Source organism: Peromyscus californicus, unplaced genomic scaffold (assembly GCF_007827085.1).
Source record: "Peromyscus californicus insignis strain IS unplaced genomic scaffold, ASM782708v3 Scaffold_22__1_contigs__length_63687245, whole genome shotgun sequence".
Lineage (NCBI taxonomy): Eukaryota > Metazoa > Chordata > Mammalia > Rodentia > Cricetidae > Peromyscus > Peromyscus californicus.
In genome coordinates, this window is record NW_026294525.1 from 17013195 (window position 1) to 17157373 (window position 144179).

The following is a 144179-nucleotide window of genomic DNA, read 5'->3' on the forward strand; positions in this document are numbered from 1 at the left end:
TTTGAAAACAACTGCCAGGCATGGTCTCTTCCTTGACACCCCCCCCCCCCACACACACACACACAGGGCGGCCATGCTGGGTGACCCCACAGGAAGAGCCTAATTTGAGTCAGGACCTTTTCCTTTCAAGGTTCAGTGTGATCTGAGTGGAAATGGAGCCAGAGTGCAGAACTGAATTCCTGGGTAGCCTTGCCTTTCCGGGAGGCTCTTCTGTGAGCGTTCTCCCCTGGGTGAGCCAGTGCGAGACGGCAGCAGCCACAGTCTTGGCAGATGAAGGCTGACACAGTTGAAAGTCACCGGATTCTGAGGCTGCAAGTTCGGGATGCAAGTGTCAACGACAACGACGCCGTTAGTTCCTTCCCAGGCCTCACTCCCTAGGCAGTCCCTTCACCCTCTTGAGGTCATTCGTGTGTGTGTGTGTGTGTGTGTGTGTGTGTGTGTGTGTCTGGTCTAAAGCGCCTCACCTCTCCTTGTAGCGCAGCTGTTGCAGGGTGAAGCACCGTGTGCCCCCAAGGACCTGATTCGAAAGGCCCTGTCTCTAAACACAGCTACACCCTGAGGTACTGGCGCTAACCAGTTCCGTGCAGAAATTTGAGTGGACACCAGCTCGCTCCTAACAGAGTCTCCCAAAAGGCTTCCTTGGCTTGGTGCCCTATTCCACCCCTGCCACCCTGGGCCCTGGCTAGTGTTTCCTGCACGGGCACACTGGAGCAAAGGCCTCGGAGAACACATCAGTAAAAGAGGCGTGATTGCATCTGTGGCTTGCCGGCCACACCAAGCAACTGAAAATCCCCAAGGGGACCAGGCTAGGCGTGATTTCCTGATAGATAACGCCAGGAGGGAGGAGTCCACGCAGAGTGCCCTCCTCACCCAGTGGCCCTGCTGCCAGGCTGCTCAGCAAACACCCGACTACTGCTTTTTTTTTTTTTTTTTTTTCAGCTCATGCCTGTGCAGCTCTGCCAGGAGGAAGCCCAGGGTAGGAGCTGTGCCAGGCAACAGCTGGCACGCTATGGAGCGTCGGAGCAAGATGGAGTTTTTCCAGAAACTGGGCTACAGCCAGGACGACGTGGTCAGGGTGCTGGGCAAACTGGGCGACAGCGCGTTGGTCAACGACGTGCTACAGGAGCTGATCCAGACTGGTAGCCGCCCGAGGGTCCAGGACGATCCGGCCAACAGCACTGGGGTAGTGCTGACGCCCCGGGGATGCTGCGGAGTCCGGGACTCTGCCCAGCAGGGCCTGGGACCAGGCCTGGAAGAGGCTGGCGGAGATCCAGCCAGTTACCTGCGGCCCATAGTGATCGATGGCAGCAATGTGGCCATGAGGTAGTGTCCTTGCTTTCCTTAATGCTATTGCTGGGTTCTGGGGCCAGAGACCTTGATCTCAGGAGTCTAGGGGACGATTTTCCTCTCCGTGGTTTGGTTCAAAGAGTTTTAGGCACAATGGATGATTTTTTTAAACTATTACACAAAATAATAGGTTTCCTGATGACATAGTCATCCATGTATATCACACGCTTTGCCCATAGTCACTTTCCCATCACCCCCTTCTGTCTCTCCTCTTCTTCCACTGGTCCCCTTCCTCCTTAACAAATAGCCCACCCTCTATTTCCCGGCCTTATACATGAATACACATAACATAAATCTCAATTCCATATATATATGCCGCCTTTGACTTTCTGAGTCGGGATTTTATATTGCTTAAGAAGATGAATCTCAAGGTCCATCTGTTTTCCTGAAAATGACACAATCATCATTTTTTTTTGGTACTTACCTCATTTCTTTTTAGCGTCCATTTAGCTGGAGGTGGGTATCTAGACTGATTCTATAACCCAAATATTGTGAATAGGGTTTCAGTAAACACGGCTTGTGAAAGTGTCTCGGGGATGCCTGATTTAGATTCCCAGAAGAGGTGTAGCTGGATCAAATGGTAGTTCTAATTTGAATTTGTTGGACTCCTTTCTTTCTTTCTTTCTTTCTTTCTTTCTTTCTTTCTTTCTTTCTTTCTTTCTTTCTTTCTTTCCTTCCTTCCTCCTTCCTTCCTTCCTTCCTTCCTTCCTTCCTTCCTTCCTTCCTTCCTTCTGTCTGTCTGTCTTTGTTTTCATTCACTTATTTTAGATCAGGCTTTCAATCCCTCTTCTATGTCTTAGTAGCTGTGGGAATGAGGTAAGCTGCCTCTCTTTGCAGTTCTGTGACATAGACTCAACCCTCCCCAGAGGGGAGTTGTAATAATCTGAGCTACAAAAAAGTGCCTGCTGGAGTGTGCTCAGCAAGTCGGTGCCGTGACCAGGCTCACAGGAGCAGCAGCCTTCTTCAGAGGGAAGGGAGCCAGGGATGGGCAGGAGCCCAGGGTTAGGCGTTGACTGATATGGCTCCTCTGGAGTCTGTCCCCAGCCAGCTGTGTTATTCTGGGAAGCCGAGAGTACTCGGTTCCTCTCTGTGCAGAGCAGGCCAGTAGGTCTCTCCACAGTCTCCCTTAGGGCTTGAGAACCAGAATGCGAGAAGTACTTGGGTTGTCTTCAAAGCCCTCTGCTGGGGGCTGGTGGGGAGGCAAGGCTGCAGGTCCCATTAAGACTGAAAGGAGAGTCTGGGGCCTCTCCCCTCCCGCCTTGAGCTGCTGATAGAGCTAGGTCAGTCTTTGTAACCTGGCTTCTCTGTGTGCTTGGGGATTCCAGCCTGGCGGCGCGTGCGGTCATTGTGCCTGACTTGGCAAAGCTCCGCTGTGGCCAGTCTCCCAAGCTGCCACGCTCAGGGCTGGGTGAGGAGGGCATTGCGCAAACTTGGCCGAGTTACAGCCGGGCAGAGGGCAGAGCCATAGGAAATTGTTCACTCACAGCTATAAATACTTGTACTTCCCTTTTAAAAAGCTGAGTAGGAATTCCGAAAAGCAGTTATCAGCGGCCCCAAATGTGTCAACAGGCATCCGAAGTTCCCCCTCGGGGATTTGAGCTCACTTTGAACTTGGCATTGTAGAACAGAGGTTTGGAATGGTCCAGCCCAGTGTGGCCCAGCCTCAGGGCTGTCCCCGCGCGCCCAGCACTGTGTGTCCCAAGGCCATCTGCTTCGTTTTCCACCTGCTAGCTTTGCCCACGGAGATCGTACCGAGCGTTGATGGAACCCCTCGCCTCTCCCTGGGACTTAAGCTGTTGTGCATTCGCTCTCCGTGTCTCTCCTACGCCCTCTTTTGGCAGCAGATGGGAAACTATGACATCTTGCTCTTTGGGGTTGTTAAAAAGGACGGTCTCAGCGTGTTCCGATTGCCGTGATGAAACACCATGACCCAAAGTAACTTGGGGAGGAAAGGATTTAGTTGGCTTCCAGGTTACAGTCCATCATCATGAGAAGCCAAGGTAGAGAAACTCAGGCCAGGAACCTGGAAACAGGAACTGAAGCAGAGGCCAAGGAAGAATGCTATTTACTGGCCTGCTCCTCATGGCATCCTCAGCCTGCTTCTTTACATACCCCAGGACCACCTGCCCAGGGGTGGCACTACCCACAATGGTCTGGACCCTCCACATCAATCTCTAGTTAAGAAAAAAATGCCCCACAAGCTTGCTTCTAGGCCAGTCTTATGGAGGCATTTTTCTCAATGATGCTTCCCTCTTGCCAGGTAACTCTAACTTGTATCAAGTTGACAGTAAGCTAGCCAGGACAGAGGTCTGGAAGAATCCATTGCCCAGCGAGACGGCTCAGGTGGGAAAGGCATTTGTCACCAAGTGTGATGACCCGAGTTCCCTCCCTGGGACTCACATGGTGGAAAGAGATGGGGATTCATGTTAACTGTCCTCTGACCTTCTCACATGTGACCCCACCAATCGATAAATGTACATAGTTTAAAAAAATGAGTCCAATATGCTCCAACAGCTATAGAAAGTGCAGGGGGAAGAGGTACGTGGCGTCTGCATGATCCGGAGAAAGCTCACTGGGCAGTAATTAAGAGAAGGTTTGAATGTAAGTTGTCATTGCACAAATCAAAGCCTCCACGTCAGCCCCAAGATGGTATGCATTCCCTGAGTTGGGGTGCAAACAGTAGAATGGTTATAGGACAAACAGACTACTTCAGGATGGCGTTTTCTCTTTGGGGGTCAGAGAACACTGTTAAAATGATGCTAGGGGCTTTCTTTGGATGGGACTCTCTGTGCAGCCTGGGATTCAAACTGAAACCACATCCTCTATTTGTACATGACTATGAAGTGTCCTGGGTCAATCCGTTCAGTGCTACCACTGCCACCCCCAGACCTCCAGCTGTGGTCCTCCAGCTGTGGTCAATTTTGTCTTTCCACGCTCAATCTGTGTGAGTTACAAATGGAAACCATTACACAGACTTACTGCAAAGAAAGTATCACAGTCTAAGTGTTTCCAGATACTTTCTGTCAACAAAATACCTCAGTGTGACACACACACACACACACACACACACACACACACACACACACACCCCTTTGCCCCTTGGATCCCAGGGAAAAGCATGTATTATATAATGATTCTTTGACTGTGGATCTTAATTCATTTCCTTCAAAGGCAAGTTCTACCTCAAAGGAGGATGTGCGCATACATTCTCTGTTCCTCTACTGTCCCTTGCAGTGGGAGTTTGGACAAGACCTGTGTTCCCAGGGCCAGATAGATCCTCGGCCATGAAAGGCTTGCCACAGAGAGTGCCCCTTTATAGGAATTCAAAATAGTGTCTCATTATCTACTGAGCACAGAATTTTAATAACGCCAGAAAGATGCTTTTAGGAGATCCTTCTTCTCAGAGGCTTATACGATCCCAGATTGCTTTGGGAAGTGAGGCTGCTCTCTGGTCCTGGGTGTGTGTATGTGTGTGTGTGTGGGGGACTTAAAGCCTGGGTGGGACATGTGTCTTTTATCCCTAACATGCCAGACGTGTAGCTCCTGTTGACAGGGACATCTTCCTTGGCTGGCTATCCCTCTGCCCCCTGGAGCTTGCGGCCCGTGCCTTTGCTTAGAGGGACCAACAGTTTGACTTTAGACAGCCATGCTTGCTCCTCCTGAAAGGGAGGTCGGCCCCCAGCATCAGTCCAGGACATACCCAGACGACAAAGGAGATGCATTGCCCCGGAGGGGAAACGATCGGGGTTTGAGGAGGCTGCACAGTGGCAAGTGAGCAAGAGAGCAAGCGCAGGTGCTTCTGCGGGAGGGAGAGGGGAGAAGGGGTGGAGTCTGGGCTAGGGCGAGCTGGTAATCCTAACTGGACGTAGTAGCCAAACAGTGAATTTTGATGGTTGAACCTTGATGTTTTGTCTCTTGAATGAGTCAGTGGAAGGGAACAGACAGACCTTGGGGGCTAGCTTTAGGAAAGCAAGTTTTTTTTTTTTTTTGAAAGGGAGAGGAAAAATGGTAAAAGGGCAAAACCTGTCTGCAATGTTAGCCATGCTCAGGCCTGCTAGAGCCCCCTCACCCCCACCCACCCCCCCAATCATCGGGAAGTTACATTCCAGAAGTCCCCCACAGGCCAACACCTGTTGTCATTTGACGGCTTATAACAACATGTCTTCAGGTGCTTTTGTTTCTGGAGGGCAGACGTCCGAGTGGAGCTTTTGGGTTCAATTCCAGTTGTCCACAGAGCTGAGTTCCGTTTTGGATGCCCTAAGGGAGAGCCTCTTCTCTTGCTTTCTCCTACATGACAGGACCTGGGGCCCATTTACTTTCAAAGTCATCGATGGCTGGAGATGACATGCGGTATGGCATATTTGTGCACATACGATTGTTTCTCGGCAGAGAAGATTTTTAATAAATAACTAAAGGATCTGTGGTCCCCAAGGCATTAGGGACCACTGACATACAATGAGAAGTCAGAGATAACGCACCAAGTCATCTGCACTGTGTCCATACAGATTGTCCGAGGAAGGCCATCTGTCCCTGTCTGCTGAGGAAGGGACTTGATGGGTCCTGAGGTCAGCACTTGGTCAAGTTAGACCCAGCTTCCGGTGCTATGTGCCACTCTATGTAGAAGCTTATGTGGCTTTCTCTCCTGACGGTTGAACCCAGATGGACTGGACTGGGTCCTGGATTAAAGGCTTTTTATGAGCAAGGGGGATGTATTTGTTCAGGACACAGTGGGCCTTGAGATTTATGAAACACATTCTGATCACGACTCATCTACACGGAAGGGAACCGGATGTGTGGATCTACCCCATCACAACCTTTAAAAGCCTTCAGTTTCCTGAAGTTTCCAGAACCAGGAGTTCTATGGGTTCCTCTAAACGGGACTGGTAGCTTACTTTGTCATTCTGTAAGGAGCAAGTCAAATAAATGAGAGCCCTAAACTGTAAAGTGGATGAGCACTGTCCCAGACCCTGGGAAGCCAGGTCTATATGTATTCCACAGTCTCTCTGCAGGTCTCATGTCCACAAAGGAAAGCAGAAGGTCAGAGGCAGAGGACTCAGTGTATCTTTGCCTGAAAGTCCAAGTTCTGACCACTTGTTCAAGGCTGACCAAGACAATTGAGAGGGCAGAAAGTTCTGGGGTTGTATTACTGCTATGGAAACTATTTGCTACATGTGGTGATACATTGTGTACCCTAATAAAATTTGCCTGAAGATCAGAGAATAGAACAAGACACTAGATTAAACATAGAAGCCAGGTAGTGGTGGCATACACCTTTACTCTTAGCACTGGGAAGACAGAGATCCATCTAGATCTCTGTGAGTTCAAAGCCACCCTATGCGATTGACTCAGTCTAGAAGAGAAACAGAGCCAGGCAGTGGTGGTACACACCTTTAATCCCAATACTTGGGAGTCACACGCCTTTAATCCCAGCACTAAGAAGGAAGTGATGGCTGGGTGGAGAAAGGTATAAAAGGTGCGAGGAGACAGGAACTAAAGGCTTCTCAGGCTGAGGAGTCCTAGAGGTAAGACGTGGCAGTGGCTTATTCCTTTGTCTCGCTGATCTTCAGGCAAATTTTTTTTAGGGTACACAAGGTATCACCACAGCTACATGTGGCTGTTGAACCCTTGGAAGGTAGCTGATACCACAGAGGACCGAGGGCTAAATGTCATTTCCTGTTTCATTCGTCTGAATTAACTGTAGTGGCGACACAAGTTGACAAAGTGCGTGTCCAGCTTCTCAAGTTGACCAACTGAGGAGCCTCCATGAGTCTCAGACCTTATTCTTATTTTGAGGCCTAGTTATACAATTAAGAAGTTTGGCTAGGTAACTTCAGAAGACTTTTTTAAAAAGTCTCTGACATGCTAAGATTCAAAGCACTTATTTTATGAATTCTAGAAAGACATGAGGGCATGCTCCTCGTAAGGGGACTTCTCTTCTTTGGAGGCCCGGAAACTCAGTGACTCACCTGAGGTCACAGAGCAAGAAAACACCAGCTCTGGGCTTTGTACCCCTTCCAAAGCCACCCATCACCACCTTTCCATCCCTTCATCTCTCCATCATCCCTACTAGTTCCCATTCCTGAAGCTCTCCATCACCTCTCTCAGTTCCCATCCCTGCAGCTCTCCATCACCACCTTCCCATCCCTGCAGCTCCCCCCTCTCCCTGTGTGTGGCCTATGAAATGACTGCAGGCCGGGCAACCATGCCCCCACAGTCCTTTGCCCTGGTGTCAAAGCCCTCCCGTGTGGAGTACAGCCCTTCAGGTAACGTGCCAGCTATGGACAGGATGTACCAGCTCCCTATTCCCTTCACCAGAGGTTTTCAGGGCCAGTACCAAGACACTTCCTGCTACCACCAATGCTGAGATCCCTCATGCATCATGTGCACTTGGAATGGTGGCTCTGGTAGACTCACAGGCCAGAGAATCCTTTCCATTACAGTCCCTTCAAGGGGCACACCCTTATATGTGCGAGTGTGAGAGTGTGCGTGTGTGTGTGTGTGTGTGTATGTGTGTGTGTGTGTGTTCATATAAAGGAGGGGGAAAGAGAACACAATGTAAGTCTGTTAGCTGTGTAACTGTTCTCTAGACACCTGGCCTCAAGGTAAATGTCCAGCAATGCACTTTATTTATTTGTATAGACACAGTTTCATGTAGCCAAGGCTGGCTTTGACCTTTCTATGTAGCAGAGGATAAGGCTGACCTTCTGCTTCCCTTGCCTCCACTGCTGGAGTGCTGGGACATCACTGTGCTTGGTTTTATGTGGTGTTGCACTCAAGACTTAGTGCACCGTAGCCTAGTACTCTACGAATGAGATGTACCCCCAGCTTGCCTTTGACCCTTCTCCCTCTCTTTCCAAAACAGCCAGCACACCAGGCTGCTTTCTTTTGTTTGAAGCCTTGCCATGTAGCCTAAGCTGGCCCTGAACTTCACGCTCCTGCTTCAGCCCCTTGAATACTAGGATTATAGATGGTTTTTTTTTGTTTGTTTGTTGGTTTTTTGAGACAGGGTTTCTCTGTGTAGCTTTGCGCCTTTCCTGGAACTTACTCTGTAGACCAGGCTGGCCTCGAACTCACAGAGATCTGCCTGCCTCTGCCTCCCGAGTGGTGGGATTAAAGGCGTGCGCCACCACCGCCCGGCGGATTATAGATGTTAACCACCATGTCTGGGATCAGGTGCCACTTTACTTCTGGGCTGGGGTCTTGGGCTCCTACCCAAATCTGCACCAATTTCTGCCTCATAAGAAGTGGGCAGGCCAGGCAGTGGTGGTGCATGCTTTTAATCCCAGCACTTGAGAGGTGGAAGCAGGTGGATCTCTTTGAGTTCAACACCAGCCTGGTCTACAAAGTGAGTTCCAGGACAGCCAGGACTGTTACACAGAGAGAAACCCTGTCTCAAAAAACCAGGAAAAAAAAAGGAAGGAAGAAAAAAAACTAGAAGATGAAGGAGAAGGAGAAGGAGAAGGAGAAGATGAAGAAGAAGAAGAAGAAGAAGAAGAAGAAGAAGAAGAAGAAGAAGAAGAAGAAGAAAAGAAAGAAAGAAAGAAAGAAAGAAAGGAAGGAAGGAAGGAAGGAAGGAAGAAAGAAAGAAAGAAAGAAAGAAAGAAAGAAAGAAAGAAAGAAAGAAAGAAAGAAAGAAAGAAAGAAAAAGGAAGAAAGTGTCAATCAGGATGGCTCCTGTACACCCTCTTTTCTTTCATGACTTGGGCTGAGTTAGATCTTCCATTGGGCAGATTCAGAGCACCAGCATTTGAGCGTCCAACAAGAAACTGGGCAGAAATAGTGCAGCCCTTCCATCTCAGAGCCTGGAGACATCTTTGTTCATTCCACCCCATGACCATAACCTTGTATCCCATGGGTCAAACTGTGAGCCCCTGACTTCTACAAAGACTTCTTGGACACTAGTCAGAATGCAGTGTGTACAATTATGTTGTGTAGTTTGTGCAAATGACAGTCCTCTTAGCCAGCTGCCATGGGTACAGTTGTCATGTAGGCAGAATTTGTTTCAGACACCAACCACTTCCCTTTTCTACCCTCCCAATATTCAAAACTTCTAGGCCTCCTTTCCCTTCCCATGGCCTCATGGCAGCTGGTTCCCAGGGTCTGTCAATCTCTCCATGGACGGTCCTCCATGGGAGGACTCTCACTGCACAAGGCTTGTTCTCTGGGCCTCAAAGATTTTGGGGAAAGGAAGGAAGAGTCTGTAGTGACAGTTAGGCCTGTAGAGTTTCCACCAGATCAGAGAGCTGGGCATGTTTCTTCGCTTTAGTTTCCATAAGGGTAAACTGGGAGTGAAAGTCATTTCCTCAAGGGAGTAATGGAATGGTAAAATGAGCGATATGACCTGGCAAACAGAACTCTCTATGAGCTTTAAGCCTCTCTAACAGCCCCCATTCCCCTAAAAAGGGACCCCAAAGCCAGACGGTGTCCCTTTTCTTTTCTTCTTGTTATTTTAAGACAGGGTCTTACATAGACCAGGCCGTCCCCAAACTCACAATGTAGCCAAAGAGGACCTTGCTCTCCTGGTTTTCCCGCCTCCACTTCCTGAGTGCTGAAACTATAGGCATGCCCCACCATGCCCGACTTGTCTGATTGCCAGGGCTTGGGCCCACTGGGCAAACACTGTGCCAACTGACTTATGTCCTTAGGCCCTGTGCTTTGAATCTTTTGAGAAAAGATCTTCTGGTCTAGGCTGACCAGCAACTCATTATTAGCCTCGAGCTTGCCAGCCTGTTTAACCTCCCGAGTACTAGGACTACAGCAGCATGTCCAGTGGGTCTCTGAGCCCTCAGCACAGTCTTGTTGTAGTAGGAGTTCTTAAGTTGGTACAAAGACAGGGACAAAAGCCCAGATGGACACGTTTCTCCTGGAAAGGGACCCAGGATGACTGTCATCTCCTGACTGGAACTCTACTGGGGCTCAGTTCCCCTCCTTTTCCCTCCCACTGAATGCCCCTGAAGCATGATCCTCGTTAGTCTTAACAATAAAAACCAGGAGTCAGATATCGGGGTGAAAGCTGAAAGGTCAGAGAAGCAGAGCAGCCGTCACTAGAGACTTCCTACCGCTATGAATCCTCCGTCCAAAAGGGGGCCCAGATCCTGTCTCCACCCGCCTTATATTCCTGTCTGCACCTCCCGATTGTGCTGAGATCAAAGGCATGAGCCTCCCAAGTACTGGGACTAAATATGTGTGCCACCACTCCTTGGCCTCTCTGGTTAACTAGTGGCTAGCTCTGCCCTCTGAGCTCCAGGCAAGTTTTATTTGTCAGAACACAAACAAAATACCATACAAAAGCCCACCCCCCACCACACACCCATCCAAAGACCAGGGAGAGAAGGCTGGCTTATTTTTTTAATGGTCGACTATTTTCAGAACCGATTGTATCACTACTGCTGCCGTCACTTCCAATCATCCGACTACCACACTCCTTCCACACGTATCAAAATTCACCCTGACTAGAGAGTTCCAGGTTGCAAAAGAGGATTGCCTTTTGCATCTCTCTTGAAGTCTGCCCACCAGTTCAACAGAGACACACGCATGCTGCATGGTTTAAGAGTGATTAGACAGATACACGGGGAGTCCCAGGAGACCGAGCCATTCAATAACTTTCAGAGTAATTGTGGTAGTGACCATTTTACTTGATAACTGACTGGGGCTGGGTGGCTTTGGACGGGAGCCGTGTGTACCTGAGGGAGGGACGGTGGAGGAGGGGGTGTCTATCCTTCACAGTACTCCTGTATTTCCTCAGTTTTTAGGAATAGGATGGGCTGACCTGACATTTGCCTGTACCTTATGGTGAGGGAGGCTAGGCTGGTTCTGATTCTGACTCTGCACTTCCATCCCTGGCCTGACTCCTTTCCCAATAACCACTGGGGACATTGAGACCTTGTGTGATAGCTGGGACAGGAGGTCTTGGCTCTCATGGTACTCTGCTACAAGAGTGTCCTGGTGAATTGGGATTGAAACAAGAATTTTAGGGCAAGAGCTGGGGCTTCAGCAGCCCCAACAGCTAAGCCCTGCCACCCGTCCCAACATGCTAATTAAAGAGACCAGAGACTTAATTAATGTACACTGAGAAAAGGAACAGATAAAGGGGTCCAGGGACCCCAAGTTCAGGGAACTGAGATGAGCTTTGGGTTTAAATAAAGGAGGAATTGGAGCAAGGAGGAAGAGGTATGCGTAATTAGGCAGTCCTGGTCAAGGTGGGGTCCCCAGTTTCAGCTCCAGACTTCAAGGTCATCCCAAGAGGTCGCCACATCTTTTGGTCACTGTCACCCTTTGGTCACCAAAGGGGCCGGTCTGGTGTTTATTAGACAACTTTCTCTAGGGCGGAGGCTCTTGATTCTGGGTAATGTTCTCACTTTAGTGGTGGCCTGTGCTGCCCGGGAGGCCTCGCTGATGACTGTGGGACCAAGTGAGGCCCAATGCTTTTCAGGAAAGGCGTTTCTAAGGCTTGTGGCAGGACTGTCATTGGGCTTTGTTGGCAGCTTTGATGGCTTAAAATAGTCTCCTCCGGCAGGGACCTGTTGTCCTGTCCCTGGATCTCGGGCAACCACCATGCCTCGGGCCTGCAAGAGGTCTGGAAAACTGTTTCTAGCTCTGCTCTGGGCCACTTTCAAACCAGGCAGCCCTGCTGAGCCAAAACTGTTCTGAGGATGTGCAGCCTGCCCAGATGTGCTGGGCCAAGGCTCCAGCCTCCTGTTTGAGGCCAGTTTCAGTATCCTGGTCCTCCCAGGGCTTATCAGAAGAAGGAGGTGGGGCCAGGAGCAACCCGAAGAATGATCCCCTTACCTCTCCCCCTCCTTCTCTCAACCTGTGTGTGGGGGTGGAAGGGACTCATGTTTCGTTTCCTCCTCCCTTCCCAGGGCATCCGGCTGCTATCTCCTCCCCGCTGTTTGCTCAAGCCTCCCAGAGCAGCCTCTGAGGAGGCAGCCAAGTCAGGATCCTCATGGCTACCGAAGCTGAAGGAACTCCCAGAGATAGTTCATACCCACTCCAGGTTCTATGGATTACTTACTTCCCTGAACTCCCGTTCTTAGCCTGTAAACCTGTGTCTGTCCCAATCCCAAGTCACACAACAGAGGCAGTGCAGCAAGGGGAACTCAGTGTGGTCTTTAACGGGGTGTGAGCTGGTTATTTCTAGCCAGGCTTCTGGGAACTTGTCTCAGGGCTGGAGTTCAGAGTTCAGGGTTCGGCAGTTCAGGGTTCAGCAGTTCAGAGTCTTTCAGAGGACCCTAGTTCAGTTCCCAAGTCAGGCAGCTCACAGGCACCCGTCACCACCCCTCTAGATGGATCGATGCCTCTGGCCTCCTCCAGCACCCGCACTTGTTTGTGCACACTCCCACCTTACATGTTTTTTTTTTCCTTGGGGGCAAGGCGGGGGGAGAGAACCTGTTCTGGTCTCTGTGTCCCTTGTACTTATTCTGTGACTTGTGCTCACGTTGCTGTCCCTTCGGTCGCCAGTAGAATAGGGCTGTAGGTCTTTCCAGGCAGCTCCTCCTTTTTTCCTGTGTTGTCTCTCTTTCTGCTGGTGAGGAGGCCGAGGCTGGTATCTTCTCCATCACAGATCTACTCAGCAGGATTTTCACTAAGCCTTCACCAATAATCAGGGGCCATAGTTAGTCCCTGGGATCTTGGTGGTTATGCAGAGTGTTCTGGGTTCGTGTGTGTGTGTGTGTGTGTGTGTGTGTGTGTGTGTGGTGTGTGTGTGTGTGGTGTGTATGTGTGTGTGTGTGTGTTGTTGTTGTTGTTTATTTTGTTTTCTGTATTGACAAAGACTTGCTGTGTAAGCAGCCAGGCTAGCCTCCCAACTCCAGGCAAGTCTTCTGCCTCAGCCTTCTGAGTGCTGAGATTACAAGTGTGCATCACCGTGCCTGGCTGGGTGAATGTTCTTAAATGCTAGGAAGCGTCTGGGTGATGGAGTCTAATCCGTCAAGGGATGCTTTGCTGGGGAAGCAAGGATTTAGCAGAGAGCCGGAGGAAGAGGAAGAGGAGTGAGTTCGGTGGGAGGACAGGAAGAGGTGCTGCAAAGACCTGTTTAGGAAGGTGCGTGGAGGAGTAAACAGCTGGAGGAAAAACGGGTTGAGGAGTGGGGAGCAGAAAACGATCTGGAGGTCAGGCTCCATCACCTCCGTGGCTCAGCCTGTTAACTTTGCCTTCGGTGTCCCAGATCCAGCCACTTGTCTCTGTCTCCAGCACCAGTGACCCGATTGACCAAGTCCAAGTGAAGCTTAGGTTCACCGGTCCCCCAGAGGGTACTCAGCTGCCTCTTTCCCTGGCTTCCAGACAGCAGCACATCTGGCTGTTTCTCTTCTTGTCCCTTGGAGAGATCTTTTCTGTCTCTTTTGTAAGACATCCTCTAACCCTGGCTAAAACCAGTGGCTGCATCCCAGACTCATTCCAGGCCAAGCTCAAGGTCTCTAACTTCCTCTCTGGCAGTCGAATAATAAACCACTCTGTGGTTTCAACTCTTGCTTAAGCAGGGGTGACCTACAACCTTTACCACTGAGATCTCTCCTCTGACCTCTTGCTGTTTACTTAACATGTCCACTGAACAGTCACAAAACTTTCTCCAAGTCACTCTGGATCCAAAGCCAAACTTATGAATGGCTTTTCCCCTCCAATGAGAGCCCTTCCAGAGTTCCCCGGTCAGTGCGCGGCCCACCGTGCTTGTATGCAAGGAACCCGGAAGTACCTGATACCTTCTCCTCTGTCACTTCCACATCCAGAAACTGAGTTCAGGTACCTCCTCAATGTCCCCACATTCACTTTCTGTTCTGATTTATGCAGCAGTAGCAGCTCAGGCCTGACCACTGACTCTTGTTTGATGATTTCCATAGCTTCTTATCTCACGCCTCACGCCCAACTCACTGTCTGTTCTCTGTGGGCCAGCGAAGCATTGTGAGCCACACATGGGTGTCTGCCTTATTCTTATATCTACCTCAAAGCTAAAACCCCTCCACATCTCTCATCCCTCTAAGATGAAGGAAGATGATCCCCTACACACTTTATTCCATACCAAGGTCTTGTGTAGCCCAGGCTAGCCTCAGTGTATAGCCAAGGATGACCTTAGACTTTTGATCTTCCTGTTTCTACCTCCAAGATACAAGGACTAAAGGAATGTGCCATCATTCCCTGCTTAAGGAAGACGATTACTTTTTCCTTGAGACAGGGCTTCACTATGTATCCCTGGCTGGCCTGGAAGTCCTTATGTAGTCCAGGCTGACCCAGAACTCACAGAGATCCACTTTCCTCTGTAGCTAGAGTTTTCCTGCCTGGCCCACAGTCAGGACAAATCTCTATCACCTGCCAGTCCCACAGCCATCAGACCCAACCAAGTAAACACAGAAACTTATATTGCTTACAAACTGTATGGCCATGGCAGGCTTCTTGCTAACTGTTCTTACAGCTTAAATTAATGCATTTCTATAAATCTATACCTTGCCACGTGGTTCGTGGTTTACTGGCATCTTCACATGCTGTTTCTCATCATGGCGGCTGGCAGTGTCTCTCTGACTCAGCCTTCCATTTCCCAGCTTTATTCTCCTCCTTGTCCTGCCTACACTTCCTGCCTAGCCAATGGCCAATCAGTGTTTTATTTATTGACTAATCAGCAACACATTTGCCATACAGAACATCCCACAGCACTCCTCTGCCTCCTGAGTGCTGGGATTAAAGATGTATACTCCGGTGCCTGGCTAGGATGATGATTTTTAAGAGGCCTGAAAGATGCAGCGAGGTCTCGCATAGCCTGTTTCCTGCAACAGTGATGTCTTTTGTGGGGTTTGTGGAGACCTGGTTCCTTGCGTGGACTGGGGGGCCCTGATTGAGCCAGTACAATCATTTCTCGGAGGGCGAGCAATTCTGTGGATGTCTGATATTGTCTATTTTCATGATTCTTTTTTGTCTTTGATGTTGGCGACTACTAACTTCAGCTAAAGAGTGGACAGGTCAATTATCCTTTGGAATATGCACCCTTCGCCCTACCCAGGGGAACCTGCGTGCCTCTGCGTCCTTATTGAAAGCTGCCTGCAGCCATGGTCTAGGGAAAGAGTGGACAATGTTTAAGATCCTCTTTGCCCAGTCCCCTCTCAGTTTGAGGCTGTGACCCAGGATGCTTCCAGAGAAAGTCCCTTTTTTGTTTCTCCTCAGATTTCTTTGTCTTCCATTGTAGCCATGGAAACAAGGAAGCCTTCTCCTGCCGGGGAATTCGTCTGGCTGTGGACTGGTTCAGGGACAGAGGACACACCTACATCAAGGTTTTTGTCCCATCTTGGAGGAAAGAGCCATCAAGATCTGATACCCCCATCAGAGGTATGCCCCACCCCGTTCTGTGGTAATGTCACCCACCGTGGTGATCAGCTGCCTGTCTAGAACTGGTTTAGTGGTCTTTCTTCCTGAACTGAAAGCTCCCTGAGTTCATAGTTCAGTGTTGATTATGAACACTCAGCATTCTCAGAGCAGAAATGCCATGAAAACTTGTAGAATAAACAAATACTCTGTAACTCTTACTTGCTCATTTATAGACAAGCACATTGCTTTATCATTTATTGTGAATGATTATAAAACAATTGTGTCTTATAACATTTAACCCTCTGAAGATTGGATCTGCATTTCACAGCTAATAGTAAATAGACTTTGAGGGAGACATTCATTCTGTCAGGTAACATTGGCTATTTCCCAAATACCGCTTCAATCTCTTCATTTAAAGAAATGGAAATGGAGACCCAGAAATTAATGTTAGTGTTTTTGTTTTCTTTCAGTGTTGAGGGTCAAACCAGAGGCTTTGCACATGCTAGATAAGCATTCTACTACTGAGTTGCATTTCCAGACATATCTTATTTAATTTGTTTTTTTTTGTATAATATATGCAGTGTGTGTGTGTGTGTGTGTGTGTGTGTGTGTGTGTGTGTGTGTGTGTCCTCAGAAGCTTGAAAGAGAGTTGAATTACTGGAGCTGGAGTTACTAATGCTTGTGAGCTATCCAGTGCGGGGGCTTGGAACTAACTGGTCCTCTGCAAGTACAGCCCATGTGCTTAACCACTGAGCCATTTTTTTCTGGTCCCCAGACCCATTTTCTTTCTTTCTTTGTCTTTTTTCTTTTTGGTTTTTCAAGACAGTGTTTCTCTGTGTAGCTCCATTTTCTTTTTTTTTTTTTTTTTTTTTTTTGGTTTTTCGAGACAGGGTTTCTCTGTGTAGCTTTGCGCCTTTCCTGGAACTCGCTTTGGAGACCAGGCTGGCCTCGAACTCACAGAGATCCGCCTGGCTCTGCCTCCCGAGTGCTGGGATTAAAGGCGTGCGCCACCACCGCCCGGCCATTTTCTTTTTTTAATTGAAATTTTTTTCATGAAATAAATTTTGATCATGTTTCCCCCTCTCCCAGATCCTTTCAGATCCTCCCACATCCTCCCTGCCTCCCTACTTACCCAACTTTCTATTCTTTCTCTCTTTAAAAAAAATCTAAACCAGCCAGCAGTGATGGCGCACCCTTTAATCCCAGCACTCAGAAGACAGAGGCAGGTGGATCTCTGTAAATTCAAGGCCAGCCTGGTCTACAAGTTCCAGGCCAGCCAGGGAAAACAAAAACCAAAGATAGAAAATAAAATGAACAAAAACCAAGAAACAATCCACATATATAAAAATGAAAATCAAAACCAAAAAGGAAAATAACAATAAGACAAAAAAGAGAGCCCCCAAAAGCAAAATTAAACAAAAAAAATCCACAAAAATACCATTGAGGATATCTTGTCATTAGTCAACCAGTCCTGGACGTGGGGCTTGCCCTGAGTGAGGCATCATTGATATACACAGTGGGCCGCCATTGGAGAAAACTGATTTTCCCTTTACCAGCAGCTATCATTTGCAGACAACTTCTTGGTTAGGAGTGGGATCCTGTGTCCACTTCCCCCTCTCAGTCCTGGGACAGCATGTGGAGTGAACCTGTGCAGGTCTTCTATGTGCTGCCACAGTCTCTGAGAGTTCATGTGTTCATCAGTCCTATTGTGTCCGGAGGACACGGGTTTTCCTCCTAGAATCTTTCAGCTTCTTCTGCCGCGATCCCTGAGCCTCGAGGGGAGTAGTTTGTTTTTGTTTTTGTTTTTGTTTTTTTCAAGACAGTGTTTCTCTGTGTAGCTTTGTGCCTTTCCTGGAACTCACTTGGTAGCCCAGACTGGCCTCCAACTCACAGAGATCCGTCTGGCTCTGCCTCCCAAGTGCTGGGATTAAAGGCGTGCACCACCACCGCCAGGCGAGGTGAGTAGTTTGACAAAGATGTCCCACTTAGGACTGAGTGCTCGGAAGTCTCTAACTTCCTGCACTTTGTCCCGTTCAAGGTCTCTATGTTAATTTCCGTCTACTGAAAGAAGATTCCCTTGTACAGGTTGAGCTGATCTATGAGTATAGCAGTATATCATTAGAAGTTATTTTTCTGCTATGTCCCTTTGGCAGAATAATAGTAATAGGTTTTTCCCCAGGCCCATGACCTATCTAGTTGAAGGTTTTTGGCCACTTTAGCAGTGTCTCACAGAGTGGTCCTTTATTAATTATTAATTATTAATCCAACAAGAAAGTGGTTGGTTACTCCCGTAACAATTGTACCACTGTTGTGTCCATGCATTTTACAAGCAGGTCACTTTTACAGGTTGCAAGGCTTGTAGCTGGGTGATATTAAGAGTACCTGCTAGGTCTGGGTGGTGGTGTCACATACCTTTAACCCCAGCACTCAGGAGGCAGAGGCACGCAGATCTCGGTGAGTTCGAGGTCAGCCTTGTCTACAGAGTGAGTTTTAGGACAGGCTCCAAAGCTACACTGAGAAACCCTGTCTCAAAAAACAAAACAAAACAACAACAACAACGAAAAGAATACTTTCTAGTATCATGAATGGTAGTCAGTAGAGGAGAAGCTTCTAGTTGGGCACCAGCTTGACTTCTCATGTTTGATGGCGTAAATAAGAAGCGTCTTCAGTGATAGGGCATTATCATCAAATTATGGAGAGTAATCAATAGCCTTGGTGATAGCCTCTGATGTTTAGGGGTTCCCATGGAGCCCTTTGGCCAGTGACTCAATGAAACAAAAACAAAATAAAAATTCCTGGTACTGGGGGTTTTACTTGGTGGCATAAGATGTCTAGTTGGGGCATTGCCTCTTCTTCTACTGTTTGGTGACTCCATTTAGATTCCTTTCATGTATGTATCTATTTTAGGAAGCTTCTCAGTAGTAGGTTTTCCAAATGGCTTTTAGTTTTACCCTTCTCTCCCATCCTGCTCCATGTTTAATTCTCCTGGTTTCCTTTTTGTCTCTCCATAACAATATATTCTACTTCCTCTTCCTTGGTAGATTCTTTTCTCCTTGCTCGATACCTAACCTTGGTGGTTATTCAGATTCTAGCACACATACTGAAAGTTTAAAAACTAACATTCGCATGTAAGAGAAAACATACCATGTTTGTCTTTCTGGGTTTGGGTTGCCTCACTCAGGATGATTTTTTTCAAGCTCCACCCATTTACCTGCAGATTTCATAATTTCATTTTTCTTAACAGATGAATAATATCTTATGGTGTAAATGTACCATGTTTTCTTTATCCATTCATCAATTCAGTGGTTCTCGACCTGTGGGTTGCTACCTCTTTGGGGGAGGGGTCAGGCGACCCTTTCTCAGGGGTCACATATCAGATATCCTACATATCAGATATTTACAATTAATAACAGTAGCAAAGTTGCAGTTATGAAGTAGCAACAAAATAATGTTATGGTTAGAGGTCACCGCAATGTGAGGAACTATATTAAAGGGTCACAGCATGAGGAAGGTTGAGAAGCACTGCATCAGTTGATGGAGATCTAGGCTGTCTACAATTCCTGGCTATTATAAATAGAGCGGTAATGAACATGGCTAAACAGATGCCTCCATAGTAGTATGGAGAATCCTTTGGGTATATGCCCAAGATTGGTATACCTGGATCTTGAGGTAGATCTATTCCTATTATCCTGAAGAGCTGCCATATTGGTTTTCATACTGGCTGTACAAGTTTTCACTTCCACCGGCAATGGATGAGTAACATCCTGACCAGCATGAGTCGTCATTTGTTTTGCTGATCTTGACCATTCCGGACAGTGTAAAATGAAATCTGAAAGTGGTTTTGATTTGTATTTCCTGGATGACTAAAGATGTTTGGACGTTTCTTCAAGTGTTTCTCAGCCATTTGAATTTCATCTTTTGAGAACCCTCTGTTTAGTTCTGTACCCCATTTTTAAATTGGGTTGTTTTCTTGATGTTCAATTTTGTTAGTTCTTAATATATTTTAGATACTAGCCCTCTGCTGAATGTGTATTTAGTAAAGATCTTTTCTATTCTGTACGCTGCCACGTTGTCCTAATGATGGCGTCCTTTACTGTGCTGAAGTGCCTCAGTTTCATGAGGTCCCATATATTAATTGTTGGTCTTAGTGCCTGTGCTAATGGTGGTCTCTTCAGAAAGTTTTTTCCTATGCCAATGAATTCAAGGTTATTCCCCACTTTTTCTTCCCTAAGATTCTGAGTATCTGGCCTTATGTTGAGGTCCTTGATCCATTTGGAGTTGAGTTGTATGCAGGGTAGTAAGTATAGCTCTATTTGGATTCTTCTACATGCAGCCATCCAGTTTGACTAGCACCATACGTTAAAGATGTTGCCTTATATACAGTGTGTATTTCTGGCTTCTTTGTCAAAATTCAGGTGTCCATCCATATGTGGACTTACCTGGGTCTTCAAATCAATTCCATTGATCAATGTGTCTCTTTTTATGACAACACCATGGTTTTTGTTTCATTTTGTTTTTGTTTATAATCACTATAGCTCTGTAGTACAATTTGAGATTGGGGATGGTGATGTCTCTAGAAGTTTTTATTATTCACGATTTTAGCTACCCTGGGATTTTTGTGTTTCCAAAATTATGCTTTTAATTTCTTTGAAGAATTGTCTTGAGATTTTGATGAGGATTGTATTTAATCTGCAGATTGCTTTTGGCAGGATGACCATTTTTACAGTATTAATCCTACTGATTCATAAACATAAGATCTTTCTGTTTTTTGGTGTTTTCTTTAATTTCTTTCTTAAATGTCTTAAAGTTTTTAGTATACATTTTTTTTACTGTTTGGTTAGTTACCCCCAGATTTTTGAGGCTATGATAAAAGGTATTGTTTCTCCGATTTCTTTATCTGTGTCATTTGTATACAGGAAGACTAATGATTTTTGTGTGCTGATTTTGTAACCTGCTACTTTGCTGAAGGTGTTTATCAGCTGTAGAAGCTTCTTGGTGGAATTTTTAGGGTCTTTTTTTGTACAAAATAAAGATACTTTAATTTCTTCCTTTCCTATGTGTATCCTCTTGATCTTCCTTCTGGTGTCTTATTGCTCTAGCTAAGACTTCAAGTTCTATATTAAATAGGTATGGAGAAAGTGGACATCCTTGTCTTAGTCCTGATTTTCATGGAAATGCTTTGAGTTTCTCTCATAAAAACAATTAGGCAATAATCATTCTGTTTCTATTTTGCAGAATAGTTTGAGGAATATTAGTGTTAATTATTCTTTGAAGGCCTGGTAAAATTCTGTGCTGTATCCATCTGGCCCTGGGCTTTTTTAAGTTGGGAGACTTTAAAATACTGTTTCTATTTCACTAGGTTTATGGTGTGTTTAAATTGCTTATTGGATCTTGATTTTACTTTGATAGGCAATGTATATCAAGAAATCCATCCATTTCTTTTAGGTTTTCTAGTAGAGTACAGATTTTTAAAGTACATCCTTATGATTCTCTGAATTTCCTTTGTGTCTGTTGTAATGTCTCCATTTTCATCTCTACTTTCATTAATCTGGATCTTCTCTCTGTGTCTCTTAGTTAGTTTGGCTAAGAGTTTGTCAATATTGTTGATTTTCTCAAGGAACCAACTCTCCATTTCATTGATTCTTTGTATTGTTTTGTTGTTTTTGTTTGTTTGATTGTTTTTGTTTTCATTGATTTCAGTCCCGAGTTTATTTCTTGCCATTTCTTCTTTTTGTGTATTTTTTCCCTGGTTGTTCTAGAGCTTTCCAGTGTGCCACTAAGTTACTAATGTGAGGTATCTCCAGGTTTTTTGGTTGGTTGGCTTTTTTTGTTTTGTTTTGTTTTTCTGTGTAGTTTTGGAGCCTGTCCTGGATCTTGGTCTATAGCCCAGGCTGGCCTCGAACTTATAGAGATCTGCCTGGCTCTGCCTCCTGAGTGCTGGGACTAAAAGCGTGTGCCACCACTGCCCAGTTTTTTTTTTTGTTTTTTTTTTTTTTATGTAGGAACTTAGTCTATGAACTTGCCTCTTAGAACTTTCCTTGTGTCCCATAGGTTCGGGTGTGTTGTGCTTTCATCCAGTTTCTGTCTTGACCCAATTTTCACAGTAGTGAGTTGTTCAGTTTCCATGAGTTTGTATACTTTCTGCTGTTTCTGTTGCTGATATCCAGCTTTAATCTGTGGGGGTCAGATAGGCTGTAGGGTGTTACTTCCGTTACCTTGTATCCGATGACACTTGCTTTGTGTCCAAGTATCTGGTTGGTTTTGGAGGAAGTTCTATGAGTGCTGGTTAGAAAGTACATTCTTCAGTGTTTGGGTGAAATGTCCTGTAGATATCTGCTAGGTTTGTTTATTTATGATGTTGTTAAACTGTTTAGTCTTTGTCAGGATGACCTGCTGGTTGTCAAGTGTGGGGTACTGAGGTCACCCACGACCACTGTGTGAGGGTCAATATGTGATTGTAGCTGCAGTAGTGTTTCTTTATAAACTTGGGAGCCCATGGGTTTGATGCTTCAATGTTTAGAAGTGCAATTTCCTCCTGGTAGATTTTTTTCCTTTGATGAGTATGTAGCACCCTTTCCTAACTCTTCTGGTAAGTTTTGGTTTGAAGTCTGTTTTGTCAGATATTAAAATGGCTACAACTGCTTGCTTCTCGGGTCCATTTGCTTAGAATACTTTTCCCCTTCCTTTCCCCCTGAGGTAATGTCTGTCCTTGATGTTGAGATTGTTTCTTGGATGCAGCAGAAATATAGATCTTGTTTTTTCTAATCCAATCCATTTTTATTGGTGAATTGAAACCATTAATGTTATCAATGAGCAGTGCTTACTAATTCCTTTTATTTTGTTGTTTTTGCTGTGTGTTTCCTATAATGAACATTTTTGGGATTATTTATTCCTTGTGTCTTCCTGGATAACCTTGTCTTTGACTGTTTTTGTTTTCCTAGTGCCTTCTATAGATCTAGATTGGTATATAGAAATTGCTTAAAACTGTATGTAATATTTTTCTTGAAATATTTTTCTCTCTTAGTCAATTGTGATTGGTGATTTTGCTGGGTTTAGTAGTCTGGGATGCCATCTGTGGTCTCTCAGAGTTTGTAGGACATCTGTCCAGGTCCTTCTGGCTTCCAGAGTCTCCACTGATGAAAACTGTTCCCACCTCTGCTCAGCCTCGCAGGCATTTGCTGGGCTGTGGCTCCCTCAACACTTTAGAATCAGTATGGTTTCTTCTGATTTCTGTTTTCCTAAAAATCTGTCAACCTTGAGTTTGGCTGCCATCAAGCCACTTCTAATGTAAATGTACCCTTTGGTATTGCTTTACCATTGTCTCTCTAGGATTCATGTCCTTGAGCCCCAGGACCCACAGGATAGAAGGAAAGAACCAATTCAAAAGTTGTCCTCTGACCTCTATGTGTTCATTCATTTCTTTATGACTTGCTATGTAGCTCTAGCTGTCCAGGAACTCACTTTATAGCCTAAAGCTGTGGAGATTCTCCTGCTTCAGTCTCCCAAGTGCCATGTGTGCCAACATACTTGGCTAGGGATTTTAAAATAAACCACAAAGGGGCAGTCCTGTGCAGAAAAAATGAATGGAATCAGGCACTTTGAGAACTTCAGCTCAGAAGCAGACGGCAGTGCCACAGACAGACGAGAGAGAGAGAGAGAGAGAGAGAGAGAGAGAGAGAGAGAGAGAGAAGAGTCTAGAGGGCAGCGGCAGACTCTACCTTCTTGAATGTCTGACCTGCCTGCTTCTGCTTCCATTGCTGAGTGTGGGGGTGACCAACAGGCACAGGCCACCCTGGCCCATTTTATGCGGTGATGGGGTTGAACCCCAGGTTTCATGCATAAGAGGGAGGCACTCGGACAACCCAGTCACATCCCTAGCACTATACCTTACATTTTATTGCTGAAGGGGTTCATCTCCAAATTAATGGAGCAAGGACGAGAACCCACAGAAAGACGGGCTATTTAAAAAATAAGCCTGTTACAGAAGAAAACTGTAAATGGGCAGTAAAAGTAGGCAAAGATGCGCAAATCCATCAGTAACCAGAAATAAATGCAAAATAAAACACTGTAAGGGACCATGCTATGCCTGGCGGGCCAAAAACTATTTTAGAGATCGATCTACCCCAGGGGGTTCCCTGGATGTCCATGCCAGAGACTCACTTGGTGACAGTAGCAAACATGTGGGCATGGCCAAACCATGTCGCCATATGGTAACCAAACAAAGAAACCGGTATGTGAATATGGGTAGGGACTGTTCACTGGGTAAAGTCCGAGGCAGAGCCACACTGAAAATGATCCATGCATGTGTACCTGTGAAAATAAAAGCAAGGGGGGGGGCGGTCAACACTGTTTTATAACAGGTTATCTTAAAGGGAAGTGAGGCTTTTGGACTGGGATGGGCAGCAGGGACTTTCCAGGCATGGCACACCTCATTCTCGAAGTTCACAGCGCTTTTTATTGCAGCTACCTTAGGTGTACTATGCACTTTCGCGGTTTTGTGTTGTTTGAGGCAGGGGCTCCTTGCACTCCTGTTCCTTCTGCTTCTACCTCCCAAGGCTGAGATCGTAGGCATTAAAGAGTAAAGCAGCCTTGGTGGCACAGGTGATAATCCCCACACTCCGGAGGCAGAAGGGGGGAAATTGTGAAGTTGAGGCCAGTTTACACTTTACAGTAAGAAACTGTCTGATCAGTAATAAATAGTCCCTTCGAACCTGCCCAGGTCTTACTGGCAGCTGGTTTGGAGGCAGATGGGTTAGGAGGGGTTCCTGGGTTGGGAGGCGGGCCCTTCTCTGGAGCCCTGACTCAAGCCTCTGCCTGTGGCCTCAGAGCAGCACGTGCTGGAGGAGCTGGAGCGGCAGGCTGTGTTGGTGTACACCCCATCCCGCAAGGTCAACGGCAAGCGAGTGGTCTGCTATGATGACCGCTACATTGTGAAGGTGGCCTTTGAGAAGGATGGCATCATTGTCTCCAACGACAACTACCGGGACCTGCAGAATGAGAACCCAGAGTGGAAATGGTTCATCGAGCAACGACTGCTCATGTTCTCCTTTGTAAATGACAGGTAAGGGATGGAAGCCTGCTCTCCCGATCCAGGCCCCCTCAGGCCAGGGGTCTATCTCTGTCCCTCATGTCTCCTCTCTTCTGTGACTGGTTTCCCTAAAAGCGGTTCTGCCCAGGACCTTTGGTTCTCACGGCCAATGGAACTCACTTCCTGCAAAGCTACGAACTTCGTTTTCTGTCCAAGGGGAAGCCATAAGATAGTTATCATTCAGGGCGGGGCTGGAGAGATGGCTCAGTGGTTAAGAGCACTTAATGCGCTTGCAGAGAACCCAGGTTTGGTTCCCAGCACTGACCTGGTGGCTCACGGCCATCCATAACTGCAGTTCTAGGGGATCTGATGCCCTTTTCTGGATTCCATAGGTACCAGGCATACATATGGTACACACACACACACACACACACACACACACACACACACACACACCCCGAGGCAAAACACTCATATACATTTTTATCTTAAAAATAAATCTAAAAATTAAAATAAAAAAAAGTTATCATGGAGGGGGAGATTTCAACTTTGCTGTATTTCTTCCTTTCAAGTTTTTGTCATTTTAAAAATGCTGGCTGTGGCTGGGAAGATGGCTCAGTGGTTAAGAACACTTGCTGCTCTTCCAGAGGATCAGAGTGCGGTGTTTAGCACCCATGTCAGCCATCTCACAATTATCTATAACTCCAGCTGCCAGGAACCTGATACCTCTGGCTTCCAGATGCACCTGCACTCACATGTTCAGACCCACAGGCAGACATGCATACCGACATGTAATTAAAAATAATACAAATAAATCTTTTAAGAATACTGATTGAGACACTTTTCCATATCTCAGGCTGGCCTCAAACTCACGTAGTGAAGGATCACCTTGAACTTCTGGTCCCCCTGCCTCCATCTTCCGAGTGTTACAATTCCAGATGTGGACCACCACGCCCAGTTGATACCATGCTGAGGCTTTGGGTATCCTAGACAAACGTTCTACCAGCTGGGCTACAGCCCCAGCCCTTTGGTTTCTGTTCTAGGCAACAATCCATCAACTCCTGCTCTGGAGCCTCTGACTGGCCTTCTGGCACGTGGTTTGAGACAAGGTCTTCGACTCTATAATGACACAGGCTGCCGTTGAGTCCCCATGTTCCCGGCATGCTTGGCGCATAGCAGACACACACTAACTAGTGATACAGGAATGGATGAGAGCGTGAGAGAATAAAAACATGACTATGGCCAGGCAGAGAGGAGAGGGGAGGAGAGGAGAGGAGAGGAGAGGAGAGGAGAGGAGAGGAGAGGAGAGGAAGGCACTTCAGGTGATGCTCAGTCGGCTTGCCCATAAGAGAACACTGCCTGACCCCAAAGTCAGGGAGGTAGTATCGTGCAATGGCAAGAGCTAAGGCTTTGGACCTCACGCAGTGGTTTCCTTCGAGGCCCTGCCCTGCTGAAGTGGTGTGAAGATTAGAGGAAACTGTATCCTATAAGGAGTAGCAGTTATTCCTGGGGATAGGGCTAGATATGCCCCCCCCCCACTGCCACCTGTTCCTGAACCCAAGAAGAGATGCCCTTCTGAGCCCCAGGACAGAGGCTTCAGCAGCTGCCCTGCCCTAACCCCCCACTGTCATTTCCAGATGCATGCGCTAGTGGCTTTCTCTGTCCAGCTTTGGTCTAGATGAATCTGGCAAGTCCGTAAACTAGACTTCAGAAACCCTCACTGAGGGCTCACAGGTCATGGCTGCCTCTGGCCTGGTGACAACCAGGGGCCTTGGCCAAGTCCTTCTGATGCCTGGCCCTCTGCTAAGGGGGTGGAGGGTCAGAAGGCAGGGCCTGACTGCCTATGAGGGCTCCAGCCTCAGTGCCCTGGGCATGTCCCCAGGGCCCTCTTGGCACAGCTCTTGCTCCCGAGAGAGAGGGAGGTAAAGCCTCTGAGAACTTTTAATAACTGCAGTGGGCGGTGCCTCAGATTCTTGGTCAGGCCCCAACTCGGAGGAGAAGCCATCTGTGTGGCTGGAGCTGAGCCCTGGAGTCCACACTGGGTCAGGGATCACTCAGCTCTCTGCAGGGTGGGACTCGCTCAACTTGTGGATGACAGTGACAGGCAAAGATGACCCTTTTCCCCACTTAGCCCTCCCCTAGAACTTTGTATGGATTGGAAGGGGCTCCTGGGACCAAAAGGATTTATTGGAAATCTTAGTAAACAGCAGGGGTTTTTGTTTGTTTTTATTTTTATTTTTTTCAGAAGCACTTTGTTTTTGTGGTACTGAACTCAAGGCTTTGTGCATATACTTGTGCATATATCAAAGGCACATTGGTGACCCTGTTTGTCAATTTTATCTTTGAGTTAGGGTCTCACTAACTTACTTGGGCTGGCTTGAACTTGCGACCCTCCTGCTTCAGTTAGTGGGATTACAGGTGTAAGTGACATTTGGGACACGTATCCCCTTCTTTGTTGAGGTTCTGTGCCGGGGAAGAGGAGCAGGCAGGAGGCAGGCTGGCATCAGAGGACCACGTGTGCAGCAGAGTTGGGGGCAACCCCAGAAACTGAGGCCAAGCCCAGAGGTTCCTCCACACCCAGAGTTTGCAAAGGGTGGGGCGGAATCTGCCAGAGGTGCTGTATGCAGGGGTCTGTATCTTCATCGATATACCTGCCTGTGTTTTAGACTGTCAATACTGATCCTTCATTTTGCATATGCTAGAGCTGAGAGCCATGGTGTAAGGCGAGTGGGTGGAAGGGGGCCTGTCTTGGTTTCTTGGTCTGTTGCTTTGATAAAATACCCTGATAAGGGAGTATTTTGGTTCATGGTTCCGGGTGACAGCCCATCATAGTGAACAAGTCACAGTGGCAGGAACCTGAGGCAGCTGGCCACACTGCTTCTGGGGTCAAGAAGCAGAGGGTGATGTATGTGTAGGCTCAGTGCACCTTGTCCCCTTTTTATACGGTCTAGGGTCCCAGCTTAGGGAATGGTGCTGCCCATAAGGGGTACGTCTTCCCACCTCATTTAACCCGACAGAGATGCCCGCTCACAAGCGTGCCCAAGGGCCTGTCTCCCAGGTTATTCTCCACAAGTTGACAGCTGAGATGAATCATCACAAGACCTAAGCCTCCAAGTCATTTACACAGTTCCCAAGCCTCCTGGGAGCTGTCTGTTAATGCCGTGGACTTTCTTAGGCTTTCGTGGGGGGTGATGGGAAAGGGGTGCGGTGCTCCAGCAAATATGTTTTTCTTTTCCTGCATAAAAGGCACCTAAGAAGTTGTTAATAAGTATATTCCTGGGGGGCGGGGGAGTCCAATTCTGCCTAACAGAGACAGTGCAAAGCTTCAGACTGCCTTTGTGTAACAAGCTGTGAGGTGGTTCTGAACCTACTGGCCAGCACCACACAGGGAGAGGCTGGTGTGAAGGGAGGTTGTGCTATGTATGGTACATGGTTCATGCCATCTGGTATTCTCGGGGGGGGGGGCTCAGGCCTCCTCTCCTGAGCCTCTGAATAAGGTACCAGTGGTAAGTCCCATTCATTCTTTTTTTTAATTATTTATTTTTTAAAGATTTATTTATTTATTTATTTATTTATCTATCTATCTATCTATCTATCTATCTATCTATTTATTTATTTATTTATTATGTATACAGCATGTATGCCTGCAGGCCAGAAGAGGGCACCAGATCTCATTATAGATGGTCGTGAGCCACCATGTGGTTGCTGGGAATTGAACTCAGGACCTCTGAAAGAGCAGTCAGTGCTCTTAACCTCTGAGCATTCTCTCCAGCCCCCAGTCCCATTCATTCTTGAAGTAGCCCCTCTATGGTTATTTTTCAGGTTCATGCCTCCTGATGACCCCCTGGGCCGCCGTGGACCAACCTTGAGCAATTTCCTAAGCAAGAAGCCAAGGCCCCCAGAGCCGTCTTGGCGGCACTGTCCCTACGGTGGGTAGCACGCAGGCGTTGTGTGTCCTGTCTTGGAACTGGTACAGACGGCAGAGGGGCATGGTGGCCAGCGTTAGCCTGCCAGTCAGCAACCTGGGTCCCTGCCCAAGGAAGCTCTGCCCTCAACCAGCTACCTGACCCTGGAGAGAAGCCTAGCATCTCTGGACTGCAGCTTGCTCACAAGGTCGCTCTAGGGATTGACACCCATGAGGGCCACATTCAGGGGCAGTGGATGGGGCTCAAGGCGGGGGGCAGACCATGCATCCCCTCAGCTCTTGTTCTCAGTCCGTTCACTGCATCCATCCCTGGCACATGATGTTTTTATGCTGCCCCTGATATCTCCCCCCTCCACCCCCACCTTTACAAACTTGGTCCATGCTATCCATTCAGAGTTAACAGTTTCATTCTAGCTGTCTAACTAGCTCTTTCATTACCCTGCCTTGTCAAGTCATTTTAACGCTCCTGGCTTTTGTGCTTAAAGAAGTTCGTTAAGATATGGGTGACATTCAAAAATCCTTTCTTGTTAAAATTAACGGAACTCTTCTTCCAGGCTGGCCCAGGTTGTCGAGGTTCACTCTGTGAAGTGCTTGGGTTTTATATGGCCAATTATTCGGTCGTTTGTTCTAACCCCAGTTAGAACAGGTACAGGGAGAAGGCAAAGGTTAGTGCAGGGACCGATGTGGCCATTAATGAAAACTGAGGCAGCGCTAGAGGCAGGATCTTGTACCATCAGCACCCCTACTGCGGGCTCCATCCTCAAGGTTAGCCCTTTCCGCAGGGTCCCTGGGTCTGAGGAAGCTAAGAGTGACTAGACCGAGTTTGGCCTCAGACTCTGCTCAAAGCTAGTTTCTTGATGGATGCTTACTCTGCTGGCCTTGGGGATTACGGAGCTCTGTGCACTCTCTCCCACCCATCCCAGAACACTTGCCACCTGGGTCACCTTCCAGATCTGAGGTCTTTGACTGGGCAAAAGGCAGCAGAGTAGCAGCCTGGGGAAGGGCATGGGGCCAGCCAGGCATTGCAGCCTCTGCCCACTCCAGGTCTCATCCCGTGCCCTCTCCACTCTGCCCTCTTTCTAGGCAAGAAATGCACCTACGGGGTCAAGTGCAGATTCTACCACCCGGAGAGGCCACACCACGCGCTGCTGCCCGTGGCCGACGAACTCCGCGCCAAGACGCGGGCCTGCCCGGGCGGTGGCGCCGAGGAGCAGCGGCCACCGAGTGTCCGGAGCAGCCCCGCACCACCCCGGCCGCTTCCCCGGGAGCCCGGCGCGCACAGTCTCCCACCGGCGCCACAGCCGGCGACCCTGGGCGCCCTGAACCTGAGTTTCTCGCGGCTGACCTTCAGCGAAACCCCGGCCAGCTGCGTCTCGTCCCAGACGCGGGAGCCCGACTGGATGCCCACAGGTGGCCCCTCGTCCTGGGCCGTGCCAACCCCTCGCGCGGGCAGCGCTGCCGCCCCGAGGTCGCCGGGGCTGCGAGGCCTCCGGACTCTGAACAGCCCGCTCTCCTTGGGCGATCTTGGGTCCCCAACCTGCCCGCAGGCCCAGCCGCCAGACGGACACCCTTCCAGGGACATGCACAGTGACTTGCCTCCCCAGCGCAGATCCCTGGAAGATCCGTGGAACCTTCTGTCCAGCTCCTACCGTTATCTGAGTCACCCAGCCTGGGCCGAGTCTGCTTGGGGCGAGGACGGCTTTAGAGGACCTTCGGGGTCAGCACAGCCAGCAGCCAATGGTGGGGGAGCACGCACTGCCTTCCGCAGTGTCTTCCCAACTGATCAAGGGGACAGTGGGATGGCCTCGGATCCTGCGCTCTCCGACCTGGCTCTGCTCACGCTCCAGCAGAGATCCCAAAGGACTGGTGCGCAATTGGGGGACCCTTAAGAAGCAGGTTCACAGCACTGCAAGGAATTGCAGAGGCTTGACTTGCACCTTGGACAGGTGGGATGCAAGACGATTGCCACCCTGGATGTGAGTCACCATTATTGGTCCCCTGTCTGCAGGAGACTTCCTTCTCATCCAGGATGGTGGATACCCATGGCGATCTTGGTGATGCTCCCAGGGCCTGCTGAATGGGCAGGATGCTTTCTGATGTGTTCAGAACACGTCTGTGTTTGGTTCTAAGTACCAGCCACAAAACGTTTCAGCTGGCCATCACCACAAACCAAAGAGAACACCCAAGTAATCAAGATGAGTTTGATACAAACTCTTGCTCTGTAAGCGTGTGTGTGTGTGTGTGTGTGTGTGTGTGTGTGTGTGTGTGTGTGTATGTGTGTGTGTGTTTAAGACTCTAGGAAGCCATGAGAATGTGGGTCATGGTTGAAAGTCTGAAAAAGACTGGTAGACAATCTTGACTTTCGTGGCACCAAATAATCTTTAAAAATCTGTTCAGGTGACATGGGAAGGAAGGAGTCGATGCCTAAGGTTTTCATGTCACCCTTGCTAACCTCACTCATAGGGGAACACAGCCTTCTGTAAATTTTTAGTGTGGGGCTGTGAGGTGCTGTGGGTGCCCCCAGGGGCACTTGAACCTAAGGGTCTTCTGACCAGTTCTTCACTCCTTTTGTGCATACATACCATACCACTCAAATATCATAACACACACACACACACACACACACACACACACACACACACACACACACACAGAGAGAGAGAGAGAGAGAGAGAGAGAGAGAGAGAGAGAGAGAGAGAGAGAGAGTCTTGCTCAAGGATCAGCCTATTTTGTTTGTTTGGTTTGTTTTGTTTTTTCAAGGCAGGGTTTCTGTGTAGCCTCTGACTGTCCTGGAACTCACTCTGTAGACCAGGCTGGCCTCGAACTCACAGAGATCCACCTGCCTCTGCCTCCTGAGTGCTAGGATTATAGGCATGGGCCACCACATCTGGCTTGCTTTTATTTTTTTAATCAGCCTTCCATTGTGGTGAATCTACAAAACAAATTTCCAAATCATACATTACAGAAATAAAACTCCAATCTATCTACCACCCCTTCAACAACAACAAAATAACCTCCAGGTGGGTAGGCATAGAGTTGGATTCTGGTGGAGGTTATTGTAACTTTTACTTAGCTGGGTCTTTTAGACAACTTTGGGTCTGGGTTTGGGGGAGAACAGACTCATTCATTTGCAAGGGACAAGAAATGAAATCGTGATGCTGGAGCATGGACCCAGCATTCTTAGGGATCCTGGCGTCTCTAGGCAGCACCCACATGTTCAGGTTACAGTGGTATCCTGCCAGGTTGTAACTCATTTGTTCCTGAGGGACTTGGTATTTCAGCTGGCTGGAAAGATTGTGAAGAGCCTGCCAATGGCCTTTGTTTGCCAAAGCCTCCACGTTCCCTGCAGTGTGTTAGGTGCACTGGGGAAACGCCACTTTATTAAGAGGCTGTGTTTGTTGTTGGCACAGCAAAGGTTTGCCTTGGGGAGAATGCTGTTGCGGTATTCATGGTAAACTTGACTCCTTGGCACCAGGGCAGCCACATGGCTTCCTGTGAGTCTTCCCTCTTTTAAAACCACGTTCTTAGCATGGCTTCTTGTAGATCTGTTCCTCATCCCCCTTTTCAAAGCAGACACTGCTCTTAGAGTGTTACTTTTTTTTTTTTTTTCCTTCAGGAGTGTGTTTCCTTTCCACGAGACAGGCTCATCCCTGTTAGAGCCACTGTTGGATTCCCGGACCCTGTTCCCTGCTCCTAATCAATGCATTGCAAATGTACGGTTGGAAATGTTTGAACGGCTTCCTCTGACGACAAGTTTGAGTTTTAGTAAGCTGTAAAGCTATTTGATTTGGTTCACTCTGGTTAAGACAGGTACAGGGGGAGAAAAGAAGGGGAAAACCCCAACACATCTCAAGTGTAACCACCTTTGGAAATTTTCCGAAGTCTTAGTATGTCTTTGCGACACAAATACATAGATGAGAAGCATGAACGGACCATCCCCGATTGCATAGCTGTTACCATGCTAAAAAAATAAATAACTTTTGCCAGACTTGGACTCTATTGTCAAACTGTATATCCATTTCTCTCATCAGCTTTTCTCTTCTCCACTGCTTTTTTTTTTTTTTCCAAGTTGAACAGGATGGGTAAGAGGTCTTGGATAATGTCCAGTTTGGGCAGTTGCCCTCCAGTGTTCTCTCTCTCTTGGGGTCAGATGTGAGGGGCCAGAGCCTACCTTTTCCCTGGAAGACATGCAAGCACATGTCTTCACCAACTGATGAGCAGGCCATTCCCAGGACCACAGGCTGCTCACCAGTTTGCTAGACCCCAATCCCCATTCCAGATCCTCAGCAGAGTCTCCAAGCTTAGCTCTTCCTGTTAAGCCTGGAAGCGGAGGGAGTTCTCAATGTCTCCCAATGGAGAGGCCCAGGCTGCATCTTCCCCAGAGGCTCCATCTGGAAGGAGGTTTGAGGCCAAATCACAGAATTTAAGCCTTGAGCAGTAGACACAAGCTTGTTTTGGTATGGTTCTAAATAAAGTGAATCCCAGCTTTGGTTTGATGTGAAGTCAGATGGAGTGCAGTGAACCAGATGTTGGTTGACATGGGTAGTTTGGATGAGGTCACAAAGGCTGGTGGCCTCTGGGAGAAAAGTCCCCTATGGGGGTAAAAGGGAAGGCGATCTTGAGGAGAAGGGGCATTAAGGAACAAGGAATATACAAGAAGAGGGCAGAGGATTTAGGGAGTTGGAGAGATTCACTGCTATCACAAATTACAAATGTACATGGAGCCAGCATCGGGTGTATAATTCATGGGGTTTTGTGCACAATAAAAACATAGGGTCTCTTGTTCTACAGGACTGTGAATTTCAAGATGGTGACAGCATAGTGTTAAACCGAGCACATAGTTCTTCTGAGTACAGGGTCCTGTGTAGCAGCACAGGGCACCCTCTGTGAGACTCTAGAAAGAAGTCAAGCATGAGGAGATCATTCTTGAACCCAGAGTGAGCTCACAGCAAAACACTGAAAGAGATCTGTGCCCAACACATGCACACACACACACACACACACACACACACACACACACACACACACACACCCTTCATAGCAAAAACAAACAAACAAACTCCAGGCCTCTGCTTGAGGATCAGGGGTGGTCCCGGGTGGTCCCAGGTGGTCCCAGCCCACTTGATGCAAGATATCATTGGGCAGAAGAAACACACAGGGAATCGTCCACTTCCAAATGGGCAAGAGATACCCACACCTGGCAATAACACTGTATTAGGCAAGGTTCTTTGGCAGCCAGTTTGGTTTACAAAACCAAATGGCAGGAGGCCAGAGGAGGCAGCATTCACAGCTGCAAGCTCCGCCAGGTGTCTCTTGTCCGCTTCCTTTTCATTCTGCTTCTTTGATTTTTTTTTAATTGTTTCTTTCTAAGCTTTTCTCTACACAATGAGAGTCATTCTGCAGGCAGGTTTCAGCACATGTCCTTTCAGCTAAAGATTCAAGAGGCAGCCTTGACAAAATCCTGGGCAAGAGTTCTGATTGACTTGATGTGAGTCTTGTACCTATCCCCAGACCAATCACTGTGGGAGAAGATGGTAATGGCTCCAGCCCAGACCTTATGCCCACCTCTGGCCAGCACATGGGTATAAATTGTGATTGTTAGTTTCTTTATGAATCTACAGGGTGGTTAGTCACTGGAAGGAGGTGAGAAGATTCCTCAAAGATGGAGGATCATAGTCTAGACCGATGAAACACATGTCTATAACTATGTTCAAAGCTGGGGATTGGACCAAGGCTTAGGATGCCCCCAGCTATCTCTTGTCCTACTGGGTGACCCTCATATCTACTCATCCACAGACAATACGGGTAGGGGGAAGGAGGGAGGTCTGCTACAGAGATTGGAGTGTTACCCTGGTCATCAAGCCAATTTTGGGATCAGAGCCAGACAAGTGTTTTGGTAGACCACCATTAAAAACCCCTATGGTTGTGGAAAAGGCTCTTCGGAGTCAAAGACTGACCTCGTTCCCACCAGCTTACATTCTGAGCTGATTTTTCAGAACTCACAGAATTCTCACTGTCCAGCAGCTAAGTGTGATGGAGATGGAGGGAGCAGCTGGAAACGAGGGGCCATGGACCTGCCCCCACTGGGTAATGAATTTGTTATGGGTTCCTAGAGACACCTCTCTGTCCTCATGGAGGGATGGTACCCATGCTGATTCTCAGAAGCAGAAAAGGTGCTGAGAAAACAAACCAAAAGGCCATGGTCAAGTGCTCAGAAACCAGCTGAACGCCATGCTGCAGTCTGGCTGATAGACTGCCATTGTCTGGTGCTGCTTGACAGACAGACTGACAGACACTGAGTCACCACCCCAGTGACCTACTAATTGATGGCTTCTGAAACTGAGGAACACTGACAGAGACAGATTGATACGGAGCCTAGCAGGCACCAACGCCTTGACTAAACTAACCTCAATTCACTGACAGTGAATACCTCATCGGCTGGTTGACAATGGGTGCCTGACTGACATTGATGGTGACTGACTGACCAAGAAAGACAGACGGATAGATACCTGTTCTGATTCACTGACTGGCTTATATCAGACAATGACTAACATTGATTGGCTGACATTGATTCATTGATCTGTGGACACTGATTATGACTTTCTGACACTGAGTGACTGACATTGATTATGAATGCCTGGCTGACACTGAGTGACTGACATTGATTATGAATGCCTGACTGACACTGAGTGACTGACATTGATTATGACTTTCTGACACTGAGTGACTGACATTGATTATGAATACCTGGCTGACCCTGAGTGACTGACATTGATTATGAATGACTGACACTGAGTGACTGACATTGATTATGAATGTCTGGCTGACACTGACCATGACTTCCTGGTTGACATTGAATTACTGATGCCAACCACGACCAACTGTCTGATGCTGCCTGACTGGTTAGATAGTCAGCACTCATGGCTTTGAGAATGACTGCTCAAATAGGGTCACCTATTCATGATAATTCTGATTTTATCTGCAGTCAAATTGACTCTTGAATATGGTATCTGAGAGAGGCAGTCAGAGCGCGTTTTCTCCACAACGCTTAGGCAGTTGAGGAAGGGGACGAGACTGTTCTTGCACAGAGGTTTCACCCTTGCTGCCTGCTTTCCCTCTCTCTGCCCCATCCCCATCTCTCATTTCCTCCAGGTCTTGCCTCGCTCAAAACCACCTGCTTGTGAGCCCTCTGGGCTCCATGCTCGGCTTGGCCATGGCTCCCACCTGCTTGTGAGTCCTCTGGGCTCCATGCTCGGCTTGGCCATGGCTCCTTTGCTCTCCCTTCTTCCATCTCTCACCCCCTCCCTTCACATTTCGTGATTCTTCAGAAACCCTCTCCACGGTTCCCTGGCTGACCAGCACTGGCATCTCCTCAGACTCCTCCAAAACTAATCTTTTCTGGATAGCTTTCCATTTCTACATGTCCGCACGGCTTCAGGGCACCCCTGGGATGGCTTTGCTTTGAAAGGCTGGTTTTCTTTATTGGATTCATCTTTGTAGCTAGGCCAGACTTCCCTGAGTAGTCCATGCATACTCAAAGGGGTGGGTTCTGCCTAACCCTGGTCTCCCAAACAGCCTGATCAGTCAGGAGAAGGGACGCAATGTTCCAGAAAGAACAGAGTTCCAAAGTTCCCTGAAACGTTGGTTCTAACAAGTCACACCACTGTACTTCACTTCCTGGGCTGGGACAGGAAGGCCCCTTCTACTGAGCTAGTGGAAGACACACTCAGAGAGTGCCATTCATGACAAGCCACCTGTGACCACAGAGAAATGGCGATTACCTGAAAACCCTGAAGGATGGAAGGCATAATGAAAACACAGTTCATTCACCGAATGTGATGTGGTGAAGCATTAAGATAATATTGTTTAAAGGCACTAACGATGGCTAGTGTTACCCACATATTGTGAAGTTAGGAAAGTAGATTCCTTAAAAAAGAAATGTATTACATGTATGTGATGTGTTTCAGGAAGATGGCATTTCCTTTTCCTAGTGTCCTTTGAGTTGATTCAATTCCAGGGAAGTTTTTTTTGGGGGGGGGTGGTGGTGGCATGGGGGAGGGAGTTGTCAAAATAATTCTTCACGACCTCTTTGTTGCAAAGGCAGTGATTTTTGGTGTTGTAGAACTCTGATATTGGCCAAGCTCTGCCTGGAGCTTGGCTGAGGTTTTTCTTTGCTTGTTTACCAGAGTGACTTAGAAGCTTCAATGCCAGGAGATTCCATGTTTCTCTCACTAGAGACCTGATTCCTTGGACTCGCCATCAATTCACAGCCAGGGTGGGGCTCCTGTGATCCATCTAAGAGTCCCCCAAAGAGACCCCCAGGGCTGCTGTTCTCTGTGCCCTGTGGCCTACATTCTGGCTTCTTCCCTCCTTTTAGGCCCCCCGCCCCTCTACTGCTGAGTGGTTGCGGGTGAGCAGAATGCATGGTTATTTCTTATACTAGTTGTTATTTCTACTGATGGATTAACTTCATTAGAACGCCTGAGCACAGTCAAGGCCTATGGTGCCCCGGAAAGCTGGGCTGGTTTGGGGGGGGGCGAAGGGGTTCATGGGGCAGTGTGGGGGGAGGGGGGAGCTCTGAATAACCCCAGGACTCCTTCTTTGGGCCTCTAAGGGACTGTGTGACCAAGTACTTTCATGTCATGTTGGAGTGGAAGGAAATTCTGAGATCTCAAGGAGACTCCCACCCAGGGAGGCCAAAGTACTTGCTCAAGGCACAGAGGGAGTTTGTGATCCCAGAACCTTTCCGTTCCTTGGGGCTCTCTAAAGAAACAATCCACCTATTTTTATCTATTTATCCAGGACATGTATCATTTCCAATCTTAGCTGTGTGCCTGATGAGGTTTTTCCTGGCACAGGGGGAAGTCTTTCCTTCACAAAGCCTCTTTCCAGGTAAAGGCAAAGCTAACTGCAACACAGAATGGCCAGTCTACCCCTCACCTGCTGGTCAGTGTCACCCCATTCGCCATCACTGTCACCTTTGGGAGGCTTACTGTGAGGAGGAAGTGGAAACACAGAGAAGCAGCTTGCTAAATGCCAACTGTATTGATTTTATAATTGATATCAATTTATAATTGATTTATAAACATTTTCTTCCTTTAAAAACAATCAAGTGAGCCAGGCTTAGTGGCATATACTTTTAATTCCAGCACTTGGGAAGCAGAGGCAAGAGGATCTCTGTGAATTTGAGGCCAGCCTGGTCGACATAGTGAGACCCTTCTGTTTAGAAACAAACAAAACCCCAAACCCAATTAAGTGTAAAGGATAGTACCTGCACATAACCTCACCCAAAGATGTGAAGGTCTGGTTGGGAATTCTCTCTGCAGAGCTGGCAGTTTAGAAGCTTTAATAATGGTCACAGGCACACAAGGCAGGTGTTGTTAACTGTTTTTATTATTTACAGTGGCTGCCCCTTCAGCAATGGCTGTCCTAATCAGAGACTGCAACACCTGCTGTTACCAGCAGCGATTGGGCTGGAAAGGCCACAGCCTGAGGGGATTCTGTGCCATTAGGCACCAACTCTTTCAAAGCTACTAAGGGAAACTTTATCTAGATCTCTATCCCTCCAAAGAACTCACGATTCAAAGGTTGAGGTGGAATTCTGCTCACTCAGAGAGGCTGAATAGCAAGTAACTCACCTTCTCTCTTTGCTGGTGTCTTCCAGAAAACCCAACCATCCTTCTGCTCAGCCCCCACTTAAGAACTCTCGATACACATGGTCCCTCCCTACCACTTCCTGTCAGCTAGTTGCTCACTCAGCCTCTTGCTTGTAGGTTAATTTTATTTAATCAAACAAGTGTAACACATCTTTTCATTGTTAACAAAAGCAGTAGGAAAAAAATGCAACACACTTTTAAAATAATATTCCACACCATAGCCATTCAGTCACCAGAGAGTATGCTAGAAATGATTGCTTATTGTCCAAAGTGCTCAGCCCTAGCAAACTTCAGGCCTCGAGCTGTCTACATAGCCTGCCAGCAATTCTTGGCTCCTTTTCTTTGCTGGGGGCTCAGGAGGCAGGGTGGAGGGCTGCAGCACTTAGATGGATTCTCCCAGATTTCCCTCCCTCAGTAAAACAGAAATCCCTTCCAAGCCCATTTTTGCTTTTCTCATGGCATCATATCTTAGGGCGGTGGTTCTCAACCTCCCTGACGCTGTAAACTTTAACGAAGTTCCTCATGTTGTGGTGACCCCTCCAACCATAAAATTATTTTCACTGCCACTTCCTAACTGTAGTGTTGCTACTGTTAGGAATCATAATGTAAATATTTTTGGAGATAGAGGTTTGCCAAGGGGGTTGTGACCCATAGGTTGGGAACCACTGCCTTAGGGCACCTAGTACTTTATAAAACCAGATTCAGTCATGACTGCACTGTGTCCATGTAGAAGCAGATGTGATGTGGAGCTGTGAATGGAGGTTTGTGCTTTTCACAATTTATTTGCTTAAATACTGAGACCAAGTAGAGGGTTGCCATCCTCTTCCATCCCCAGCCCCTCTCCTGCCTCCTCTGGAGCTTGGTGTGGGGAGGGAGAAGTCAGAAAAGTCCCAGAGACAGGAGTATCCGATTCAATGTACATCACCTGCTCTAGTTTGCTGTTGATTAAAAAAAAAATTTAACACCCTAAAATCTAATCAAAATGGATCGTAGGCCTAAAAGTGAAACCTAACACTACTACAAAAGCTCCAGAAAGGCATAGAATGTGACCTCAGGCTAAAGATTTTAGAATACGACACCAACAGTATAATCTAGTAAACAAAAATGGACCCGGCCTGTTCTCTGAAAGACAGTATGAAGAGAATAAAGACAAGCTGCAGATGGGAAAACATTTGCAAAGCCTGTATCCATAAGAGGACACATGTGCAGAATACACAGAGCTTGTAGCCACAAGAGGACACATTTAGGTGGAAGTTTTTGTCCTGCCAGCAACTCCAGATACCCAGTAGCTGTTTCCCAAATTACCACACAGAGGCTTATATTAATTATAAATGCTTGGCTGGTAGCTCAGGCTTATTACTAACTAGCTTTTACACTTAAATTAACTCATAATTCTTATCTATGTTTAACCACGTGGCTTGGTACATTCTCGTCTTACTTCCTCTGCATCTGGCTGGCGACTCTTTGACTCCACCCTCCTTTTTCCCATCATCCTCAGTTTGACTTTCCTGCCGAACTCCTGCTCAGCTACTGGCCTGCCAGCTTTTTATTAACCAATGAGAGTAATACATATTCATAGTATAGAAAAGGATTGTTCCACAGCAGACACACATGCAGAATACACAGAGGACCCCTGAAAACCAATCACTAATAAAAAACTAATGAAAATATGGACAGCTTTATCTTAAAAGATACTGGAGGAGGGAGGTGGCTCAGGGGTTAAGTGCTTGCTGCTCTTGCAGGGGACCTGGGTTCAGTTCCCAGCACTCATATCAGGTGGTCCACAACTGCCTATAACTCAAGCTCTAGGGTGCCCAATGCCCTCTGGCATGTAACCACACATAGGCACACACATACACACATAAATTAAAACAAAAAAAAAGACTTTTAAAAAAGATACGAGGTTGGCAGAATGGCTACCTCAGGGAAAAAGTGCTTTTCATGCAAATCTGGTGTGAGCCTAGTACCTGGAACCCACAGAAAGGAGGAAGGAGATAATTGACTCCACAAAGTTGTCCTCTAACCTCCACAAGTATACTTGGGTATACAATTCTCTTCCATAATAATAAATAAAATAAAAGTGAAAAGCTGTGGGTGATCAGTATGCATTTGAAAAAGTGCTCAATAGTCTTACTTTCTGATAGGATGCAAATGAGCTGTTACTACGTAATGTATCAGCGAACTTAAAATTCAAAAGATAGCTCATGTGAAAAGACTGTCTTCCTCAGTCTCTACTGTTATTTCTAGGGTGTAGGGGTCAACTCTCACGGCTGAGTCTAGCTGTCTCCAGGCCCTGCTGAAACACCTCACACTGGCAGCCCAAGGCAAGAGAGAGATCTAAGCGGGACACCCTAGTCCCCATAATCTCCATTTAGGCCAAGTCTTCCTCCATGTCTGTGCTCAGAGATGTCTGGGAGGGTGATGGTTTGGGGTGAGAACACCTCTGTGGACCCTGGAGCCAGTTCTGTCTCTCTAGAAGATCACTGAAGCTGGGACCAAGTGAACCTGAGGACTGTGTTATGTGTGACACCACAGCGCCCCCTCCTCCCCAGGGATCAGACAGAAGCCGGACTTTTCCAGCATCCATACAGAAACAAGAGCCAACGTCTGGCTTTTATTCAGAGTTGGACCTATTCAAATCCCCCCTCCTCCATACGAGAGTGTGTGCAGGCATGCCACAGTGCACATGTGGAAGTCAGGCAGCCTGGCAGGGGTCAGTTTTGTTCTTTCATGGTATGGGTTCCAGGGAACGAACTCGCACCATCAGGCTCGGCGTCCAGCACCTTCACCTTCTCAACCATCTCGCCAGCCCTAGTTAATTTTAAAATATTTGATTAATTTTTATGTGTGTGGGTGTTTTGCTTGTGTGCAAAGTTTTGAGCTGACATATGGGTGCTGGGCCTGGTACCCAGTTCCTGTGCAAGCATGCTCTTTATCGTTGCTAAGCCATATCTCCAGAACACTCCTATTTAATTTTTTAGAAGAGAATTTACTGAATATCCTGATTAATTTCTATTGTCAACTTGACCCAACCTAGTGTCATCTGGGAAGGGCTGTAGACAGATTTTTCTTTGGGCTGCCAGCTCACACACACACAAAATGATATGGAGACTTGTTAATTATGAAAGCTTGGCTTATAGCTTAGTCTTGTCCCACTAGCTCTTATAACTTAAATTGACCCATTTCTATACACCTATGTGTTGCCATGTGGCTTGTGGCTTTTACTTCTCCTTCTGCATGTCTTGCTCCTTCTGCATCTGGCTGGCGACTCCTTTCTTTTTCCCAGAGCTCTCTCTGTCCAGAAGTCCCAGCTATACCTCCTGCCTAGCTATTGGCCATTTAGCTTTTTATTAAACCAATCACAGGGACACATCATCACACCGTGTAAAGGAATATTCCACAACAAGGGGCATCTGCACTGATGAACTGCCTCCATCAGACTGGCCTGTGGGCATGTCTATGGGCCATTGTCTGAATTACTAACTGATGTTGAAGGTCCCAGCCTACTGAGGGCAGCACCATCCTTAGGCAGGTGGTCCTGGGTGGCATAAGGAAGCCAGCTGACCATAAACCAGTGAGCAAGCCAGTAAGCAGCCTTCCTCTGTGGTTTCTGCTTCAGATCCATAAGCAGTTAATATTTCCTTTGTACAATGTTCTCGTTTCCTTTCTGTTTCTCTGATTAAACACGACCAAAAGCAACCTAGGGAAAGAAAGCATTTATTCCTGTTTAATTTCCAGGCCACGGTCTGTTTCTGAGGGGAGTTCGTAAGAGGCTGTGGAAGGAGAAAGGTTACATTGTCACATGCTGTGTTAACTTAGGACACATTTGTCCTGAGCATAGGACTAAAAGTGCTACTTCTAGGTAGGCACGGGTGCTCCTCCAGGGCAGTTCAAGACACCTGATGCCCTGTTGGAGAGTTGGTCATGTGAACACCAGCCCTGTCTCTTGTTCATTCCCAGAGGGTCCTACCCATCTCGCTCGAAAATGGAAAAAGGGAAGGATGAGCGTCACCCCATGCAGACTCTTCCTTCAATTCCAGAATTAGTTTCCCCCCTCAGTTCTCACATCAAACGTGGGGTCCAGGATTGTTTTAGAAGGGCCTCAGACCCCGCCTTAATATTGGCAGGGTGCTGGGAGGAACCTCTGCAGAGTACCGACCTCAGCGATCTAACCTTTAGAAGGAAAGAGAAAACCATAGTCTAGAAGCTTCTCTAAAACAATGTTGTTCTTACGGAGTGAGGCAAGTCTGCTATGGCTGAGTAAGAAACCCAGCATCCTGCAGTTCAGGTCCTCCGGCCACCAATCTGACATTTAGCGTTTGGTGGGGTGGTCCCCAGCCCCTTTCCAAACTCCATGCGCGTCCCTCCTGAGACCACTAGGTGTCACTGTTGCAGCGTGACTCATCGACCTGGGGTGCGACACTTGGGATCTGATCCACTGCTTTAGACTTCCTGCATCTTGGGTCCAGCAGCTCCTGGGGCCAGCGACCACGGGGCGGTTGATGATTGCACACTACAGGTAAAGCTGCATCTGTCATCTGGCAGGTACAGCAACAGTGTGGACATCACGGACCACTAGAAAGGCAAATTGAAGAGGTTTTCATTTTATATCTTAAAAGTCAAACTACACTATTTCAAACATACAGAAAATGCCAGAGAATATCCTTAAGTGCTTGAATGGAAATCTTAATATCTTCCAGGCTTGATTCAGTTATTTCATTTGATAATAATTTATAATTTTCTGTAAACAGATATGGGTACATATTTTAATGAAATGATTCTTGGATACCTTGTGGTTTTTATTACTATGGTTGCTCGTATCCTTATTAAAAATGTGTCCATTGTCCTTCACACCTTCCCACTATTGTTCATGCACTGATTTTTTGTTTGAATGAATCTTGGATGCCAGGCTCAGTTGATCACTGTTGAGACTCACCCTGGCTGTCAACGCGACCTGCTTGGGGAAAAGGAACGCAGTTGTGAAGAATTGCCTCTGTGGGGCATTTGCTCAGTTACTGATTGATGAAGAAGGGGTGGCCCACCGTGGGCGGTGCCACCCCTGGGCAGGTTGGTCCTGGGCTGTGCAGGAAAGCAGGGAGTGAGGCAGTAAACAGCATCCTTCCAGGGTCTCGGCTTCAGCTCCGGACCTGGCTGCTCTTGATGGATTAGAAGGATGAAATAAACTCATTCCTTACCCAAGTTGCTTTTGGGTCATGGTGTTTATCACGGCAACAGAAAGCAAACTAAAACAATCATACTTCTTTCATCCTTTAGGGTGAATTTTATTTCTTACATTCGTACACACACACACACACACACACACACACACACACACACACACACACTTTTTTTTTTTTTTTGGTTTTGGTTTTTCGAGATAGAGTTTCTCTGTGTAGCTTTGTGCCTTTCCTGGAACTCACTGTAGCCCAGGCTGGCCTCGAACTCACAGAGATCCGCCTGCCTCTGTCTCCTGAGTGCTGGGATTTAAGGCGTGTGCCACCACCGCCTGGCCACTTTTTTTTTTGAGACAGGGTCTCTCTGTCATTATGGCTAGCCTGGACCTTACTACAGAGACCAGATTGCTTTGAACTTGCAGAGACCCTTACCTCTGCCTCCCGAGTGCTTGGATTCCAGGCATGTGCCACCACACACGGCCTCACAATTTATGCTGGTTAAGCTCCTCTGTTGGCACAGATGACAGAAGTTTCTGTAGTGATGGAATGTCCCACCCTGTTCCCTGGGGGACACCATGGCTACATGTGGTTAGTGTGACTGAAGGGCTGAACTTCAATTGTGATTTAATTTTAATTAATTATACACATCAGCAGCCACATGCAACTAACTCAAGGCTGCCGTGACTGACAGCGAACATCCCTGCAGAGCCCAGCTGTGTGCTGCACGCCCAGCTGCGTGCCGCGATGCTGGGGATTTTCTCCTAAGTTCTCCCGGGCTCTCTGCTGGTGGTTACTGAGCTCCCTTCTCTCTCTTAGGTTTGGTATTTATGTCTTGGGAAATACAATAAAGAAGTCAAGACTGCATATTCCCCAGGGAAATACAGAGTCACCGGTGTTGACACAGCCTTGACCTTGTGAGGATGGCTTGGCCCTCTGTCACGTGTTGGGTGATGGAGCATCGACCATTCCTCATCTGCTTCCTGTTCCTTTCCTAAGAGAAATCACACCCTCACTGTCTGTGTACCTGGAGCCACACACAGCACCCAGTTACACTCTGAATGAAAAGCTCCCAACATTTGTTTGTCTTTAGAAAAAAAAAAAAGCATACATTTGAATATCAAAGAAATACCATGGCCAGCAAGATTGTTTCATGCATGAAGGTGTGTGCTACCAAGCGGGATGAGTTCGATCCTCGAGACTCAAATGGTGGACGGTAAGAACCAACTCCCGGATTCTGTCCTCTGACTTCCACACACATACTGTGTCCTGGGCGATGAGGACGAGGCTGGACAGACAGGGCCCTGGGCTCCAGGTTTGTCTCACTCATGCTGACCCTAGCAAGGCCCGCTCCCAGCTGTTGTATATATTGAAGGCTAAGATCTGTCTGGAAAGAGTTCTGTTGCTAAGAAGATATTGAAAACCATTGCTGCGCGGCAAAACTGGCTGGCACCTCCTGTCTGGCTTAGTGCGAATTTCTAACCAAAGACACAATTTACAAATGGGCAGAGTCTTCTTGGTCTGCTCCGACTGGCTGAAGTCCAAGTCTGTCTGACAGGTGGACCTGGAGTTGTTCTCTGGTGGTCCAGGAAGTTAATTTACAGAGCTTAAGAAATCCTGCGGCACCTTTGGTGGTGGTGCACGCCTTTAATCCCAGCACTTCGGAGGCAGAGGCAGGCAGATCTCTGTGAGTTCAAGGACAGCCTAGTCTACAGAGCAAGTTCCAGGACAGCCAGGGCTACACAGAGAAACCCTGGAGACCTGCACAGGTTCAAGCCAGACAGGGTCCCAGTGCTGATAGTGGACATTAGTTCCCATCCCTAATTAAGAAGCTATCTCCAATTGACATCTGATTGCAAAAGAAAAATTAATTTTCTCCAGTGGAGTCTTACTGGGTATACAAACCACACTTAAGGGTCAACCTCATGTCTAGAGGTAGATGGCCAACCCAAAACAAACTCAGTGGTATTTTTTGTAGATTTTTTTGTCTCACATTGCTTTATTTAGCTGTTAAAAAATCTTATTGGTCTTCTGTTAGTATGTTATGGCTTCCGACTTTGTGTTTTTATAGGTATTGTTTTTGGGTGTGTGTCTGTGTGTTTCTTGTGTTTTTTTTTTTTAAATCTGTTGTTATTATTATTTTTTAAATTTGCCTGTTTTGTTTTTTTAAAGAGACAGAGAAAGAAGGTATGAAGTTGGATGGATGTGGAGGTGGGGAGGACCTGGGAGAAGGAGAACCCATGATCATGATATAAGCAACGCTGTGGCCATCTTGAGTCCTAATCTCCATGCCTGCTCCCAAGGATGCTGGCTGAGCTTTCTCCCTATGGTTTCTCAGCATATTGTAAAGATAGGCAAAACCATGCGTGGAGCATGGAGCTCTCTGTCAGGACTGTGGTGCTGGCCCTGCCTGAAGTGAGCTCCGAGTCTTTGGTGTCAGCTTCCGATAAACCAGGAATTCCAGCTGACGTGGTTCCTTGTGTCCTGATCGTTCTTGGTGCTGACCCTTCTGCCCTCACTTGCAGGGATGGGCTGGTATTGATGCTGCTAAAGACACACTTCTGCCAGTAAGTCCCCAGCACCCACACGGTAGCTTAGAACTGTCTGTAACTCCAGTTCCCCGGGGGTGAGGGGTGTGTGTGGGGTTCGATGGCTTCTTTTGGCCTCTGTGGGCGCCAGGACATTACTAGTGCATAAATATGCAGCCAAAACACCCATATATCACCACCACCACCACCACCTCCATCACTACCACCTCCACCACCACCACCAACTACAACAACAACATCACCACCAATACCAACAACAAGAGTGCTTGTTGCTCTTTCAGAGGACCCGAGTTTGGTTCCCAGCACCCATGGATTTATATGTAGGACATGAAGGTGGAAACGAGGGAGGGCTGTGAGGGTCGGGAGAGACCCAAGGAAAGGGGAGTGGGAGACAGAGGAGGTGATAAGGATGAGTGTCTTGAAAGCAGAAGAAGAATGTGGACACTGATCATGTCCCTCCCCAGAATGTACAAGGGAGCCCACAGCCCTCTCCCCAGGGATCTCTTCCTAGACTCAGCTGATGCTGTCTTTTGGAATGGATCAGCATGGAAACACTCTGCTCTAATGGTTTCTTTTGGACCACGGCAATATCGATCCTGTAAGGCCATCTTCCTGGAGGCTAGACTGAGAAGAGCTTGCTCAAGCTCTTTTTCTTTCCGTTTTTCCGGCCGAGCGATGTTTTCAAACATAAAATGTTCCCTTGTAATTATGCTGTCTGTATTTGAAATCCGCCCCCCCTCCCGCCCCCCCCACTTGACTTCAGTTCCGTTTAGTCAGCAGTTTCGGGGCCCCGGCCACAGATCAAGCCACTGACTGAAGACAGCGTCGGATATGCGTATGTGAAGCGAGGACTTAGAGTCTGGAGGAAAAACCCAGGCACCATTCCCTCCCCATCCCTGAATTTGATGTGGAAGGGGATTGTGTTTTTGAGGTGCCTTCTTCTCCCCCTCCCCTGTTCGAGGGCACCCAGACAGCATGGACGAGAGAGAAACAAGCAGTGACGTCGGCGGTAGGAATCCACTCTACTGAAACGGAAGGAAGGTGGATAGGATCTGGCGAGCAGACCACAGCTTAAGACGCAGCCGATGCAGGATCTGGGGCAAAGCTTCCAGCCCTCAGGGTACTGAGACACCCCCAACTTTGGATCTGCTTATGCCTCTTCCCAGCCTACCTCAACTACAGTAGCAGCAGCAGGAGCTGCTGCAGGGGCATGCAGCCAAATAAAATCAGTATCAAGGTGACTAAGACCGCATATTTGAGTATTTAGCTATGAGCACAAAAGATAGAAGCCAGAAAAGTGTGAAAGAGATTTCCGGGTTTTTTGTTTTTGTTATTGTTAGGACACACACTTAGAATTTTGTTTGTTCTCTGAATTTGAAAATATGCTACTAAAGAGAGAACCAACATAAAAATATTATGCTTATTTTCCGAGACAGAAACTCATGTAAGCTAGAGTGGCCTCAAGCTCCTTAACTAGCCAAGGCTGACTTTGAACTCTTGATCTTCCAGCCTCTCTATCTCCAGTGCTGGGATTACAGGCATGCACCACCATGGCTGTATATATAATGCCATTTTCAAATCTGGCAATCCAGAGAGGAGGCATCTCATGAGATAGGCGGTGTAACCTCAACCCTGGGCCAAGAGGGGTAAGCCGGGAAGTGACTTCGTGTTTAGTGTCACAGCCCTGGGCCCGCAGATGCTGTAACTCTGAATGAATCTGCAATGGAGGTTCTCAGTGGGAGCTTGACTTAGAATGGGCCCAACCGTCCAGTCATGGCTGGGGACCTGCTGGGCAGGGCCGGTGCTACTATTCAGGGAGTGTAGCCAGCGGCATTTTAGCTGTAGAAGATTTGCCAGATTTTTGTGGTTTTTTTTTTTTTTTTTTTTTTTTTAAGATTTATTTATTTATTATGTATACAGTGTTCTGTCTGCATGGATCCCTGCAGGCCATAAGAGGGCACCAGATCTCATTACAGATGGTTGTGAGCCACCATGTGGTTACTGGGAATTGAACTCAGGACCTTTGGAAGAGCAAGCAGTGTTCTTAACCGCTGAGCCATCTCTCCAGTCCCAGATTTTTGTGTTTGAATGGAAGTCCCTTGGAAGCAGAACAACCAAAGGCGAGGAATGACTTTGTGAAGAGAACGTTCATACCCCCAAATCCAAGCCTGTCCCACAGCATCGCTGATGTCGGTATCCCTTAGGAGAACACTCAAGGCTAGCTATGTAGGACTATGAGGCTCCGTCCCCCATTCGAAAGAGAGAGCACGTAGGGGTGGAAGCTTAAGATACCAGGAGGGCAGGGACCTGGGTATCTGCCGCAGTATCCATGTGGACAGTTTCAGAACCACGATACAACTCGTGCAGACCTGCAGTGAAGCAGAGGAGGCACTGGTTTATACACTATTATATGTTATTAACACAAGTAAAGTAAGATGTGTTAGCAACAGGAAAGATCATGGCTGTTCTCAGACAGGAGGTTGGCTGTGCTTTCGAGTTGCCTATGGGATGGAGCCTTATTTTCCATTTGCTGATTCCCATGGGGTCTCTGCTTGGTGACTTGTATGAGTATGAGTCGCCTCCTCCATGTACCTTTCTCAAGTGTGTTCTGTGCAGTTAACACTTTTTTTTTTTTTTTTTTTTTTTTTTGCCAAAGCTTCTTTTTTTAAAAATAACTTTTATGGTTTTAAATCTCTACACATTATAGACTAAATGTTTGTGTTCTCATTAAGTAAGTCAGGCTTTGAAATCTAATCACCAGGGTTCTTTGGGGACCTCTGCAAGGTGATTAGGTCACAAGGGCCCAGGGAATGGGACCATGCCCTTGTAAAGAGGCATGGCCGTGGAAACACATAATCCCAGCACTTGGCAGGCTAAGGATGAAAGTGAATTTGAGGCCAACCTGGGCTATGGAGGAAGACCTATATCAACAAAGCAAAGCAAAACAACATAAACGAGGCCCCAGAGGCTGACTTCTCTTCCTCGCTGTGAGGACAAGGCACAAAGAGTCTATGATTCTGGGATGGTACTTCCCCAACTCGGAATCCACTGCTCTATTGATCCTGGGTTTGTCAAGCGTCTAAAACAGTGAGAAATTATTGAACTTGTTAAGACTGATGGGATGGACACAATACAATACAATACAATACAATACAATACAATACAATACAATACAATACAGTACCAATGCCAACTGTATGGTTTATATGCAACAGTATGTACCTATCATGAGGTTTACATTTTTTAAGTTGCACTTTGTGTGTATGTGTGTTTGGCGGTGGTGCACTTGTCACGGTGTGTGTATGGAGGTCAGAGGACAACTTTCAGGAGTCAGTTCTCTTCTACTTTGGGTGCTGGAGACCGAGAGCAGGTTGTCAGGAGTGGTGGTAACTACCTTTCCTCACTGAGCCCATGAGTGTTAATAATGATACCTGTTTGTGAAACCTCACTCCAGTGAGCATGTAGCCCATTTCTATGACCCTTAGAGTCTGTATGTTTCCCTTTGCCGTGGGTCCTGGTCTACTACCCTCTGCCTGCTGTTACTGTAATTGCTTCTGCCTTTCCTGTGGATGGTACTAGACAGGATGGAGTCTTCTGCACCCGACCCCCTCCATCACTGTGATGCCCTGGACACCCAGCCAGGTTCTATTCGCATCCGCCCTTCCCAATGCTGAACTATATCCCACTGTACAGATGTTCCAGAGTCCTCCTGCCTGCCTCCTGATGGACATTTGGTTCATTTCTAGTTTTTAGCTGTGAGTAAAGCTGCTATTAATGTTTGTGTAAGTCTGTGTCTGAGCTGACCTCTTCCTCTCTTGGGCAGTGCGTTCTCATTTCCACTGAAGGTGGTGTACAGCAGTTGTTGAAAGCAGGACTAGAAGTCACTTGATTTTGAATTCTTACCCAGGTGTTATATATAATATAATATTATATATGTTATAGCTGTGTGACTGTGGGCCTGTTATACAACCTTAGCCTTTCTTTGCTTCAACTCTGTTTATTGTCTACTCTTTGAGTTCTGAGGATTCCGTGAGCTACCATTTGTGAGGCATGTACTTCAGTACCTGAGGTGGTTTGAAAGAAAATGGCCCTCATAGACTCATAGGGAGCAGCACTATTAGGAGGTGTGACCTTGTTGGAGTAGGTGTGGCTTTGTTGGAAGAAATATGTCACTAGGGGGCAGGCTTTGAGGTCTCAAATGTTCAAGCCAGGCCTAGTATGACATTCTCTTCCTGCTGCCTGCTGATCTGGATGTAGACCTCTCAGCTCCTTCTCCAGCGCCATGTCTGCCTGCATGCCGTTGGGCTTCCTGCCATGTCTCCTCCATGATGATAGCGGACTAACCCTCTGAACCTGTAAACCATCCCCACTTAGATGTTTTCCTTTGTAAGAGTTGCTGTGGTCATGGTGTCTCTTCACAGCAATAGTAATCCCAACTAAGACAGCAGGTGACACAATTCCAGTCAGTGCCGAGCTTATCTGCTGCTGAGATCTTATCAGGCTGATGTGATTGCCTTTGGGGGAGAGAGAGGATTGTGGGATGTGTGGGGTCACTTCTGCTTGGCATTTTCACTATCAAGCAAATGAGACCGTAGCCACTTAGTAAGTGGCCCGCCTCTTGACATGATGTCACCTATGAAGTTCACCTTCAGAACTTCAAAATTGCGTTACCAAAAAAAAAAAAAAAAAAAAACCACCTAATGCTTTGAGTAACTTTACGATTTCGTGTTGGGTCACATTCATAGTTATCCTGGGGTTCATGCAGCCTGCAGGCCCAGACTGGACCCACATGCCAAGTGAGCAGCCCCAAAGCGAACTGAGACGCAGAGCTATTGGGCATCAATCTCAAGACTGTTACTCACTGCCGGTGACACAGGCAGCACCCTCTCTGCTCAGTTCCCGAGGGTGACACTGATACAGAGAGGAAATCCACGCTCCAATATGTTGACAAGAACCCCTGCAGGGTGCGACAGTCACATCGGGAAGAACCAAGTTTCATTGAAAATGTTAGGCACATGATTAAATAGCCTAGAGAGAAATGCACTGGTAAGAAAAAAAAGAAACAGGAAAAGAAAATCACTGGACAGGGTAACTGGAAGTCAGCTGGCATCAGAGCACCCCAGTGACAGCCAGCAGGACACTATTTGATGACCCCTTGGTGGGACTGTTCCAGTGCATTCTAGCACGGATTCAGAAGCACATGTGTGCAAGTCCAGAAAGCAGTAGCCTGCTTCCCCAGTGAACCAGGACACCCCAAATCCCTCCCTGAATAATACTTTATAAGACATGACCGAGGCAGCTGGGCCTTCTTCAGAAATGGAGAGTGGATTGTATTAGAGAAGACAGTTACTTTGTCTAGAGAAGAAAGAGGGAATATGCTACCACTAAATTATATTCTTGGAGGATGAAAAGGGATTTTTTTTTCTTGGACTCTCAGTATCTTGCCTGTTAGAACCCGAGAGAGCAGCCAGTGAGCCATTACATAATAGAACATCCCATTCACCGAATGGTGGACGCTAGGAACCAAAGCTTTGCCCACGCCTGATTCTAGGAGTTGTGGTTTCTGTGCCAGAGAAACGCAGTTGGGTTTTCAGAATCCGAACAGGAAGGCAGCACACTGACCTGCAAGTGTCTTAATGACTAGGGATGGAGAGAGGAGAGAGGCTGTGGCTGACAGGGATACGGGAGGGAAGCCTTAAGAGGGGCTGTGTAACCACACAGTGTAACTGAGTAACCATTCGGGGTCTTTCAGGACCATTTACAAAATGCACCTGCTCTTCGCTGGGGTGAAATGGCAGGTATGCCTCTCTTCAGCTCAGCACAGCCTGGCCGGCTGGACTAGCAAGTGTCTAACGCATACGTGCTGCTCTGTTCCGAGACAACTCTGGCAGCTTTGCACAAGACCATGGGAAAGACTTATTAAAACCACAAAGGTAGTAATTAAGACTTCAAGCCAGCTCCTATAATAGGACGCAGGTCTGTTTCATGTCACTTATTACACGGAGTCTTGGTTACATGGACTCAATTTACAAATCCATGCGAGGTTGCGACGCCCACCTGAAACCTGTCTTTCTGCTCTCCCTGGGACACAGGAAGACAGGATTATCACACACGTGGCATTCAATTTTTCCCTTTCCTCTTTTCTTCACCAATTTTCTTTGGAAAAATATCCTCTCATGTCCCTCTCTGTTCCAGTTCTCTCCCCCTCCTCATTAAGACCCTTATCATATCCAAAATTTAAGAAGCCACTCAAACACATATACACAAAATGGGCAACGTTTCAGCTTTGAAATAAAAATTAGATGTAACAAAAATCAGGGACCTGGATTTCAAATGCCAATTTTTGAGTGTTTTAGAGTATCCACCAGTTCCATCCTCCACACATTAGGTAACGCCATTGTTACATTTAGGGATCTCAGCAGTATTTCACTTTATTTCAGCATTCCATCAGTGGTCTAGCCTGGGAACCTATCATTTATAAGATTGCTACTATGGGAAAAACACATGAAATTCCAAAGGCTGTACTCAGTGGTGAGGCTGAATAGATGTTATAAACATTACTTGGCCTTCAGATGAAGAATCATCACCATCAATAATTACCAATCTCTCTGTCCCCTACCCGATCCCATGACGCCAGGGAACAAATCGAGGGTCTTGTGTGTGGTGGGCAAGTGCTCTTATCACTGAGCTACATTTCCAGCTGATCCCTTCTTACCTTGCAAGGGGGAGGGGCGAGTACCCTGTCAGAAGTACATGTAAATGGAGAGCAGAGCAATAAGGAACCCCAAGTTGGCAGAAAGCATTGAAGGGCTATGAGGGAAGGTGCAGTGTACAAGGGCCTCGCCACCCTTTAAAAAATTAATGTATTTTATGTGGTATGTGCGCGTGCACACACGCACAGGGCATGCATGGCTGTGTGCATGTGGATGTCAGGGGAAAACTTGGGGAGTCGGCCTCTCCTTCAACCATGTGGGTCCCAGGGACTGAGCTTAAGGCATCAGCGTTGGCAGCAGGTGCCTTTACCCACGGAGCCATCTTGCTAGCCCAAGACCTTCTTAATCTTGGCCTTTATCCTTGATAGGTTAAACTGAATTAGAGACAGGGCAAACAGGGTGGACAACAGTATACTAAAGGGCATGTGCAAGTTCTCTCAGGGAAGCGATCAGGCCAATTCGGATGTCAGAGGTGTCTATGGAATTGATCCCACAGAGAGAGCAAGGGGAGCACAGTAGATACCCGAGGGCAGGAAGGGCTACTGGACAGGAGCCCGCAGACCAGGCAGGCATTCTCTCCAACTATACTGTAACACACTACAACGCTGGAGTGGAGTAAGAACCAGGAAGTGAAGCTGGGCTTCCAGGTGGGAGTTTTTTCTAAAAAAGTCCATGGAAAAGATACTAGTGCTTATTTACAGAGCCATGGGGACCGGTGTGCTTTTGGAGCAGAGATCAGTAAGTGGTGATGGAGATGACTGGGTAGCAAGGGGATTGAGAGGAGGAAGAGATCTCCAGAGGGAGGCACTGGAGTGCTCAGAGGGTTTATTTTAGGTCACACAAAAATGCACATGGGCAGTCACCAGAGTCAGTCTTTTGAACACAGCATTTGTTGTCCTGGAGAAATAATTTGTTACATGCAGCCAGCCTTAGACATTAAAAAAACAAACACAAAAACAAAAACAAAAAACCCCACTATGTAAAGCAGGTGGAGGTGATAGTTGATGGTAAGGGTTTCTTTGCAAGTATGAGGCCCCAAATCAGCCTCCCATAACCCCCACCCACAGCTATGGGTGGTGGCCTATGTTTGCACTCACAGTGCTAGAGAGGCAGAGGTGGGCGGATCTTTGGGTCTCCATGTGCACGCCCACCTGCACACATGTGTACTCCTCCACATACATGCCTTTGTAAAGCAACCCACCTTTGACACTGAGGGGACTTCAGTCTCCATGACTGAAACACCAAAGTCTGCTCCATGGAGATGTCCTCAGACCAACTGAGAAAAGAGCATCTCTCCTGCTAATTATGCTGTGGAGATGAAGGCCTTAATATAGCTCCTAATAAGAAAAAGGTTTGGATCAGTTATACACCCGTGGTGCGAAGCTTTTAATCCTCTACCCTACCCCTCTGAACCAGGCTCACGTAAGGAAGAAAACCTAACGTATAAATACACAGCTAGAAATGTTTTTTACCCTCTCTCTTTTATGTGCATTGGTGTTTTGCCTGCATGTGAAGGTGTCAGATCCCTTGAAACTGGAGGTACAGACAGTTGTGAGCTGCCATGTGGGTGCTGGGAATTGAACCTGGGTCCTCTGGAAGAGCAGCCAGTGCTCTTAACCACTGCGCCACTTCTCCAGCCCTCAAATGCTGTTTTCTTGATGAGACTTTAGCTGCTCAACTGTGTTTTCAGGTGGAAGCAGTAATAAAAAGGCAGCAGTATCGCTGCGTCTTCAAGTAAAATGGATGTAAGATTGTAGGTTCAAACAAAACAAAAAGCTGGCATCAGGGCTCCCGCTGAACTCACCTAGCGCGTAGCTGGTTGTAACATAAACCTGATAAATGACCTCCAAACTCAGAAACCATGCTAGAACCGACTCCAGCAAGGGGTCCTCTGCTTACACATATGCTGTGGCGTGCGTTCACACACATGATGGTAGTTTGAATGAGCTGTGTCCCCTACAGTCTTGGGGACTTGCAGACTTGGTCCCCAGGAGGTGGCACTGTTTGGGGGAGGTTTAGGTGGTGTGGCCGTGCTGGAGGAAGTATGTCACGGGGTGAGAGGTGGCTTTTGAGTCTTGTGCCCACTCCAGTTGGCTGTTTCCTGCATGTGCCACAATGTCTGCTGTTTGCTGCTATGCTGGACTCATCCCTCTGGAATGTAAGCCAAAAGAAACTCCATGCTTAAGTGGCTTTTGGTCATGGTGTTTTATCACAGCAACAGGATAGTAAACACACACACACACACACACGATAAAGTAGAAACTGGAGCCCAAAGTGCGTTCACTTGTAGAGGAATATATTTTGCTATATAGTTATGCTAACTGTGAGCAGGCATTAATTCTGGAAATGGTCTCTGGTACAAACATTTATTTTCCAGGCTAATTCAGCTATGGACTGAGCATTCTTTACCTCTGAAACTTCTATCACTCACTAAAATTTCCCATTAGCGTTAAATTGGGGAAGAGGAAACTCACAAAACGTCAGTTAAGTTTAATGTTTATCAAGGCTTTATCAATTTAGAGTTAGGAGCTAAAACAGTTCTGGACTATGCTAATACAATTTTATGTATGATTTCAATTTTTCAATACAAAATTATTTTTATAGAATAGATTGGCTGTTTGGTGATTAAAAAAGAAAGAGGCTGGAGAGCTGGCTCATCAGTTAAGAGCATGTCCTGTTCTTGCAGAGGGCCATGTCAGGAGCTCACTGGGGGACCTACTACCTCTGGCCTCTGTGGACACTGCTCACACACACAAACCCACATCCAGACACACATTACATGTAATTAAAAAAAAGGAAGTAAATGGGATATGGTGACATAAAAACCTGTCTGTCATCACTGTACCTGGGAGGACAGCCCTGGCTACTATGCAGTTAAGACCAAACACCTAAAAAGTAAAAATGGTGATTAAGAAAAACAAATCTGACTTTGTTCATGAAAACTTGCAACCTGGGTCTGTGTATATACTAAACATAGTGACAGTGACTGGTGTTTTATGTTTGCACATTTATTTGTGTGCACGCATGGCAAACCCATGTATAGCAGGTAAGAGAACACCTGGGAGGTGGATGTTTCTTCCCACCATGAGTTCTGGGCACTGACCTGGCTAAGGTTCCAGAAAGTGTCCCCATGTTCAGTTTATATGACCTGCCCACTCCCATCCCTGAATAGTGTGGTGGTAATCTAAGGATGGTGGCGTACCCTTCTCTGAGGCTTTAGTAATTTCTAAAGGTAGTTTCCAGACCACCATCTTGTGTTCAGGCCTCCTGTTCTTTGGCAAAGAAGTTTTTCTCTCACTAGGTCTCAAAAACTCACAGTGTATCATGCCTTCGTGCACAGACCATGTTAGAGACACCACCAAACATGGTGTCTTTTACTTTTCAAGCTCAGAAAAACTCTTTAGTCTTAATGTTTTGACAAGTGTGACTCTGAGAGTTTTCTTCAAGCACCACTGTACACTCGGCACCAATGCATCATGGGACTTAGCAAACATGAACTGACTGGGCCAGAGAATCCAAGAAGTCACATTTCTTTTGAACGATAGGGTAGAATTTTTAAAAATTAAAAAGAAACGAATAGTTAAAATACACCATGAGAAGAAGCTGCTCTCCACTTTATTCCTCGGCTGAAATCTGGTTGCTTTTATCAGTTAAAAAGCCTGGCAGCCAGAAACAAGGCATGCCTACAATCACTGGACTTGGGAGGCTGAGGCAGGAGAACTGCAAATTTGATGCTCGCCTGGATTACATAGTGAGATCCTGTCTACAAAAACGAAGTAGCCAGCCAACCAATTAAGACACTCGAAAGAAACCAACAAAAAAATCCACAAACTGAGGGGAAGCTGGGAGCTTCTGAGAAGACTCAAGATGAGGTGCTGCACTTTCCCGACTCCAGTTAACCAGGGAACACTGTGCGGGGCACAGACTGTCCCACAAACTTCAAAAACAAGTCACAAAATCCACATTAGAATATAAGTTTTTTAATTTTTATAAATAACTTATCTGTTACAAAGATAGTTTACCCAGCTAAATCACAAAACCATCAACTCAAGATATCCAAATTACGTTTTATTAATAAAACAAGTAAAAACTGATTTACCAATCTTCACATAGAACTGCAGAGGAAGCTGAAAAACAAGGCCTACTTTGAAAACAAAATGCATCAAATGATCGAGGTTTGGGGCCTGCTGTCTAGTGACCTAGGATTGCCATATTTCTTTCCATATTCACGAGGCAAAGCCTGGAGCCAAGGCTCTGACCCCTAAAACGCTCATCTGCAATAATCCTGTTTAGTGAAAACAGCCACTTGGGAACCTTGACAGCGGGACAATCTACATGACTCCCCATCTTTTGCTGTATTTCAGCACTTCCCTAGCCCCATTCTAAGCACTGATAATTTCATCATTCTTTTTAAACGCAGTTATTTCTTGATTTCATTTAGTTATATACATTCCTGATCGTATGAATAGTTATTTTCCTTACAAAAATATATCATCAAGATAAGAGATGTCTGAGGTTGTTTCAGTGTTCAAGTCTGCTTGTTTTCTTTCTTTTTTCCAGCTTGTCTTCAGTTGTCTAAAGATGACTATGTTTTATAAATACACATGAATGTCACCAAGTCAGGTTAGAAATGGACTGTCCCAACAGTACAGCAGCTACACTTCTTTCCAAGAAGAAAAAAAGCTGCTGGTACTGCAGATGTGGCTGCTTCTCAAACTACTTTCCCAGCGAGAACCTCCCGTGAAGTTCTGGGGGACACCACCCACACATGGGGCAAGGTGTCAGTGGGTTTAAATACTTTTTGCTTTAAGCTGCTGCAGAAGACAACGACATGTTTGGTCACCCACTGCTGAAGTCGGTGCACAGTGTGACCTACCGACATGCCTGCAGTGTTTCCTGCAACTCCCATGCAGCACCTGCATATCTTCTCAGAGCACTGGCACCCAAGGGGACGAAGGACAGGAGCAGGAGAGGGAAGTTATCTGTGCATAGTTTCATTTCATTAATGCTTTTTTATCTTATGGCATTGCTTTTCTCAGTAAGGCTTAAAAAGGAACATGATTGTGCCTACTAAAAGGGAAAAAGAACATTAGTTAACAAAAGTCTATTACACTATACATATAGAAATATAAGAAAATAATGAAGAGCTCACTTAAAGCAGACGCGAGAGATCTGTACAGTAGGGAAGGCTTTGGGGCGCTCACTGCGGATTTGTACAGACAATGCACACTGCTTTCCTTTTCATCACCAGACCCTAGATGCTGGCTTCACAGAGACGTCTTCTGAGAAGACAAAGACAAGGCCAAGAGTACCACAGATTGTGAAGTTTGCCCGCATCCACTGGCACTATGCGGCAGCAGAATTTTTACATAGTCAAACCTTGTTCCTTCTCTTCGTGTATGTAGTGTTTCACCAAAAGCTTTAAAAACACAGAAAGCTATCACCCTAGTCCTTCCTCCTGTCAAGATCAGTAGTGACAGGAGGGAGAAGGACTGGGGACGCCGAGGCCCTGACGGGGTGAGAATGGTCCATCGTGGACAGTGACACATGGTCAGGCAGCAGGCAGCCCAGTCTCTCGGGTCACCTCTCACGTGACGAACCTCTACTGCCCATGACGTTAGACTGAGGTATTATTAGCTCTGTGGACTGCCACTGAACACAGCAGGCCACCGTCTCGTCACACCTTCGACTGGACTAAACCCTGTGTAGCAGTGAAGCGTTTCCCCGACGACGACGACAGACGACTGTCTTGAATTTCAGATGCGGCTGTAGAGGAGACACGCGGCCTTTGGCTCAGAAATGCCGAGGCATCTCACACTGTTCACAGCGGATTAAGGCCGGGTGATTCAGAAAAGTACAGGCAGTGCAGTTCCACTGAGCGCCCTCCTCATCCTCTGTGTCTTGAGTCTTTGGTGCTTTGATGGTGGGCCTTTGATCTGCAGGGAAGCCAGAGGAAGAGAAGAGTTAGAGAAGCAGGGAAAGCCCACGGAGTCCACCAAATCCCTGGTGACTGACTGAGGTCGCAGGCCAGTGGTGAACTGACTGCCATGTGCTTTCTTTCCCTGCGCTTCCCTCTGGGAAGTCACTGGATGAACACAAACACCTCCACAGCCTCACGGAAAACACAGCCTCACAGTCCTAATGTCTACCAGGAGAAAGGACACTCCTTACAATGTCTGAGTGTCACGTTAGCCCATGAAAAAGGTTCCTTTGAGAGTAATCATGAGCTCCATTTCCCATTCAAGTAGTGTTGATATTTGTTTTTTACTAGGAAGGGAAGTTTCCATGAAATGTATTTTTTTTTTAATCTACTGAGAAAGTAAGTCTTTAGTAACTGTTTTATTTGAGACTGTGTCTGCCCATGTAGCCCAGGCTAGCCTTAAGTTCTAGCAATCCTCCTGCCATCTTAATCTCCTGGGTGCTGGGGTTTTAAGTATGTGCTATAAACCTTGTTTTTAAACAACTAATTCCTTCCTTCCTTCCTTTTTTTCTTCTTTGAAACAAGGGTTTCTCTGTGCAGCTTTGGGGCCTGTCCTAGAACTCACTTTGTAGACCAGGCTGGCCTTGAACTCACAGAGATCTGCCTGCCTCTGCCTCCTGAGTGCTAGAATTAAAGATGTGTACCACCATCGCCCGGCCTCAACAACTACTTTCTAAATGTGTGTTTACACTTATGTCAATAACAAATGCTGAAAAAGTAAGCCCGTGTCAAAAAAATCCTCACATTTTCCTGTTTTATTTTTTTAAAATTAGACATGGTATGGAAGAACACTGAATCTGGATTCAAACAGCAGGGAGCCTTTTACACTGTGTTCAGAGATCCTTTGCTGTGCAGCTTTTTAGCTGTCACAACCGAAAGTCACCATCCTCAACACAATGACAGGACATTTTTATCTAGCCAGTTTCCTATTATATTTAAATTGTAATCTAGCCGATTGCTTTAACACTTATGGATTTTGTGTATGTACATGTGAGTGTGCACACATCATAGCACGCGTGTAGAGGGAGTTGGTTCGTTCCTTCTACCACGTGGATCCTCAGGACTGAACACAGGTCATCGAGGTTGGCTAGCACCAAGTGTCCTTACCATCACCACCCTGCCAGCTCCAGCTGAGCTAGTACGTGCGTGTGAAGTACGGTCGGGGTCAATCCCATGACTGGTATATGGAGCTTTCAGCCTCGCCAGTCTCATTTACTGAAACACCGTTGTATGTTTCTGGTCCCTTATCGAAGACACGCTGGTTTCTGCTCTGTTCCACGGGTCTGGTGTCAGGCTGTGTCTATGTCTGCACTGACTGTTTGGATTACTGGAGCTCTGTCCTCTACTTTGAAAGAAGAGTATGTTATCTCCAGCTCTGTCCTCACTCCAGATCGCTCTGGCTACTTTGAATCTTTCCTGTCTGAATTTTAGGATATTTTTCTTATTTTTATATAGAATGACATAGAATTTTGATAGTGACTACACAGAATCTGTGGATTGGGGCTGAAGATGGCTCAGCAGTTAAAGAACATTGGCTGTTCTTCCAACAACCCTGGTTCAATTCCCAGCACCAGCATGACAGCTCCTAACTATCTACCTTTAGTTCCAGGTGATCCGACACTCCCAGATACATGCAGGCAAAACACCAGTGCACATAAAAAATGTATCTGGAGATCATCTTGGGTATCTTAGATATCTGAACAGTACAATTTTTCCAATCCATGAACATGAATTTTTCTGTTAATTCCTTCTTTGGTATTTATAATTCTGGTATAAAATTCTTCTGCCTCTTTGGTGAAGTTTATTCCTAAGTATTTTATCTTTTTGATTATCACTGTGAATGAAATTGTTTTCTTGGTATCTATGAGTTTCTTTTGCATAATTGTACAAAGAAACATAAGGCTGATTTTATATACTACAATATTAGTGAATTCAAAGAAACATAAGGCTGATTTTATATACTACAATATTAGTGAATTCACTAAGTAGTTTTAATAGTGAATGCTTGAAACCATGGCTAATACTGACCTTGATATATGCTATGTCTTTTCTTAAAATACAAACACCTATAAAACAACATATAAACTAGGCACATTATAAACTAGGCACATTAAAAGAGTAATATCTCATAGTAAAACAGATTATAACACTATACTAATAAATTCTATCTAAAATTTATAAATTATTTCTGGAATATTCCACATAGCGTTTTCAGAATGTGATTAACTGGCTAACCAATTAATAAAGAGAAACTGCAGCTGGACATAACCACATGATCATATCTTCTGCAATTAGGGGCAATTCTGTTTCCTTTTTTCTGATTTGGATGCCTTTTTGTTGTTGAAAGAAGGAGAGATGGTGGGCGTTCCTGTCTTGTACCACGTTAGACGAAGGCTTTCAAGTTTCCCCACTATGATATGATCTGTGTGGTTTGGACAAGTGGCCCTTCATATGCTGAGTTAGGTTCCCCTTTGCTTACTGACTCTCTCTACTAACTTGTGTGTGTGTGTGTGTGTGTGTGTGTGTGTGTGTGTGTGTGTGTGTGTGTACATGCATGCCAGAGCACATGTATACATGTACAGAGTTCAGAGGACAACTTGAGGAGTACTCAAGTTCTCTCTACTGTATGGGCTCCAGAGAATGAATCCAGTCCCTGAGATCTCACAGGAAGAACTCTTCCCTGCTGCAGGATCTTGCACTTTATCCTTTAATCTTTGTGGACCGATTTCCATCAAATGCTCTTATGTGCCTATTGACACGGCATGCTTTCTTCTGTTTCTACGTGTATACCACGTACTCTAATCTGTCTATGTCGAGCAATTCTTGTATATCAGGGGTAATTCCCATTTGGCCATGCGATGGACTTCCCAGAGTGTTGCTAACAGTGCAGTAAGAACCCCCACATCTGTGTTTGTTGGTATCTGGGCCTAGAGCTTCCCTTTACTTGCAAAGTCTCTGCCCAGTCTTGGTCTCATCAAACATCTGCAAGTGTTCCTTTTCAATTTTGGGGGGTTTATAATTTTAGTTTTTCAAATGTTTTAATTGATTTCCTATTGTTTTTAAACTCTCTGATTTATGTTTAACCTTCCTCATTACTTTTCTTCTATTAACTTTGGGCCTACTTTCTTATGCTAGGTCCCTGAGGTATATAATTAGGCCGAGTTATTGTTTTTTAATGCAGGCGTTATCTATAAACTGAACATCTGTATTGCTTTTGTTGCCTCTCACAGGTTTTGGTGTGTTTGGTTTCTGTTTTCCTCCAGATACTTCTGTGTCAAAAGCAGGGTTCTGGGATCAAACCTCAGGCCTTGGACTTGCTAGGTAGACCCCTGTCAGTGAGCTACGTATCTCTAGCTCATTCTCTCCTCAAAGACCCAGTGAAGAGTGGAGAATGTGTTGCTTACTTTCCGTGCATTTTCTGGTTTCATTGGACTGGTTCAAAGATGGCTGAAATGACTCTGATCTTAAATTTGTTAAAACACGTTTTAAGATAGCTCTGTAAATGCCTGTCTTCCTATTGAATATATCCTTTTATCATATACAAAAAAATCACATTCTTTGTCCTTAGAGACAACTTTAGACTTAAAAAAATACCTTGTCTGATTAATATAGCCACTCATGACTTCTATTAATTACCACTTAAATAAAACACTTTTGTATCTCTTGGTTTTTTAGTCTTTAGGTCTACACTGAGTTTCCTGTAGAGGGAGCGCATGGGTGAATCCCGCTTTAGGATTCACCCGTTAGCTCTCCCAGTTGGTGGAGAGGTCATGTATTTCCATGGAAGGCACTCATTCACTGCTAAGTGCAGACTTGGCACGGCCTCTGTAACTTCTTCGTCCTCTTGCCTTTCCATCTGTCTGTCTCCGTGTTGTTTGACGATTCTTGTGTTTACTGTTTTCTAAAGCATCTGGATACTTGCTAATAGTATGTTTCCCCTACTTTCTGGTTGCATGGATATCTTTCAGTGACATCTTTCTATTTTAAGTTAGTTGACAACTTAATCTCAATCCCATGCAAAAGCTACACTTTCACCAACTGTACCTTGCCCAATTATGTGTTCTTGTAGTCAAAATTTGCTCCCTTAATGTCTATTTATTCTTTTTTATTTAACTTCTCTTAGGGCTAAAAGCAAATTATGCACCATGAATGATTAACAGTGTTATAGTGATCTAAATGTATGTGCCTACATCTTTTACTGTGGTCAGTCAGATTTATGCATATGATCTTCATTTATATACGTATTCTCATGCCTGGCTCAAATACAGACTTATTTCAACATGTCTCAGCCTGGTGCACACATATTCTGTGACTGTCAATGCTGTAAAATGTTACTAGATGATACGTTCTGAAATTCACCTGGAATTCAGGATATATTACTCAAAATTATACAAAACAATGTTCTCAAAAAACTGAATTTCTCTAAGGTGACTTCCTCAGCATTGTTTAAAAATGTAAGGAGAATAACCTTTGTACTTTCTGTTTTGGGAGTACACAGTGGCCACTAGGGTTTCAAACACGACTCTTAAAGAGTTAAGTACATCACATCTTTGCACCCCCACCGACCCCAGAATGTAAATGAAAATAAACAAACACCTTCCTAATGAATCCACTCCGGAATGCCAAAGTTGGAAGCACTTCTAAAGTGGAAGGTTGAAAAAAAAAAAAAATTAAAATTTTCTAAGATTTTGCTTTTCAAAATGTAACAGTTTTCACACTTAATGGATACACTAACCTTTGGGTTTTGGTGGCACAGGACCTACAAATCCAATATTGTCATAAAAGTTATGAATAGCGCTGGGGTTAAAATGTGGTCCTGAAATATATAAAAAGTAAATATATCAATATTTATAGCTCAAAAATACTTAATTTTATTTTTAAAGCAAGCATTTCTTTTTAAAAATAAACAGAAATGCTTTAAATTGTACCCTCTTAATTTCAAATTATATGTAAGATTTCAAAAACATATCTCAAAATATAGGTATAAGATAGTATTCATAAACAGGCAAGTGGTAAACTGGGAAGAAATGAAATTAATGCTTGTAAGAAAGAATTAGAAGCAGACCTCTGGTTCTATGTGACAAGTTAAAATGGTAGCTTATTGTCATTTAAAATCAATTTAAGCAAAATCCATCATCTTTCAGTATAATGGATGTTAAGACTACACACAGAAGTATAATTTAAGACTTCTTTGTTAAGTTTCCTTTGCCTCTTTTTAAATTTTATATATTTCTGTTACTTCCCCAACTTCAGAATTAGATTTCAGTGATAAAATTTTATTTAGGTTTTCTATGGAACTGAATTAAATATAAGTACTTTTTATTGCAATAAGAAATTATTGCTGGTTACTAATTGCTCAAAAAAGTATAAAACCCTATCATGGTCCTAAAAATATATAACTCTCCTTTTATGTCCTTTTCTATTTAATCAATTAAGACAGTGCCAGTGAAATGAGGACATGCAATTCTTGAAAGGTAAAAGGAAAAAGTTACAGGGATACATCCCCATTAATAAATCCTGTTAGGACTCTATATGTCCGGAAGCCAAACCTCTGACCACGCAGCTAGACCTACAATCACTGTCTTCCCTTACCACAGGGCTACAGCAGATCTAAAGGCTACTGAGTGTGTCTGGTTTCTTGAACCAACTACATACTTACTGGGGAGGAGGGGGCATTAAAAAGCCAATTGTTCTTTAGCACTACTTGGCTCCAAAGCTGAGTACTTTGAGACAGTGACTGGTAAGTCTATTCTCAGTCAGGGAAAAGAGTTGGCAGATCAATTCAATAAATTTCGGCTGAGTATGCACTGAACTTTACCTCGGGCTTGAAAAAGATCAATTTCTTTGGTTAAGCAGTCAATGTCAATCTGGAGTTGTCTATTACAACTTCTCAACTGCTGCATTTCTTCGAGCTGAAAGATAATCCCATGTAAAAAAGGTTTGTATTGAATTCTCATGTCATTAGTTAAGAAAGAACGGAGTTTGGCAGGGGAAGGGAAGGACAGAAAAACAAGTATGAATTAAGAGCGTTTGCAGAGAACTAGAGCAAGCCTTTACACTGTGGCAGCCAGCCTACTCTCCTGTGCAAGCGCAGAGGTCACAGCAGTTGTGTAAGACTTACTGAAGGTATTTGGGATATGGAATTTGATCTCTTCAGGCGCCTTCGAGTTAGATTGTTTTCCATCTCATTGACCTCAGATTTGAGTTTATCCAGCTTTTTCTTCTGCATCTCGAGCTCTCTTTGAAGCCGTTCCATCCTGGCCTTCTGGTGCACCAGCAGAGCTGCAACAGGACACAAGTGTGAAACCCACCCGCTCCAGAGGCTACCCTAAGCAGACATGATAATGGAGACCGCCAAACATTTCTGTGACAGCTTGCCAAGAATCCCAGAGCTACATTACAACAGAATGTTGTTAAGCACTCAAAATTTCAAAATTCTTACTCTGGAAACTGTCTCAAGTATTTAAGCAAATATTCTACACTTAAAATTTTATGGTTTGGATTAAACCTATGTTCTGGCTGAAGACTGTCTGTAGTCTAATACCTTTTAAACAGTTCTAGCATAGGACACTAACCTACTTGCCGCTCTGTAGTTCACATTTGACTTTTGGAAAGGACAAGTCTCTCTCCACTTGCATGATACACTGGTCTGTGCACGAGATATTCTAACATGACAATTTTACAGATATTTTATAAGGGAATATGGAATGGAGAAAATACATTTTGATGTAAGTAACAAGTGAGAAAACCACATGAATATTAGCAAATTGTTCAAGCTGCAAATTAAAACTGCCATTTAGATAAACAAACACTTTTTCTCATTCTCAGACTACATTTTGTGAAACTATTTTAGTAGGGTTTCTAAAAGAAGCAATAAATCTTGCAGCATGAATGCTGAGCTACCCAGAAAAGCTTATCAAGCTGTCAAATATTGGTGTATGTCACTGGGAGCAAGCCCTGGGAAATGGGAACTTTGTCTTTTAGGACACTTGATTAGAAAGACACCTTGGGATGATACTACTCAGAGAAAATAAGCTGATGTGAGAAAGTACCTTAAGCCTGCAGTATTTTTAGTGCTTCCTATGTTTAGAAATGTTTGGATACACAGATACTTACCATGGTATTCCAACTGCCTAAGTGTCCATGCTACACAGGCTTACAACTTACAGTCAGCAGGTAAACCAGGGTCTAGGCATGAAGTAGCATTACTGTTCAGGTCTGGAAACTCCATGCCGATTGCATGGTGAGTGGAGTGGCTACACGGAACCGTTTTCAGACTGAATCACTTGGTAAATGTTGTATAGCTAGCTGGACATTTAAAAATGAATTCCACGGGAAGACAGAGAGTATGGAGAAAGGTCAAGATCTGAAGGATAATGGTTAAAAATGTCCCCAAATTGAAGAAAATAAAAATATAATTCTAGAAGATAATGGAACAATTTGTTCACCTAACTAAATTATCAAAGAGTGCAGACGAAGAAACACACTTTCAAAGTCTGGGAGACTTTATCAATGACAGGCAGCTGCTGAAGTAATTAAGAAAATTAAGATGGACTATGATGACAAACAAAAAGCTGAGCCTAAAACTACAAGACAACTGTGTGAGTGTGGGAGGATGGCAGAGACTGTTGAAAGCAAAGTGAGACTAACATACCAGAAAAGAAAAAGAATTAGGAAGTACAGAATCTGAAGTATACCATGGTCTTGGAAAGAATGCCCCAGAACATCTTCTCCTGTGCTTCTCTGTAAGGGCTTAAATTTACATGAAGACCCATTCTTATATGCCAACACGCTACCTGTTTAGGAAATTACTAATGGCAGGAATGAAGGTACATTTCTAAACAAAATACCCAGTTTCTAAGTGAAAATAATGAAGAGAAAAATAAAGAACATGGTTAAACCCAGCAGGCAAGGAAGAACACAAAAGACACAGAAAACAAAAAAATTGACAAGGATAATTTAAACTGTTACTAGTGACCACAGTAAGTGCAATCTTAAATAAATGTATTTGTTGAGATAGAGATAAGCGGAAAAAAAAAGATTCTTAAAAATATCTATTTTAGCCAGGCGGTGGTGGTGTTCACCTTTAATCCCAGCACTTGGGAGGCAGAGCCAGGCAGATCTCTGTGAGTTCAAGGCCAGCCTGGTCTACAGTGTAAGATCCAGGACAGGCACCAAAACTACCCTGTCTCGAAATACCAACCCCCTCCCCCAAAACCTACAAAGCTATTTTATTTACTATGTATGACTCCTTTGCCTGCATGTATGTGTAATCCTCATGCCTGCAGAGGTCAGGAGAGGGAGGAGGATCCCGTGGAACTGGAGTTATAGATGGTTGTGAGCCTCTTCATGTAGGTGCTAGTAACTGAATCCAAGCCCACTATAAGAGCACTGCTGAGCAATCTCTCCAGTTGCAAAGTAGATTTAAATAATTCACATTTATGCTCTTTATAACAAAACATTCCACTCATCCATTCTTTTAATGAGCTGAGAGGCTACTACATTGTAGGCAACTTCCTCACCCTGTGGAGTTTATAGTAACAGGGAGATCAGTGCAAGAGAAGACAGCAATATCAGGACTCTTTAGGGAGCCTTAAACAGATGGAAATGGGGAATTAAAAATGTAGCAAGTGCCTCTTAAGTCTTCTTTTTGCCAAAATTAAATTAATGGATAAAAGTAATGTAAGCACGCACCCCTTCTGTTGTGAAGACAACCACAAACTGGAGTGGTTAATTACTAGCACTGCTTCTGGAGTCTAGGCACCTCAGAGAGAACGCTGCCTTGGTTCAACTTCTGCCAGGTTCTGATGGACACAGATGTTTCTTAATTTTATTAGAAACTGTAAAAAGAAACTTCAAGTTCTAGATGGTGTTAGTTTTAATATTTTTTAGGCACTTTAAATAAAGCCTAGTTCTTCCAGAAACATAAAACTCAAAACTATTAAAAGAGAATCCACTTTAAGACAATCCATTGTAAAACGTACTAGGTATTGATGGATGTAAAGATTTTAGAATTATTGGGAAAAAAGGTATTTTTTTTTTTTGGCCACTAAATGTAGTAGGTACTTATTTCTCAAGTCTTAAATTTATATGATTTAATGTGCCTAAATTAGGTATATGCCTAAGTCAGCTTTTAAAACAAATCTAAATTCTTCTAGACTTCAACAGGGTTGGCAGCGCAGGGTGTATCTGTTTTATATATTGCTGTATTACTACTAGACATTTATTTGGTGACTGAATCACAAAAGATTCAAGACAGCAGCTTTTAAAGCATCCTGTTTTCATCTGTTTTGCCATTTTTAAGGCTAGTTGAAATCAGATCTTGCAGCAGGGCCTGTAATTCAAAGAACAGACACAAGAAAACTGAGGCTAATGTGGATCTCTGTACCTCAGACATCCACCTCATTCACACTCAGTACTGAAGAGACCTGTGCTGGGCACTACCTTGTTGGCATTCTTTGTACATAACTAAGACTGCATGCAACTTACAGCATTAGGTACAGACACTGTCTAACGCTTACTTCAGACACTAGGATGCTCACAGCTTAGACAGATCTCTCCTTTAAAAGGAGACAGCAGTCTTCAAGTTTGTGACGGAATGTCATGAGGCCAGTTCAATGTGGTTTCAAAGAGTATCAGCATAACTAAAGAGAAACAGCACAAGATTTCTGCTGTCTGCCTTTCCAAATCATGGAGCTGGAAAAGGTTTTCTAATTATGATACAAACCCCAGAAACCAGAAGGGGAAAAGACCGGCAAATCTGAATACACAAAAGTAAAGCACTCAAAACATTAAGTGAGCACAGTCACTGCACGTCAGCAAAGTAGACTCAGCACCCTTCAAAAACAGGCATGCTCACAAGTAAGAAATACGAGTGTCTTCAAGACACTCACTCATCTTCACTCATAAACTCCAAAGGATACATCTGTATGTCTCAGAACAAAGACATGTTTTCTTTCCAATCACTTATTCACTTGATAGAAGGGCAGAAAAGTTCTTGTGAACACTGTCAAAGTGCTCTCTGTTCACAAATGGTGTACACAGATTAGTACAAGAGGCCTAGGAGCCTCCACATAGAAAGCGGTCACATTTACTGTAGCAGGACAGGGTGGGAGGCAGGATTGCAGTGTACTCTGACCTGGGTGTGGCTAGAGACCTGCTTTACCCAAAGAACTCTGCCTGCAGAAGCCAGGGGCATGGCTGATCTGCCAGCATTTCTCTTGTCATGGAGTAGAGACGGAACTTGTTCCTATCTGGTTCTGGGGTGGGGATGATACAGAACAGAGCCTACCAGCTAATCTGTAATGACACAGAGTATGAGGCAGGGAGACCATGAATTCCAACTTATTTAGGGATCACAGAAAGGCCCTGTCTCAAAAAAAAGTTAATATTTGCATATAAGCACATCCTATATGTACTTTAAATAGGCTCTGGATTATTTGTTATAATACCTAATGCCATGTAAACATTAAATATATAGCTGTAATGCTGGCTTGTTTAGTGAATAAGAAAGTCTGTATTTCTGCAATACAGATGTAATCCTGACAGGTTCAATTATCAATATGTGGTTAGATGTGATTATCTAACCGATGTGTTTACAGATATCCATATGCATATAATATATACTAAAAATGTGCTTATATGTATGTATAGTCATATATGAGTGACTATAATGAGAAAGATTAAAAGGTTAATAAAATTATATTAAATAGTTAAATGGTTAGAGATGGAGACATATTTACTTTATCTTTTCTTTTTTTTGGTCAGGCCTTTTTAATGATTTGCATATAACTTCTATAATGCTCTAAGACTCCATTGCTAAGCAGAGCTCTCCAAAGATGGGCTGTGCCCTCAGGAGGCAGCTATAGAATGGACTTGCAATTGCTGGAGCTCCTGTATCATGGTGCTGGATGGGCAAGTGCACTGGATAACCCTGGGTCTAGAATTCGGCATGACTTAAGAGTCTCTTTTAACTCTAAGATTGTTGCCAAATTAAAAAGTGGTTCCCGTAAAAGAGAGGGAAGAGCCAACAGGTAAGAGACTCATTTGAAAAAAAAAAAAAAACAAAAAACCCCAACAGAAAAAGTGAACCAGAAAGCAGCTTGGTGTCAATTTGTAATTACTGAGGTAATTTAATAACATGATTATAATAAACAATTTAAAACTAAGTTCTATAGGAGACATTTCTAAATAGCAGCTCACAAAATTAAATCAAGTACCAATTTAAAAATTGTAACTAATTTAAATTATATTTCCTTTTGAAACAAAATCACTTAATTTGTACCACAACCAGAATTTTATTAAATCTCAAATAGGAGTGCTATGATTTGTACTGGTGAAGGATGTACTGATGAAAAATGACAAGGAAGGAGAACTTCTTTTCATAATTTTTCTAACTTGAATATCTACTTTAGGTTCACAGTTCAATGCTACTGCTTAACAAATCAAAACTTCTATTACTATTAATAGGACAATAGACTCACAGGTATAAGCCGAGACAGGACACTAAGTATTATTAAAATAACATTTTACACATGTATGTTTGTAAACAACGAAAGCAGTCTGCCATCTAACCCGCTCTTTGGAGAGCTTTCTGGAGGAGGAGGATGGAGCAATCACTTTGGCAGCTCTACTACTTTGCTGAGCCTGGCTTTTCTGACACATGTAATTTCTTCCACCATGAAAACTGGTCTGAATGAGGAAGTATTTGATTCCCTTCATCTATCAGAGTGGCCAGCCCGACTAAAGGCATGCCACTCTGGGGAGGGGACGAGGTGGTGTCCCTGCTGCTCAGAAGCGATGGTCTCAACAGGAGGGAAGAAGAGCAGAGCCTGTAACTCAGTGGGTTCCAGGAACTCAAAACAGTAGGAAGAGCAGCTACAGAGGCCCACGGGATGGATGCCTTTCTTCTATGTAGAGGAGCCTACGAAGGCCAGTGGGGCTGCACACAGCAAGCAAGGTAGTGACTGAAGGGAGAAAGCAGGGCAGCAAGACGGCTCAGTGGGTAAAGCACTTGACACCAACAACTTGATAACCTGAGACTGATCCCCCAAACCGTGTGAAGGTAGGAGAAAAACCAACTCCGAGTGTGTCCTTGACCTCCACAAAAATGCTGTAGCAATACATTCCTACCCACATACGCATGTTCACAAGCATGCATGTGTGAACATAAACACACACAAACATGTACTCATACTCTAAATAAATGTAAAAAAAACTTCAATAAAAGCCAAAAAGTAGACGAGGAGGGCTGGCAGGCATGTACAGCTTGAGAGTTTTTACTGTGAAGAGACTTCCTCAGGAGCTATTACCTGCACAGGGACAGGATCTGATGCGGTTTTGATCAGCATCCCTCTGGCTGCTGAGCTGCACGGAGACCACAAGGAGGCAAGGGTGAGAGCAAGTGCGCTCGCTACTGCACTCACCTCAGAGGTGGTGGCGTTCATGAGAACAGGGACTAGGTGGATAGAGGGACAGGATTCTGGATATACTTGAAAGGATAACTGATAGGATTTTCTGTCAAATAAGATGTCGCTGTGGAATAAAGGAGTCAAGGATATTTTAGAAAAATAAGTTGCCAGTAACTGCCTATGGGGAGAATAAACTGGTGGGAAGGCCAGAAGTTGTTTTAGGATTCAGTAAGTCTGAGAACTCCATGGAATAGTCCAATACAGGGACCATTGTGCAGATAAAGTGCCTTGAACTCAGGAAAGAAGTCTGTTTAGGGTACCAATTTGGGGTCATGAGTGTATATATAATGTTATTTAAAATCAAGAGGCCAGAGCTGGGCATGGTCATAGAGGCCCTTAATTCCAGTACTTGGGAAACTGAGGCAGGAGGATTTTGTCTTGGGCAGAGCTGGACTACAGAGGACTATCTTGTCCAAACAAACAAACAAAATCAAGAGACCAAACGAGACCACTCAAAGAACACACAGCGATAGAAAAGAGGTGAAGAATTGCGCTGGGTGACTGACCTCACTAGGGCTAAAGCGGAAGAACAAAGAGGTGAGAGTCCGAGAGACGGGGAGAACCAGCACGGAAGACAGTGAGGACACCTGAAGGGAAATGCACAAGGTCCCAGAGAGAAGAGGGAGGCTCATCTCCAGAGAAGGAAGGTAAGGTTCAAAGATGTCTACTGAGTTTACACACTCACAACAATGCCACCAAAGACATAGGGAGTAAGAAGTTCTGGGTGACCGCACTGGGAAAAACCTGATTGGAGGAGATTCTAGAGAGAATGGCAAGAAAAACAAACATGGAGATAGTGCATTTCAGGAACAGTTTGTTTTCTTAAGTTAAATACAAATAACTTTAATATTTATAATGTCCAGTTAAGTAAGAATGCATGTCTACTTTGTTTTAAAAAATTCTATTATCGTATTTTATCTTCATAAAAGTGTTGTCCTACATTTAAGAATCAGCCAATCCTAGCCTGCCATTCTCCGGGAGGGAGAACAAGACTGCCTGAAGGAGAACCTAGTGTTGGCGGGAGTTAGTAATCTACAGAAATGCAGACACTGCTCCAAGCAAGGAAACAGCTCCATTAGTCACAGGTAGTGGGGTAGCATTAGTCTTCACATAACTTCTAGTACACCACCATCATCCACAGCGCTCGACAATACATGTGTGCATCAGCTCACTACATCAAGACGCTAACTGTGAGTTCAAGCCGGGCCCTGGGCATTTGATGTTCTGACATCTCTATAGAATTGGAAAAAACGCCACAGCCTAGCATAGATGAAGAGTCACTTAGTATGTATCAGTTTAAACAATATGAGACCAAAGAGTCAGACCCCTCTAAGAAACTTAGTCATAAAGCCAGTGTATCAGCAAAGGATGAGGGGCTAGAGAGATGGTTCAGTGGTTCAGAGCACTTCGTGTTCTTGCAGTGGACCTGGGTTCAGTTCCCAGCACTCATGTGGTAGCTTACAAGCATCCTTAACTCCAGGTACAGGGGATCTGATGACCTCTATAGGCACCAGGCAAGTACTTGCTACACAGACATACAGGCAGGCAAAACACTATTCATACATATAAAACAAAATACACTTTAAAAAATACTTTAAAACAAGCCTAAGTAGATATTCTGAAGAGCTAATAATATTACTATAATATTCCAGATTATATGATCATAAAATTGAAATTAAAATTTATATGAATACTTTCAAATATTAAAATAATATTATTTGAGACATTGAAAGATGGAAGTTGGGCCAGGGATACAGGCCCAGTGGAAGAGCACTTAGTTTAACCAGGCTAGTACTGCAAAACAGAAGAGAAGAGTAGGCACACTGACGCCCACCTCTGTTGTGACACCACATGTCCAATAAATGCAGCATTTACTGGAAAACTGCAAAGGAGGGGAATGATCCCTCCTTTAACATTAGCATTACCTTGCGTGTAGGCAGCATCATCAGATCCCATACTCAATTTCCGTGCTTCGCTGATTCTATCCACATGTGCTAAAGTAGGGTCCGTGAGGTGCTGAATATTCTCGGTTTCTACATAATGGTCGGGATGATTTAGAAGATTTGTGAGTTCGAAGGTAGGGGACACCACCCCTGGGGAAACTGCAGGGGGTTTATTGGGAGAAACCGTAATTTTGAAAGTATATTTTGTGTTGGGTTGAGTGACCACCACTCGAGGAGATGTTGCAGAGTTACTTCCTAATACTCGGCTTTTGGGAGGGTGGTGATGGATGAAGGCAGGGCCCATGCTCACTTGCCCAGACATGTTCCTGGAGGCCGCAGATGGCCCAGAGTTTGTGGATATGAAGAGTGTAGGTTGATTGCGCATGCCCTGCTCATCTCCTGTGGCGGCATTGGCTGAAATATAGACCTTAGGTTGACTACGGGAGATCATTTCCTCAGTACTTGGAGGACTGGCAGCTATGTAAACAGTGGGCTGATTTCTATTTAAGGTCTGGCTGTTGACCAACGAGGAAGTGCTGGCAGTTCGAGGTCCAGAAGAACGTAATTTTGAAGAACTGTTTCTTTGTGGGGGTTCAAGTTTGATTTCGATCTGGTTTTTTCGAGGTCCTGTTGAAATATTCTGAATGTTATATTGGCTATGGGCAGAAGACTGTGAGCTACCAGATGAATGAATTGTTGGCGGTTGCGGAGTAGTTGGCGAACTGATAGGCATGTAGACATGAGAGGTCTGATGGCCCTGCTGATTTGGCTGCTGGGTTGAGGTATGTGGCAAAGGACTGGACGTAGGATAAGTAGTCCAAGGAGCAGGCTGCGAAGGCTGATAGGCTTGCTGAGAGTTAATGGGATTCAACTGAGATACCCAGCCAGAATGCTGTTGTGTCTGCCGAGCTGTACCACTAGGAGTTGTAATATAAGGCCTAATATAGATAGAATTTCCCTGTGGACTGTTAAGTACAGGCGGAGGTACACCATGTATGTGCAAAGACGTAGGAGTACTACGACCAGTCTGTATGTTTGGGGCTAAAGTTACCATAATAGGATTAAACCTGGGAGTTTGTTGAGAGAGGTTTGACGTTCCTTTGCTGCCTAGGTGAAATCCAAGATGTGGTGTTGAATTTGAAGCACCAGATGTACTGGGCATTCCAAAAACATTAAAGCCTTGAGGAACTTGAGCTGGTGCTGTCTGGGGCTCCTGCTGGAACAGTTCGTTACTGGACTGCCCACCTTGAAGCTGTCCATCACTAACACTGTGTGTTAAAGTCCTACTTCCATTCACTCGACTTCCTTCTCTTCCATGGTGGTAAACATTCTGTGACTGCAAGTCCAAGTTGAGAGAAGTCATGTGATTTCGCAGACCAGAAATTCCAGACTCATCTGAAAAATTCAGGTCTCCTTCACCATAAAGATACCTTGTACTCTCCTGAGAGAGAACAGCGCAGCAGGCATCCAGGTTGTTATTATTCTACAGAGCAAAATGAGAACAGGTCAATCTTAGTCACGAGAAGTGAACACAAACTATCATCACCACAGAAATACTCCACAACTAACATGTGAATGTGTAACACAATTATAAGAGACTTACATCTTTTGATCTGAGAACTATTTTATATATATATATGTTTGAATTATTAATTCTCACTACTAGTATAAATGGAAAAACTGAGGAGTAGCAGATAAATATAAACCCATTCCAGAGGAACAAAACAGAAAAAAGAAAAACCCAAAACAAAATGTTTTTAAATAAAGTAGCACATCAGTCATAAATTATCCACAAATACTTACTTAACATCAACTATATATATGAAGCAGTCTTTGAGCCTGTGGAAGACTAAGGACAAATAGAAGCAAGTTCTTCCCCTCATAGAGCCTGTCAATCAATCAGGTGGACAGTTTTGGAAAATGGCAGCAGTCAGTTCTCCAGGGCCTACGACCTTTCTAGCCAAGGACAGCTAGCTAGGTTTATAACACCCCAGCTAAATTCTAAATATTTATACTTAAAGCCACAAAGAGGTGCAGCTCTCACCTCTCATCAAAGCAGTTTCTTTTTGCAACAGACAGAGCCCATTACAGAAATCTACAAGTGGTGAAAATGCAGAGAACCACCTACTGAGGGGTGCCCAGCACCAATGGGTACTTCTACAACACAACCCCTCCTTACACCATGGAAGAGGGGATGCTAAGACTGTAAGAGCCAGGGGGCAGGATTTCTGCTGTGACACGGTGTCTTCTTGACATGACAGGGAAGCTACACCAGAAAATCATAACAACACGGCTGCCTACCTAAGACATGCACAATGAGAATACCAGTCAACATGCCAATGTGAACGGGGATACTGCACAAGGCCACTCCTAGATGAGGAGCTATAGGCAACTGATGGTTGTTGAGAGAGGGAGAATCAGTCTTCTTCACAGACGAGCACCCCTAGTTCCAAATGGTCAGCCCTAAACACATGTACATTAGAGCAAAACTCAATTAGCTCAGTGATCCTGTTTCAAAAAATGGCAAGGAAAGCTCCAGAGAAACAATACTCGAGGTTCCCCTCAGGGCTCCTCCTAGACACATGAGAACTTGTATACATTAATGTGTACACACACACACACACACACACACACACACACACACACACGACTGGACTAATGAAGTAGGTATACTTGATTCACAGGGCATATACAATTTAGAGGAGGAGAAAGCTGACAAACAGCCCTCCTCAAACTAAAACTAAACCATCAGAGATCTCCAGAGTTCTTGGTGAAGAGAAGGGCTAACTGTGAGAGTTAGCTGAGCCACGTTCCAAACAAAGTGAATGAAGCAAGTTTAACTGAAGTGAAGATTCACATTTGGAAACTTCATGAAACACATGGTTATAAAGAAGACTGGGATTAAGTAATGGAGGATTAAAAAACAAAAATAAGACACTACAGTTTGTTCTTTATTAAGCAAGTGAGAAAGCCACTGAACACAGACAAACAGAGAAGTAAAGACAAAAGAATATTTTGGGGCCAGGCAGTGGTAGTACACGCCTTTAACCTTGGCACTAGGGAGGCTGAGACAGGCAGATCTCTGTGAGTTCAAGGCCAGCCTGGTCTACAGAGTGAGTACCAGGCCAGGCTCCAAAGCTACAGAGAAACTCTGTCTCGAAAAACCAAAACCAAAAAAAAAAAAAAGAGTATTTTGGGAAGACAATTCTGTTCATACTTAAGAAGCAAGGAGATGAATATTCTTTTGGCAAAACAGTGAGTGAGAAGACAGGAAACAATAAACATCTGATAATAGAAATGAGTAACAAGAGACCAACCAACACAGCTTAGACACCAGAGGCGGTGGAGGAATCAGAGAACTGGAAGATTGGAAGACAGAGAAAAATCAACGGTGTTAAAATGTCTCCAAGCAGGCTGATGAAAATCCCCCCAGATTCATTAAGAAATGATAGTTCTTGTGGCGTTTAGTCTTACTGCAATTTGATGTGCTGTGTTTTGTAGATACCCATGGGAGACCTGCCCTTTCCTGAACAGAAATAGAAGAGGAAGAGGTAATTATGGCTGGGATATAAATAAGAAAGAAAGAAAGAGAGAGAGAGAAAGAAAGAAAGAACAAAAGAAAGAAAGAAAGAAAGAAAGGAAGGAAGGAAGGAAGGAAGGAAGGGAGAGAGAGAAAGAGAGAGAGGAAGAGAGAGAAAGAAAGAGAAAGAAAGAAAGCGAGAGAAAAAGAAAGAAAGAAAAGAAAAAGAAAGAAAGGATAGTCTATATCATTTGAACAAGGACTGGACAAACAAGAAGTGAAAAATGTTTTGTTTTTTTTTTTTGCCCAGCACTTTGCCTCTGGAATGCTTGGCTTGTTTTCTCAATACATCAAGATTACACTGAAGTATACTATACATTAGAGGTCTTCTTTATGTTGTTTTATAAAAGACTTTATATTTCAATCCCAGTTAATAGGTTTTAAAATATCACTGAGTGCTGGGCAGTGGTGGCTCATGCCTTTAATCCCAGTACTCAGGAGGCAGAGGCAGGTGGAGGCCAGATGGACTACACAGAGAAACCTTGTCTCAAAAACACCAAAACAAAAACCAAAAACAGGTGTGTGTGTGTGTGTGTGTGTGTGTGTATCACTGAGCTATGAATAAGTGTTCTAGATAGTTCTTTCAACATCAAGTCATGAAATTTGTTAACCTACATTATTTTCCTACTAGTTTTTCAATGACTCTCTGAACACCCTTAGTATAGCTTTATTTTCCTACACAATTCTACCTTCTACTTTATTTGAAAAGTTAGACTTGGGTTCTAAGGGATGGCTTACACTCCCCCCACCCCCACCCCATCTCTGCTCTTTTCCCACCTTCTTAAAACTTTGACACAAACCTAGACATATCTGGGGGAGGGAATCTCAACTGAGGAACTGAATCCATCAGACTGGCCTATAGGCAAGTCTATGGGGCATTTCTTGATTGATGACTGATGTTGGTACCAGCCCTGGGAAGGTGGTCGGTCACAGGTGCTTAAGAAAGCAAACTGAACAAGCCAGTTAGCACGCTCCTCCATGGCTTCTGCTTCATTCCTGCCTAGAGTTCCTCCCTTGAGTTAGTTCCCTCAGTGATGGGCTGTGACCTGGAAGTGTGAGATGAAATTAAACCCTTTCCTCCGCAGGTCACTTTGGTCTTGGTCTTCATCCCAGCCACAGACCTAACTAAGACTTGTTACTTTTTTACCTTCCTTTTCCTGTTACACGCTATACTGATAAATATGAACGACTGATTCATTTGCCAAATATTTATAATGGGGAACTTTTACTGTTTGTCTTTTAAGAAGTGTGAGTCTTATATCCTACTAGTTAATTTACCTGGATTATACTTTTCTGTGGAGATTTTTATTCTCACTTAACAGTGAAGAAGTAAAAAATAAGGGTCAAAGACGTTATTGTTGGTAATCATCAAAACATGGACTCAAGTCTGTTCTCAGAATCTAAAACTCATGCATGCTTAACCACTGTAACAGGAACCAGGTAAGTCTGGAGACTTCCATGTACCCAAGGATAATTACAGTGTAGAATATGAGGTAAAACATCAGGATATTGAATAAACTGGGATTCCAGACCACAGATTATCTAGTCAAGACACCCAAAATTTATCTTGAAGAATGTGAGGGGAAAAATTTTAAGGCAAATATATAGCAATCTATATTTACACTTATCTTAGCTAAAAGGCCAAGAAACAGCAATATCTTCATCTAGAAAGTAAGATAGATTGGTGGGACCCAAACTAGGTTAAACTAGAGGCATATAGACCAATTAAAAATACAGATAAAAGATAAGGGTATGGACAAAATATATGTAGTCACTATGAAATATAGGCTTGCTAAAAAATGTCATATATTATCAAATTTTAAAAGTAACTTGTCAGATTCGTAAGTATGTGTGAAGGATCCCCAGAATTCTTTTGATAGAAAAGATTTCCAGGTTAAATAAATGGCCAGCTACAACTATTACTAAATATTTAGTAATATTTAAAATTATGGACTTCTAGAATTTTTGTATACAAACAACAATGTAGAAATTGGAGAGATTAATTGGAAAACATATAAAATAAACTTAGAAATATAAAACACCTTTTCCTTTACAATTGGGAACTTATGCACTGTCATACAAATTCCTCAAGTCAGAGATAAGGAACCGATATGCAAACAGGGTTTTGACAAATGCCTGAAGTACCAAATCAATAGAAGAACAAGCTTTCTGACTCCTTAACGACTTTTTCCTCATTTTTACACAAAGATCTGGGATTTTAAAAACCTGACAAAAAGACAAGGAAAAAGGACTAAGACCATAGCTAGCACACATCAATATTTCTACGTTCAGATCTTAGTTTGCTCTCCTATCTATACAACAGACAATGCCTGTATTCCAGGCAAGAGCTGAGGCCCCATTCTGCCCCAGGCCACATTACTAGGAGACACCAAAGATCATTTCTTTTCATTGCAGCACAGTAACGAAGACAAAGAGTTTTCCTCCAATATCTAAAAAACATCAGATTAATAATTAAAAACACATAATTAATAGATTATAAGTAGTATTTTTTATCAATAAATCTAGAAATCAATGAACACTAACCTGTAACATGCACCTGGATACAACAACTTCAGGTACTTCAGGGAATTTTTGTCGCAGGTCATGTAAAACCTGAAAATCAATTTGGTGGCTTCCTTGGGCCATTCGTGTGTCGCCTGCTCAGGACTATCTTAATAGGCAATTCTAGGCCTGAGTGGAATTAGTACTCATCTCTTCTGGCCAAGCATTTTCTGTGAAAGAAAAACATTTTTTAATGAGAACTGATTTTAGAATGAATACTGCTGTGGATTTATAATTACAGTATGAAAGGGTATGTGCCTTAGCACCTAACAATATAACCATGAAAGTGTTATTGAGGCTTAATGATTTCCATATAGCTATACATACTACCATCTCTAACAGCAAATTTTGAAATGATCTACCTTCTCCATATTAAGGAAAAGCCGGAACCACAGGAAAGCCTTAGGCACCCTAAGAACCTGAAAACATTGCTCTCTATAAAAGACTATGTATGGTTTATCTAAACTGTGTTTTGCTTTATACCTAGTTCTTAAATGCACAGTCAACCCCACTATGCAAAATAAGTCTTTTCTTCTACTTCAGGTTTCCACTGTGTCACTCACACATGTGTTTTTCTCTCCTTCCATGTTTATCTACCACTAAGTTTGATTGTCTTTATTTGCAAAAATAAAGTATTTTGTACCTGACAATTCTGTCTCACCTGTATGGCTTTTGTCTGAGCCACCTTAATCCACCTTAGCCATGACTGCAAAAGTCTCCTGATGGTCTCCTCTCCACCTCCACTCTGTTTCAGTACCCATGCCTTTCACACCCACAATCTTTCCCTGTAAGCAATCTTTGTGAAAAATACACGAAAGTATCTACCCTCGACCCCTGTGGCTCAAAATGGCACACCACAGGGACTCTTGTTAACTACCCTCTACGTTCATTTCCTACCACATTCCTTGTTTCCTCAGTTGCTAATGGGCTTCTGGTATCTTCTCAAGAAGCTAACCATCCTTTTTCTGTAAGGCTTTTGGACTTACTGCTCTTGCCTCTAACATTTTGTCCCTCAAATACTTGAAGGCTCTCTCTACTTCCTCAAAGCCACTCATCAAATGCCACTCACTTGAAAGACACTGTCCCTGACCATTCTTCCTGTGTCAAAAAAAATAATCACATACACATACTACATTTTCCCTCTGTAACATTTATAAGTGATATCCAGAGGACTAAGAACTCTAACGTTAACTATTGTATTCCCAAGATTAGATCATTCTAGGTTCACAAAACATACAACACTCATTGGATGAAAGTTTTATTATGCAGTTTCTTTCACATTATAGTTTCTAAAACATTTCAAATGATTTAGACTTGGAAAAAAATAACTTACACACAACATTAGAGATGGGCAAATAAACATGTAAATGAGAAACACCTTCATTAATTAGAAAGATGAAGAACGAAAACAAACTCTAATTTATTCCATTACTAAAGCATGCCCAGCCATGAACTACTGACCTGCTTTTCTAGATAATGAGAACACAGGTGAGAAACATTATTCAAATGCACAACTACACTCCCCGATAGGACAGAGCGGTTCATAGAAAAAGAGGACCGGAAGTCAGCAGCCTAATCTTGTGTACACTCTGGACATTAGTTAGATCTCTGAACTACACACATGAGATACACTCCGAGCAGCCAGGCTAAGGTTAAAAAAACCCATCTGAGATTCCAGGGTTTATAGTTTGGGTTCAGCCAAGTTACCTGTCCCTTAGAAGAAACCAAGCACGCTTATCTACTGGGGGAACACAAAAGAATCCAGACTTTCTACATGTCATTCCTGTCCTTAATCACATCCCAAACGATTAAAATCAAACAGGAAAAACCAATCCATACTCAAGAAAAAAGGCAACCAACGGAGAACAAGCCCAAAATGACTTGGCTACTGAAATTAGCAACACAGATTTAAAAGTAGCTATTTAACTATGCCTGTGAATGTAAGGGCAAATATACTTGGACTTCTCAGGAAATGAACAGAATTATACTGATGTACTTCTATGTGTGAAATTTGCATATAATAATTTTCTATTGAAGAGCTCAAACATCCGAAACAAACAATTCACTAGACACACTGGTCTACTGTAGGAAGTCAGTGAATGTGAGGATAAAACAACCTGGAGACAGTGAGAGTGATGAGTGGGATGGGGGCTTCCAGGCCCTCAGGGTCCAGCGGGTGGTAACCAAAGCTTTAATGTACTGATAATGAGTGACCAGAAAACAGGACACATTAGTGGGTGGCTAAAAACAAACCTGATGCGATTTTGTCTAGAAATTTCCCAAGTTAGTAAAAGATACAAATTTACAGATTTAAGGAAAACCATACAGAGGTCCAATATGTCTAACTGCTATAAATCATGGAAAGAGATCTTAAACACACCCAAGAAATGGCACCTATAGCCAAAGAACAGCATATTTATAGACAAGGCTCACTCTCTAGCCCAAGGCTGTCTTGAAATTGGGGCAATCCTCCTGCCTCAGCCTTCTGAGTTCTGATATTAAAGGAGTGGGCTACCATGTCCACCTGAGTGCTGACTTATTAGAAACATTGGAGTAGATAGATGATACAACGTGCTTTGTTTTAGTTTTTGAGACCCAGGCTGGTGTTGAACTTACTATGGAGCCCTAGGCTGCTCTGAAACTCAAAATCTTCCTGCCTTAAATAAGTAAATAAATAAATACCAGGCAACTAATTTTAATGCCCTTGTAGAGGATAAAACTATAAAAAAAACCCCAAACAAATGTCATTCACTTAGTTTCAGTATGAAAAACCAAGATACCTTAACAAACTTATTCTGGAAGATTATTTCTATTCCCTATGGTAGGATGCTAAACTTCCCAGTTCATAGAACTCCGCTACAGTGCTTTTGACATCATAGCAGTTACCACAGAGGTTTCTGTACGTTTCTTTAACTAGTCTCATTTTGACAGCTGATAAAGTGTATCAAAGGTGAACCGTATTAACATCAGTTTCATGGATTCACAGTGGTGACACTATCATATTTACTGCTGTATAATAAGTACTTTAAAGTGTATGGCGGGATGTGGAGACGGCTGTTTGTTAAGAATGTGTACTGCTAACTCAGAGGACCCAAGTCCAGTTCCTAGTACTCAAGCTGGGACGGCTCATAACAACCTGTCACTTTAGCTCAAGAGGATGTGACCCCTTTTTGGGCACGCGCACACGCACACACACACACACACACACACACACACACACACACACACACACACACTTTGCGGTAAATCTCTAAAGAAATCAGTTTGGTTGTACCATCTATTTTGAAGTGCTAAATCTGTCCTAACATCATTGACATATTAGACAATTATTTGAACATTAAGTGTGTTCTGCTACAATTTCATTTGGGAGATACAGTAGGTAACTAAAACAAAGCCCTCATCTGGCTGAGCAAAGCTGCACACAAGAACACAGAAGGTCCCCGAGAGCACAGCTCCAACGTTTACCAGCCCTGGCCTTTGTGTGCTGTGAACTACAGCAGCCACAGCCTGTCAGTGTCCTTTGCTTCCAGAACTCTTGGTTCACTATCTCATAAAGCTCATTTCCAAAGGCAAACTTCAGGTCTTGTTCGAGGTAAAGGTCAATATTTATTATAAGATTTACACACATTCCTTGACTTTTTAACATGAATAAAACTGTACTATCCTTTAAAAAGAGTCTTAGCTTTTAAAAATGTTTATGACTACAGTTTTTGAGAGCTATATCTCTAATCTCCTTTTTCCCTACCAGTTCTGTGCTGGTTTAGGAAGGGATACTTTTATAATTCAGAGTGATTTTTAGGAGCATGAACATCAAATGGGAACAGAACTAGATACCTGTCAAAACTCCTCTGACTTTACCAGCTACTGAAACAGTAACCTCTCCAGGGTGTCCAAAGGGAAGGCAGAAAGCTGCTCTCTCCCTATGGGCAGTTTCATGTAGCTTCTGTGGACTGGCTGACATTAGCAGACTTCAGTGAGTTATTCTGAAATAATGTCTGTAACCGTAAGAAAGACTGATGTGCAGTTGGAATAGTTAGATGAGGTTACCATCCTTTAAAGGTAAAGGATGTTATAAAATCTTCATCTCAAAGACTTCCAACGTAAGATAGAATCTTATTATTTACGCACACCCCTTATTCAAATACTTTTTACACTGTTGCAATAGTATAGGCCAGGTAGGTAACAATTGATATTTGATTTATTTTTAAAGAATTTAAAATGTCATTAATCAGTCTAAAAAAGTCAACATTCTTCCTTTTCTTATCCAGACAGGTCTCACTATGTCACGCTGGCTGGCTTAGAACTCTCTATATACACCAGGGTGGCCTCCAACTCACTTTACCTGCCTCTGCCTCATGAGTGCTAGGATTAAAGGGGTGAGCCACCATGCCCGGGCCATCAACATTATTTTTCTAACAACTTATTGGAATTTTATTTCTTGAAGTATGAGGTTATAATTTTAACAACAATCTCAAAATATGTTAATATTTTTCTATGATAGAAATAAAAGAATTACAGCTATTCAACTAAAAATCTGAAATTAAAATATTATTACCATTTAAGATAAAAATAAGAATTGCCAGGCATGGTAGTGCACGCCTTTAATCCTAGCCCTTGGGAGATAGAGGCAGGCAGATCTCTGTGCGTTGGAGGCCAGCCTGGTCTATGTAGTGAGTTCTAGGATAATCAGGGCTATGTAAAGAGAACTTGTCTTACAACAAAACAAAACCCCAACAAACAAAAATATATTAAAAAAAAGATTATAAACCATCTTCAGCATTAACTTTGTCATAGAATTTGTATGGAATCACATTGTAAAATCAATTAACTGCTAAGACAACAAAGGTAACAAACCAGTCATTCAAATGCTAATTATTTTAAGCTATCTATTATGGCCTAATCTAGTATATTTAATAACTTGAAGAGAGCAATTAAGTTATTACCAAAAACTGGACAACTTTACAAGCCCAGAATAATTAACTTCCCCCCCCCCCAAAACAATACATATTAACAGTCAGTGTAGAATGATTTATACCCTCTCTTTCAAAAAGAAACTGCCGGGCGGTGGTGGCGCACGTCTTTAATCCCAGCACTCGGGAGGCAGAGGCAGGCGGATCTCTGTGAGTTCGAGGCCAGCCTGGTCTACAGAGCGAGATCCAGGAAAAGGCGCAAAGCTACACAGAGAAACCCTGTCTCAAAAAAAAAAACCAAAAAAAAAAAAAAAAAGAAACCTTCCTATAATCCTATCACTTGAAGCAAGAGACAGGCAGATCTGAGTTCGAGGTCAGCCTGATTTACAGAGCAAGTTCAGAGAAACCTGATCTTGAAAAACAAGGGTGAGGGTGTGTGGGAAAAGGGGGGAAAAAAAAAAAGAAGGAAACCTTCCCAATTTCTTCATTTAATGCACTGCCTCCAGGATATAAATGCTGGCCATTTCTTATGCCTCACTAGTTAAGTTACAAGTTCTTCTTAAAGGAATGTGCAAGTCAGCCACACTTGGCAATTATGTTTTGTGGTTTTGTGGTAGATGCTGCCATTTTCTATGGATTAAGAAAAGTGCAATAAATCTGAGACAAACATATTATATAATTGACTACCTTGTGTGTATTTTCCACTTCATATCTTATTATTTCCAATACTTTAGCATTTTAGTATGGAAACAAAGTTCCTTTCCAGTGTTCCCTTTCACTGTAATCTTTAAGATAATCTATCCTGGTCATAACCACCATCTTTAAAAGAAAAGAGCGACTAAGCATGTTAACAAATTCTTATTTATAGCTAAAAAGAGGAAAAAAGAAAACCAGAATATTAGAAAAACTCATGTTTTGGTCTTATAGCCATAAACAAATTAACTTGATACATGAAAATTATGATAATAAAGTTAAATGCTAATTTGTTACCATGTGATGGTCAGAGGTTGACTTTTAGGAGTTGGGTTGCTCCGTACACTATGTGGATCTCTGACAAGTGCCTGCCTTTAACTACAGAGCAATCTCAGTTCCCCTCCCCTTCACTCCAAATGACTACCTTCAAGGAGAAATATATTCTTGCGTAGCCACATTAAGGAAAATCATGAGTCTTTCTCTTAGTGGAATAAGACATCCAAATTACTATATATAAGAAGCTGATGGAAAATATCAAGACACAGAATCCACATATATTATAAAGCCCTCAATATAAAAAGTCAAAATATATACCCTTTAAAGAGATTTAAAAAAAATAAAAGCATAGGGAAGGTTTTGAAGGCATTTTAAAAAAGATGTAGTTTCAATTTTGTGATCTTTCTTTCTTGCTTGCTTTCATTTTGGGAGATGAAGAGTTTCTCCATGTAGCCCAGGCTGGCATCAAACTCATGACCCTCCTGTCTCAGTCTCTGAGGGCTGTGATTACAGCATGTGCCGCCATACCCAGCTTCCTAGCTTTGTTTCTTTTTCTCCTCCTCCTCCTCCTCCTCCTCCTCCTCCTCCTCCTCCTCCTCCTCCTCCTCTTCCTCCTCCTCCTCCTCCTCCTCCTCTTTTTTTTTTTTTAAGAATATATATTCTCCACTCTTGGGCACACACCCAAAGGACGATTCTACCACAAGGACACTTGCTCAACCATGTTCACTGCTGCTCTAGGCACAACAGCCAGAAATTGGAAACAACCTAGATGTCCCTCAACATAAAAACAGATAAAGAAAACATTTACACAATGGAGTGTTACCCAGTTGTTAAAAACGATACCATGGAATTGGTAGGTAAATGGAACGAACTAGAAAAAGAATCATACTGAGTGAGGTAACCCAGACCCTGAGAGATAAATATGGTATATATTTGCTTTTATGTGGATATTAGCCATTGAGTAAATGATAATCAAGTTACAATCTATAGACCCAGAGAGGTTAGGTATAGAGGAAGGGATAGGGGTGGAGCAGGAGGGGGTGGGCGACAGCGACATGGATCTCCCTGGAAGGGGAAACAAATAGATTTCATGAGTGAACTAGGAGCGGGGTGGGGGGGTAGGGGGTGGGAGGGTGGGGGAGGACGGGACTGGAATGGGAGGATCGGGGAGGGAGGGTGAGGGAATTTGGAAAGAGACACCTAGAACTGAGGGGCATCTGAGGAGTGGTATGGAAACTTCCTGAAATATATGAAGGCAATCTTAATAAAGTCTCCAAATAACAGGGAGACTCAGTCCCAACTGGCCATCTCGTGTATCTGAATGAAGCTTCAGGAGCTGTTTACTGGGGAACTCTAAGTACTCCTTACCTTTCTTTTAAGCAGTTAAACTCACAGGTAGATGAGTCAGCTTACTTAGTTTGATAAACAGTTCCCCTTGAGTTAGCCTTTGGGTGAAAAACTATGACTTGTCTCTTCTGTAAGTTGTAAACAACTCCTTTATGGAAAGCGATCCCATGCAAAGGTGGACAAAAGATAGCACCTTCCCTAAGCTTACAGTGTAATTACTGTGGTTCAGCAGCATTTACTACGCACCAGGGTCCTACACTAAACGCTAATCGGCATGATTTTAGTCACTTCTCATAATACTCCTACAGTGAAGATTAAAGGGAACCGCAAGTAACCCTCCCTTCAGGTCCCCGACACAACTATGGATGCTGTCTTTTATTAGGCTCACTCAGCACACTCTCCAACATTAACTCAACACTCACTGGACTACCGCCCTTCCAAAGGACTGACTTACATTCATAGTTAGTTCTAAGAAGTCTTCACTGAATTCCCATCGCCTACGAAATCAAATCCAAACTCTGTGCACTTCACATTTGAAACATGTTTAGCATAGCTCTATTTCTCACTAAATCCCAACTATTCTCTAAGCACACTGGACTACTAACTTGTAGGTTTTAGAACATACACCTTAAAAAATACTCTTGCTAAAATCTAATCTTTCAATGCTCAGTAGAAAACCTTCTTCACAAAGGTGATTCCCTCTGGTACTCCCAAGCACATGGGTTTATATCTCTATTATGATATTTTACATTATATTGTTCCTCAATATCCAAGGAAGATTAGTTCAGGACCCTCCACTCTCATCCCTTCAAGACACTGGAATGAGCAGATGCTCAAGTATCTTATAAAAAAAAGGCATGTTTTTGTATATAACCTACACATACCCTACATTACTTCTAATACTCAAATACAATGTAAACCCTAGGCAAATGTATGCTAGGGAATATACTGCTTAGGGAATAATGATCTTCAAGAATCTGTATATGTTAAAAGTACATATGCAATCTGTATAGGTTTAACTACTTTCTGATCTATGGTTGATATAGCATTTGAGGAGTAGGGGTCCACTGTATCAGCCTATAAGCTCACTGAAAGCAATGGTCATTTATTTTTATATCCCTACTGTACCTGGCAGTGTCTTATACACAATGTATGCTCAACAGCATAGAAAATTTCACCATTATTAATTATATCTCTGAAAGAGCAAGACTTGGTATTCATGCACATTTCCTTCCTTAATTTCCCCTTTAGTTCACTTAATAGGGTAACGATATTCATGTAACTATGGTTGCTCCCTTTCTACTTGTAATTCAATATCACTGAGCCATGATTCTTTCAATACCATAAGTCATGTAGTATATAATGCTCCTACAGCAACTCATTATGCATTAACACTGGAGAAGGAACGAGAGGAAGGAGTCAAACACACACTGGAGCACTAGGGTCACTGGTTAAATCCTCGGTTAGGATACAAAATTCCCTTGTTCAATTTTGGGTCATCTTTGGCTAAGATGAAGTTAAAATCAAAAGATATGCATGTCTATCTACTAACTATTACTAACTAATTGTTTTATAAATACAGATGAAAATAATTAATGTCCTTAAAAGTTCCAACCCCAACTGACTTGACTTCTTAGTTGATTATTTATGAGTAGCTTTTCTAATGCACTAGGAAGCCTCAGCTTTCACCCTTATAGTTACACTCTGGGGCAAGCATTGGAATTTTTCCTATTTGGCTTCTTTCAAGCAATCAAGTAATATATATACCTCAAGTATATATTTTTGCATATATATGTAAATATTATATTGCGATACAATTAAATTTAGGTAAATATACCATGTAAATACAGTATTTGGTCTTATCTATAAATAAAACCTATCATTTCCAATGACTGGGGAATGTGCTAACTTTCATGTAAATGTATCAGAAATATAGAACAGTTAAGGACACTGGAAAGGAGAACCTGCTTCATTTATGTAATTCCCACTATTACTTGTTCCCAATATTTATTACTTGTGAACCTTAGAGAAGGATGGTTGCTGTCGAAGCTTACTTTTCAATGAAGACCAGAGTACTATTTTGCACATTTTCAGGACTTGACTACATAGCACTTCAGCGTTATTTCTCTTAAAATGCTTTTGCATTAGTTTGGCACTATTAGTAAACAAATTAAACTAGAAACACTCAGGCAAAAGTTAAGCTACAAGTCAGTGCTAGCCACATGTTACTAAATGTTAGGGCGGTTACTAAGTCACTGGGTTTCAAAGCCCGAGAACTGGAAGTTGTGAACTATGTGCTGTACAGATCACACAGCCTACGTGTGAGGCCCCAACTTTTGCATACCTGGAAATAGAAAAATTCAAACTGTAGCTGTCCTTGGCTGGCTAAGCGGCAGCTTACAAATGTTTAATTAAGTAACTGCAGTGAGCTCATCTCTACTGGAGACTTCTTTTCCAGAGCAGGTCCAGGAACTGGGTCTGGAGCCTTGAAAGCAGAAGAGAAACTACAGTAAACTAGAGGGAGGCAGAATAAGGATGGGAGCAGACAGCACTCTTGAGGTCTGAAAGCAGGAGTGCTTCTCGAAGGCTCCAGCAGAACAGCTCTCAAGCAGGAAAAGGTATCTTAAATACACCCTTATAGGCATACTCTTCACCTGCCCCACTCCTTCTGAAACTCCCAGTTCTGGGTCGTGAACAAGTAGCCTTTATGAACTCTCCAGTGGTTCTGAACAGCAGCCTGCCTGCCAGAGGCCAGTGTGACTGTAACAGAAGCAGCAAGACCTACTTGAGTGATAAAAGTGGAATTACAAACCCTCCGCTCTCAGGTCACTTTACCCTCCCTCGATACCACCTTTGAACTGCTGTCCTTATTTCCTACGTCAGACACGCTCGCTGCAGAGCCTTCCTAGGACTGTTTTAGACAGTTCAGGCAATAAACTCAATTCCAAGGTCCAGACAGGGTTTCTCTGTGTAGCCCTGGCTGTCCTGAAACTCCCCCTGTAGCCCAGGCTGGTCTCAAATGCAGCGAGATCCACCTGCCTCTGCCTCCTGGTGCTGGGATTAAAGGTGTGCACAACCACATCTGGCTCAAATTCCAATTTCCAAAAACACTTGGTAATGCTTCGAGAAGGTGGCAAAGAACAAGTCACAAGATGGGCTTCTTAACCCACTGGAAATTATTTTCCCATTACCAAAAAAGATTCACTAAAAAGAATTTCTCAGGCCCATATGAAAACAAAAACAAATTGGCAACTACAAAGTTAGAGAAATGGTAGACAGTGTATTAATTAGTTTCCCAGAGACCTCGAATGATGTCCTTGCACTTGATTCTCAGTACGCTGGCCCTTTAGGAGTTCCTCTAAGGAATCCACCCCACAGTAGTAAACTGAAATCTCTGTTCTATCAAACATGAGGACTGTAACGGGACAAAGATGGTGTGGGTAAAGGCTTAACAAGTAAACTCGCTGCCTTTCTAGTACAGACCAACACAACAACACCACAGCAGACGTCAATTCTGGGGGTGGGGGTGGGGGTGGGGGTGGAAAATGAAAGCTTTCCATGTTTTGTTGTAGAAAAAATCCTGGAAGACAGGAACCTTAGTTCAAAACTCACTTCAATATGGCCTTGAATTAAAATGTTCCCATCCAAAGTCTCCTTTTTATCAAATGGCAGACAGCTGCTCATTTCCCTGGGCTGCCATGCAACTTTGCTTGTGTACACAAGCACCTCAAGTCTTCGGCAGCGTATCAGGTTTCCAATACACTCTGCTGCATTACTAAAGAATGAAACATATTCTTTCCTGTTTGCTTCATTTCTGCTCTGAACATGTAGGTATACTTAAGCTTTCCTTTTTCACAGATGCTAAAGCAACACCTAGGTCTAATAAGCTGTAAGTGTAATTAAATGTATCACATTCTAAGAGATGTAATTGATTTATTAACGCTGGTTTCAGAATAACTACAAGACAGTTCAATTCTCAGAGTTGAAGAGAAACAAAGGATGTAAAAATTTACACTTCAGACACCAAGATAGTCTGTAGTAAACAAAGACAAAAACTTCTCTCCCAGTAAAGTAGAATATAGATACAACAACAGTATGATAAAATGTAGCTCTGGGATGCAGAACTTCAAAACCAAAACCACCACCACCAAAACCCCAGGAAAGTAATTATTCCATGATATAACTTGGTTTTTATGCAGTTAAGGCAAAGAAAAGTCTTCTACTACATATGGGCAATAATTTCTCTCTTACTGATAGAACAGTGGGTTCCACAGAAAATCATTATTTACCAAATATGGTTCTAAGATCAGATTACAACTCCTCTGCCACTTACCAAGTATAAAGCAAGTGTCACAAGCCACAAGGAATTTAAGGGGAAAAAAAACCAGTTACTCAAAATGTATTCATTACCACAACTTTCTTTCAACATAGTTGAAAAACTTAACATGGAAGTATACCACTCAAAATGGAGAGATGGGATTTTATTTGTATAGTCCTCAGAAAGCAAAAAAAGGTCTGAAGAGATTCCTGTCACTCTCACGGAGGGCTTTCACTTTAAAGACTACTAAGGAGGGAAAACACTATAGACAAATCAATATTATGTGTGTTTCTTTGTTTGTTGAAACAGGATTTGTCTAATAGCTCTGGCTGTCCTAGAACTCACTTTGTAGATCAGGCTGGCCCTGGACTCACAGAGATCCACCTGCCTTGCACCACCTCTCAGCAACATTAGGTATTTTTAATTTTATAACTAGCTGTCATATTGACATCACATTACTCATGGTAACATTTTAGTTACTTTCTTTGCTTTTTTCCATGTCTACAATATTAAATAATAGTAAATTTTTCTCCCCCTTTCAGTAATACCTGACTTTTATTTTATCATCATTATTATTTTTAGTCTAACTGTATTATGTAGTATTTCCATAACAATGTTATGTAACAGTAATGTTGGGGCTAAGGAGAATGGCAGGGAGTTTTGGGGCAGTCTCATTATATAGCCCAGGCTAGCCTGAAACTTGTTATCATACTGCCTCAGTCTCCTGTACAATTATAAGCAACATCCTAATAGGCTTTGATTTGTGACTTTTTACTAGAAATTTAACATTTTACTAAATACTAATGGGAATTCTAGCATCTTACTATTTCTAGTAACAAAATGGTGGTTTCTGGTCTGAGATGTGAAAACTTATGAATCTTTCAGGCTGGAGAGGTGACTCAGAGGTTAAGAGCACTGTTTGCTCTTCCAAAGGTCCTGAGTTCAATTCCCAGCAACCACATGATGGCTCACAACCATCTGTAATGAGATCTGGTGCCCTCTTCTGGCCTGCAGAAATACGTGCACACAGAACACTGTATACATAATAAATAAATCAATCAATCTTTATCTCTCTCTCTATTCTTGTTTTACTAAGAACTCTTAGTGAAATAAATGTTGAAGATTCCCCTATTCCACTTTTTGGCATCCCTTAAGATATCCACACCCACTGTTCACCATTAACATGAATTAATTTATAGTATTATTCTAGTGATGTAATGCTGGAGTCCATTTGATAATTTCATTAAGCATGTTTTCATCAACTTTTCTGGGACTAGTCTGCAGTTTTTTGATCTATTTTACTATCATTGGTATGCTTGGCTATGTACCTTTGTACTTTGAGGTACATACCTTCCTTATATGTTCTGAATTAGTTACCTAAGTCTGTAAGTTTTAAAAGAATTCAATTATAAATTTAAAAAAGAATTGAAAGTCTCTAAGGTCTGGTTACCCTGTAAGGGAAGGTCTCCCACCAAGACTTGCATTTGCATTTTATGTGAGACCAGACCCTATTCCTTCACTCTTCCCTTGAGGAAGTTTCCTGCCTTCGCTTTAACTTATAGACTCTTAGTCATCTTAAACACACTGCTACATGCATATACCAAAGTTGCCAGTTAAGTCTTAAAGTTATTCAGCAAGTATTAATTCACAAAGCTACGTACTAAATTGCTGACGCAGCCTGGCCCTCTACACCCTCGTCTATCTAGTAAGAAGCCAACAAGAAATCCAGAAACCACAACTGAAACCACACAAATAAGAAACAATATTCACTAGGCTTCTTTCCTGCTTGCCACTCCCACTAAAACCCATTCCTACCCCTTCTCCAGTTGGGGTCTACTACATCAGAGGTCATAGACCCTTTGGTTGTCTCAAGAAAGCTGCAGATTCCTGAAGAGTGCTTTTGAAAACAAAGTACTCATGATTATAAAGGTAGTCAATTTTATTGAAATATGGTCATATAACAAACAGTGTGACATGTCCAAACCTGGATGCATGCATAATACTGGAATTAAGAATAGTGATTATTCTCAGACTGGGACCAGCAGACCGATGAAAAGTTATGGAGAGTTTGGTCCATGAGTAAAAACAAGGTTTAAAAAGCACAAGATAAATGACTAGTAGGGAAAATGATGTGAAACAACACAGCTACTTTTTTTTTTTTTTTTAAAGACAGGGTCTCATTGTATGTAGACCAGGCTGGCCTTCAACTCACAGAGATCTGTCTGTCTCTGCCGCCAGAGTGCTGGGAACAAAGTCATCATGCCCTTATTTATGATTTCTTATTAATACCTAACACACACACACACACACACACACACGTATGTTGTAGCAGGAGCCTCCAACAATTATAAATCTAAATTCCAAAGTGGTAATATGTGTAACTACACAGAGACATCCACACCTAAAGTACAACATGAGAACTGTCCCACAGTGCTAAAGAAAGAGGCACTGCTGATGCTACTGTGGTCTCCTGCTTTCGTAAAACCCTATCAGAGGTAAATGTTAATGGTCTATTAGAACTCAACAAAAACTGAATCCTTTCTCCCTCAAATTCTACCCTCGGGTGTCTCTGGGCTCATGTGATTTAAACCTCTCTACTGAACGTCACTTGAAAAGAAAAGGCAGAGTCTCACACACGCCAGGCTGGCCAACTCTCTGGTAGCTGATCCTCTTGCTTCCCCCCCCAGTGGCAGGATTACAGGTGTGCATCACCATGCACGGTTTATGCTGTGCTGTGGTTGACCTCCAGGCCCTCAGGCATGCCAGGTAAGCACTCTACTTACTATGCTACACACTCAGGCCTAAACTGACCTACTTTCAATCCTTGAGTATATTCCTCCTACATGGTCCTGTTATAGAAGTACATTTTCATATAAGTCCATTCTGAACACTAAGCACACTCCATGCCTTTCCTCTTTATCCTTCCCTCTCACCCACAGAGGAAGAAAACAGCCCCTTTGTTCCCCTACAATGTTTCACATCTACTTTGATGTTACATAGAAATACACCATTTTATGTATTTTTTTTTATCAAATCTAGGAACTGAAAATAAGAATATATATAAGACAAATGGTACTTGTCTTTCTGAGACTGGTTTGATTCACTTACTATGAGTATTTCCAGTTACATTTTCCTGCAAACCATGGAACTTTGTTCTTTTAGGTCGAAAACATTCCATTTATGTAAATTTACCACATTTTCTTTATCCCTTCCTCTGTTTACCTTTGTGACTGCTGACTTGGAGGCCTCTGGACAAATACTGAAGTGGTATGGCTGGATCATATGGTAGATCTATTTTTAGGTTTTTTAGAAGCTTTCATACTGATTTTCATAGTTGCTAGACTATCTTACATTCCCACTAACAGTATATAAGGGTTTCCTTTTCCTCACATCCTCATCAGCATTTATTAATATTGTTTTCTTAAAATCTATCTACTCTTATTTCCCATCAGTCCCTAAATCCTTAGGAATCTACTCAGGCTTTTATGAACATGCTCAACCCCTCTTCCTTCAGTGCCCAATGTTTTTACTTAGAATGTAATTTCTCCACATTGACACTTATTAAAACCACTTCTTCAAAACCAACTCTAGTCTGACCTCCTTCCTGACTCATTTTCCCTTGCTTCAGTCCACATGGGCTCTAAACTCAAAATGACTACTGCTCCTGCGGACCAATAAACACTGTGATTCTTCATTTTTCTCTTATTGTTCGGCTCTTCTGGTGACATGGACTATATGCTTAAATATAGGATACTGCCTACATGCAATATAGACACAAAGTATACAAAATAAGTAAAATGCTCTCAATAAATCAATACTAAGACTTTTGTTTTGCAACTTCAAATACCAGAAAATATATTGAGAAGGCCAAATGTCAGGTAAGCAGCTAAAATGGATATTTTAACACCCCAACAAGAACCTAGATATCACTACCCATTAAGAATTGACAAGTTGCCGGGCGGTGGTGGCACACGCCTTTAATCCCAGCACTCGGGAGGCAGAGCCAGGTGGATCTCTGTGAGTTCAAGGCCAGCCTGGGCTACCAAGTGAGTCCCAGGAAAGGCGCAAAGCTACACAAAGAAACCCTGTCTCGAAAAACCAAAAAAAAAAAAAAAAGAATTGACAAGCTTACTTACTGGGCAGTAAGGAATTTCATGAGTTATTAATTAACTGAGTAAGTAAATTAGGGAAGAGATACCTTAAAAGTAGTAATAAAATGTTTCATTCTAAAATGTTTCTAAGTGCCTATAACATGCACCTAGATTCTATGGACTAAGTTCCCACACAGCTAAGTGGCAGGCCTTGGATTAGAATCTGGGTTTCTGATTCATTCTGAAGCTATGAAGCAAACACTGTTTCTGTCTTCTACAAAAAGATTTAGTATGAAAAGTAGGTACATGTGTATAAGGTTCCCTATTTCAGAAGGCAAAGAAACATGAAATATAAAGAAATAGACTTGGAACTAAAACATACTTACTAATATAGGTTTATATAACATACATGATATACATTTTAAAAACTCCATATAAAATCTACAAATGCAGATTTGGAGGTTAAGTTTTAATTACTTTATGCAAACAGTTTTACTGAGTGATAGGAGATGAGTGATGTCCTATTTACTGATTACTCTTTGAATTTTAAACATAGCATATAGTTGCAGTTTTCTTCACATAGCTCTAACAACTTCACTTATTTCACCAACATAAAAACTAATCTGCCTATGGTGTGGAGGTGGGATGAGTTGACAGTGATGACACAGGTGTAGTCTCTAAGTCATCTTCATCCAGGGCACAGACATCTCAAGAGGAGACTAGGAATGAGGGCAGGAAATAAGGAATCTTTCTCCACATGTAAAAACTCTGCTGTTGGCTATGACTAAAAAGAACATACTTTTTCCTAAAGGGAAGCTCTTAGACTAACGGCAATGGAATTCAGACAGCGAGGGAGAGAAAGGGTGGGTCTGGAACAAGTAAACCAGCATCCCGACAATACACACTACCAGCCTAAACAACTCAACTAAAGCTCTGCCTCCTACCCGATAGTGCATTTCTAGTCATTATAAGTAGTGATAGGCTCTGAAGCCAGGAACCCCAGACTCCTAGCTCTCATTCTTTGCTATCTTCATATATTCAATGGAGAAGTTTCACTAATCACTCCCAAGGTCTTGTATCCATTCCTCTAGTCCCTCCTTAATATTCTGGTTCAGCTGTATCTTGATAACCAATTAACAACCTTCCATCTGATACCTTTTTCCTACTCAACAGCTTTTCTAAGCTGTACTTTACAATTGCAACAGGCCCACTAACTGCCTAAAATACACACTGGATCACATCATATCCTTCCCGTAAGAAGCAAGGGATTTTATAGTTGATTGGTACTGAGCGTTTTGACCTAAGAAATGCAAGAGGAAAGCTAAGAAGGAAACGTGACAAAGCCAAGAAGGTTAGCTCCATGAGAGCACTGGTGTCAAGCTCACTGTACTGGTTTATGCCTGCATTCCAACACTTGTAAAATCCAAGGCCAGCTCAGGCTATATAAGACCCGTTTTGTTTGTTTGTTTTTAAAGTATCAAGAAGGCCAAATGAACAGAGGAAGTTTAAAGCTTCTGACAACAGTGTCAGGTACTCAGTCAAATGATTTATAATGTGTTTGTTCATTTAATGATCCAAATAATCATGTGAAACAGGTATTTGGTTCAGTTGAGCACATACTGTTTCATTCATATCATAAAATAAATATGAATATACAACTATTTTTTCTTATTCAAGACACTTAAACAAGGTCACTAAATATTATCTTAGTGTCAATAGTATCAGAGAGCACCATATACATGCTATTAGCCTACTATCATGGACTGTAATGTGTACACAGATATGTACACATGCATACCTCCACACACACACTATACATCTGCAAATAAAGATATTTTAGTGCTAGCAGACAGCTCAGTTGGAAGGATCCGAGTTTGATCCCCAGTACAGGTATCTTAGAAAAGCCAGGCATGTTTACCTGCCTTTGTAATCCCAGCCGTAAGGAGGCAAAGACATGTGGATCCCTTGGGCTTTATCTCCAGCCAGCCTAGTTGAATTGGTGAGCTTCAGGCCAGTGAGAGATCTTGTCTAAAAAAACACAGTGGATAGGCTCCTGAGGAATAAGGATCACTGGAAGTGCTCCTCTGCCTCCACATGCATGTGTACCCATGCATAAATAGTATTTAGAAATTACTTTTCTGTTATTTAAATGTATGATAGTAAAGGCTCAGGGTTTTTGTCTTATATAGCTCAACATGAGAAAGTGTATGGAGCTGTTTTTGTTTTGTTTTCGAGACAGGGTTTCTCTGTGTAGCTTTGCGCCTGTCCTGGAACTCACTCTGTAGCCCAGGCTGGCCTCGAGCTCACAGAGATCTGCCTGCCTCTGCCTCCCGAGTGCTGGGATTAAAGGCATGTGCCACCACCGCCGGCATGGAGCTGTTTTATAAGCATAATAAAGAACAAAGAAAATTTTGTTCTATACTTACTTCTGCCATTTACCTGCAAATGGAGAGAACTAGACAGGAAATAGACCACAAAAATTTCCTAAAAGACATGCTACTACGTATTCAATGAGCCCAGACTACCATCTGCAACGTGTAATCCATTCAACCGTGTTCTGGACCAAAAAGATGAATGTGCAGAAGGCAAAAATGCACACCTCACTGGCCTTAGGCTGGTGATGGTGTTATCATGGGCACACTCCCCAGCAGTGGGATTTAAAAGCCTCAAGGCCCTACTCAGAAAAGGCAGGCAACTCTAACCTGCAATCTTAAATGCATTTGTTTTCAAAGTCAAGTACATGTACTAGCTTTAAACTTTTGGTAGGTTGTATGCATCATTCATTCATCACAAATATTTAATGATTGTCCATGTGCTAAAGCATTGTATTAGTGCTAAAGGACTACTGGGCCAAGTAGCTCTGATACTGCCACAACCACTGTATCCTTGCAGTATACTCAATGAACTTTCCTTTTTCCAAAAGAAAAAAAAATATTTAAAACAACTTAGTACAAAATACTGAAAAATGAACAGATTATCAATACAAGTTGGTAAATTCTGCCAATAGGAGTAAATAAAGCAATGCTAGCATTATATAAATCACCAATAAGAAAATATGCTAGGGCTAATGATCAGTTACAGCAGGAAAAAAAATGATGGTGTTTTAAAAATACTGTCCAGAAGTTAAATGTAAAGAGATCTCAGCGGGATCTAGAAGATGTGCCTCTCCTCAGGTCTCTGTGACTGAGGTGCACTCTTTCTCTTCACCAGTTGATTCTAAGCTGCATCTCCTTCTCAGCTGTTTCACATCCTAGTTTCCCATCTGACTCTCTGGATAGTTTTCTGTACAAGAACTGTGTCAGGAATGTCATCTGGGGACTTACGAGCAGTGTCAAGCTCTTCACAAGATGCATAGGGATACTTCAGTTTACAAAGGCTTAGGACAAAGCTCTGAATTATTAGTAAAAAACTACTAGGTGAGCAATATAACCATTCATCTACCAAGTAAGTATGGTTCAAGATAAATGCTTCAACATAGTCATCCTCAAAATGATCTTCTAATGATACAATTTCTGGTGTTTTTAACATCAGCTATTCAACTGTCTGTGGGTAAATAGAACCAATCCACACTTTGACAAAGTTCTTCAGTTTGCCATCAGACTAAGTGTTCTAAACAGAAAGGAATTACAATCCACAACAAATCTATCTATTACCTCAACTGACAAATTTTTATTTCTAGCCTGAATCTCTTACCTAAATTCCATTTTAAGTATTGAGTGAATTGCCTACTTGATCTTACAAATTATATGTCTAGAAGGCATTTCAGAGCTAATGTGTTCCAAAGCAAGCTCCTGATTGCCTAGCCCAGTCTAAACTTGCCATTTCCCCACTCTTCCCAACTCAGTCAACAGCAGTTCCATGCTTCCAACTGCTTGGGCCAAAACCCTTGGGAGTCATTCCTGATTTCCCTCTCATGCTTCACATATAATTCATCAGCAATTCTTGCCCACACAGGGCTTGAAACACATCCAAAATCTGACCTTTTCTCACCCTTTACTGTTACTACCCTGGTTTCAGCCACTACTGCCTCTCATCTGGATCACTACAATCATTTTCATTATAGTCTCTTCCCTTACATCTTTGTTTTAGTCTCATAATCTATTCCATACATTGCAAAGTAGAGTTTAAAAAAGGAAGTCATCTGTTTAAAGAAAATAGACGTTAAAACCCAGTTACTGATGTATAAAAAGTATCTGACAATGTCCAAGACCCAGTCATGATAAAAACTTTTAATCAAACTATTAACTAGAAAGGGAACTGATAAACAGCACCTAAAAAACAATGTAGCCAACACATCCTTTGTGGTCAAAGATTGACTATATCCTAAGACTTGAAAAGAGCTAGACAGAGCTGTAAGGCAAGAAAAGAAATAAAAGGCACACAAACTGAGAAAGAACAAAAATGGTCCATGCTCACAAGTACACAGAAAACTCACAGAATCTACTTAAAAACAAACAGTAGTTTTCAAAAGTCTCAGAACACAATGTGTATCCACAGTAACCAACTATACTGATGTATGTTAACAACAATTAAAAGTCAAAATTTAAAACATAATAGCAACTTACAATTGCTTGTAAAGTCTAGGTATAAATCTAATAAAAATGTGTATGACTTATATGCTGGAAACTACAAAATGCCGATGAAAGGGAAAAAAAAAGGGTGAAAGATACTCTATTCATGGATTGAGTCAATAAAGTGAGAATCTAAATTTTCTCCAAAACTGACCTACAAATGTAGTATAATTCTTAACAAATTCCCAGTGGTGCCTTTTTTTTAAAATATAAAAATAGATGGTATATCTCTGCTGTCATATATAAAGCTTTTAGAAAACTTTTGTAATAAGAGAAAATCTTTGAGAACAGATGAGTTCTGAGGGGTGGCAAGAAAGGTACAATCCATAAAAGATAAAATGAATAGAAATAATGAATAGCTAGACCATCAAAATAAAAAAATTCTATGTAAAAGACACTGTTAAGAGGATAGAGAGAACTCACATGCTACAAGAAAATATTTGCATATCACTAACAGGAGACTTGGATAGCATAAAGAAATCTCTAAACTCAGTAAACAATCCAGTTAGAATATAGGCACACCACCACCAAGGATACATAAACAGTAAAGCAGCACATGAAAACATATTTACATCACTAGCTATTAGGGAAATACAAATGAAGCTATGATGTCATGTCACCTATTAGATTGGCTGAGATGAAAAATACTGATAGTACCAAATGCTGGTGAAAATGCAGAGAAACCAGATCTCTTATGAGGTAAAATGGCACAATAACTCTAGAAAGTTCTAGTTGTTCCTTATAATTGTATTATAAGAAACAATATGTATTTTAACATATTATTATGTTAAAATGTATTTTCACATAAAAACATGTACGAAAGTGTTCACAGTAAATCTACCTCCCTACCTCCCTATGTAATACATACCTACATACGTACCATTAACCTATCTTTTCCTTTGGGAACTAAAGGCATGGTTTGGAGAGGAGCTTCTACCAAACAGTGGTCAAAGAAGAATCCTCTTCTATGCCTTTTCTAAAGCCGTTGGTCCAACCAAATTGTTACATACATCAATAGTTCATTCCGTGTTAATGCTGAGAACTATACGGTTGTTGGATGTACCAGTTTAATCACACACTAATTTGAAGGCCTGAGTTCTCTAATTTAGGGTTATAAAAATCAGGCTGGGAGTTGTGCTCGTATTTCACACAGAAATTCAATGTTAAAGCCTTGAATTGCTACCACCTCATAGTCTTTTACCCATGTATTCACCAGTCTACTTGCTCTCCCACATATATGGGAATGCCCTTACCCCTTTCACATACTGCCACATCTCTGACACCTAGTCGGAGCACTGATTTTCTGTGCCATGCTGTTTTCTGACTGATGCCAACCATTTGGTACACTTCACTGTCCCCTGATGAGTTCATCTCATTTACTGCTAGGGAAAATAATAGTGGTTCCTCCCCCCCCCCCCCCCCCCCCACACCTGTCTCATGCATGGTCCTGACCAGCTCACTCAAGTAACTGATCACAATTTGGCTACTTTTGAAGAATAAACCTTTTCCACTTGTTAGTCTTTTCCACTGAAATAGGCAATGTGTCTTTTGTACAAAGTGGTAATCCTGTCCAACAACACAGAGAACAGTGAGGAAACCTTAGAATCCTCCACACAAGTGAGAAGGAGCACATTGATTCTTCACTTCCTACCTTGGTACATTCATGTGCACACTCAACACACAACCCCAAGCTTTATTTTTATAATGTCAAATTGGAGGCCCTCAAGTCCTTCAAACTGATAAATGCTTATGTAAACTGCAGTACATCCCAACAATAGTATGCCTCTCAGCATTAACAAGGAATGACTTATCGATCCATACAACAATTTGCATGGATCAAGGGCACGAGGTAAAGCCAAGATAAAAAGCTAACCTCAAAAAGTAACAACATAAAATTCCACTTATGCATTTTCAGTGATAAAATTATAGTGTTGTTAGCAAACAAACTGGTGTTTGTCAGGGGTTAAGGTTGAAGGGAATGGTTAGACTATAAAGGAACAAAAGAGTTTCTTAGTGATGATTACAAAGTACTCTGACATCAGTCTAATTATGACGACTACACAAATCTATACACATTATAGAAAGATACATAGGCAAATTCCAATTAATAAGCCATGTTCTAAGAAATAGGGAAATGCAAATTAAGTTTCATCTTAAGACTGTTAGCTTCCTTGCTCATCTTGAATAAAATCAAAAGTCCTTAGCACAATCAAAAACTACATGGAAAGTACATACTTACATATCATTTCCTATGGCACTGGTCTTCTAGCTCCTAGAAGATAGCAAATAGGCTCCCATGCATAGGTTTTTGCATTTGCTACTTATATTTGGAAACACTTACCATTATCATTTCATATTCAAATACCTGCCAAGTACTAGCTACATAAAAATTCCCATTTTCTTCCATGTAAATAGAAATTATTCCCCCTTTTCCCTACAAAAGAATCTTAAATCAATACAGAAAACTCAAACAACTTGCAAAATTTGTTGTTCCCCTGGTCTGTTCGGTACTGGTGAATGCTGTCAGGATTCACCAGGAACTCAACCCAGGCATGTATGTTTACCTCTACTTCCTACTCAGTATTCCCTCCTTAATTTCATAGCCTGAACTGTGATCCCTGTCAACTCTCAAACAGTGTAAGGCCTGCATTTCCTCCTAATCCAGCTCCACTACAGCCAGTCTTTGTAGAATGTTAAGTCCTTGTGTTCCATCAGTGACAAGATGAAGCCAGTCTTCTTTACAGAGTACACAGAATCGTTATGCTCTGGTTTCTTCCTAACTTTCCATCTTACTTTCTGTTTCCAACACCACTAGGGCTCAGTGTATGTGGAACTATTCACAATTTGTAGACCTTCCTGCCTCATGTTTTAGGCATGCTTCTTTATTTGTGAAATGGCATCTCTTCCTTGTCTTATCCACTCTGAGATTAAGTGCAATCTTTCTCTTGTTGTGTTGTTTTATTGCTTACTGAATCAGGCAATCCCTCCAGTAGATTCCTGAAGGACTTTGCCTACCCCAGTTATAGCATTTGTCACAATATACACTTGTCTCTAGAGCAAGAATGACATTTTAGTAATCTGTCTATCCCTTTACCTAGTAAGTACCTGATGCACAGCAGGAATCCAAAACTTCTGAGTTAGTTGTAATAATAAAGACTAGACAGCTGATAGACTATGCTGCAATCCTGACATTCTTTTAATCATGTGACATCATGAACACACTGAAATACTCATTAGTACCTAGGTTTAGCTATGATCATTAGCTCAATGTTCCCATGGACTAGTTGTCTTCCTCAAAAAGTACTTCTTGTTCTACTTTCAAAACTGCAACAATAGTACTTGACAGTCATTCTCTGAATGTATGTCATTGTGCATGAGCGGAAAATCTCATGCAGAGAATGAGGATGTCTCACTCGGGCCAACCAATCACACAGTTTGAAAATCTCTAAGCATGCAAGTATACTTTTATATGGAAGAAAGCAGAATCGCTATATGTGGAAGTGGGAATTTTCTTTTGAAATCCCCATTTCCACTTGTGTTTATTTTTCCATTTTCTGGGAAATCATCAGAAAGATAGCAGAGCGACACTTTACTCCAGTGTAACGCTGCTACATGCCAGTCACAGAGTGACCAGTTACCTCAGTGCAGACATAGAATACTGGTGTTTGGGTTTGGTGGCTTTAAACTGAACACGTAATCTGTTCTGCATTCTGTCTGTAACACCCCCCCCCCCCCCTTTGAAGCAGTCTTATGTATTCCTAGCTGGACTCAAACTCAAGGATGGCCTTTAGCTTCTGTATCTTCATGCTTCCAGCCCCAGTACTGGGATTACAGATATTCTTAAATCGCTTTTTAAAACCAAAACTGTTCGTGCCTGCATTGTCTACTTATGATAAGCACCAATAAAAAACCTATAATCTGTAAAGATCAGTATAGAGTAAAAGCAAAGACACAGAACGTCAAGAATAAGGAAGGAGGGTTGGAAAGATGGTTCAATCCTTACAGACTAGGCTCACAACCTCCTCCCCACAAAAAGAGAAGATGGAAGCAAGTACATAGCTATACAAGAAGCTTTATATGTACAGTTGAATATTATTTTTAAAAGGTATAGGATCCATTTTACATTTTTGGTGCTACTCATTGGTGCCTACTCGGTTCCAGGTAGATACTGTGCTAGGTAAAATAAGAAATACAGAAAATATAGTTAGGATTACTGTGCAAATTAGGTAATACAAATATTCACTTTCTTAAGACAAGTCTTGGCTCAAAAAGTTTGAATGAGGGGCTGGAGAGATGGCTTAAACCATTAAGAGCACAATTTGCTCTTGGAGAGCACCTGAGTTTGGTTCCAGACACCTACATCAGATGGCTCTCAATGGCTGTAACGCCAGCTCCAAAGCAGCCGACTCACTTGTGTGTACAAACCCACACACATAATTTAAAAGAATATTTTAAAAGTCTGAATAACAGTTAGCAACTGAACTCCAGTGATAATAGAGCAGTTAAACAACAGTTATTTAATAACTCTAATTTGAAATTGGATTCAAGTGATTTTAAAGCCAAATCTTTCCTTATTAAGCCTCCAATACACTAAAAGTAAGGCAATTAATTGATCTGACAGAGACTCACAATCTGATATATTAACAAATAGATTAACTCAAAAGCAGTGTTGTCCCAGTTTCTGAGAGAAATTAAATCAGGTGAATTTTCTACACCTGTAACCCCAGTTCATTAGAATTCAGACTTGATTGGAATTTCTGCCTAAAAAACTCCCTGCCTGGTTTTGAAAAATCAAATTGTTCAGATGAAATTTTTATTTGTATTAACAAGTATTTTCTCTGACTGATAATGAAAATCATTCCACTGAGCCGTCACAGGCTCTGCACTGACGTGACCAACAGTATCACTGGACTACCCGACTTAATCGTCAGGAAGCCACTGTGATGGGCTCAATTCTGCTAACACTATAAACTTAACATTTATATAGAAAAGGTCAAGTGAAAATTTCATTAATGCAAATAAATGAGAGTAAAATGTTAACATCCCAAATCAGTCATATTTAATAACTCAAAGTAATTAACAAGCCGGGAAGTAAAAATTCACTAATCAAAACCAGTCTCTAACAGATTCATGCCTTTTTCTATTAACAATGATCAGCATTTACACCCCTTTACTAAAACTCTTTCCATTCTTTCCTCCCTTCTTTCTCTCCTCCATGGACCTTTCTACATCTACATTAGTATTTAGCTTCTGGGACTTCAACGAGGCATGGACTCAGTCCCCTATTTTTCCTTAAGTGAAACAAGAAGGCCAGTTTTTAAAATCAGGCAAATAGAACAGTTCCTTCCTTCCTTCCTTCCCTCCCTCCCTCCCTCCCTCTCCTGCTGTACCTGTGCGTGAGTCAGACTTTCTTCCTGGAGCCTCAGGAGCTGACTGACACCTGGCACTAGTGCTTCTCTCCACAGCTGATGAGCAGACGAGTCACCACGACAGAATCACAGACACTCGGCTGGCACTTCGCTTATTTCCCAAATAATACTGCAGTATGCCAGACTGGAACAGACAGCACTGGGTGTATGCTTTGTGAGGGTGGGTGTTTCTGCTGCTGCTGTTGTTGTTTGACGACTGGCTGCACGCACCTGCCGCCGTCCGTGTGTGGAGGTCAGAGGACAACTGGAGGGTTCAGTTCTCTCCTACCAGGTTGGTCCATGGGCTCAAACTCAGGTGGTTAGGTCTGTCTATGACAATCCGGGCGCTTCCACCTGCTGAACCATCTCTCCCGCCCGGTGAATTTTTTTCCCTTCTTAATCCAAGAAATGTTTTGCGTAAATGGCTCAAGGATATCTGACCTAGACAGCTTTAAATTTTAGGAAATCCAGAATTATTATCCATCAAGTAGAGGATAATGTGCATGAGAACAGGAAAAAGCTGACCAGTGTGAACACTAAACATACAGAGACCAATCACTGCTAAAGTGCGGGGTCGTTTCTCCCCTTTCTTGGGTGGAAGCATCATTATCTAACATATCAGGAACTGAAGGAAATGACTGGATCTTTTAATTCATAGTCAGTACAGATCAACAGTACCACTGAAACTGCCTTAAAGGGATTAAATGAAGCTCACCTTTAAGTTAGTTAAGGTATATAATTATACAGGAATTATTTTTCTATTTTGCCTTTAAAAGCTGTTATCCCACAGGGTGTGGCAGGTAGACATGCCTCTATCCCAGCTACATCCAAGGCTGGGGCAGAAGTACAAGTTAGAGGCCAGCCTGGACAACTTGGCCAGGCCTTGTCCCAAAATAAAAAATAAAGGAGGATTGGGGCTCTGCCTTAATGGTAGGATGCTTGCTTAGCATGCACTGGGTTTGGTTCTCCATGAAGGAAGAGGGACTACTACCCCTTTTCATATTCATGTCTATTAACAGCATAGGAATAGTTAATAAACAATCGTCTCAATGCAAATCCATTCCTTTAGATTTCCAGGATTCTCCTTTCTCAAAAGTTTTGCTAGATTTAAAAAACATGATTTTACCTTACAATTTAGGCTATGCTTAAGATCAGCAGCTCAACCATGTTTGAATCTCTGATCGTAGCACTGGAGAGAAGGATGTAGTACAGAAGGACGGCGCAGGGTTCTAGGCCAGCCTAGGGTACATAGCAAACTTCTGCTTCAAAACAAAACTCATACACTCGAAAACTTAAGCTTAGTGTACCATATAAGCTTTCAAACGCAGGAGTTTACCATTAAAAAGCGTAGTGTGGAGCACGCCTTTAATCTCAGCACTCTGGTGGCAGAGGCAGACAGATCTCTGTGTTCTAGACCAGTCCAGTCTACACAGTAAAACCCTGTCTCACAAACACAAAAATAGTAGTGGTGGAACAAAAGATGTCCATTACAAACTACTCAACATATATCCTGCTGGACTCCTAGCTACAGGCCAAGCACTGCCCAGCATGTGAAGAAGGCTACAAGGAAAAAAAGACATAGTCTATCCTGAGGAGCTCAATTTAGTGATCTCCCAGTGTTATAAAGATTTGCAATTTGAATGGCTATTCGGTTTTTCTTCAAAATTTCATTCACAAGTGGCGCATTTCACTTTCGTAAATGTTTTCTTTAATATTCTGTAAAGTCTTTGAAATACCCTTGTTTATATAGTAAAGGAAAAACTGACAGGTGAACATTTTACTAACATTTTCTGTGTGCCAGGCATGCACTGTGCTAAATGTCTTAAGTGCATGAACTGGAATTTTACATGGTATTTGCTGCCCATTTGTTAAAGTGTTTAGATCCCGCTTATCAACCTAGATGACAGGCCCACAATGCTCCTCCACCAGAAGGCTGTAATGGTACTCCTGTGTTACTCTGACTAGATGACATATATCAACGCTCCAGAAAACACCAGGGACAGACTGTTCTTTAATTAATATTAGACCACGGGCAAGGCTGCTTTAAGTGGTCAAATGAAATGTAGATTTAACAATGTCCCCATAGTGCTGGTAGAACTTGCTGCAGTCACCAACTCAAACATGTTTATTTTGCAGAGTTCCAGAAAGGTAACAAACAATAATGAAACAATTTACCCACACTCTACTGCATATGACTTGCATATAAAATGTACCACTTAAATCATCATAGAAACCTTAGACATTTTATTTTACAGATTAGGAAAGAATCTAAGAAATCAAAACTGGCCCTAAATACAGTGGCAACGTGGTAAGTGGCCAAAACCAGGGTTCAAAGAAGGATGGTAAATTCCAGAATTTTCTACTGAGTCACAAAGTAGCTTTTTAAAATACTAACAATAGGAAATCCCTACTAATTGAAACTCTGTAACAATTTGTAATCTGAAGCACAAATACAATTTTGTTTCCAAGTTATAAAGGATATTCTTAGTCTCAGTAAGAACATCACTTGATAGTTCTGTTTTCTAAAATCAAGATTGGTACTCACTGCAGATCTCAGATCAAACAAGCAATGTTCATTGCTCAGCTTCCCTGTTTTCTTTCTCCAGTGTTTTGCCCCCAGATGCATTTCTCATTTATTATGTCTTTTATCACTAACATGTAAACTATATGAGAACAGAAAATTCTGTCTGTTATTAAGTACTACATCTCCAAGATCTAGAGACTATTAGGGCTTACTAAAAACTCAAAAAGTGAATGAAAACTTGGTACACAGTGGGAATTCAAAGATCATTAGTACCATTCCTTTACTAACCAGGATACCATGTCTGTTGTACCAAATTCTGACATTGAACGGATGATTGAAAATATGATACAGGCCTGGTACACACCTGTAAGCACTGCACTAGGAGGCTGAGGCCAGCTTGGGCTCAAATCAAGGACCCCCCCCCCCCCCCCATCTCAATCAAACAAAATGAATGAGCTCAATAAAGCAAAGCTTTACTTATCACATTCAGCAAAGCTTTACTTATCAAACACCACTGGAAGATGGGGTTGAGGATCTACGAAAGTTTTGAATTAATGTACTTTTTAACTGGTAAAACCTAAAACTATCTCATAGAAATCTTCAAACATCAATAACTTGTCAGCTAGCAATTCTCATCATGCTCAGGACATGATGGGAAACACTCTGTAAAGAGTCAAGAGAATCTAAGTGAACAACTATGTAACCCCCTCCCATTTCCTTTAAAAAACAAAAACTAGAAGGCTGAACGTAGGTAAAGCACCACTTCTACTGAACAGGCTGTTTTGAGAGATGAGGATACTTAGAAAACGAAAGACAGCACTTTCTCCTTAATACCGATAACCAGTTACCAAGCTCACCATGAGTTCAGTGATCAACCACAGAGAATGCAGAGCAGAGTACCTAGCAACTCCAAGAGTACTTCCTTGGAGATTGTGCCTTTGACAAAGTGTGTGTTCTTGATTTTTTTAGGGGTCAGAATAACTAGGACATAAAATATTAAAATACTGGTCAATACTTAGGGAACATAAGCCAGAGGTCAACAACATGTACATTTAATTTTCATTTGATGTCAGTTATCTCCAAATTTTTTACCATTTGATTATAGTGGTAAATGAGGACATACACAGCTTGCGAGAGCCCATCAAAAGAAAGCTCCTTAGTACAGTCCAGCCGTCACTTTCCTGTCCTCGCAGCCGCCACCACCGCCCACATGTCCATACTCCTGCAGACTGTTCATCCAACACTAGCATCTTCCTCCCTATTCCTGCAGGGCACTGATCTTCACACCTGTCTCTATTATAGCATAGCCCTTGATTTAAAGATCTCTTATTAAAGAAATGCTATCCACAGAACATATGCTATCACATTTGTCTTTTTGGCAAAAGCCAATCAAAACAAAAAAATCATTGTTGTTGTTCCTGGGGCATGTGAACCTGGCCAGGCAGATATAATGAAACTTGAAACTTTAATCTATGAGCCTTACATATTATAAGTATTTCCAGGAACTTAAAAAAATGCAGTAAAGCAAAATTTATTTTCTAAAGTATCCTGATAGTCATAAAAATAAACATTTAGTGTGTATGTGTACAACTTCAATTTTAGCAAATTCACGCCACAGGGGTGTTTCTAGCACATAACTCAGGAAAATCAAGCAATCTATATACCATACACCTATCTCTCAAAATGAAGGCAGCTCACTGGTACTAAAGAGTTCTCTGGAATTTTCCTTGCATAGAAGTAGAATAAAGCTTTTATTCCTGTCAAAGCACAAAATCAATCATGCTGACTCTTGCCGGAGTATGAAACACTCAATATTGACATAATTTGGGGTCTATGTAGTACCCACCTAACCATGCAGAATTTGCCTCATTTTACTAGGTGTTATAACTACACATCTTACTATACCCTTAGCTAAAGGCAAGGGGTTCTTTCTACAGACTATCAAACACAGGTGGCTCTTTCAATCAAATGGGATTGACTTAAAATTTGCTTTTCAGGAAGTATACCGTTTGCACCTCTGATCATTTCATCCACTTATTAATGAATTACACACAGGTTCTCTTATGAGAGTTCACAGAAGGTTTTGGGTAGTGATATTTCATAGTGTCCTTTGGAAACCATTTCTAACTCAGAAAAAGATATTTCATGAAACAAAAAGACAAATGTGATAGCATATGTTCTGTGGATAGCATGATAATTAACATATTCAACTTTCAGTTTGATTCTTTAAGACTGAAAACATAAAGCACTCTCTATTACAAACTGGTGGAGGGGCAAACAGAAGTTCTGAATCACTGGAATTTTTGTTCTATTTCCTGTTAATACATGGATAGTGCCACCATTCAACATACTCATTCCACACACATTTTAAAAGCTACAGAAGCCTCCCTGAACTATCTGGCTACTAACTCGGCTCGTAACTCATGAATCTGAAAATTCTTCCTAAGGATTCAGCTTAAAAGCAGCCAGTTAAAGCATACAGCTTAAAGCATAAAAGCAACTCTTCATTTATTAGAAACGCCGATGTTTTCAAAAAAAGTTTCAAATTGTCAAGTTTTAAAAGTAACCATTGATTCACCTTTACAGAAACATTAAGGGTATTTCTGAAAAGGTGTCAAAACTCTGCTATTGTATGAAAAGTGTGTTAAACAGTGATAACTGAAAGCCAAAAAATCTAATCTGTACCCACCAAAATTCCCAACGAAATCTGAAATTGCATAATGAGCAACATCTTTGAGTATGCTAAGACAGAAACTAATTCCTTTTATAAAATGTCAGCCAACTTGACCCTAAAATTCGGCACTTTACTAACTTAACGAGAACTGACAAAATGGATGCAAAACTATACTGCCTGGCTGTTGCCTTGAATACAACGTTAGTGTCCAAGAACTTTGCAATGAATAAAAGTCCATCTACCAACAGCCTCCTGTGCTTCGGGGAAACCGGAATTTCAAAAGACTGGAAGAAAAGCGCTGCGAGGCTGCAAATCCCCTCCACTCTCCTAGAAACCCCTCTTATCAGAAACATTTGAAGAATTCCTCCATAACAATCAAGCTGACTTGAATGGAAACTTAGCATCTCAAATATACTATATATGGAAGGAAACTTGGCCAAACACGTAAATACAAACGCACACGCTCCCTGACACTTTGGGTCTACAACTCTGCAGGAACCATTCTACAGCATCAGCAACAGACAGGCCCACCTGTCACCTGTCAGCAGCGCCCAGAGACCCTCGCAAAGCCTCCCGGTTTCAACCACAATCTCACCGTCGGCCCGGTGAAGCTAAGGGGGGGGGGCACCCATTCACCGCGGGGCGCGCTCCCCACTTGGGAGGAGGGCTGAAGAAACAGCAAAATCGGAAAAGGGAGCGATGTGCTTCCTCTTCAACCTACACCTAACTTCCCTGGTGCTCCCTTAACTCTCGGGGGGGGCCCCCTAAGTCAACTTTATCCAGACTGGGTCGTCGTGTGTCCCCCCCCCAAACCCCCACCCAAAGTAGTCTGGCTCCCTCCCTCCCTCCCCTCCCACTTCCAGATCACAGGCCTGGGGGCGGGCCGGGGGGGAGGGAGGCCAGGCACCCCCACCCCGGCTCTCCCCAGCGCTGGGGCTCCAGGGCAGGCCCGGTCGGTCCCCGTCCCCCCCCCCCAATCCCCCGACGCCCCGGAGCCCAAGGCCAGGCCAGGCCCTAGGCTCCCCGCCCCCACCCGCCCTGCAGGACTTGGGGGGCCTCCCTGCGCCTCCTCGCCACCGCGGGCAGGACCCAGGCGGAGCGAGGAAGGCGCGGACGCCCCGACCCGGGCCGGGCCTCGCGCGCCGGGGGGTGAAGGGGTTGCGGGTGGGTTGGGGGGGGGCGGGAGAGTCGGTCCCCGAGCCAGGCAGGGCAGGCACGGTGTGTGTGTGTGGGGGAAGCGGGCTGAGGATCCCGCCGAGGCCCGGCAGCGCCGTCCGCTTACCCTTCGCCTTCGCCGCGGCTTCCCCCTCCTCCTCGTCCGCAGCCGCCGCCGCCGCCGCCGCCTCTCCCACTTGGGCAGCCGTCTCCCCCGCCGCCGCCGCCGCCGCCACCACGGCCGCCGCCAGCGCCGATTCCACCCGGCAGGGGGGACGCCACAGCCCTCCCTCCCTCCCCGCTCAGCCCCCTCCGCCCGGCCGCTGCTGCCGCCGCCGCCGCCGCCGCCAACTCCCTCCGGCCGCCGCCGCCGCCGCCGCTCGCTCGCGGCTGAGGGGGAGGGGAGGGGGTCGGCCTGGGGCGCCCCGCCGCCGCCGGCGCCTGGCGCGGATCAAAGCGAGGATGGCCGGGGCGGCGTCGCCGCGGCCCGCTCTTCGGCTCCGGCTCGCACGGCCGCCCTGCCTTCCCTCCCTCCCTCCTCCTCCTCCTCCTCCTCCTCCTCCTCCTCCGCCCTCCCCCCACCCCCCCAGCTCTCGCTCGCTCTCGCCGCGGCTCCGCCGGCCCCAGTCCGCATCAAAATACGGCCCCACAATATGGCGGCGCGGCGGCCGGCAAACACCGCGAGATCTGCGGCCCGCGGCCGAGGCCGAGGCGGCGGCTGTGACGAGGCCTCCCCTCCGCCGGCTGGCGCGGGGGATGCTCTGTTTTCCCCGCCCCACCACCTCCTCCGGCACTCGCGGTTCTCCCCCCCCCGCCCCCCCCCCCCCGCCACACACCCACACCCACCGCCACCAGCCGTCTCGCCGTGGCTGAGGAGGTGGCGGCGCGGGGGTGGGGGACGACGACGACGACGACGAGGAGTCGGGAGGGAGCGCGGGCTGGGGAGACAGACGAGTGCGGGTCCCTCACCCTCAGGCGGGCCGGGGACCGAGGGGGAAGAGGGGAGGCGCGGCCGAGGGGCTCGGCGGGTCCGGAAGCGGGTGACAGGCCGCCCGGGTCGGCGGCCACGCGCGGGGCTGTCGGCCGGGACCCCGCAGGCCCGTGGCGGGACCCCGCGGAGCAGGTGGGCCCGCGGCGGAGGCGGGCGCCGGGCCTGCGGGGGCCTCCGGGCCTGCGAGCCGGACACACCCCCTTGGAGCCGGGCCGCGCCGAGGCCCGCGGGTGACCCGGGAGCGAGCGAGCGCGGGGACGGAGCCCGGGCGCGGCGGGGCGCGGCGGTGCGGAGAGGGACGCGCGCGTCCCTGGAAGCCGCCGAGTTGGGATCGGGCTCTGGACATTTTTTTTTTTCCCTGACCGAGCAGCTGGGTGGAGGCGCGAGGGGGGGAAAAAAAGAAAAGGATCTCGATATTGCGAGGGACTTGTTTCGATTTTAAGTGCGCGTTCCTAGAAGTCCTAGAAGCGGAGCCAAAGACACTTTAGCTTGGAGGGGAGAGGGCGACTCTTCAAGCTTCTATCTTCTTAAAGATATATGGGTTTAATTTTCCCTCGGGGGGCGGGGGGAGGATGTTTAACGTTCAGATGTTTCTCACAGTGTAAAATATTTATTTAAAAAGCCTGGCGCTTTCATATGTCCAAAACAAAACAAGACAGCATTTTTTTTTCTGACCCTGTCCAAAGTGTGCATGCATATCGCTGCCAGTTTCTTCCTTGAAGAAATTCTTACTCCCGAGAAAAATCCCGAAGGACTGTTTTTATTATTCTGTTTCCAATATAAGCTCCATGGGTGCGGGAGTTTTAAAAACTTTTTTTTATCATTTAAGTATAACACTTCCACTTTCTTTTAAACATTAACTTAAAAAAATAACCTGGGACAGTGATGGCACACGCCTTTCATCCCAGCACTCAGGAGGCAGAGGCAGGGACATCATCTCTGTGAGTTCGAAGACAGCCTGGTCTACAAATTGAGTTCCGGTACAGCCAGGGCTGTTATACAGAGAAAACTTGTCTCCAAAAACCAAAAAAACCCTGAAGTATTGGGGTTTAGCTCCAATTCAAAACCTTTAGCCCTTCAGAAGTCAGAAGTGTTAATGTTTTACAACACTGGGACTTTTAAGTTTTTCTCGGAGATGACATTAATAAAAGTAAAAAATATACTTTAAAAAATAATTTGTGTGTGTGAAGTAAAAGTAAATGATGACTTACATAATAGATGATATTTTCATTAATCCACAGTAATGGAAGTCATTGAACCCTAATACTTGACAGCAGTTCCCTGAGGAATTATTTCCATATACAGTGTAACTGAAGCAATGACTTTAGATAAGTTGAACCAATTATTAAGTCAATAAGCTAAGGCATAATGTCAACATATACTTTTGAAATAATAGAGTTAAGTTCTTTAAGTAAAAAATCATTTCTGGTAGAGATTTGTTTTATGAAATGTGTGTACACATTTTAATAGAAATTAATGTTATCTATATAAACAAATGTAATGGCTGTGAGTAGGTCCGGTATAAGAACCAATAAAGGAAGAGAAGATGTGTGTGATATAACAGTACATCCTTGCACAAAGTCTGAAGAGCTTGGACCCCTGTCTGATGATAAGAAAGTCTCAGATAGCTGTGTAGAGGAAAATTCTATGAAAGAACCAACTTATTTTAAAAACATCTGCAATGTTGTAAGAAACAAAGACCTCAGGCCAAAGGAAGCTAAAGGAACATGACATCTAAATATAACGCAACAAGTACCACAAGGACTGAAAGTTGATCCCTTACCGAAGAGAAAAAGTTACAAGTACATTAATGAGATAATTGATGAAGTTGAGTATGGACTACAGGTACAACATAAATACTGTGTTTTTGTTAACCTTCCTGAATTTGTTCTGTATGATAATATTCTTAAAGAAACACGTTGAAGTACTAATGGGGTAAGAAAATGTAATGCATAAAACTTCCTCCTAAGTGGCCCAGAAAAAAATAAGCATGTATGTTCTATATGCCCTCTGTATATAAATGTATATATTCACATCTGCCATACACATACAGAAAGAGTGATAATAAAATTTAAATCTTGGCCAATCAGAGATATTTTTAAAGTTAAATTCTAGACCATCTGTAATATCTTGTTTTGAAAGTTTGCTTGTGAGCCTAGCCTTTAACAGTCAAGCCATCTCTCCAGTCCAAACAGTCTCTCATCTCTCAAGCCCCCCAAAAACTTGCAGTTTTTTGATAGGTTTGACATTATTACAAAATAAGTACTTTTTGAAAAAACTAGTCTGGGCTGGAGATGCATTGCTCAGTGGTAGAGCACATGCCTGTGTGAGGCCCTGGGCTTGGTCCTGAGCACAGCAATGGCAGAAACAATTAAAAGAAGAACTTGAACTCTAGGAGTTTCCTTATCTCAGCAAGGGAAGGCATACAGTGAGCTAGCGGTAGATGGTTGCCTCTTAGTTTTTCGCCACTAACACTGGAAGTCTGGGTCATTGGGTATTTTTTTGGTTTTCATCCTGCTTGATTTGGAACATAAATAGCTAGGGATGCTTCTATGTATTTGATAAATGCGATTTCTATGTTTTTTGAGTTGTTAAATAGTCATCTCTATCCACAAGACTCATGAAAATAAGGAGGACAGCCTGTCTTCCAGGTATTCTCTGTAGTGGCTACAGGAGACTGGATAAAATCCCAGTTGGCATTCAAGAACACTTTAGCGCAGTTTTGTGCCGTCTGACACAGTAAACACTAGCTGCCTGTGATCATTTAAATGAAATTAGCATTCATACCGTCAGTTGGACCGCCCGAAGTTCAAGTGTGCAATAACCCATATGTTCCGTCTTCCCTGAAAATGCTGTTCAACAGTGCTGGTAGTGGAAGAGATTACACTGTATAAATAGCGTCTGCAAGGTAGACAGTGATAGTCGCCATAGAAGCTGAGGAGAGGAGAGATTACTTTGCAGGGCGTGGAAGTAGGAAAAGCAGGGCACGTCTCAAGAGGAAGATTGCATGTGACAGGTGGAGGTGAAGCAAGAGGGTTCCAGGCAATGACAACCCGAACAAAGCAAGAGAGACTTATGTGAGAGAAACACTTAATTCTGCATCTCTATAGCACAAAAAACGTGAAGGAAGGCAGGGCTGCCTAAAACCACAGACGCCGAGCCTAGCCTGTTCTTCAGGCAATGAGAAGTGACTTGTGTTTGGACAAGAGAAAAGATGAGATTAAATAAATGGTTCTTTAAGAAGGATGCTCTTAAGGCTGTCAAGATGCCTCTGTGGGTAAAGTGCTTGTTGGACAAGTATGAAGACCCAAGTTTGATCCCCAGACCCCACACAATAAAATCAAGGCAAGATGGCACGTATCGCTAATCCCAGCCCTGGGGAGGCAGAGGTAGACTGATCTCTGGGGTTTTCTAGCCAGCTAGTCAAGACGTTGACCTCTGTGTGTTCTCTCCCTCCCCACCCCACACCCGCAAGGACACTGGATTAGGAGTGAAGCCACATCATACAGCATTGCAGTAGCCCAGATGGGACACACTGAGAAGCTGCCATAGTGTGGACTATTAGATAGTTTTCAGTGGCATTTGACAAATCTTAACATGGCCTAAGTGATGAGACATGATGCTGTACACCTGTAATCCCAGCACCTATGAGACACAGGCAGACAAGCCAGGAGTTCAAAGTAATCCTCAGTTCCGTAGTGAGTTGGAGGACAGTCTAACCTGAAACATCCTATTAAATAATATAAAAATTCATATCTCAGAGCAGACCTCAGTCTGAGAGCCTTGAAAGTGCAATAATACAGTCAAGGTCTGGGTTCTTTGCATTTGTACTCTGCTGCTGTGAGCTTCTGAATCATTCTCAGGCCAATAATAACAAGATGGTCCTAGTAGTTCCGGGCAGCTGGAATGCTAATATCTAGAAGGAGAAGGAAGGAGAGGGGAGATGCTTTCCAAAGCTGCTTTCCTTACTCCTCCTGTGATTGTCACCTCGATGGAACTGAGAATCGCGATGAGACACCTCTGGGCATCTCAATGGGGCATTCTCAGAGAGGTTTGACTGAGGTGGAAACACCTACCTTCATGGGGGTGGCACCATCTCCTGAGCTGGGGTTTCAGACAGTCAAAATGAAGGTGAGCTGGGTACCAGCATTCATCTCTCTCTGCTTCCTGACTGTGGATGCAACGTGACCAGCTATGCGTTGCTTGGGGGTGACGGACTGTACACTCAAGCTTGAACCAAAACCCCCTCCTCCCTTAAGTGGCTTTTGTCAAATACTTTGTATGACACGAAAAGTAACTAATATAGCTCCCCTCGCCCAGCTGGTTACCTTTCCCTTCCCCTGGACCATATTTGAACCACATACTAGTCTCCGGTTCCCATGGTTCATAAGTTTTGAAGAGTAAAGATGGAGAGGTAGGTACGAGTCAAAGATACGCTGAAGCCTTGAGCCAAATGACTCAGAAACATAGAGAAAGGAGTAGATAGGAGAAGAACTGCAATTCTTTTAACAGTTCTGGTTTGGGGATGGCAGGGATGACTAGCTGGAGATGGGGGTAGGAGGGAGAGGGGATGAAATAATAAGTCTTGACCATCCAAGAGAAATACATAAGAATAACATTGAAGGCACAAAAGGAACACTTGACTTCTAGGAGAAGGGATATTTTTTGGAGACAAATGTAAGAGAGGAAGAAAACTGCAAAGGGTGTGTGTGTGTATGTGCGTGTGTGCATGTGCAAACTGAAAGCTCTTCCCAAGATTTATATGAATGTGCAAAGGCCTAGAATAACAAGATGATTCTGAAGAACAAAGCTGGAAGACTTACCCTGCAAAATTTCAAAGTTCATTATGAGGCTCAGTAATTGAGACAGTGTGGTATTGGCAGAGGGCTAGATGAATATACCAAAGGAATATAATAGAGAATCCAGAAATAGAGCCGGGGAGCTTGATTTACAGCGAAGTCGCTGCCACAGCAGAGCGAAGAAAGGATAATATTTTGAACAAATGGTGCTGGAGCAATTGGCTACTCATCTGGAAAAAAGGGATATTTGACTCCTACCTCACTCCATATACACTAATTAATTCAAGATGATCATCGACCTAAGCGGGAAAGTTTTAAAATAAGCTTGTATTCATCAAAAGATATGATCAAGAGAGTGGGCTGGGAAGAGAGACTGTATTTAATATACACGTCTGGATAATGCGCTCACAGAGAATCGGCGAGAGAATCCTGTAAATCAATAAGAGAAACCAAGCAGATCAGATTTGAAAATGAGAAAGGCTGTTGTTGTTACTGGAGGCCCTTCTTTTTCTATTTTTAATTTTGAGGCAGGGTGTTATTGTAGTTCAGTCTGGCCTTGAAGTCACTATGCAGCCAATGCTATCCTTGAACTCCTGGACCTCTTGCCTCTCTTTTACATGCTGGGATGCAGATATACATCACCGTGCCTGTCTAAGAAAGACTCTAGAACAAGTGCACTACAAAGATGATTTCTAATTGGCCAACAGATACGGGGGAAATGCTCCATATAACCCCTTGTGAGAGAAATGAAAATCGTAATGAAAATGCCAATGAAAGACACAGACCAGACCAGCCTGTTGGTTGTGTTTCTCCAGAGAGCTCTAATACATCTGGCTGTCACTTGTGCATTAAGAACACATGCATGAATATTCATAACACATTTATTTATAATGGCAAACCCAAAATGTTCATAACATCCTTACCTGATGAACCATCTTGCCAGCTATATTTTTATTCTTGAAAAAATTTGTGTGTGTGTGTGTGTGTGTGTGTGTGTGTGTACACATGCTACAACACATGTGATCAGAAGATAACTTTGGAGAGCTAGTTTTCCATTTTAACCTTTGCATGAGTTCTGGGCATTGAACTCAGGCCAACAATAGACATATACAGTGTGCTGGCTAGTTTTGTATGTCAACTTGACACAAGCTAGAGTCATCAGAGAGGAAGGAGCCTCATTTGAGGAATTAGTGATCAATGAGGGAGGGCCCAGCCCATGGTGGGTGGTGTCATTCCTGGGCTGGCGGTCCTGTATTCTGTCAGAAGGTGGGCTGAGGAAGCCATGGAGAGCAAACTAGTAAGCACCCCTCCTCTATGGTCTCTGTATCAGCTCCTGCCTCCAGGATCCTGCCCTGACTTCCTTCAGTGATGAACAGCAATGTGGGAGTGTAAACCAAATAAACCCTTTCCTCCTCAACTTGTTTTTTGGTCATGATGTTTCATTGCAGCAATAGAAACCTTAACAAAGACATGGAGGAAGTCATTTAAACAGTGCACCATCTTGCCGGCCCAGCATCCTTATTTTTAATCGCCTGAAATCGCAATGATACAAGTATTTGTAAAGACAAAGATGAATAAATGGATGCATTCATTCATACAGTGAAATATTACTTAGCAATGAAACAAAATAGATTAATTCCTTTATAAATGATTAATTGATCTTTCAAAAAGGTTGCCAAGAAATTCAAGGGAGCAGTAGAAAATATTTTTTTCAGATGCAAAAAGATGCATCTGAAACTACATTATACTAGATACAAAAATTAACTTGAAATGGGTCATAGACCTAAACATAAGAAATAAAAACATAAAATTCTTATAAAAACATAGAAATAAATCTTGCCTGGACTTAGCAATAGTCTCTTAACTATAGCATAAAAAACATAAACTGAAAAAAGAAAGCCAGATAGGTCGAATTTTATCAAAACTTTAAAACTTCTTAATAATCAAGATAGCATAGATCCATACAAAAAATTTGAATACAGTTGTTTGCAGTGTATTTATTCATAATGCCAAGAGGTAGAAATAACTCAAAAATTCATCAGCTGATGAGTGGATGTGTCACACCCATCAGTGGACTATTTACTTAATAATAAAGAGAAATGAGGTATTACATCATAAACAAATTTGGATAACACATTCAGCTAATTTTAAAAAGTCAGTCATGTTGAAAATTACATATTGAAAAACATATATTGAATGATTCTGTTTACATGAATTGTCCATAATAGGTCAACACACACACACACACACACACACACACACACACACACACACACACACGGATTAGTAGTGACCAGGAGCTAGAAGAGAAGGAAAAGCTAATGTGACTGTTCATTAGTGCCAATTTTCTTTTTTCTTTCTTTTTTGACCGATGAAAATATCCTAAAATTATATATTGGATATGGCTTTACAACACTGTATATACTATAACCCTCTAAATTTTACACTTTGAATTGGTGGTTTTTATCTTACAAGAGCTATATCTTAAATTGTTCTATATTAAAAATATAAATTAGTAAAATACTCAACAAAATAAATGAATTCATTCAGACATCATGAGGAAGTGGGGAGATATGAACAAGATATGAACAAGAACATGATCCCAATACTGTTCTGTTGCTGTGAAGAGACACCATGACCAGAGCAACTCTGAGAAAAGAAAGCATTTAACTGGGGGCTTGCCTACAGTTTCAGAGGGCTAGTCCATTAGCATCATGGCAGGGAGTGTGGAGGCAGGCAGGCAGGTATGGTGCTAGAGAAGAGGCTGAGAGCTATATCCTAATCTGCAGGCAGCAGGTGGCAGGGGAGGGTGTGTGTGTGCAGGGAAGGGGGGCGGGGAGAGGGAGAGAGAAACTAGACCTGGTGTGGGCTTTTGAAACCTCAACCCCCACCCCCAGTGACATACCTTCTCCAACAAGGCCACACCTCCTTAATCCTTTCTAAACAGTTCATCAACTGAAGACAGTGTGAAAAAATATGAGCCTATGGGGGTCATTCTCATTCAAACCACCACAATTCTCTGTTTGAAGTTCAAGGACAGACTAAATTAATGATGATGACATAAGTCAGAATAGTGGTCCCGTACACGGGGGAACAGGATGAGCTGTGTGGATCAAGGAGTGTCACGAGGGAGCTAACTGGACTATAGACATGTTCTTTCAGTCCTTCTGACCAGTTATTTATGTTCATACATATGCAAAAGCTTACTGAGTTATACCCTAACAGACAAATGTAAATGTGCTAAATTTATTTTGTGTTTCAGTAAGAATGATATGGATAGTGACAGAAGAGTTAAACTCAGAAAAAGAGGGATGAGCCAGGCAGTGTCAGTGCACACCTTTAATCCCAGCACTCGTGAGGCAGAGGCAGGTGAATCTCTGAGTTTGAGGCCAGCCTCGTCTATAGAGTGAGTTCTAGGACAGCCAGGGCTACACAGAGAAACCCTGTCTCAAAAAACGACAACAACAACAACACAAGCCACAAAAAATAAGTAAAAAGAATAAAGATCTTGGGTCAGCCATCTTCTCAGATGTGTGTGCAAACAAGATCTTCTTCCTAGTCTTAGGAAAGGGATTGGAAATGTGTGGAGAGAAGAAAATGATGTGAAGATGGAGAACTGCCCAGCCTCCCTGACTTACTTCTCTTTCGTATAGATGGGTGACTGGTGTGCACATTCTCTTGTGTGTACACAGTCAGGCCTGTCTTAGGGCTTCTGTTGCTGTGGTAGAACACTTGGGGAAGCAAGGGTTAATTTTGTCTGACAGCTTGTAGTCCACAATCCAGGGAAGTCAGGGCAGGAACTCAAGGCAGGAACCTGTGTAGAGGCCATGGAGGAACGCCCGTTTACTGGCTAACTTCGGTTGTTTTCTTTCTGAACTGTCTGCCCAGGGGTGGCACCTACCACAGTGAGCTGTCATCCCTTTGACATCAATTATTAATCAAGAAAATGGCCTGCAGACTTGGGTATAGGGCAATCTTATGGAGGCATTTTCTCAAGATTCATCTGTCCGTAACTGTAGCTTGTGTCAAGTTGGAAAAAAAAAATCAACCAGGACACAGACACAGTGTGTGTATATTTTGTGACGTCACTATGGGGAGGGGCACCAGAAGTGGTGCTAAATGAGTTTAAAACTTCTAGAGAATAATAAAAATAGGTCCACAAGAAGTCAATAGACCCCTTTGCCTGTCAACTATCCTTTGTATTAGGAGTAGACTTGAAAACAGGTTAGGGCTCTTAGTCTTTCTTCTCCCATATGCCTTAGACATCATTTGGGATGGTTTCTATTGGTCTAAGCAATGGTTCACAGGTTCTGTCACCCAGCTGTAAGCTGGACTCAAATGCTGGATATCTGTGCTTGCATTTGATTGGGCAAGACAACTTCTTAAATATCTGTGCTTGCATTTGACTGGGCAAGACAACTTCCTGAATATCTGTGCTTGCATTTGATTGGGCAAAACCACTTCCTGATCTTTGAGATCTTTGGTTTCAAATTGGAAGGGACTCCAATTATTAACATTAGTGGTAGTAACTGGTCTATAATTTGTAAATATTGCATGCCTTCAGTTCCTTTCATGTTTGTGCATTAAACCCAGCACTAGGGGAGCTCAGACAGGAAAGTGGAGAATTAGAGATTAGCCTGGGCTTTATTGTGAGGCCTTGTCTCAAAAAACTACCATTAACAACAACAGCAATTTTGTTTTTGAGGTCCTGTGGATAGCATCCAGGGTCTTGTAGATGCTAAAAAACACTCTGCTCTATCACTGAGCTACACCCCAGCCCAAGGCTTTGGTCATCGTGTTTTATCACAGCAATAGAGAAGCAACAAATGGACTGTATATTCAAATGAATAAAGTCAACTAAGAAGAACAAAGAACAGATTTTGTTATTGCTGTTGTGTGGAATTTTGTTGTTGTCATGGTGGTGCTGAGGTTTGGACCTTGTGCGTGTTAGGCAAGCACTCCACCACAGAGCTACACTGAGAGCAAGTTTTCAAAGGAGGAACATCTGGTGGTTGGAGATAGGTTAGGATTGGTATGACAAACTCTACTAGACAAAAGTTCTGTCAGAAGCGTGAAATGAATGGACGTGCATAAGTGTCACACCTGTTCTTGATGTGGGAAGGATGCCATGAATATCTGTTGCAGTTTTGTAACCTTCACATGATTACTGTATGACCTGATCTGCAATAAGGAATGTATTGATAATGTGATATTAAAAAAAGAACTTTTGTAAGAGGGAATTTTGTCGTTTTTGTTTGTTTTTGTATTTGAGACAGGGTCTCACTCTGTAGCCTAAGCTGACCTGGAGCTCATTATGTAGCTCAGGATGGGCCTCAGACTTTCAACAATTTTCATTTCTCAGCTTCCCAAGTACTGAGATTGCAAGCATGAGTCATTATGCTTCTGTGTGTGTGTGGGTGGGTGGGTGTGAGTGTGTGTGTGCAGACATACGTGCATGCATACATCTTTAAGAATAAGGTGATGTCCAGCAAGATGGCTCAGCAGGTAAAGACGCTATCTCCAGGATCCAGGTAAAAGTGGATGGAGGGGACCATTTCCCCAAAGTTGTCCTCTCACTACCACATACACCCTTTTCCCACACACATTATGCACCCTCACGACAATAATAACATTAACAATAAATTCAAAATAAGCTTAAGAGATAACACAATGCATGGGAAAAAATAACACACACAATAGCAGGGTCAACATTCTACACATATTCTGAATATCTTTCTTAGGTTAAGCATCATGCTAGAGCCACAGGGGCTCATATCAGATATTTATATTACAATTCATAACAGCAGCAAAATTACAGTTATGAAGTAGCAATGAAATAACGTTATGAAGTAGCAATGAAATAACGTTATGGTTGGGGGCATCACAACATGAGAAACTGTATTAAAGGGTCACAGTGTTAGGAAAGTTGAGAATCACTGCACAAGGGGCTGCCTATGTTGTGATGAAGAAGGTGACTTGGGCCTTTATATTTAATAGAGACTGAGTTAGATCCCAAATTATAAAGGTTACTGAAGTAATAACGAAAAAGAATTCACAAACCAACAAGAAAATGAAAGAAAAGAATTGCCAGGCTAGAGAAATGGATCAGTGTTTAAAAATGCTAACAGTGTTTGCAGAGGACCTGGGTTTGGTTCCCAGCACCCAAACCAGCTGTAGCTTCTGCTCCAGGGGTTCTGACATCCTCTTCTGGCCTCTGAGGGCACCAGCATGCACATACGTGGTGCACATACAATCAATCAAACACACACACACACACACACACACACACACACACACGAAAAGTAAATAAAAATTAAGAACAAATTCACTTCCCTGTTGCACGAATCCTAAATGGTCTTACAATAAAAACCTGGAGCTAGATAATGGGGTAAATGCTGAAAGATCAGAGAGATAAAGGAACAAGCCACAGCCACTACTCACCTGGCCAACTCCTCAGCCAATCCTGTCTCCACGAATCCTCAGACTGAATGCCTCTGAGTCCTCAGCTGAAAGGCTCTCTAGTTTCCTGTCTCCTCACACCTTATATGCTTTTCTCCGCCCAGCCACTTCACTTCCTATCTCAACCTTCCTAGTGCTGGGATTAATGGTGTGTGTGCTTCCCAAATACTGGGGTTAAAGATGTGTGCCACCATTGCCTGGCTCTGTTTCTCTCCTAGACTGGATCAGTCTCATGTAGCCCAGCGTGGCCTTACCGAGTGCTAGGATTGATGGTGTGTGCCACCACTGCCTGACCTCTATGTTTAAACTAGTGGCTGGCTCTGTCCTCTGATCTTCAAGCAAATTTTATTAGAGTACAACAAAATATCACCACACTCCCCCATCTCTTAGATTCTAAATCTAATCAGCCGGATTTTTTTTTAGCATAATTAAAAAACAAGAAAACATTGCTAATGGTCAATAGACACTGCAGGAATTACTTTCACTGAGTCGAGACCAGAGAAGACTTGTTTGTCTGTCTATTAATGGTAAAGACAAATCTTGGTGCTGGCATGGTGGAGACATGGGCATTCTTACATCCTAGCAGTGGGAGTATGATTGGTATCAGCTTCCTGCAGGGCAGTTTAACAACATGCATTGGAATTTAAAATATGCGAACAGTTTGACCTAGCAAATCTATTCCTAGGAAGGAAAAAAAAGAAGTAGATATGTATTTGAAGATATAAGCCTCAATATTGCTTATAATAGTTGAAAATTAAGAAAGAAGCTTATGGATCTTATCAGGTTGAGTTAAATTAAGGCCCATTAATGTAATGGAATATGATTCAGTGGTTTAAGGATAATGTGGAGTCACACACATTGGCAGGAAAAGATGTCACACTATTATAGTGAGTGAAGAAGCTAGGTAGATTTCATAATAGATGGTAAAAAAAAAAAAAAAAGACATGCTCTGGTCCCCTTAAAGAGGTGACTATGTGTTTGAATGGGAATATGTATGGAAAAGTCTGAAAAGACAGATTCTAAAACATAAAAAAGATTGTCTTTGGGTAAGGGCATTTTGGGGGTAATTTTTATTTTTATACCTTTTTGGGGGGTGGCATTTTCTCAGTTTTTAGTGGTGCATAAGATCATGTATAGGTCAATTAACAGAACAAAACTACCCAAAGGTTGTCTCTTATTTCCTCCCGGCTCCCTCCACCAACTCTGCGGCCTTTGCTTAACCAAGACTGAGAAACTGAATTTTTTTTTTTTTTTATAAAGACTCTTGAGATTTGCACATTCATATTTTTTCCTGTCCTAAGTCAGTAGGGAAACCTTTGGAAGTCATAAAATATCCCAAGAATTTGGAGCAAAATGACAATCACAGAGTACTAACCTCATTTCCAAGATGGTTAAAAAAAGAGCGGAAGGGAAAGAAACCCAGGCAGGGTAGGGGACAAGAATTCTGGGCAAGGCTGGCTTCAAAGTCCGTCCCTTGGAGGGGGTGGGGTGGGAGAACGGAGGAACAGAGGGGACTGCCACCAACGTGTCGTTCCCAGACAGTGGGCGTGTCTAAATATACTAGGCTTTAGGGTCCCACAGAGCAGCAACCCTCTTCCCCATCACTTTCCTCCCAGTACGGCTAGACCGAACCAGATGTTCTATCTGTAGATGAACTTCCTCTTGGATCTACAGCCACTATGGGCAGAAAAATCCCCCAACTCAAATACACACACACACACACACACACACACACACACACACACACACACACACACACACACACACACACACCCCGCCCTTTTCTTGTGAGACTCAGGGGCCTAAGTATGTCTATCATATTTTAGACTGAACCGTCCTGTGATCCACACTGCTGCCAATCTACAAAGGGCAAACAGGCCTTGGATCTTGGGGCCCCCGGGGAGAAGGAACTCCCTTACTCCGCGATTTCATATGGGCTCCAAGCTAAACAGACAATGGTGTAATTGCAGTGTGTGAGGACCGGAGTTTTAAATCATGTGGATTAAAAGGGAGCTTTTATTCTCAAAAAAAAAAAAAAATGTTTACAAAGTACGAAATGGAGACAGTAAACTTTACATGACAAATTTCATGCTCTTGTGTGTCGACCGGTACCATTTCTCCCACCGACCCCTACTCTCGCTTGCCTGCCCTGGCAAACCTGGAAGTGTGTGTTCAATAAGACTGTTTAGTTCCAAGTTTATAGACCCGCGGAGCAACCTCCATTCCCCACTCTGCTTATTTCTCTTAGAATAAAATTCCCATGTAAATTTGAAAACAGACTTTGCTGTGGTGCGTGGAGGTAGGGTTAAAGAGAGACACTAGATAATTTTCGTGTGTCTAGACCTAATTATTGGTTTACCCACTAGAAAAATTCACAAACTTTTCTAAACATCTTTTTTTTTTCAAGATAAATGTTGAAATGTTTGCTATTGTAACATGGAAAAGTTTATGAATTCTGAAGAATTTTATAATAATAAGTCTATGTATCTGAACTGGAGGAAAAATGACATGTTATAGAAATACTGGTAGACTCCGGTTTCAGCTACTGTAGCATTTCTTTAAATAAAGTTGAAAAGGATGTTACCTCAGATTTATGAATAACTGTTTTGTCTATGTTTCACTCAAAGTCAGCACCAGCGGGGAACTCTGTGTTCTACGGTTTCATTTTTTCCCTTTGAACAGCTTTGCTTCCCACATGATAACCTCCCGGGTTTTGATTTCTAACATTTTCTCTGTTAACAGCGAACAACAGGCAGGAGATTTAAGGAAGTGATTAGAGGAGATTTTATATATTTTGTAGCTCCTGAATCCCAGCAGTCTTGAGAGATTGGATAGGGTCCTCAGAAAAGGAAACATATTCACAGTGACAGCTTACGGCAATATTTGAATTTTCAGCTGTCGTGAGCCAAGTTATATTAGGAGTTCATGTAGCTGAATTTGACAGTAGAATAATGTAAGTAATGAATACTCTCATCCCAAGCCTACTCCACTTAAAATCAACATTTTAAAATCAACATTTCAGAAAGACATTTGAACAAGAAGATGTTCTACTTTTCTTCTGTCTATCTATCTACTATCTATCTATCTATCTATCATCTATTTATCTTTCTATCTGCTTATCTGTGTATCTTGTCTATGTGTGTATATATGCCACAGCATGTCTGTAGAGGTCAGAGGACAATTTGCAGGTAACATCTCCTTCCACCAAGTGGGTTCCAGAAATCAAACTGAGGTTGCTAGGCACGAATGTAAATGGCTTTGCCTGTGAAACCATCTCACTAGCCCCAAGACATCCTATTTTTAGCCAGACTTCATTCTCTACATTTCCCAAGCAATGTTTTCAGACTTGCAGAATGTGTATTAGACAGGGGAGTCTAGTCCTTTAGGCAAAATGAGAGGAGAGTGGGATCATCATGGTGTATACCTGTGCAGATCGTGGACCGATCATGTGTATGTTACACATTTGCAGAATGAGCTTGTCAAGGAAGTCAGAGAGTGTCAAAACCTGTCCCTTGGCTATTTTGCTTGCCGTTCCTTCTTCTGTCTATCAGAATGTGACATATTCCATAATGCACCCTCCCCTGGTGAGCCTGGGCATGCTCCTCTTCTGAATCTCCAGAAAGAGATCTGACCCAATGAACATGGACTCTTCCAGATTGAATGGAAAGACTTTTGTTACTAGAAGAACAGGGAAAACTTGTGGGAAAGTTGGCTATCTGGAAAAATAGACTGTGCTCATCAGCAAAAATGGAGCTACGGTCACTCCGAAAACATCTTTGAAGAGAAAGAAATCTTTGTCCTCAGGAAATAGCACCGGGTTGTCAGAAAAACAAGTTTAAAAACCTTAGATAGTATTTCCTTGGCTCAATTCAGGACAGGTAGATAGAAGACCACCATCAGGAGAAAGCTGGTAGATGGGAAAATGGTGACAGAGACAGCCCTGAACAAAGCTACCTAACACTGATATATGAGAGGTAGGACACACTTGATACAGAATAACATATATAATAATATGTGATAGCTAAACACATTGAACCACAAATTCCTAAGCACTTCCAAACTAGGAGGATCCAAATTGCTAAGGTGTTTAGAAAAAGTTCAAAAGGGAAAAAAAAAAACCAACAAAAAACAAAACAAAAACCATGGCAACAATGACAGCAACAGCAACAACAACAACAACAACAAAACCCCACTGATTTCTTCAGTCTTTAGCTGTAATAGGTATCATATATGCTGGTTAGTTTCCATTAACCTGACATAGACTAATGTTACCTAGAAACAACTGATAAATTGCTCCCATTAGATTGACCTGAATGCAAGTCTGTGGGGGAGATTTTCTGGATTAATGATTGATGTGAGAGCACCAAGCTCACTGTGGGTGGTGTCATTCCTGGGCTGGTGATTCCGGGTTAGATAAGAAATCAGGCTGAGCAAGCAAGGGAAAGCAAACCAGTAAGCAGCAATCCTCCATGGCCTCTGCATTGGCTCCTGCTTCCAGGATCCTGCCCTGTTTGAGTTCCTGTCCTGACTTCCTCCAGTGATGAACAGCAATGTGGAAGTGTAAGCCAAATAAATCCTTTCTTCCCCAACTTGCTTTTTTGGTCATGGTGTTATGTTGCAGCAATAAATACTGAAGTATCCATCCCCTCTTATAACAGGATTGACCCTAAAGGGCCAGTTGTGTTTTTGTCTTTTTCTGGGGGCCTTCTAGGACTTCTGCCCCATATTACCCCACCATCCTATGTTGACTCATGTCTGGCTTCAATCAGACTCTCAGGAAGTACATCCAGTCTGGTAGCCAATCAGGGTCCTACCTGGCCACAAGCAAGAACTGTTCTTTATTTTCAGTCAAACAGATCCCTGACACAGCAAACAGACCCCTGACATAGCAGACAGACCCCTGACACTTCAATCACAGTTGCTGACCAGATGTCATGAGCCAACCATAAAATGATTCCTGTACTGGTGGAGGTCTATACCTAATAACTTCAAAGTTCACTTAACCACAGCTGGAATTCCCCCTTCTGTGCTTAAATGGAGCCTGTGTGCTCTTTTTGTGGTCACCATCTTGTCATGAGGCTGACCCCTGCATGCTAGAATTTTTACTCTTGAGAAATAAATGCTCTTGTTGATTGCATACATGAATGGTGATCTTTTGCGGGATGATTTGAAGACCTTAACAAAAACCCTAAGACAAGTTGGCACTAGCATAGTGGGGTACTGCTGTGACTAACCCGACCATGTGTTTGGGTGGGTTGTGGAAGAATTTTGGAATTTGGGTCTAGAAAAGCCATTGAGCATTGAGAACTCCATGGGATGTTCTGTAGGAGATTGGGAGATAAGAGTGTTGACAGAAGTGCAGAAGACGGAGGCTTGACTTGCGAAATTTCTATCAAAGACTCTATCTGGGCCATTTGCAATTTTGATTTAAGATTATGCAGTTCTGGTTAGCTGGGGCTGAAGAATCAGCTGTGATTAACATGATACCAGAGCTACTGAGGTGACATCTTTATATCACTGGGACAACTGATGCTGCTGGTTAGTTGGAGCTGAGAAATGAGTGGTGATTGAGAAGAGGCCAACATCACCTCAGTGAAATCTGGAAAATGTTTTCTGGGAGCACAGAGAAGTTGTATTCTAGAGGCAGCCAAGATTGTACCTTGTACTGGTAGCCAGACTTGGTAATATGTCAGAGTCACCCAGGTGGTACTGGTTTTGATGGCATGAAGGGGTCATGGAGAGCAGCTGAGGCTTGGCACTGTGAGAGGCCAGGAGAGGCCGTTGGTGAAGGTGCAGCCTCAGTGGCAGTTGAAGGCCCAGGACTGAAGGAGTCATGCAGAGAAGCTGAAGTTTGGCACCATGAGGAGAGCCTATGAGAGGCTATTGGTGAAAGTGCAGCCTGGTTGCAGCAGAAGATCCCATAATTTTGGAGATGCCGGTACCATGGATGACCACCAAGAACAGTGGATGAGTGGAGCCGGCTGGAGCCTAGAAGACAAGCTGTGTGTGCTGCAGAGGACGGAGCTAGAGAAGTGACCCAAGCTCCTTGGAGGAGTCCAGAAGATGGTGAGTGAATTCCATGTAATTAGACATTGAGTTATTTATACTGTTGGAATTTGGTTTTGCTTTGTTCAGATTGTGACTGTGCTCTGGTTCTTCCCTCTTGAAGAAGGTATTTGATTTAATTTTGAATTTTAAAGGATCCCACAGATGAAAGACGAACTTTTAAAAGAGACTGCATATTTTAAAGAAACCAAAAATTTAGTGTGTTTGAATTTGTTGAGACTGTGGGACTTTAAAAATTACTTGATTTTAATGTGAGATCTTGGGGATGAATAAGAAAGGAAGGGTTGTGGTTCAACAGTGATGTGTTTGTGTGTCACATTGACAAGGGGTCAGTTGTATTGGCTGGTTTTGTGTGTCAACTTGACACAAGCTAGAGTCGCCAGAGAGGAAGGAGCCTCAGTTGAGGAAATGCCTCCATGAGATCCAGCTGTAAGGCATTTTCTCGATTAGTGTTCAATGGAGGAGGGCCCAGTCCATGGTGGGTGGTGCCATCCCATGGTCCTGGGTCCTATAAGGAAGCAGACTGAGCAAGCCATAGGGAGCAAGCCAGTAAGCAGCTCCCCTCCATGGCCTCTGCATCAACTCCTGCCTCCAGGATCCTGCCCTGCTTGAGTTCCTGCCCTGACTTCCTTCAGTGATGAACAGTAATGTGGAAGTGTAAGGAACTTAAATCCATTCCTCCCCAATTTGCTTTTTGGTACTGGTGTTTTGTTGCAGCAATAGAAACCCTAACTAAGAGCCTGGGAAGAGATTTTTAGTGAGAGATTGTCTATATCAGTTTGGCACATGGGCATGTTTGTGGAAGATTGTCTTGAATGTCTCTTAATTGATGTAGTGAGACCCACCCTAAATGAGGGTAGTACCTTCTGATAGCACCCTAGATAAAAGGGCATGACAGAAAGAAAACTTTTAGCTCTTTTGCTCACTTGCCCTTCACTCTTGCTGGTCAGTTTATCTACTCTGTTGCTGCTGCTGTTCCGGGTGATGGTTTATTCATTGATATTAGAACTAGCATTAGGACTTCATTTATACTAACATAAATTTTTCTTGCTTCTAAAATTAAGCTTAATTTTATGTTCTCTAGTTAAAACTATTTACAAATGGTCTATATAGTTTCAAATTAGCAAATAAAGGATTCAAGTGGGAAAATCTGCCTAAATTTTTGATGATAACTTCTGTTACCCCAAATGATGCTTCAATAAAAACTGAGTATGTGGTTATATTTCAAAATCATAAAAGTATTTTAAAACATGTAACATGTTTGGCCAATAGTCTTTGTTATCCTTGAATATACAGTATCCTGCATATATTCATGAGTAAAGATGAAATATAGGGAACATCAAATGAAGATATAATCCTTAGATAATAAATGATTTTCACATGGTGTGATGGCTATTCTTGATTGTCAACTTTATTACATCTGGAATTGACCCCCAAATGGAGGGCACACCTGTGAGGTATTTTTGCTTAATTTGAAGTAGGAAGATCTACTTTTAATTCGGATATTTGAGGTAGGCAGAAAGGCCTTTTATTCAGATCTTTTGAGGAGGGAAAAGACAGGACTTTAATCTGGATCTGGAGGTGGGAAGATATATCTTTAATCCAGATCATTTGAGCCGGGGAAAACTCACCTCCAATTTGGGCCACGCCCTCTGCTGGAAGCCTATACAAGGACATAGAAGAGGGAAGCTTCTGCTTTCTGCCTGCTTGCCCTCCCCTTGCCAGCACGTCCATTCCTTCACTGGCATTAGAGCCTACCTCTTCAGGATTCCAGCATGTGCTGAAGACCAGCTGAGACATCCAGACTCATGGACTGAGCAACTACTGGATTCTTGAACTTTCCATTCATAGCCGGCCATAGTTGGAATAGCTGGACTGCAGCCTGTAACTCATTCTAATAAAATTACTTTATATATATATATAGTGTGTGTGTGTGTGTGTGTGTGTGTGTGTGTGTGTGTGTGTGTGTGAGAGAGAGAGAGAGAGAGAGAGAGAGAGAGAGAGAGAGAGAGAGAGAGAGAGAGAGAGAGAGAAACTTGGCAAAATGAACCTATAAGTCAATAGAAATTGCTGTTTCAGGTGCTACAACAGTCTAGGATTGTAGCTAATTGCTATGGGATAATATGGGATAACCAGGGTAGAACATGCATGGTGGTAGGGGTCTACCTTCCTTCTTACCCATGGAGTCCTCAAGAACTGTGCTCATCAGCAGAGGAACATTCACCAGTTAGTAACTAACTGTAAGTTACTAAGTCCCTGCCATTGCCTCCTTAGGGTCTATTCCCACATATTAACAATGGGTCTGTCTTTTAACTATAGTGGAGGGTGGTGGCGGTAGATAAAAGATGGTTCCAGAGCCAGACCTGAAAAAAAAAAGCTCTGCGGTGTCAATATAAGCTAGTCTCAAGGATTAACATTCAGTCAGGAGAATGTTGAAAGGAAGAGAGTAATCCTAATGATCATCTTAAGGGTTATATTGATTTTTAAAACAGCTACAGAACTGTCAGATTTCATACCTTGGGGAGATTTCAAGGGCTTTTTCATTAAGTTCCCCCATTTTACGTGTGTGGAGACTGTAGTGTTTGGCTCAAGGCCAGAGCTATTGGTGGACTCAACTGGACAATCAAGACTGACTCCAGCCATACCTGCTCATGCCTGAAAATTGAACAAGCATGTCTTATCTGTGTATTCTTTCTCTTATGCCAAGGAATTAGGACATTTTAGTCCCTAGAATCACATATACACTGTATGAGCTGAAGATTCAACAGGATTCACTATTATTAATAGATGGGCATTTTAGGACAGGCTTGTATTTGGGCTCACTAGAAAAAGAAAGTCCACCCACAATTAACTGTTTCTACTTTTAACACAATCCAGGTTTATTTATGTCTAGATTCAAAACTCCAAAAACAGGAAGAAAAACCTCTGTCTTTATTCAGAGTCTGAATTTTTATCTAGCCCAGATACCTGGGAGCAGAATACAGCAGAATTATCTTGAGTTTTACACACTCTTGGGCTTACCATATTTCTATTGTGAATTATATAAACTGGGGTTGACCAATGCACACTAACATAATTGTTAGAGTCTCTCGACCAGCATCAAATATTTCAAACCAGTGCTAGACTCTCAGATGAAATATTTCCCTTGGAATCAGATTCTTAACATAGTTTTCTCCTCCACTGTAATGCTTTTCATTTTCTGTTAAATATGAAATACATAAAAATGTTAACAATTGTACAGTCGAGGAATAAAAATAAACCCCATCCTCATTTGGCATGAGATCTGAGATACTTTAATCCAATCCCCAGTAGAAAGTTATGATTGATAGTAATGTAGCAAAGGGCTTTTTTTTTCTTTTCTAAATTAAAAAACAGCATGGGTAAGAGGAATGCACTTAGGCAGTTATGGAATTAATTCCTGTAGCTAGGATTATCTTAAAATTTCTTAAATTTTGTCAGATGGGAGAAAATGATAGTTTATGGTATGTGCTGCTAAAATAAGAAAAATGAACATTTTCATGTGGCCTAGAGTTTGTAAAAACATCTTCAATATTTTAATTATTTCTTAGAATAGATAGGAAACTCTCACAACCCTAGTTCATAGATAAAAGAGGTAGGTGGGGGCTGGAGAGATGACTCAGAGGTTAAGAGCACTGGCTGTTCTTCCAGAGGTCCTGAGTTCAATTCCCAACAACCACATGGTGGTTCGCAACCATCTGTAATGAGATCTGGTTCTTTCTTCTGGCATGTGTATACATAAAAAATAAATAAATCTTAAAAAAAAAGAGGTAGGTGACTGATTTGAGATCACACTCATAGTAAGCAGTGTATTCTTTTGTCGTTGCTGCTTTTTTCTTTGAGGCAGCCTGTGTAGCCCAGGCTGGCCTGGAACTCACTGTGTAAACCAGGATGACCTTGAACTCACAGAGAGCCATCTACTTCTACTTACTGAGTGCTGGGATTAAAAGTGTGCACCGCCATGCCTGGCAGGTGGTGCAAGATTTTAAATTTTAAATCAAGAATCTTGATTTCAAATTATGTCCTTCTAACTTTGAAATTGCATGTTTTACCCCAAAGACAATGTCTTCCTAAGGCATGGCACACTTATCTCTAGAAAAAAACCTAGAACAGGACCCACCTTATCACAAAATATCAGAGTAACTATGAGCATAATTCTTGGTATATTTGCATACGGTTTGTTCCTCAGTGAACACACATGTGTGGGTGGGTGGATGTTGATCCTCGGTGTGGCAGGATCAGGGTACAGAATCACTGAGAGGTGGGGCCTAGGAGGAAGCATCGTTGAGGTGGTTGTGGCAGCTGCCCTCAGTGAGTTGTTAATCTTCCTTTGGTTGTAAGTACTCAGCTTCAGGACTTCCCATTTTTGTAATTCACTACTGAGAGGTTTATTAATAGCCTTTCCGATTTTATCGTAAAGTTTTTCGATTTTTTTTATTTGAGAATTTCATACATGTATACAATGTGTTTTGATCAAATTCATTTCCTACTTCTTCCTCTTCAGCTTTTTTTCTTTATTAAGAAAAGTTTTATTCATTTTGCATACCAACCCCTTCCATCAGATCCCCCTCTCATCCCTCCTCCTGCTCCCCCCAACTCCCGCCTTCCCCCCAGAAACCTACCCCACATCCCCTCTTCTGAAAAGGTAAGACCTCCCATAGGGAGTCAGCAAAGTCTGGTACATTCAGTTGAGGCAGGTCCAAGCCCTTCCCCCCTGCATCAAGGCTGTGCAAGGTGTCCCACCATAGGTAATGGGCTCCAGAAAGCCAGCTCATGCACCAGGGATGGATCCTGATCCCACTGCCAGGGACAGCAAACAAGATACTCCACCTTCAACAATATGGAAAGCAAGGACTGACCTGACCTGAAGTTGTCATCTGTCCTCTGTATGTGCACTGTAACATGCATGTGCTTATATTCCCAAACACACATACAGTACACATACAACCTCACACACATCACACACACACACACACACACACACACACACACACACACACACACACACCCTCTGCCTTATTTAGGGTCTTCATTGCTGTGAAGAGACACTATAACCACAACAACTCTTATAAATGAAAACATTTAATTGAGGTGGCTCACAGTTTCAGAGGTTTAGTCCATGATCATGGTGGGGAGTATGGTGGTGTGCAGGCAGATGTGATGCTGGCTACATCTTAATATGCAGGTCACAGGAAGTAACTGTGACACTAGCAGTATCCTGAGCATAGGAAACCTCAAAGCCTGCCCCCACAGTGACACACTTCCTCCAACAAGGCCACACCCACTCCAACAAAGCCACACCTCCTAATACTGCCACTCCCTATGAGATTATGGAAGCCAATTACATTCAAACTAACACACACACACACACACACACACACACACACACACACACACACACGGAAAATAAGGCATCAGGGCTGAGGCAGAGTGCTTGCCCAGCTAATCAAGGTTCTGGGTTTGATCTCCAGCACAACAGAATAGGCAAGCAAGCAAGGAAGAAAAAAAAATGAAATAAAATAAATAAAACTAAAAAAATAAGAAGTCATAGACATGAAAATTAAGAAATATACATAATCCTTGACTGGCTCTTGAATAAAAAATAAAATTATAGCCACAAAGGCTTTAATGAGACAACTGAGGATTTAAAATTGAGTCTATATTTGATAGTGGTGTTCTAACAGTATTTCCTACTGTGGAGATAAGAAGAATGTACTTTTAGGAAATGTGATGAAGGGTTAGGGTATGGTAGACTGGAGAACTGGAAAGGAAGGGACAGAGAAGGAGAGAGGCGGGGGAGGAACACTGGGGAGAGAGGAACAGAGGAAACCGAATGGATAAATCTAAATCTGAGTGGGGATCAGAGGCTCATCGTATTATTCTTCAAGCTTCTCTGACAGTTTGGAATTTTCCAAATGAAAATAGGTCATCAGAATGCATTATGTATAGCATAAATGCCACCATGAAAACCATTATTTCATATAGTTAATGTATTCTAATAAAGCATTAAAAAGAAAATAGCTTTTGGGTTATAGTTCTGGCTGAGCTGGTGACAGTGCATAATTCTACGTTCTGTCAATTATTTAACAGTCAGATGACCTTGGTCTGGGTTTATTTTGGCTCCAGGATACAGTCCATCATGGCAGAGACGTCTAGGCAGGGAAGTTACGAACTTGAAGCAGCTAGCCACATCATATCTACAACCAGGAGGCAGAGTGATGGACATTTGTGTTTATTTTCCCCTTGTATATACAGTCTTGAATCCCAGCCCAGGGAATGGCTGGACCCACAATGGGCCATCTTCCTGAACTTAATTAACCTGATCAAGATGTACCTCCTCCGTTCCCAGAGGCCCATCTCCCAGTGGACTCAAGGTCTCAACTTGAAAATTGGAATAAACAATTACAGGTCTTTAAAGAGGTAAAATTATCATGAGGTCGTTAGGATAGATCCTAATCTGATATGACTGCTATCCTTGTAAGTTAAAGGGGGCTGGAAAGATGCCCTAGGGGGTAAGTGTGCTTGCTGACAATCTGTGTTTGAACCCCAGAATCCATATGGTGAAAGGAGAGAACTCACTCCTGAAAACTGTCCTCTGACCTCCACACATGGGCCCGGGCACATGCATGCACAACCAGATACATCAATGTAAAAAACAAACAACAACAACAACAGAAACCCCAAAGAAGTTCAAACATAAACAGATGACAGGGAAGGTCATGCAGTGACAGGGAGATGGTACTCAGTCACCTGCAAGCCTCAGAGAGGCTGAAATGGATCTTCTGTCACAGCCCTCAGAAGGAACCTGCTATGTGGACACCATGATGCTGCACTTTTATCCAGGACTCTGAGCAAATCACTCTCTGTGGTTCAAGCCAGTGGCTGCTTGGCCAGCCCCAGAAAACTCATAGAGAGGAAGGTGAGTGAAGACATTGACTCTCAAATCGGATGCTGAGCTTGCAGAGATGCTTAGGATTCACAGCTGGTGAATTAGAACTCACAGCTTTATATTTTTTTTTTCTGTTAATATATATATATTTAAAAAACTAACTTTGCTATTTCATGTTTGATACTCTTTTGTCTCTGCCACTGAAACAATTTAAAAAAACTTCATTGGGTTAACTGTGGCTGTGCAGTATTTAACGTATAATGGTGTGGCGGGATAAACACATCTGTGCTGCTGTAATTACTAAGATAAGGCATACGAAGTCATATGCTCTATGAGTGATCTGACAACATTTTGAAAGAAATTTCTCCTTATGCATTATTCTAATATTTAGGCAATGATAATTTTGAAGGATTGACATGAATACTAATTTAGGAACTATTTGAAAAGGAGTGTATGTGTACTTCTCTACTCAGGCTGAACACACCTGGGGCATCTGGGGCTCAGTCACTCACTGAATTCAATGCTCCAGAGGAAAATGTTACTGGAATGTGCAAAGATCCAGACAAACCTGCATCTGGGGCCACTTTTTGTTTCAAAACCAGAAAGCCCGGGCAAACAAACAAAAATAGCAGTGCACAGAAGAACCAAAACCAACGGCATTTTACTGGAAATGAGTCAAAAAGAAAGAGTGGAGAAAGGGATGGCTGGAGAGACGGCTCAGTTGGAAAGTACTTGCTGTACAAACATCAGGCATAGTGGTCCTGAAATCCCAGCGTTGGGGATGTGGAGATGGGGGTGGGCAGGGTCTGTGCAGTTTGCTGGCCAGTTAGTCTGGTTGAACCATGAGTTCCAGGTTCAGTGAGAGATCTTATCTGAAAAAAATGAAGGGGAAATAAACATAGGAAGACGCTGGACGTTAATCCCCGGCCATCACATACAACTGCGTACACATGCATATGTAAACATGCATATAACACACACACACACACACACACACACACACACACACGACTAAGCTGCTGTTTCCAGTTCTCCATCTAGAATTAAAACAGGTGGATCATTAGTCATCCTGGATGAGATGATAGGTTTATATAAAAAACGTTTTATACTCTACTGTAAAGATCAATAAAATTCAGGGCACTTCATACTCAATAACTTCCCTCAAGGAAACAATTCTAAACTAGAAAGAGAAATCTGAAATTCTATAATAGTATATTATTGTCATTATTTCAACCCCTTAGCCAAAGGCCTGTCATCGAGAAGCCTGGCCTGAGAAGGTAGTTTCTGGAGTCAATGCTATTATTTTTAAAAGCAGCATAGCTCGTTTGGAACTGCTCAGCCTGTCAGCATTTTAGTCAGAGGCGATGTCATGATGTGTACCTGGAAAAATAAATGTATTCACTTCATCGCAAAACTAATCCAGGTTTGTAAATTGAGAAACAATGAAATCTTCTTAATTAGCTTGGGTTATGTGATTTTTTTAATTAAAGAAAAGCAAAGGGATTTAATTAAGATCAAAAATATTAAGGAAATAGGCCGTATACTTTGTTATGAAAAGACTCAACTTTTGAATAAGGTCATTGTTGGTTTGTAGAAACTTTAGAGGTGTTTTTGTTTCCAAACCAAAAATTTGCTGGATTTTCTTAATAACCTTTGTGCCTCTTAATTTACTTATTGGAACACTGTCAGCAGCATAGTTCAGGACAGTTTCAAAATTAGCTTAATGATTGATTCTGCCTCTACTAAAAATGATACCGTTTCCTTTATCCTCCTTTTCAAAACAGGCAAATATTCTCGCCATGCTTTCTGGAATTGTTTAAACCTGCCGTTCCATTCAACCCGTTTTAGAATTACTCTCATTGCCTCAGTCGCTCATTCTAAACTGGTGCTTAACACTTGTTTCTACTTAGATTTCTTTATTTTGTTTCATGTGGATGAGTGTCTTGCCTGCATGTATATATGTACACCACATGTGTGCCTGGTGCCCTTGGAGGTCAGAAGAAGGCATCAGATTTCTTGGAACTGGAGTTATGAAGGGTTTTGAGCCATAGCTGAAGTTAAACAATCTGTAGAAACATTTAATCTGATTTTTAATTTGGTATCATATTTTAACCAAGCTTTCTTCCTTCCTTCTTCACTCTGCTTTTCTCTTTCTCTCCCTCCCTCCCTGCCTCCCTCCCTCCCTCCCTCCCTCCCTCCCCCACCCCTTTCTCTGACAGGTTCTCATACAGTAGAGGCTGGCCTTGTAGCCAAGAATAGCTTTGCTTCAAATTCCTGATCCCCTTGCCTCTACGTCCTAAGTGCTGGTATTACAGGTATGTGCCACCGTGCTCAGCTCCTAAGTGTTTTCTCACATGAAGGACTATGAACATGCCAGGAGAAGCAGAGGTGATTCCACTGATTCCCTGTTATATATTTGAGTCTCCAGGCTTCGTTTTCATAATGCAGCTCTGAACATTTTTATGTGCATGAGATAGTTTCACTTAGCAGTCGCCCATTCTCTTAAGAACTGAATAGGGAGCTGGTGAGATGGCTTAGTGGTGCTTGCCACCAAGCCTGAGAGCCTGAGTTTGATCCCTGGAACCCACATGGTGGAAGGAGGGAACTCATTCTTGTGAGTTGTTCTCTGATCTCCGTACGTACACTGTGGCACAGGCACACATGAATGAATAAAAATGTAATAAAAAATTGAAAAGACCTAGGTAGGGTCCCACAATAACTACACTGATTTCTTCTGAGGAATTTTCCACTAGAGACCAGTCCCTGATGCCTTGATTATAGCATTCTAGGCTTTTTCTAGATTGCTTTTCACATTCATCCAGCCTTGGCTGTTACCTACTCCCAAATCCATTTCCATATTTTCAGGGAGAGTTGTAGAAACAACCCCACTCCCCAACCCCAATTTTCCAGCTTCAGTCTGCTTTATGTTACTATGGCAAAATACTTAGGTTGGATACTTTTAAACGAGAGGTTTGTTTGACTCACAGCTTTTGGAGACTGGGGATCTAAGGCTGGGTGGCATTATCTGTTCAACCTCTGGGGAAGAGCCTCCAGGCTTCATCACAATTTGGCAAAGGATTGGAAAGAGAAACAGGTGCACACAGAAGGGCCAGTGTGAGCGATGGGCTTTCAACAACCCACTCTCCAGATAATTGCCTTAATCTTCCAGGGCGCATTGCTCCAATGTGACCGAGTCATCCTCCACTAGACGCCTCCTCTAAACGATTCCACACTAGGGATCAAGCTTTCCATATAGGAACCTTTGGGGCATACACCCAAAGCACAGCACAGTGGTTTCTCAGCACTCACAGTGGGACAACTGGCATTTTGAGCCAGGTAAATCATTGTGATGTGGGACCATCCTGTCTGTTGCAGGATGTTCTATATTGCTCCAGATGTCTATTCACTGTCAATAGCACCTGCTCCAATTTCACTGAGATGACCAAAATCTGTATCAGACATGGATATGTGAACTTGGGAGGAGAAAATTGCACTCCCCGCCCTCCTCCCCCAAGTCAGAACCCATAGGCTATAGGTAGTATTGACAATTGTGGGAGAGGACACAAGGTGAATAATTCAGAAAAGCCAGGCAAGATGAAATCAGCCAATCAGGGCGTGGGGATCCTTACTAAGAAAGGTTCAAATGGAATGATAGGGACAATGCCAGACAGCAGTAGTCTGAGAAGTAAGCAAGAAATGAGAAATGGGGAACAAGGAAAGCTTTGCTTGAACTTGGCTTTGAATAGCATGTCTGGGGTTCCCTGTGTGTAGAAGGTAGGCAGGCTCCAAGGCAACTGTAGTTTTTCGTTTCTCATTTCTCCTTTTCCCTTCTGCCCAGCATCCGTCTCTTTATGTTCTCACATCCTTTCTTTCTCCAGTCTTCACTCTGCTAAGATAGGAGTTTTTAAGCCAGAGGGAAGGGAGTGTGCTCCCACTTCTTAAGTGGCCGTTGTTTACTTTGTGGCTTGTTTGACCTTGATGCCTCCCATCTGGCTTAACAGAATCCATTCTTCAGGGACTATCTCACGGGATACACTCTTGACCAAATTTCTCTGATCCCTTTCAGTGGGAGGAGCTTCCTTCCACCTCAGAGTTCCTATGGCAGCTCATCCTTCCCCACCCTCAATATTCACACTAAGTATTGCTTGTGCGGTTGTTACCACCTAGGGGTCTTGATCAGGTTGATTTTCTTTGCCAGTTACATAGTTAAATGGCAGGAAAAATCTCGAGCATGTCAGGTAGCAGCAGGGGGAAACACTCCAACACCAGATAGGAGCAGACAGAATCAGCCTATAAAAAAAAGGCTTTCAGCCTGGGCTACCAAGTGAGTTCCAGGAAAGGCGCAAAGCTACACAGAGAAACCCTGTCTCGAAAAAAAAACCAAAAAAAAAAAAAAAAAAAAAGGCTTTTATTAGGGGTGAGGAAATTCTTGCAGAACAAACACGTAGAGAGACAGACACTCCATAAAGTAAAGGTGGGCAGTACAAAGTACAAGAAGAAGAAGCCCCGCCCATCCTTGAGGCCTGGGGGTTTCAAGGGCTTTGAAGGGTCTTCCTCCCTTCATTTAGGGTTGGTCAGTTTGATGAAAGACAGGATGGTTGGTTGCCCACAACTGCTGTGTAAACATGTATGGATCGGGCCTTAAACTTGTTGAGCCAATCCATCAATAGGGGGCTCTATTGGTGAGAGAAAAGCCCACTTCCAGGCTTTTGTCTCAGGTCAGGAGGGTGAGGAAGTAGCCAGTCATCTTTATTACCTAGTCATGGCCCCTCTCCCTATCAGGGACCTGTCTAACTCTTCATCCCTCCCAGTCGCATGGTTTTGCACCCAGGGGTGCTAAACAGTTCATTTATATATTTTTTACCCTACAACTTTTAGCTTATAGGATGACGATTATGCAAATTCTTACATTTTTAAATAAAATTTAATCTCTCAGTGTTGACTGGAGTGTGGAAGCTGGTGTATTTCAACATTTAAGAAGCTTCATGGGAGAATCATTTTAATTTTTTCCTCTTAGGCAATGGGCACGTTTATTACAAAAGTTACAATGATATGTTGGGTGACATGATAATTATAATAACTTAGGAGTTGAGTTATAAATAAGAAGTCTTGTATATTACAAAGAGAAAATATAATGGTTAGACAGAGGGGCTTTGAGCTAGCACTCAGAATAATCTTGATATGTTCCTGCAGGAGATGAATTAGCTTCTTTTGAGAAATGAAAAAAGTCCCACCACCAGACTGGCCTATCGTCAAGGCTGCAGTATGGTTTTTTTTTTTTTTTTTTTATGATTGATGATTGATGGGGGAGAGCCCAACCCTTTGTGGGTGGTGCCACTCTAGGGCAGGTACTCTTGAGGTGTATAAGGGAGCAGGCTGAGCAAGGCACTAGGAACAAGCCAGTACGCCGTATTCATCCATGGCCTCTGCCTGGTTTCTCCCTTCAGGTTCCTGCCCTGACTTCCCTCAGTAATGGATGGTGACCTGAAACTATGAGCCAAAATAAACCTATTCTTCTGCAAGTTGCTTTTGGTCAGGGTCTTTATCACAAGTGTGGAAACACAACGGAGACACACGAGGTCAAAGTCAAGCTAATATTTCAATGCATTTCTTCTAGAAAGTCAGGCAATCAATGGTCTCAGTTAGAGCTATGAGAAGAAAGAAACAGTTTGCTGAAAGGTAACTGTACAGGTCATGTTGACATACTTTAGCACTGGGGTCCTTTAACAGGGTCACTTGATCTCAACCTGTACCTCAGGTGACTGAAAGTAGAACACTCATCCCCAGAAATTTCAATGCCCTGTTACTTATATCCCATGTGTCTTAGGTTGTCTAGTGCTGTGATGAGACGCCATGGCAACTATATAAAAGAAAACATTTAATTTTGGCTGGCTTACAGTTTTAGGAGTTTAGTCCATTATCTTCATGGCGGTGTGCCTGCAAGGAGACACAGTGCTGAGAAGGAGCTGAGAGTTGTACATCTTGATCCGAAGGCAACAGAAGCAACTATATGTCTTACTGAGTGTGGTTTGAGCATAGGAGACCCCAAAGCACCCCCCCCCCCCACACACACAGTGACACACTTTCTCCAACAAGACTACGCCTACTCCAACAAGGTCACACCTCCTAACAGTGCCACTCCCTATGGGGGGCATTTTCTTTTAAACCACCACACCATGGAAACTGCTGGTCCTGGGCCCAGGTGCCAGACTTTAACCACACCTTTTGCACTGAGGTCCTTGTATATGCCCAACGACAATGGAATAATTGTATTTTGAATACTTAATTTGGTGAGGTAGAAGAACAAAACTATTTTCTTCACGCACTATTTTTAATGACTCTCTGAACACTCTTGCCCCATCAGATTAGAAGAAGATCCTTAAGCATCATGGGCCGGTCCTCTGACTTTTCAATCACTTAGAGTTTTTTTGAAGTAAGTCTAGTTTAAACTGTAATCTCATATCACGTTCAAGATTTTTCTCCATCGGCATGGCAGTCAGGCCTTCTGGCTTGAACAATATTGAGCACAGATGGCACATGTCCTGTTGCTGTTTCACCTTGCCTGCCTAAGGCACCTGATTGGTCTAAGAAAAAGTTGAATGGCCAATAGCCAGGCAGGAGAGGGATAGGCGGGGCTGGTTGGCAGAGAGAGGAGAGAGGGAAGAGAAATAGGGAGAAAGAGAGGGAGACGGCGCCTGGGATCAGCCAGGCAGGCAGCGGCCAGCAAGCCAGACACAGAAGCAGCAGGAAAAGTAGGACACATAGAATGAAAGAAAGGTTAAAAAGCCCCGAGGCAAATCATAGATGAAGAGAAAGAGGTTAATTTAAGTTAAAAGAGCTGGTAAGACAAGCATAAGATAAGGCCGAGCATTCATAACTAATGATAAGTCTCCATGTCATGATTTGGGAAATGGTTGGTGACCCCAAAGAAAGCTGATCACAATGTCCTGCCCTTCTGCTCCTTTTCCATGTCCAATTTTGAGGAATTAGAGACAGAGAGAGGATGCAGACCTGACCCCAATCTCATGTTGATTCTGGCTCTTCCCTTGCTGTGCCCGGTAGCTGAGGCTGCCCTTCCTGTGGCAGGTGTCTCGAGGCTGATCGTCCCGGGGAGACGTGAATATGCTTTCAGGAGATCCCATGAAGCCTCTGCACTTCACGATTCCCTTTCTGGAAGGTCTGGCATTGGCTCAACCTCTTTCAGACTCCTCAGCACTCTTCCCCCACCCCGGAAGTCTTCCCTGCTGTTTGATACCACCTCCTGCCTGGCACGTCTTCAGGCTGAGATGCCTGGAAGTCTACTTCCTCTCAACAGCCGTGTCCAAGAGCTACTCAACTGACAGGAAATGCAGGTGTCCATTTCATGTCAAGAATAAACACTCATGTTTCTCACTCCCTTCTAGCCTCTAAGATGTACCATGTCCGTTTCTCCTGTGCAGATCCATGAAGAGAAAAGCATCCATTTCACCACTTAAGGATGTCATTCCTGCCTCTTGTAGTGCTGCTAATCCTGATTTTTCTCATTTAGGATCTATTGTCATTTTGTGCTGGGCACCTTTGTTAGGAGGAGCTGTCCGGCAATTACAGGATTCTTAGCTCTCTACCCACTAAAGGAAAATGATGATGGTCAAAAGACGTTTTCACGTGTTCCAAAGATCTAGTAATAGGGTAACTAACTTTCTGGTGTTAGGGCCTGGACATCTCATACCCTGATATAAAATAATGTAGAAGTCGGCTTCCCTCAGTCTATCAACAACCTGATCAAGCCTGTGACCAT

General features: G+C 43.4%; 2 protein-coding genes across 4 annotated transcripts; one reads left to right on the plus strand and one right to left on the minus strand.

Moving 5' to 3' along the window:
* The first annotated feature begins 955 nt into the window (after positions 1 to 955).
* Zc3h12d (zinc finger CCCH-type containing 12D) lies at positions 956 to 32536 on the plus strand. The gene is made up of 5 exons (XM_052751597.1): positions 956 to 1323; positions 15518 to 15657; positions 24463 to 24697; positions 28487 to 28593; positions 29673 to 32536. Exons 1-5 carry the CDS (start codon positions 1010 to 1012, stop codon positions 30476 to 30478), a joined length of 1602 nt encoding a protein of 533 aa, XP_052607557.1. The 5' UTR covers positions 956 to 1009; the 3' UTR covers positions 30479 to 32536.
* Positions 32537 to 56638: 24102 nt separating this feature from the next.
* Positions 56639 to 111421, minus strand: Tab2 (TGF-beta activated kinase 1 (MAP3K7) binding protein 2). Of its 3 annotated transcripts, XM_052750994.1 has the most exons (8): positions 111308 to 111421; positions 79196 to 79383; positions 73054 to 74554; positions 64780 to 64940; positions 64477 to 64570; positions 63394 to 63474; positions 63255 to 63298; positions 56639 to 58614 (listed from the first exon to the last, which is right to left on the minus strand). In XM_052750994.1, the coding sequence occupies exons 2-8, from the start codon at positions 79295 to 79297 to the stop codon at positions 58525 to 58527; spliced, it is 2073 nt and encodes a 690-aa protein (XP_052606954.1). In that variant the 5' UTR covers positions 79298 to 79383; positions 111308 to 111421; the 3' UTR covers positions 56639 to 58524. The 3 variants fall into 3 exon arrangements, with proteins under 3 accessions (XP_052606954.1, XP_052606952.1, XP_052606953.1); XM_052750992.1 differs by lacking the exon at positions 63255 to 63298; XM_052750993.1 differs by lacking the exons at positions 63255 to 63298; positions 111308 to 111421 and adding an exon at positions 88784 to 88924.
* Positions 111422 to 144179: the final 32758 nt, after the last annotated feature.

Bases quoted from the DNA above. Each gene is read 5' to 3' on its own strand.
- Zc3h12d (XM_052751597.1), top strand. From the start codon at position 1,010: ATGGAGCGTCGGAGCAAGATGGAGTTTTTCCAGAAACTGGGCTACAGC. The intron at 15,658-24,462 runs GTATGCCCCACC...CTGTGGCCTCAG, and splicing joins ATCTGATACCCCCATCAGAG to AGCAGCACGTGCTGGAGGAG. The intron at 24,698-28,486 runs GTAAGGGATGGA...GTTATTTTTCAG, and splicing joins TTCTCCTTTGTAAATGACAG to GTTCATGCCTCCTGATGACC.
- Tab2 (XM_052750992.1), bottom strand. From the start codon at position 79,297: ATGGCCCAAGGAAGCCACCAAATTGATTTTCAGGTTTTACATGACCTG. The intron at 74,555-79,195 runs GTTAGTGTTCAT...TTTGCTCTGTAG, and splicing joins TATCCAGGTGCATGTTACAG to AATAATAACAACCTGGATGC. The intron at 63,475-64,476 runs GTAAAGTTCAGT...TATATATTTCAG, and splicing joins TGATCTTTTTCAAGCCCGAG to GACCACATTTTAACCCCAGC.